The sequence below is a fragment of the Callorhinchus milii genome, unplaced genomic scaffold (assembly GCF_018977255.1).
Source record: "Callorhinchus milii isolate IMCB2004 unplaced genomic scaffold, IMCB_Cmil_1.0 Scaffold10, whole genome shotgun sequence".
NCBI lineage: Eukaryota > Metazoa > Chordata > Chondrichthyes > Chimaeriformes > Callorhinchidae > Callorhinchus > Callorhinchus milii.
This window is the reverse complement of record NW_024704751.1, coordinates 15,463,123-15,605,100: the sequence shown is the minus strand read 5'-3', so window position 1 is coordinate 15,605,100 and position 141,978 is coordinate 15,463,123. Positions and strand designations below refer to the sequence as shown.

The following is a 141,978-nucleotide window of genomic DNA, read 5'->3' as shown; positions in this document are numbered from 1 at the left end:
GTGTGTGTGTGTGTGTGTCTCTGTCTGTCTTCGTATGACTCTCTCTGTCTGTGTCTGTGTGTGTATTTCTCTCTCTGTCTCTTTCTCTCTCCCTATTCCTCCTCCTCCTCTCTCTCTCTGAGTTCCAGTCTCCCTCTCTCTCTCTTTCTCCCCCTCTCTCTCTTTCTCTCCCTCCCTCTCTCTTTCTTTCTCTCTTTCCCTCTCTCTGCCGAATGGTGATTCCTTTTTAAAATGTGATAATTTAACTCACGTCAAAAGGCCACGTGGATAAAAGGCAACACCTCGATTTGTCCATCAGTGACTGTGGATTGTGAGTTATTAATAAGGAAAAAACAGTATTATTATGAATTAATCTTAAGTATGTATTGTAAATGCTTATTTATTATTAACCATATTAATAAATAAGCATTCGATATAACTTGAACCGTCCCATTGTTCCTCTGCCCATAAGAATATTTTAATTTATAAACGTTTTATATATAAAAATACACAGCATATAAAAATACCCCCACACAGACACAGAGGTATATTCGCACAGTTGCTTTGCAAAGGACTGAACAGGGCGGTGGTGAGATTGGGGCAAACAGGCACCATAGTCCTTATAGCAGCTGAGATGACTGCTGACCTCTAGTTCGCTCTCAGAGACAACAACAACAACAAATTGCATTTATGTGGTGAGCTTCACATTGTCCCAAGGCGCTGGAAGGTCGGGGGTTTGCACCCGAGCTGGGGAGTTGGATTTGAGAGGGGTTCGGAAACCAAGGGAGTGGAGAAGAAAGATGATGGGAAGGCAATGTCGAAGAAGAAGGGCTCGAGAAGATTACTGAAGGAGCGCCAGAGAGTGGGGGCAAATTGGGATGGACTGTTGGAGAAGAAATGCAAGTCTGATGCCCAGTAAGACGCACCAGAGGGACATTACTATTTAGACCTGGAAGATGCACTTGTGTCTCTTTTCATTGTCACTTGACGGACTCTCGTGATGAATCAAATCAGCCGCGATACCTATTCCCCGATCACCCTCCACTGATACCCGCTGGAAGGTGCTCGCAGGTGAGGGCAGGGGTGGGCACTGATAGACTGGGGTGGGGGGTGACATCTACAGGGGATTGGTGTGCCATCACTTGGCAATGCATCACACACTGATATTCTACACAACCACAACAACTTGCATTGATACAGCTGCCCTCACTCAGGGTAGCGGCCCAGAGCATTTGCGGTTAAATTCTGCCTCGATTTAGCCCATTTGGTCTTAAAATTGAAGATTGGGGCAGAATTGTGGACAATTCTTAAATGCCAGCACCATTTTGATTTGGTTTCTCTTGTGTATTGCACCTTAAGAAATCACAGAAAACTGGCTTCAAAGATAAGGCTGAATTTCAACAATTAGCAAAAAATCTTTTAGCATTCTGCCTCCGTGTGTGTGTGCGTATGTGGTGTGGGGGGAGAGGAAGGGAGAACATAAAAGACCAAGGGAAGGAGATTTCTCCTAATGTGCCGGCCGACAATTCTCCAGATAAATTAATTGATTGTTCTCCTCTTTTGCTGCCTGTGAAATTACTGTCCTATTTGCCTTTAAAACAATCTGTTCCACTTGATCTGAAATACTTGGGAAGCACTTGACACGATGAAGATCCATCTTTTCCAAATCAATTTTAAACTTGTCTAATCTCCCACTAATTACTCCGGCAGCTGTATTTTCCGCTGCAGGAGTCTGTGATGGTGAGTGGGATAAGTTTAAAATTAATGAACATCTCAGCCCACAGACACTCATCACATCACAGAGAGCTTTTATTTTCCTCAGATAAACAGTCGACCCAAAGACACACAGAGCCGGAAAAAATACTTAGCAACGGAGAGCTTGCGAAGTAAACATTCTACAGATTTATTTTAATTGTTTGCGATACCAAAATTAACCCTATCCCTAAGAAATCTGAGTTTCCATAAGCGCTTCATCATGTGGCTCCATCTCAAAGTGCTTCACAGATAATCATGGTCCAAGTGTAGTGACTATTTTTTGGTCGAGCTTTCAGTCACTATTCCCTCTGCTCTGTGGAATGCTCTCAAATCCCTTACGCACCCTTCCTCGTTGATTTCAAAGCCCTTCTGGAAACCTTCCTCTATGAATACACCTTCAGTCAACTCGCTTCACATTCTCCCACCCCCCAATTTGAGAAGCCCTTACTCAGCATTAATGTTTCAAATGATAGGCCAATTTAATGGAAGCAAAAGTATTTGATTCATTGCCAATTGAAATCCCAAAAGCTGGGACTGAAATCTGCGTTGGGCAAACAGTGAGTTTGCAATGGGATAACTATGGGCTAAAAGTGAGCTAACAGTGGATTAACTACAGGGCTAACTGTGCCAAATACATGCAGATCGTTAGATTATGTAATGAGCCAATTAACTAATTGAAGGGCTTTCTAATGTCTTTCTCAGTTCTACAATTTCCCTGTGTGGGACGAGATTTGATATTTTACTCACCTGCGAAGTGTGTCTCTGTCTTTCTCTGTGTGAGCACAAAGGATGAATTCCCGGCTTGATGTGGGTGAAACCTACAGCAAACTGCTTTAGCAGTGACATCCGTGTAAGAGGATATTCATGATAAGGCCACTTCTGATGTTTGTATAGTTTTCCAATGAGGTGTCACATGGCGGTGCCACTCAGTGTCAAACAGGGAAATGCTTTTGAGTTAAACTGTAAACGGACAATTGTCCTAGACTGATATCTGTTGCTTGCACATTGGAGGGCTGACATTTATCTGGTGATCAATTGCTCGTTGAAGGTCACACATTGGCCCCCAGGGAAGCAGAATGATTACGGTAACTGTGAAGCATCATCCTCAGCGCTGCGTTCCCACCTGGACAGACCTTTACAATAAAAATTGTGTCTGAGGAGATCGCCGGTCTTCCAGGATGAAGAGAACTCTTTTGAAATTCTTCAAGCCCTGGGGAGAAACCTTCGGCAAGTTTCCTTACTCCACATGCCTTTGTTTAACGAGCAGTAAGTAGCAACCCGGTTGTTAAAATAACGATGATAATAATAATCCTTGTATTTGATATAGCTCCTTATCACGTGTTCGAGACGTCTCAAAGCGCTTCACAGAACAAACAGTAATGTGAATTGGCTGTATATTTTATGGGCGAAACGGGGCATTCAATGTGGATCCCTCCAAAAAAACAAAATGGTCACCCATTCCACGACTGTTTGTGCCATTCGCTATCGCGTTTCGCCCACAAATCCACTTTAATCCACTTTACAAGATATTCTGTGAAGTGCTTTGAGACGTCTCAACAATCATATGCAAGGATTATTAGTATTATTGTTGGGGGGGGTCTAACGTTAAGCAGCGTCCAAAGGGATTCCTCAGCCTGGCTCAGTTGTTAACACTTCCAACACTGAGTCAGAGGATTGTGGGTTCAAGACCCACGTTGAGACTTTGAGCTCACAAATCGGGGCTGATACTCCAGTGGAGTCAATTTTGCAAACGGTCGGACGGTGGAGACAAGTTTCTGCTAACATTAACAACACTAAAAATCGCTGGGAGTTGAAGCAGCAGGCTTTGTAAACTTTGTTACCCTGATTTATCACCGCCGAGTGTGGTGTGGGGAAAAGGTCCAACCTCCCACCTGTGGTTCTGTGTCTAATCCGTCACTGTCCACTCAGCCAGCTGGAAAATACTTGGAATACTTTCTCAGGCAGAGTAATAGAGGGAAGAAAGAATCTCCCATCGCTGCGATCTCATCAGGGTCCCTGATGAGCTGTTAATTTACTGGCGTTGAGCGGCGGAGTTTGTATTTCTGGCCTCGGTGATTTTAATGATGTTATTAGAAATCATTCAAGGCAACTGCTTACGTCGGGTGTAAACAATCATTGAAAAGCATCTTTCTCCCCACTGTGCGTTTTTCTGTGCGCAATTGGCTGTCACATTTTACCCCAAAAATATACATTCAATTCATTTTACAGTATATTCTGTGAAGCGCTTTGAGACGTCTCGAGAAAACCAAATTATTAAAAATAATTTTTTATTATTATTATTTTTTCTTCCCCATTTCTTCCCCATTGATGCATTTCTTTGTTTGTTTCCCCCTGGGGTTTGCTGAACTCTAATTATTTTCAGAAAGAATTGGGTAAGTGCCCTAAGAAGTTGAAACTCCCCTTTTTTGGAGGTGTGGGGGTGTTGTGGGGGGTGTGTGTGTGTAGCGTAAATCAGTCAGGTGGATCGAAAACTGGATGGGCAAGAGAAAAGCAGGGATGAGGGGGGCAAGGTGGGTGAGAGTGGGAAGATTGCCAAAGGCACGGTCAAAGAGGAAGGCCTTGAGACGGACCTTGAAGGAGGCGATGGAATGGGTGAGGTGAAGGGATTCCGGGATGGATTTCCAGCGAGTGGAGACAGATAGGCTTCAAACCCCGACCGCAGAATGGTAGAATTAAACAAAAAGCGATGAGAACAAAGCCAGTATCCCTCTAATCAGCCACATGTCTACCCCATGGCTCAGTTGCCTGTAGATGTGCCTTTATACATGGCTTTGAAGTGGTCAGTGGTCCCTCTACTCAGATGGAGACCAGTCGGTGTTGAACAGCAGCAGGTCGCTGTTTAAATCTGTTGAAGTGCTAATTTGTACTCTCAGTGTTAATTAACACGTCAACCTTTACTCTGGGGACGTGCGTAAACCACAGGAAATAAATTTCTCAAAATAATAATTGCACAGATTGCAATCTCCAGCGTTTGGGGGGGGAGGGGTGGAATGTCATCGTGGAAAGGGTTAATAACATGAATTTTAAATCAGTCGATTAACCAACGCAGCTCTCCCGGACAGCTGTCAATTTGCCTCTCTGTGAATCACTCACATACTTTAATTACTAACTGGCTATGCAATTAATGATGGTTAACAAAGGTGTTGTACACTGAATAATTTATGAACATTAATACAGGCGCAAAGCAAATTGGATCGCCTGAACTGAACTGTCAGTGAGGGGGAGTCCATGCTTCACTTCAATTCACCGGAGTCCTGTAGATCAGTGGTTGGAGCACTCGCCTCGCAAGCAACCTCTCGGCAGAGCAAAACGTTGGGCAAGTTTCCTTTCTCCGCACGTCTCTATTTTACCTAACAGTAAGTAAGAACCCGATTGTTAGTCGATTGGCGGATTGCTTTTCCTGGGCTAATAATTCCTTAAAAAAAAATTGGTCTCAATCCACGACTGTTTGTAGGACACCACTGTGCACAATTGGCTGCTGCCTTTATCCCACAAAATATACAGTCAATTCACTTTACGGTGTATTCTGTGAAGCCCTTTTGAGACGTCTTGAAGACCTGATCAGGTGCTGTATCAAATACAAGGATTATTATTATTTATTATTAGTTTATCGGAAATTTCCAAGGAACTTTGGCCAGGGCACCAGGGGAAACTCCTTCCAATTTTCCAATAGGACTTTTAATCAGCAACCAGTAGTTACTGGCAAGCAATACTGTAGTCCAAATCAAATAATCTAATGACCCCACAGTTTACAGTCTATTTGCATGCGCTGCCTCATATATCATGGTTCAGCAAATTTTATCTCTTGATCTGTGATGGAAATGTAGAGAAAAGCTACACTAAGCACCTTTCTCCTGCTCAACCCAGCACTCCCTCTTGATCTCAAACTTCCTGTGGCTGAAGGCAATTCCGTATAATGAGTTTATTCGTCCAGTTTTTTCGTTCTCTCCAAAACAGATCATTTTTCTTCCTGCGTTACACAAACGCTATCAAACTAGTTGGGTTTTATCAGACTGATTGCCTGCTGTACACCATTCAGCGACCTCTAAAATCCAGACTCCATTGATCCACTGTGATCAGACTTCATAAGCACAGGAGGAGACTATTCATATCACAGGCCATTCCATGCCCCATGTGAATGTATATAAATACATACATGTTTCATACAGGTTATTAGGATGCAGAATGCCCAATTACATTCCCTTCTCTTTTTCGAATGTCTGCCTGACTAGGTGCAGATGGGGAGCTTGGTTTAATAATAATAATAATCCTTGCATTTGATACAGCGCCTTCGAAACGTCTCAAATCCCTTCACAGAATATACTGTGAAGTGAATTGACTATATATTTTGTGGGCCAAACCCGGCAGTCAATTGTGCACAGCAGCGATCCACAAACATTCGTGGAATTGTGTGAGTAAATTGTTTTTTCTTTTGAAGGAATTGCCAGAAAAACGATCCACCAATCGACTAACAAATGGGTTTCTACGTACTGCTAGGTAAACAGAGGCGTGTGGAGTAAGGAAACTTGCCAACGTTTAACCCTGCCGGAAATCGAACTAAAGTCCTCTCAATCCAGAGTGTGTGGGAGGGGGGCAGGAGCTCTAACCGCTAAGCTACAGGAGGCCAGAATTTATTAATTTCTCAACACCCCCTTCGCACTGTACTGGAGCGTCAGCCTAGACACTGAGCTCAAAGCTGCTCATGCGGGGGAACGAGCAGTTATCCAGAAACTGTGAGAGTGCAATCACCTGGGATGATGAAAATTGGATGGGGGAAAAAAAATAGCGAGAGACTTCTTTTCAAATTGCTCCACGTTTTGTCCGGCGTGTTTCAAAGGCACAGGGAAGCCAATTCTCCTGTCATCTGATACCATCTGAGTAACCTTCTCAGGCATTTCATTCATAGGAACATAGTATTGAGTTTCATTCAATACTCCTTTTCTTTTCCTTCCGTTTAAAGTGACCTTTAAAACAGCGTAGTAACCGAGGGAGTGAGCAGAAGACGAGCTCTTTGTCAGAGTGTTTCAGATTTCTGTGCAGAGCGAAGGGAGTTAGTTACCCATCGAGCTCAGCCCCTTTTGCTCTGACACAGGGGAAGGTTTGAGAGATAAGGATTTCAGAAGGTTTCAGTGGGATTTATTAACGCAGAGTTTTATTAAACCAGAGTCGAGAGGGCGAGCAACTGAGCGAGGCCGAGACTGGGTTTATTTCAGTCCATGATTGTATGGTCTTTGATCACGAAATACAAAGCTTTGATTTATGCCATATATCAAGAAATATTCAATCGAGAAACATTTATTTTGTTGGCTACCAAAGAGATTGAAACCATCTCAACCAAAGAGATTTCCCCACCACAGCTGTAGACTTTAATAACAATAATAATTCTTGCATTTGATCTAGCGCCTTGTCAAGTCTTTGAGACGTCTCAAAAGGCTTCACAGAATATACCGTAAAGTGAATTGACTGTATATTTAGTGGGAGAAATGCAGCAGCAAATTGCGCACAGCAGCGTCCCACAAACAGTCACGGATTGAGTGACCAATTTATTTATATTTATTTATTTATTTATTTTGAGGGAATTATTACCCCCGGAAAAGCGATCCGCCAATCGACTAACAACGGGGTTCCTACCTAAGTAAACAGAGGCGCATGGAGTAAGGAAACTTGCCCAACGTTTCGCCCTGCCCGGGAATCAAATCCAGGTCTCTCGCTTGCGAGGTGAGTGCTCTAACCACCGAGCTACAGGACTCCACATATGGGTGATAGCAGAGACAGACACATGTTTGATGGTGAGGTGCACAGTGGTTACAGTGACAACCTGTAATTGCCTATTGATTGTTCCCAATTTCAGTGGCACTGAGCTTTACACTCCAGACACGGGAGCCTGATCTCCATGGGGTGAAGGCTTAAGGCAGTGGAGTGTGAATGCAATCGGGTCCACAGAGAAGATTAAAAGCTATTGGTGTCAGTGCAACTCACGTGCACTGAGCCCTGAGGCTCTGACAATGTGAGTATCAGATGTATCTCGCTTCATTGAACAAGTCAACTGGGCTGGACGCGACATCTCTCTGTCTCACACATTCTCTCTCTAAAGAGCTCAATGCTGAGTGACAACTCAGTTCACCTTCACTATAATGCTGCAAAGACACCGTGACTGTAAAGATCTCACTCACTCAGCCTCGCTGAGCGGCTACACCTCCAACTGCGGATAATAATAATTATAATAATACTCCTTGCGTTTTGATATAGCACCTTATCGTGTCGTTGAGACGTCTCGAAGCGTTTCGCAGAATATATTGTAACGTGGATTGACTGTGTATTTTGTTACCCCCGGAAAGCGATCCACCAATCGACTAACAACTGGGTTCCTACTTACTGCTAGGTAAAGGTGTAGGAATCTTGCCTCAGGTTTTGCCCTACCAGGTCCTCTCGCTCTAAACACTACTCTACGGGACTTAAACCCGTGTTCTAAAATCTAAGATCACCCAAAACAGCGAAATCTCTCAAGCCAGGCTTAACCTGGAACAAAATGGTCACGAGGGCTAAGACGAGGTGAAATTTCAAGTCCTCATAACTCCACCCGGATCCCCCACCCCCCCCCCCAGCCCCCCACCCACACCCAGACACACACGCACTTCCCCCTCCCCAAGTGGCAATCAAGAGCAAAGCCCAGAACGCACAGCACTAGCACTGTCATCAAGTCGTACAGCACAGCCCACGATGAAAACAAAATGTGTTTCCGTAAAGTCTAAAATGCTGCGGGGGTGAATTGATTTGTTCACTGAGCAGTGGGACTGTTATTGATCGCTGGGTGAGAGGTTCATCATTCACTGCACAGCTCACAGAGCTGATCAGAACAGATTTACAGGACATTGGTTCTTGTGAACACCATCTATATTGGTCCAGAACTGCTGTCAAGCGTGGGCTAAACAATAATAATAATTGTTGCATTTGATATAGCGCCTTATCACCTCGTTGAGACATCTCAAAGCGCTTCACAGGATATACTGTTAAGTGGATTGACTGCATACTTTGCATTTTAAAGACTTACTGTTTCCCGTGTTATTATTTCTTTCAAAGATTCGCAAATTGAGTCATCTCGAAGACAAAGATAAGGAGCTATATGCAAGGATTATTTTTATTATTATCATTACTACATATTAGACTAACCGGAATGTAAACGACTAAAATGAACCACCCACTGTTGGGAAGATAATTTTCCACTTAGAGACTTGCTTCCCAACTCGATCAATTCAATCTTCGATATCGAGCCCTCAACATTGAAATGCTTGAAATGAGTCACATGTAATTGCTGTCAAGTATAGTGACGAGGTGTAGTGTCAGGTTTATTTGGAGGCAGAGATTCATTTATTATTAATAATAATCCTTGCATTTGATATAATAACACTACGACTGATCATAACATGACGGTTTATCTCATCATTCAGATGTCTCAAAGTGCTTCACAGGATATACAGTAAAGTGAGTTGCACACAGCAATGTCCCACAAACAGCCATGGAGTGAGTGAGCAATTTTATTTGGGGTGGTGGGGAGTGGGGGGGAATTGTTGTCCAGGACATCGTGAGAAAGAAAAACTCTCTCCTTTTCTCGAATCGTGTGATGGGATCTTTAACGTCCACCTGAACAGGCGCAGACAGGAGCTCGGTTTAATGACTCTTCCGAAGGACAGCACAGGGGAGCGGATGGCATGGGAATATTATTATTACTAATAGTAGTCGTGGATCTTACAGCCTCCAGTCACATCTCACAGTTGGACCAGGTGTGAGAGTGAGCGAGTGGAGACCAGGGCAAACCCGAGTGACCATGTCTCACCTGATCAACAACACAAATCAATCAATTTACACCCTGGAGTCAGGCCGTTGAGTCCATGTTACCAATTCGATGTAAGTGTCAGTGTCCGTCGCTACAAGTCAACAAAGAGAGGGGATAAGCTCTCGGCTTGTGATTTTAATGCAGGATGCGATTTGAATCATGAATAAACCATTGCTTTTTTTAACAAAAGAGCAAAATTGATTTTACGGGGCTTGTTCTGGGGGAGCTCTAGGGGTGAGTCCGTTTGAAGTTCACACAAAGAAAGAATCTCCTTTGTCAGGACGAAGGATTTATAAATGTTAATAGTCGGAAATTTGCATCCTTGCACTCCGGAGAACGAGCCTGAATATTTAATAACAGGCGATGAAAAATTCAATGAATCTTAATTCCTATAAGAGGAGAGTGCTTCAGAAAACCTGGAGCATCTGTGTGCAACCGGTCACTTTTTGTCACCCTTGCGGAGTGAATGTTAGTTGTCAGGCCACCAATAACTAACCCAAAACAACAACAACAACAACAAATTACATTTATACAGCACCTTCCATGTTGGAAGGACGTCCCCAGGCCCTGGAGAGTGAAGGGTTTGCACTTGAACTGGGTGATTGGAATCAAGAGGTTTGGAAGGTTGGAGGGTGGGAGAGAGTGGCTGAGGAAGAGGAAAGCTCAAAGAGAGGAAGGTCTTGAGATAGGCCTTGAAGGAGGTGAGTCGGAACAATTCGGGGATGGAGTTTCAGAGGGTGGGGATGGTGGGGGGGGGCAGAAAAGCTAAACTCCCAACCGCCGATTGCGGGCGGACAGGGTGGGGGACTTGGAGCAGGTTAAGTTTCGAGATAAATAACTCCTGAGAGCATCTCAAAGCACTTCCGAAAGTTTCTGCAAAGTGCAGTGGCTGTGCACATGCAGACAACCAATTTGCACACAGTAATGCTCCGCAGAGCAATGAAACGAACGGTCAATTTTACCCACAGGACTGTCAGCCAGGAAACCGGGAGAGAGAAACTCACTTCTCCTTTCAATGTAATCTTGAGTCATTAAGAGTTGGTGATGGTCAGGCACAGAACGTCTCACTCTCTCTCTCTCTCTCTCTCTCACACAATTTATGTGAACAGTGGGAGCTCAGTCACTGGGAGCGATCAGCAGCAAGTGGAGAGGAGCGCAGTAAGTCAGGCATTTACTCACCTGACTGACTTGAGGCAGCTTGTAAAACTTTAGGCTGTTTGTCAGGCAGCCATCTGCAGCCAACCAACCATTCACCCACTTACAACTTGCCAACCTGCTCCGCTCTGTGGGATTATCTGAGTTAGTTCAAGGGTTAATTTTGCGCTATTTAACGTCTCGGTTTTACGTCTCATTCCGCCCTTCGGATGAGACGTTAAACTGAGGTCCCACCTGCCTGTTCAGGCGAACGTCAAAGATTCCGTGGAGCTATTCAAACAGAGAAGGGAGTTTTTCTCTCTCCCGCTGTCTGTCCCGGCCAAAGACGCCCCCCCCCACCCCCCCACCCCCACCGCCCAAATACAATCGGTGGCTCACTCCATGACTGTGTGACATTGCTGTGCGCAATTGTGCTGCTACATTTTGCCCACAAAACACACAGTCACTCCACTTTACAGCGTGTCCCGTGAGGCTCTTTGAGAGGTCTCAAACACTTGACGAAGCGCTGCATCAAATGCAAGGATTATTATTATTATTTAATTAAAAAATTGAGTCCACAATCCCCGGCAGAGTTGCGCGCAAGGTGACGGTGGGGGTGGTGAGACATCACACCCGGTCACCGCAATGGAGTTTCCCCCAACTCGGATTTCTTAACTAAGAAACGGCGCAAAATTGACCGGGTTAAGTAGCTGCGGTGGACAATGTGTGATTGTCGTTGCCAGCACACTGCCTTGTCCAGGAAGCCGGAGGGGACAGGACCTGTGTAATCTCACTGATTAGCGACAAAAATCCTCAAAGGCTGCCATAATAAAGGAAAAAAAGGGCATGTTCTCTGCAGCACGACTTCCTCCCACACAGACTCTCGCTTCACATTTATTATATTCATAAAATAATGGGAGGCTACAAGCTCCTTTTGTTAAGCAGCGGGCTGCGAGCGTGTGGAATGCCACGTTGCAAAGCTATCGAGCCCACAGCAGCCTTTAAAATAGGAACTGGATAAACAATAGTGAGGGAAAAAAATAATATTGAGGGGCACTGGGGAAAGAGCACGGGGAAAACGGGATTTGGGAGCTCCAGAGAGCGGAGCAAGAGCTGGCACAAACACGATGTGGGGGAAAGAGATTCTAGGAGGGAACTAATTACCTTGGCATGGAGTAAGGACGCACTGCTTTTGTGGATCTGGGGATTATCCCACAAAATATACAGTCAATTCGCTTCACAGCATATCCTGTGAAGCGCTTTGAGACTCTCAAAGACAAGATAAGGCGCTGCATCAAATGCAAAGATTATTATTAATATTTGTTCCAGTTATTTCACCCTTTAAAGGGCCAATTTATTGAGTATTTAGTGAGGTGTCATGTAAGTAAGAGAGGAGATTGACCCTTGAGATCTAAGTGGGGCATCAGCACACCTCAAAGTGCTTCACAGGGTTCACTGTAAAGTGTAGTGATTGTATATCTTGTAAGCGAAGGCGGCAGCCAGGTTACACATAACAAGGCGTTGTATCAAGGGCAGAAGGATTCTCGGTATTAAAGTCCCTCCAAATGAGAAGGATTCGTTATTAAATTCTATCCAAACTTATTTATTGTCTTGGTCTACATTTATCCTTAATGGAAATTCAGATGAGTTTTACACAACAGTGTGAACCAATCTTGCAGAACTATTTATCAAAATTTTCTCTGTACAAAGGAGGCCACAGCCTTTATAAATGATGCTCATCCACCTGCAAAGATTCCTTGCGCTAGCTCATTTTCAACCACTGTTATACAGCATTCAAATTGAGTGCAATAAATCTGTTTTTAATTGGTTTCAAACTCTGAGGAAATCGGATCAGCTAATTTATCATTTTCGATCTAAAATTAGGGACCGAAATAACATAGAAATGCTACATTGCTGTGATATATTAAGGGCACAGACTGACGCATTATTCAAGTACTATTAAAACACTATTATCACACTAGTTACACACTATTAATCAGTGACAACATAATTCAAGGAGTGCTTTAGGAATACTGCAAGTTTTTGTTGTTAATATTAACATCATTATGACATTCTGTCCACCTGCGACCTCTTCCTCCTCGTCCTGCTTGACCTCTCTGCTGCCGTCAACATCGTTGACCACTCTATCCTCATCTATCCTCTCACTTCAACCTTCATGGTTCTATCCTTGAATGGTTTAAATTGTACCTCTAACACCGCCTCCGCTTCATCACCACAAATGGTTTCTCCTCTAGCCCCCCACACTGTCTTGTGCGGCGTTCCTCAGCGCTCTGTCCTTGGTTCCCTCCTCTTCAATATCTATATGCTCCCTCTTGGTGACATTATCCACAGACATGGGTCAACTTCCACATGTATGTGGATGACACCCAACGTTACCTTTTACCTCCACCCTTGACTCCAGGACTCACTGCTGTCCTGACAGAATGTCTGTCAGACATCAAGTCCTAGATGAGAGCGAACTTTCTTCCGTTGAACGTCAACATGAACGAGGCCCTCCTAATTGGCTCCCGTCAGCGCCTCCTCACCGCAGGCGCTGACAACATCACCATCCAAGGGTGCACACTCCTCCTTAATAGGCCAGTCCGTAACCTTGGCATCTTGTTTGACCCTCAACTATCCTTTCTACCCCACATCCGCGCCATGACCCGTTCTGCCTTCCCCCACCTCCAAAACATTGCCCGGCTCCGCCACTGTCTCACACCGCAGGCCCCCGAAACCCTCATACACGCATTCATAACGTCGAGGCTTGACTATGTAAACTCTTTGCTTGTCGGCCTCCCAAACTCGGTCCATCCATAGGCTGCAGATCAACCAGAACTCTGCAAATTGTTGTTATCCCTCATTGGTTTCACCATTAAAACGCTTCCATAACACCAATTCTTTCTCAATCTATTTAATCCTATTTAAGCCAGTTCCGTGTGTTGTCAATTAATTTCTGGTAATCCGGTTCCTCCTCGGAATTCAAAGAATCCGTCGAGAGTGGTTATTGGCTCAAAATATGACAACGTTCATTGAATAGTCCTGGGGTGAATGAACTCAGAACTCGCTAAAAAATGCCACTGATTGTCGTCCGTCAAGTCACTAAATCAGGCTGCAGATTAAGGAGTTAATAGGAAGTACTTTCACAACAACACCAGCTCCGCCACTGTCAAGCGCTCTGAGACTTGCAGATTTGTGTGGGGCGGTGTATAAATGCAAGTTCTTGTTGTTGTTGTGGAAGTTTCGTCAGTTCCCTCGCCTCGTTCACGATCCGGCTCAAGTCGAACCCCTTCGACCGCGCTTTCGGTCCCAATTAATAACCAAAAGGTCAGCGAGAGGGAGAGAGTGTGCAAGCGAGAGAGAGCGAGAGAGAGATAGGGTGAGAGAGTGTGCACATTTCATCCCAACACATGGAACCGCACATATCTGGAGCTGTCACCTCCCGGCTGTTTGCGGGCTGTCGCTGAGTGCACAGTCACAACACTTTACTTTGCGGGAACTGTGTGAAGGGCTTTGAAAGCTCCTCACCAACGTTACGGACGTCGTATCAAACCCAAGCATAACATTTTGTGATCTCCAGGCCAGCGAGAGCATCGCCTCATTAGTCACACCTGTCTCGTTATATTCTGCGCAAGTCGCCATTCATCTTATAAGATTACCAGTAACTCGTGCTCATTCATTAACTCAGAATGTAATTTGGAGTTTCACAGGCAATGACAAATAACCTTCCACATCTTTATTCATTCTCTCTCGTTGCAGCTCTCAGAGCAAGGACCAATCATCAGAGAAACAAACATTGGTCACGCTTTCAGCCACTACGCCCCTGAAACTCTGGAAGAAGCTTCCTCTATCCCTCCGCCTCGCCCCCTCCTTCCCTATCTTCAGGTCGCGCCTGAAGACCTTCCTCTTCGACCGTGTCTACGGTCATCTCCTCCCCCCCCTCGACTCAATGTCATGCTCCACCATTTTCAAGCGCTCTGGGGGGCTACCCTATGTGGGGGTGGGGTGGGGGTGGTGGCTATATAAATGTACGTTGTTGTTGTGCTGCACGGAATAGCCCAGTTTCAGACCCCGCATGGAATTGCAGTGTCCTTGCCGACAAGGCCCCCCCACCCCACCAACCACATCCCCACCACCAGATTAATCAATCGTTCACCTCGCGGCTATGCATGTGACACCTTTCTCCCCCTCAAAACGGCTGCCATGTTTGCTTACACACGCAGTCAGTCAGGCCACTCCACGGTAAGTGCTTGTGAAGCAAGTGCTTTGACGCGTTATAAATATGCAAGTTCTGTTTTGCCTTTACGCAGGCTGCCAGGATTGGCAGCGAGGAACAGTGAAGAAGAGCGAGAGTGGCAGAGAGCTGCAGGGACGAGGCTGATGTGTCCTTATCTGCCAAGGGGACAAGGAGAGGTGGGTGACTACTGTTCGATCGCCAGCAGACACGCTCCAGTAAACATGGTGCCACTCAGTGTCCTCTTGGTTTACACCCAGAATCATTTACACCCAGAATCAACTGGATCTCTGGGTGAGGTGAGCGGCCAGCAGTGGTTGGGGCAAAGAGAAAAATAAATATAATAGCCAGTTACGCACAGCTTTGTCCCGCAAACATGGAGTGAGCGGCCCAATTTTATTTAGGGGATTGTTGACCAGGACATTGGGAGACAGAAATGCCCTCCTCTTTTCGAACGATGCATCGGGATCTTGAAACACCACCTGAACAGTCAGACGGTCTAATGTCTCATCCGAAGGACGGCACCTCCAACGATACAGCACACCCAGGGTCAGCTTAGACTTTGTGATTCCACCCGACATGGGGGCTTGAACCCACAACCTTTTGACCCAGAGGCGAGAGCGCTCCCACTGAGCCAGGCTGACTGATTTGCACGAAGATTTCGTGTGATTGAAGCCGGCCCCACTCGGGTTGTGAAGCTCTGTGCGGCGCAGGGAACCCTCCTGGCGTCTCTGCTAAATGTAATTCTAGATTAAAAAAACCTTCAATAATAAAAAAGACACACAATGTGAAGCCGGAGTTAGCGACCCTAATCAAATCCTGGCTCATCTCCTCAGGGCATTCGATTGCACACAGAGAGATCTAAGTGCAGTCGAAATATTTCTTGGAAAATTCCTTGAAAACTAATTTGGTCACTCAATCCACGACTGTTTGTGGGACCCTGCTGTGCGCAATTGGCTGCCGCATTTCACCCACAAAATATACAGTATAGTCCGTGAAGCGCTTTGAGATGTCTCGAAGACATAAGGCGCTGTATCAAATGGAAGGATTATTATATTATTATCTTATCCTAACCTTGGAGAGGTCCACAGTCAGAGTATTACAGAGGGAGGGGTGGATGTGTTTGTGTGGGGGTCGGGGTGGAGATTGGGAGATGGGGTGAGGATGCAGCCTGACCGTTGATTCTTCTAATGCGTGAATCCAGGCGTTTAGTGGATGGCATACTCTATAATAATAATAATAATAATAATCCTTGCCTTTTGCTATGGAGCTTTTTCGCGTCTTCTGGACGTCTCAAAGTGCTTCACACAATATATCATAAAGTGAATTGGCTGTATGTTTGCTGGCAAAACATGGCAGCTAATTGCGAACAGCAGCGTCCCACAAATGATTGCGGATTGACCGACATTATTATTATTTTTTCCCAAGGTTTTGCCCTGCCGGGAATCGAATCCAGGGCTTTTGCTTGCGAGGCGAGCACACTAACTATTGAGCTACAGGACTCCACTGTCCTTACAGAAGAACAAGCGTAAGGTGACTGAACCCATCAAGCCTGCTGTACCGTTAACTTATCCCACCATTGATCTGTAAATCAATACCATTTGCCTGCTGTTTCTCCCCACACTTGATACCCTATTTAGTCGAGTGTTCATCTGATTCTCTTTTAAAAAATTCTACCTGATCAATCCTTTGAACAAGTGAATTCCAGACTGAACGAGAAGTGATAAAGATTCAATGTTCCTCCTCATTCGGAGAGGCAAAGGATCAAAAGTCTTCACAAGAGTGGTTGTCGTACACTAAAAATATTTTTCCACGTCATGTTTAGTTTAATAATTCACATCGCCCAACACAGCGCCAATGGTTTAAAGCTATGCTATTTGGCTCCGCACATTGACATCTCCTCACTGAGAAGGAATCGAGTAAATATTTGAAGAGAAAGAATATGAAATTGTATGGGAGGAAAATGGGATTAGAGTGTAGAGAGCTCCAGTGGGGGAGCGAGCACCGGCATAGACATGATGGGGAGAGAGCAGGGAATGGGATTGGATTATAGATCTGAGGAAGTGCTTCACTATGAAGTATGGTGACTGTGTGTTTTGTAGGCAACTAAAATAACTAAACTGCAGTAGACAGAGAGATACAATGGGGTACCTCTCTGCTCTTTAAAGGCGAAGGAAAAAAACACGGCTCTAACCGTTGGGACTCTGGCTTCTGTTGTCCCAGCTATATAACTCACTAGACTGCCTGAAACCATAACAACAAACCCGGGGATTGATGGAAAGAATTATTTTATATTCTGTTTACCTCTAATTAGCCCATTAATGAGGGCTCCACAGAAGACCACAAAATTGCTTGACAACCACTGGGGTCCCATTACACAGCCATTATAGTTAAATGACACCAGTAAGATTGCCACACGGAGGAAAAAAAAACAAGATTACTGTAACGTGGTGTAATGTTTCCTGTAATTTGCCACTCAGTAATAATTTAGACTTAAAATGGATGCCTGATTCCCACAAAATATTTTCGCCCACAAAATACAGTCACTCCACTTTACAGTGTATTCTGTCAAGACTTTTGAAATGTCTCAACGAGGAGATAAGGTGCTATATTAAATGCAAGGAATATTGCATTCATAGAATCATAGAATTGTACAGGACAGAAGGAGGCCATTCGGCCCATCGTGTCTGTGCCGACGCTTTGAAAAGAGCTACCCAAATCAATCCCGCTCCCCTGCGCTCTCCCCATAGCCCTACAAACCTGTCCTCCCCAAATAATTATCTAATTGTTGCACTGTTGTTGCCTGCCATCCTGTCAGCCGGGCAATGCCATGGATAAATAGACCAAAGGCGTTAATAATAAACAGTAATAATAATAATCATGATCCTTGCATTTCATAAAGTGCTTTATCGCACCATTGAGACGTCTCAAAGCGCTTCACGGAATATACTGCAAAATGATTTGACTGTATATTTTTGGGGAAAAACGCAGTAGCCAATCTCCCGTCCGGGAATTGAACCCTCGGGTCCTCTCGCTCGCAAGGCGAGGGCTTGCTAACCACTACGCTACGGGAACGCCACAAATGCGCACAGAACTCGCCATCTGATCGCTATCGCCGTGAATGTTACTATCTTTAAGAGTTAAAAGAAAACAAAGTGGAAATAAAGTCAAAAATATTGGGATTTACTCCTGGTAGCAATTTGGTCCTGTGGTGCTTTAACCCTATTCTTTCACAGATCTAATGTCCTTTTACCCTATTGGCAGTGGAGAACCGATACCATTGATTGATCGATGCTGACAGGTCGGGGGAAATAATTGTGGTGTTTCATTCACTCCCCCTTTCACAAACTCCACACATGCTAATGGAATATCCCAGAGACCGACCGGGCTGAATGGAACCTGCCTTCCTTCCGAAGAACAAAGCTCTCATTACATGTCTTAGCATAACAGGATAGGAGCTCGATCGCTTGTACGTTTGGTTAACCTAGATTAGAGGCTCTGGTAAAGAATATTCTTTCAGAAGATTAAGCTGAATTTCAGGCGAGCTGACCTTGCAGACATGCCTCTGGTTTCTCAGAGGAACACACGTCTGGATGGCAGAACAGAACCACAGTAACCCAGTGCCTTCCATTGACACCTGGAGCACTTCAGGTGTACGTGGAAAGTCACCTGCTCCTAAAAGTCACCTTCGACCACAAAATGTACAGTCAATTCACTTTGCAGTATATTCTGCGAAACGCTTTGAGACGTCGCGAAGATTTGATAAAGCGCTAGATCAAACGCAAGGATTGTTATGGTTATTATTGCATTCCTTCCCGCTGCACGCCACACGATCTTTGAATCAATCCCAGTCTCCTTCGCTGAGAACCCACTCGGATCGTCACTCGGTGTGCTTGCAGTCGCACAGACACGGCAGAGCAGGAAAGATTTAGCAATTTTTTTTTTTGCTTGAGTTGCTACGAAGAGCAGAGAGCTGGGTGTACACTATCAGGAATTAAGAAATCTCATTTGCTGCCTTTGTAATTACAGCCTAATTGTAACTATAGGGTAGATCTCTTGCTCTTAATTAGAATAAAGGAGTATTGCACACAGCTGGTTCTTGTATCGGGGCTTTGACTCACAGAATCTCAGGATTGAATCAGGACATTATCTCACCCCCTCAACAGTAATTCCATCCGGTCTCAGCCCCCGAGAACATTTATAATAATAATAATAATAATCCTTGCATTTGATAAAGTGCTTTTCACGTCTTCTCGACATCTCAAAGCGCTTCACAGAATAGACTGTAAAGTGAATTGGCCGTAAATTTGTGGCGAAATGCGGCAGCCAATTTTGACATAAAGTGCGGAAAATTCTTAAATCTTTACTAATAGTATAGATTTAAGAATTAAACCCGGCAGCCAATTGTGCTAGTTTGGGCTGGGAAGCTGTTAAAAAGATATTAAAGATCCCACTGTGTGAACCCCTCTCTCCGAAACCCTATTCCCTTCGCTCCTTCTCAGATGACCTCCAAAATCGAGCCAATTTGTTTATCAGACGCAGTTGGCGGGACGTTGCTGTGCATATATTGGCTGTCACATTCGCCCACAAGATAACACACCGTCACACCACTTTTCAGCAAAATCCTGTGAAGCCCTTTGAGATGTCTTGACCTTTACATCCCATCAAGAATTTAAGAATCTCTCCTTCAGACTTTGCATTTTGCGCAAGAGTTTATGTCGCTGTTTTTCTCTTCTTCTGCACGTACCAATCACATTATAATCAGGACACAGACTCTCTCGACTGCCTCGCAATTTGGCTGCTGCATGGCTGATTCTTTCTTAGTTCAATCCAATCTGCAGCTCTGCAAACTCTTAATGACTGAGAGTTTCCTGCAACACATGGAAATCCCTGGGGAGTGTTTGTCTGCGTTCAGCCTGGGGGTAGAGAGAAAATATTTGCGCCTTTATAGTTCTCCTATTCCCACTGAAAAGTCCTTTGCTGTCATTCTCATCAAGCGGTTACTGTGTGTTTGTAGCCATCTTAAGATCTCTTAAACAGCTGCAAATTGAATGACCAGTTTATCTGCCGGTGGGGGGGGCGGGGGGGGGGGATTGTCGTCAGGTGAAACAACCTCATCTTTTCCAATTGCACAGCTGCTTCAGACCTTCACGACTCACATACCCACACAAGCACAAGTTCCCACATCTCTCTTTGTTACGTCTCAAGACGTTACCTCTTTGACCGCACTCTTGGTCATCTTTCCCCTCGGCTCCCAACCCCCAGCCAATTAGGGTTAGGGCTTTGGGACGTCCTCCCGGCATGAAATGCACCGTGTCAAGGTAAATTGTGTGGTTGGCATTGTGAATTATTTGGTAAGGGCTCAGCTTATTCCAGGCCACTGCAATGGTCGTAAATTAGTTGCCCGGCACATTCTGAGCCAGGATTAATTTTGCTTTTGTCACAAACGATTAGCGTGAGTCAGTTTGCGGACAGGCTCAGATCATCCATTCGACACAGCGAGGATTTGCTGTAAATTACGTGCAGCTGTCATCAAATAGCACGCTTCCGTAAGGCAGCTTGTCAAGACCCCGGGATCTCACCAATTGACTTACCAATTAAGCATTTGCCCATTTCTGAAGGTTGTGAGACATTACATTCATTCAGACAATCTACACCCTCGTTGGAACAAGTCACCAGGAAGGCTGGTTGAGGCTGGATGCCCTAATAGGAGAACAGGGATTCTGGAAAGCTGATATCAACAACAATAATAATAATCCTTGCATTTGAGATAGCGCCTTATCAAATGGTGAGATATCCAAAGTGCTTCATAGAATGTATTGAATGGATTGATGGTAGTTTGTGGGTGAGATGTGGCAACCAATCGCACACAGCATGTCCCACAAACAGTTGTGGATTGAGTGACCAAATGTTGTCTTTTTCGGAGGGATTATTATCCCCGGAAAGTGATCTGCCAATTGACCGAGTTCCTACTTACTACTTAGTACAACTTAGCACTGCGGGACATCAAAGGGGCCAAAGGGGTATTCACTCCCCCTGCACCCACCCTCTCCCAAACCTCTTATGCTGCGGGTACTCAGTACTGACTGCCTTGTGGAGGAATTTACGCTTTGAACATTCGCAAGTGACACTTGGGAGCTCTTGAGATGCAGGGAAAGGATTTAATTCCGCTGGGATTGTGACTGCCCCGGCTTAGTACACTCTGGCTCACAGAAACACTGAATATTTCATTTGTTTCCTGCACAGCTTTTGGACGAAAGTAATTTACCATTACGCTTAACAACATGACACGCTCCTTTTCATTTCCCAATTTTGTTTGGAGTGGGGGGTGGTTGGACGAGAATGTTTCATAGATCGCTGCAACTCGAAAAAGCTTCGCAGGGAATGATTCTCTGATGTGCTGGTACGCTCTTCTGCAGAGCGCAGTTGGGGCGGGGAAAGGAAGGGAAAAATATCAGAGAATAAGCCCAAACAGGATCGTATGGGTGTGTGTGGAGAGTGGGGGGGGGGGGGGGGGTAGGGGAAAGGGAGGTCAGGTTAAATGGGACTGAAAGGGTTGCTCGTAAAAACAGCAGCGCAGACATGATGGGCCGGATGCTATAAATGGTTTTCCACGGTTCTATTCGAACAAAAAGCTGTGAAGGTTTTGAAAAGAATTTAACGCAGGGGCTGATCGTCTAATTATAAGGTAGATGTGAAAGCAATATAATGGGAAAGCCCCCGGAGCTAGTGAGAATGGACAGTCCTGGAAGCAGGCGTATTCTGGCTCACTTGCTCGCACATTATTACAGTCATCTATAACTCACTTTCCTCGCCATCCAGAAGCCATTTATCTACACTTATCATTAACTGCTCTTTGGGCCCAGATCCCAGCTTCTGTTGATTTCTGTACAGGCTTGAATGTAAGAGGAAGTGGGACGGTGAAGAGATGGGGGTGGAAGGGCTGAAATTCACACGGAGCATTGGGTGGTTGGATGGTATTTTGGGCAAAGATGTTGGAAATCAGATATGCTGCGGGAGTAAAGAATGGGCAGTTGTTCTTCACCAAGGAATCAATCGTTGGTGGGGTGAGCAGGATGAGTGTGTCAGAAGATTGCAAGGCTGAGACTGGGCGGAATTTCAGTCATTAAGTCTTTAGAACAATGTGGTGCATGGGAAATGCAGACAACCACAAGCTTTTTAACTTGGAATGAGTGTGGAGATGAGGAGTTACCAGTGAGTTTGGTAATTACAGGACAGAAAGGGTGCAGAATAGACTTGCGGGTCTGAAATAGATGTTTCTAATTCAATATCCTACTTTTTTCATTCTTTCTATATGCACCTTACACACAAATTTCACACACGACTTGTCGCATAATATAATTATCTTTCTCGCATTATAGCAAATCCCACGATTAGATTAGCTTCTTTCTAATTTGCTTTGCTTTGTCAAAAGATTGCTTTCAAATTCCCAATTTGGCCTGTTGTGGGTTCTGAGAGCTTGCGTAACCTTGCAGAGATATCAGGTAGATACCCCAACGTACACATCATACACACATAAGCACACACACCCACAGCACACACAAGGCACCCCCACATACGCACACACACACACAGCCCCACACAAACACTGCATTGCTCAGAACCCAAGACAGTTAGAGTTGAGGTCAGGAAGCAACAACAACAACAAATCACACTTGTGCCCTTCATTTCAGAAAGACGTCCCAGGGCACCAGATAGTCAGGACGTTTTGGACTCAAGCTAGGAATTGGGGTCACGAGAGGTGGAGGGGTAAAGGGGTAGGAGGGTTGAAGAGGAAGGTCTTTAGACGGGACTTGAAAGAGATCTCTCAAGATGTTGCTGGAGACCAATAGGGATGTTTAAGAGAGAGATAGAAAGAGAGAGTATTGGGAAGTAGAGGCAAAAAAGGGATGTGATGAAAGGAAGAGACATTGGGATCGAAAGATCTGACAACGTTGAATAAATTAGTCGGGGATAGTGCCTCTGTGCTGTAAAAGTTCTGCGATTTTACATATGAGAATGACAGCTTGGTTCCTATATTGGCAATTCCTCCACTGTTCTCCAGGTGGATTCGACAGAATCCATTATTCATCACTCTGAAGTGTGAAATCTAAACAAGAAAATCAATTTATTGAACACTTCAAACATCAGCTATTGATTCTCCCCGGATCAGTTGCACATCTGTCAAAATGCCAGCTTTGTGGGACGGGGGAGTGGGGGAGGGGGAGGGGGGTAGCGGTCTGTGTCAAACACACTTTGCATGAAGTCCTCTAAGCTAAGCAGACAATGGAGCTGAGTGACATTAAAGGGACATTAAAAAGAAATGGAGAGCATATCAAACCCACGCGAAACCTCAGCCACACTTCTATTAGCATAACATGAAAAGGCTTCAGGGTTCAAAGCGAAGCCTTTAATCTAGAAAAACACTGAATTTCCTCTTCTGTAACTATACATTGTCTTACTGCATTGAGGTTTAAAAGCGGTAAAATAGTTTGTGGATTGGGAAAAGTCCGAATACGCACGTGTTAACATTTTAACTGAGAGCGAAGTGGGTTAATCCTCTTCCTCATTTATTACGGAAATTATAATTGCAATAGAGAGAGGGGGCCCATCGAGGTGATGTGTGTGCCAGCTCCTCCATTAGAGCTATCTACCCCCAGCCCAGTTTCCAATGCTGATTCCCAATACATTTTCAATGCCAATTCTCCTTGTAGGTGAGAGGACCTGGGTTCGATTCCCGTGCAGGGAGAAACCTTAGGCAAGTTTCCTTACTCCACACTCCTCTGTTTATCTAGCAGTAGATAGGACCCGTGTTGTTAGCCAATTGGCAGATTGCTTTTCCGGGGATAATAATTCCTTTAAAAAAAATAATAAATTGGTCACTCGATCCACGACTGTTTGTGGGACACTGCTGTGCGCAATTGGCTGCTGCATTTCGCCCACAAAATATACAGTCAATTCACTTTACAGTATATTGTGTGAAGCGTTGTGAGACGTCTCAAAGAAGTGATAAGGCACTATATCAAATGCCAAGATTATTATTATTATTACAAGGCATGTTTTTTTTCTTTCTCTCTTTCTCTTTCCTCAATCAAAACTCACAAGGGGAAAGGTTGGTGAGAAGCGAATGAAGCTGATGTCTCATTGTCATTGCAGACATTTGTAAGGCGCTGTTTTTGTGCATCTGTCAGAGCAGGAATCCTGCTAATTAACAATTCTCTGATAACATGCTGACCGTCGAGATGGAACCGTAGAAGGCAAAGCAGTGATTAATATTACAAGGTGGCAGCGCGGGAAGTCTTTGATATGGACAGTCAATCTCAAGGGACGGCGTGTTTCTAAGTCCTGGGTGAGCAAATCACATTAATTGTGAAGAACACAGCTGTAATGTGAGAGAAATCGGTCGTGCCTCAGAGCTGTGCCAATTTCTCTGCAGTCTCTTGACAAACGAGACTGAAGGCTCTGTGCTCTGTCAATGAAATTTCCCCAAATCCACTGTGTGCCACTAATCCCATCTATAGGAAGCCATAGTATAAACCATCTGTTGACTATGTACAAACCATCTGTTGACTGACCAACAATTCTCTCTCTTGCTGAGTTGATTTGATCCACAGTCGCAACTGGGTCAATCACAACTCACTCTTTCATACTCATAAAAGGTTGAATCCTCGCTTATTCGGTTCAGTCATCTGAAACAAGTATTATTATGGTGAGATGAATCGTAGTTATGAGCCTATATAAAGACCCTGGTATACAAAACACATCTTCTCTGTTCCTGTACTGCCACCCCGCCCCCCCCCCCCCCCCTCCCAAATAAACACCAGGGAAAGTACACACATGTCACATTGATTGTTCAAATATACAGTCAATTCACTTTACAGTATATTCTGTATATGGGACGTCTAGAAGATGTGAAAAGCGCTATATCAAATCCAAGAATTGTTATTATTATTAATTATTATTATATCTATGTAACCTAGTCATCAATGCAAGCTTTGAAGCAGAATATATATCAGATGTAACTCTTTCATAGTGTTATGGGGTGTGGCAATGAGTAGGGGAGTTAATAATAATAATAATCACTCACCCTTTGCAAAGACATGAATAATAACAATGAACTAGCAAAGACCCTGCAGACTAACCCCTCGCTTCTTGGCTGTGGTTCCAATCCCATGTCGGGACTTGAACTCAGATAGTCCAAGTTGACGGTCCAATGCAGTGCTGGAGGTAGGTTGTCCTTTTGATAAGACGTTAAACCGAGGTCCTGTCTGCCTGTTCAGGTGGGCGTTAAAGATCTCATGGCCCTATGTGAAAAGAGAAGAGAGTTTCTCTCTTCCAGTGTCTTGACCAACAATCCCCCAAATAAAATTGGTCACTCACTCCATGGCTATTTGTGGAACATTGCTGTGCACAATGTGGTGCCGTTTTTGCTTACATATACACAGTCACGGTAATTCTTATGGAGCGCTTTGAGACGTCCTTCCGACATGATAAGACGCTATACCAAATGCAAGGATTATTATCATGATTGCTGGTCCAAGATTGCTGCCAACCACAATGTTCGCAACACTTAACATTAATGATTATAAAGCTCTGAATTTGTGGGTGTGAAAAGGTGTCAAAATGCCGCACCAGTGAATGACCTTGAGCCCTTTCCATGCAAGAAGAGTGTAGCAGTGAATGATCAATAGGAACACAGGAATGTGCAAAGTGTGGATAAGAGCTTTGGTCGATCACACACATTCCATCTGGTGTGGTAAACCATTGGGTTGTCTCTGAAGCCAGGCAATTGCGGTATGTGCAAGGCTTAATCTAATAATAATCCTTACACTTGAATATAGCTTGTTATTACGTTGTTGAGACGTCTCAAAGTGCTTCACAGAATATATTGTAAAGTGGATTGACTGGGTGATTTGTGGGTGAAACAGGTCGTCTAATTGTGCACACTAGTGTCCCACATATAGTCGTGGATTGACAGTGGCGTGTGGAGTAAAGAAACTTGCCTAAGGTTTCATCCCGCCCCAAGAATTGAACCCGGGTCCTCTTGCTTGCAAGGCGAGCGCACTAACCACTACACTACCGGACTATGGAGGAAATCGAGTATTATTGACTAAATCTGCTGGGATTACTCTGACCTTTAATTTAGCTCGGTCAGCATGCAGATCAAACAAGAGTCTCTTAGCATAAATGAGTTGCGATGGAAACCATTAAAGTTTAGAGCAAACGGAATTCTGCTTCGGCCTTGGCCATGAGGAGGGGGTTTGGTCTTGAGATGCAAAGGGTCCATTTCGCAGGATTTATTAATCAAGAGATAATAATATCTAATAACCTGGAGTCCTGGCCAGCTGGCACCAGGCTTCACTAGTTCACAGTCATTACATCGGTTATTTTCATCAACTCCCTCTTTAAACCTGCACATTCTCCCTTTTACTGTACCCCTGGCTTTTTCTACCAGTGTTTCTCCTTCACAGTGCTTGTTGTGCAGAATAAAGGCATCTTAATGTACTGTGGTGCCCTGCACCATCAATCTGTAATGATGTACACCCTGTGCTTTCTCCCTCTCTCTTGATGCAGTCAGAGTTGTACTGAGCTGAGCTTCAAACTAGTAGCTTAATTCTGCTTTGACATGCCTGCATTAGTCAAAGTTTGATTTCTTTCATTCTAAGCGGCTAGGTTACGCCTGCTCTCAAGGATCTCGCTCTGGAGATGAATCAACCGAGGAAGTGCGGGTATTTCAAATACAGCAACAGCCGGCACATGCAGAGCTTCCGCTCACTTAGGACATCAAAACCTTGGAACACTTGACAGAGATGGTGACGGACTTTGGCGTGGATTTTGTCTCTATTAGGGCAAAGCCCCTTTGCTCCCTGCCACTTGGGTCTCCGCTTCACAAAGCTGCCAGAGACTTGAAAAAAACATCTTGCTCGCGTTTATGAATAAAACATTTGTGTCCGGGGAATGCAAATGGGGCTTTCACCTCAGTGCTGTAATGTGGAACAGGAAGCTCAGAGCATGTAATTGGCATTTCAATTGCACATACGCACAAACAGGCCTAGGGAATATCATGGGAATTCACTTAGCAAACGAGCACATAAATTCTCCAGAATACCCACTGGTTCAGGTACAGCAAAGGTTGGATGCAGAATAGACGATTCCGAAGCTCTTAAAGTGCCCGCTCGACTTCTTGAAATGCAAGGGGGTGCAAACATGCGTTGTTTCTTAACCACTTGGATGTGCTAATTATCCCTGTGACAATTAAACTTCATGTTACAGCCAGCTGTACCGATAATTATCACATCAGCGTGGGGTTTGAGACGGTCAGTATTTTGACCCTCTGTGGGATAGAAAATAATAAGCCCCCCCCCACCCACCCACCAACGTGGTGAACTTTGAGGTCGCAGTCCAGGCTGACGCTCCAGTGCCGGGGGCAATACTGCATTGTTGGAGGCATCGTCCTTTAGATGAGATCCCATCCGTGCCCTGTGCAGGCAGACGTTAAAGATCCGTGCGGCGCTATTGGAAAAGAGAAAGGAGTTTTTCTCTCCTGGAGTCCTGGCCGACAATCTCCCCAGATAAAATTGATCACTCGCTTCATTGCTGCTTTGTAGGGCATCGCTGAGCGCTAACTGCCTGCCACATTCACATGCAAAACACACAAGTAAGACACTTCGCAATCATACTGAAGCCCTTTGAGACATTGGCAACGTGATAAGGCGCTGTATCGAATGTAAGGATTATTAACATTATTATCCAGTAATCCACTGCGGTGGAAGAAATGCTTCGGGTTTATTCTGAGGATTAAGAAATCAGAGCTGTGGAATTTTAGTCAGAATGCTCACATTCTGAGACAGATCATAAAGTGAGAGGTTGCTTTGGAGTGAAGGGAACTGTGAACGAAACACTTTGATGGACACTGATATTTTCTCTCTCTCCGATTGGAACCCAAAAATGTCATGACATTTCATTGCCTCGCACCACACATTTCCTGAGCTATTGCATCTTTGTCCCTGGCGTAGAGGAAGGGAAATGCACACATCATGACTTCAGAAAAGAAAAATTCTTTAACACTTAAGAAGCATAACAGGATTGCTCCAATTGATGTCCTTGTTCCAGTTGTGCCCTGTTTCGCCCACAAAATACACAGTCGATTCACTTACATGTATAATCTGTGCAGCGTGTTAAGACGTCTCAACGACATGATAGGTGCTATATCAAATGCAAGAATTATTATTAATATGATTATTATTAATACACTTTATTGGGGGCTGATTAAAGGGTAGATCAGAGAGGTATCTCATCACTGCCCCTCTCCTCCTTGTGAATTTTGGTTTCATTAATCGCAAGCCCAACCCCACACCGTCTCTTACTCTCGATTCACCTCGCGTAAGCCTGGACTGATAGCTCACAGTCCTCGATGGGTGGGGGGGGGGGGTAGGGATCGAACCCACAACCTTCTGACCCAGAGTCGACAAAGCCAAACATTCAGCAAAATCCAGCCTGAAACGAGGAGGCGTTTTACCTCGAACAAGAAAAGTAATTAAAAAAAAAGGCAATAAATCACTGTGCATGGGAGAGCCTTGTCTGTGTGAACCAGAATACGTATGTTTTTATTCAGGGTCCAGATTGTTTTAAAGTATTGCCGTGTGTTTGTTGCCGCGGCAACTGCTCATTTCAGTTCCGAGATCGTCTTCCTGCCTCAAGGAGCTCAAGAGACCGGCGACGTGAAATCCCATCTGTTTCGGGAGGTGCTTTTTTTTTTTTTCTTTCTCTTTTCGCTTGGTTTGAGGTTGATTTCACCCTTTGATCTCACGCGTTGCTTCTACCAGATGTAAGAGGTCAGGTTAGGACACTCTGCATCCTTCCCCGATTTGTGGCTCGCACTGTTTTCGTCCGTTGAAGCAACAACAACAAATTACATTCGCACAGCCCCTTTTATGTTGGAGGGGGGACTTCCCAAACTGGGGTTTGGGATCAGGAAGGGTGGAGGGCAGGGACTGTGGGGGTAGCAGGGTGACCGAAGGCGCAGTCAAAGAGGAGGGTCTTGAAATGTGCCTTGAAGGAGGCGAGGGAGGTGCTGAGGAGAAGGGACTGTGGGATGGAGCTCAAAAGGTTGGCGGTAGAGAGGCTGAAGGCCAGACCGCTGATGGTGGGGAGATCCAGTGAACAAGTCAACCAGTCTGTTGAGTTGAGTTCGCCCAACATCAACAACAAAACACTGTCAGCCATTGGAAACATCCCAAGATGGCTTCCCACAACCCTTACCTCCAGCAATAGTCTCTGGCAACAAATTGCTGTACCCCTAGCGACAGCCTGATGCACAGTAGCCCACTCGTGTCTGCACAAAACACGGCTCTTTGAGCCATTGACTTTGGCTCGGTTTAACCTCGACAAGTGGCTAATGAACTGCAGACCGATTTCACAACAGCTCTGGTTTGATCGAGCTGGTTGACAGCGAGTTCAGAGCTGAACTGGCTAATTGAGTTCATTGATTCCACTTACTCCCAGAAAGCAGCATTTTTTTTTTACCCCTTGAACTATAATGAGTACACAGGAGTATAAATGCCTGGGATAATTAAACACTCTTTCTGGTGTGACATTTTCATCAGTTTGTCTATTAGATGAAAAGATACTATAATTATTGTGTTGGCTGGAACTCTGGGCAATGATATTTAGAGGCGATTAGGCCCTATCCTGATATGAATGTTCATGACTTAGCTTACTGAGGGCCTTGTGAGGACACGCTGCTAATATGTTGCATGTCTTTTACCACACGTCCAGATCGAGCTCCCGTGTTAATGTCGGGAAAGAGTGTCTGCTTTCCTGCACTTCACACAGTATACTGTAAAGTGAATTGACTATATATTTTGTGGGCGAAATGCAGCAGCCAATTATTGTCTTATTGTCTATTGTCCTTTGCTGCATTATTAGCAGTAAAGTGCTTGACAAGAAGCTTTACTGGGAGCGGTGTGTCTTCTCATGGACATGCTTTTGACAACGAGCGAGAGAGAGAGAGAGAGCGTGGGGGGAAAGCAGCAAGTTTCTAGCTCGCCCACCTTTCATCCCCCGGTTTATAAAACGCAAGATAAACTGTAGCGTAGTGGTTAGAGCGCTCGCCTCACAGGTTTGATTTACGATTTCCGGGCAGGGCAAAACCTCAGTTTCCTCACCCCCGCGCTCCTCTGTTTATCCAGCAGTAAATAGGAACACAGTTGTTAGTCAATTGACAGATCACTAAAAAAAATGTGGTCACTCAGTCCACGACCGTGTGCAATTAATTGGCTGCTGTGTTTTGCCCAAAAAATACACAATGGATTCACTTTATCCAAAAAGCAAAAAGTCATAATTTGGTCACTTCAATCGACCGTTTGTGGGACGCCCCTGTGCGCAATTGGCTGCCGCGTTTCGCTCACAAATATACAGTCAATTCACTTTAAAGTGTATTCTGTGAAGTGCTTTGAGACGTCTAGAAGACGTGAAAAGCACTATATCAAATGCAATGATTATTATTATTATTGCAGAATGTAGAATGGGGAAAAGCCCATTGAGCCCCAACCCTTACACTCTTCCATCCCCGCACCAGCTGACCACAGCATAGAATGCCAGGATCTCTGGTGTTTCTCTCTCATCCACTGTTACAGTTTATTTTTTGGTAAAAATAGGGTAGAAAAAAAACTACAGCATTAAAGATTCACTTCCAGAGAGAGAGAGAGGAAGAGACAGAGCGTGAGCGACAGAGACAGAGAGTTAGCTTTTATCTAATGTCTGGGGGGGTGGTGCTGGTTAATTAACTCAGTTGAAATCATATCACTGACGTACTTGGATGTTAGCATGCTTTCAAAGGTTGGAGAGAATTAGTGCAATGCTTTTCCGTGGATTATTTGCCCGATCGAACACTGTTAGCCTGATTCCAGGTTGACAGCAATTCTGCTCTGCTAGTTGGTTGATGAGGGCTAGGGACGCAGTCGGATCCGAGCTGTCTCCAACACTCAGGGTCATTCTCTCTGTGGACCAACCCAACTTTGATTGAACGTCCAAGATGCAGGAAGAGACTTTTGACGAGTTATTTGGAAGTGGATTTGGCGAGGTCAGAAGCTTGCAGTTTAACATTACTTTTTGGGGGCGGGGGAGGGGAAACATCTTCTAGTTTTGTGTTAATTTTATTTTGTGGAAACACTATCCCCCCCCCCCACCCCACCACCACTCCAGATAATAAGCCAGATGATGAAGGCAGGATTGTGTGATGACAAGAGCTGGTTAGTGCTGCGCTCTCTGTGTGGGCGGCAGGTATAATTTTACAGCTCATGAAATGAATTGCATTGGAGTTTTTGCCCAGGTGGTAAACCCACACACACACACACACACACACATAGACGACTAGAGCACCCCCTACACTACCCGGACACATCTCTGTTCTCTCTTACTGTCTCTCGTTAAAGAAGCTTCACAAAAATTGATCGCCAGGGATCTCATTACCATCCTCTCAACACGACATCGAGCTGTTTGTTAAATAAGACCAGTGAACCAGCCTTAACCACCCCTCCAGGCAACCACCCGCTGATCCAGTTGTTAATTACCCTCTTGGGGGTTAATAAGAAATACCTCCTGGTGTCTGCTCTGAGGAAGTGTACAGCGTTGAGGTCCTGGAAAATGCAGAAAACTGCAATAAGCCTTTGCACAGAGGAAGAAAGAAACAGTCATCCTCAGATTAATATTGGAACAGATATCAACCCAGCCACCCAGTCATTGATGCTGCTGGCTAGACAACAGAAATAATATGTAGATATTTTATTTCTGACAGTCTATAAGAGGTGTGACTTAAGCACATTGAAGCAATTTAAACCCAATGTGATGAGGGTATGAAAAAAAAGGCCATCAAAGTAATACAGTCAGCACCGACCGAGCTGTCTGAAAATCCTTAATGATACACAGCATAGGAAGTGCGAATGTCAGAGGAAAGATATAGTGGCTGCTATTATAATAAATCATTGCATTTGATATAGCGCCTTTACCACATCTTCGAAACTTCTCAAACCGCTTCACAGAATATACTGTAAAGTGAAATTGACTGTACATTTTGTGGGCAAAAGTTATGCACCATGTGTAAACCACGTGCACAGAGGGAATTATGGTTTCCCCTTAATTATAGTTATGGAGAGTTTTGCCCGGTATCCTGGCCAATAAATCGGTTATTCACTACATTTGCGGCACAGCCGTACGCGGAACTTTTGCTGTGCGCAAACCGATTGCTATGTTTGCATAGCAAACTTTATCCTTCAAACCCAGAGGTGAGAGTGCTACGCTGAGCAGTGAGTCGAGATGGCACACGGCCAAAGGGGAGTTTTAACCCCAGGTAGATCTTGTCTGGACTGAGGGGATGGGATGAGTTGAGTTGAGATGAGATGTGACTGCTACATGCTCACAGAATCCCCAAGTCCAGCCGCGTGGCAGTCAAAACCCAATCCCTGGGAGTGAAAGCTTCCAAAAATCAAAATAAGTTGAAGAAAAATACCAAAACGGGAATCAGTTTCAGACTACCAGAGACTGCTTGTCAGAGCCCAGAGCTAAGGCGCTTTTGCCGTTAACGGGTGAGAGAGCTTCACCCTTCGTGTCACCACTGAGCGAGACCCTGAGGTTTGTCGCTCGGAGGAGTTGTTCCAAAAGTAGACGTCCCGACCTCCAACACTGGCGTCAGTCACTCACCTCGGCAGGGTCAACACTCTGTGCAAAGACATTTCCCGTTTGCTTTGTAAAAACCCCCTTTATGTTGCCTCATTACAAAGACAGTGCGAAAGGCAGCTTTCCTTCCATTCCCTCGGTCTCACTGTTGGTGACCGAGCCTTCAGTCAAACGATCTCTTGAACTCCCTTGCTGTGACCTCGCCACCTCTCTCTTTCTCTCTCTAACCACCCATCACCACCTTCCTATCGTGATAACAACTTAATAAAATAATAAACCTTGCATTTGATATAGCGCCTTATCCACGTCTTTGAGACCTCCCAAAGCGCTTCACAGAATACACTGCGCAGTGAATCGATGGTATATTTTGGGGGCGAAGCATCTCTCGGTGCTGGGTGGCACCCACAAAATACACAGTCACTCCACTTTACAGTACGTCCTGCGAAGCTACACTTAAGTATACCAAGCGGAATTTCAGCCCATTATCGTGCAGCTCGGGATTGCAGGACGGACAAAGAACCTCCCGTTTCCGACGTGCTTTGAGCTGAGCTCTGCTGACAGTGGGCTGTGCTCGTCAAAGCAAGCGCCTGCCTTGTCGCGGCTCGTTTTGCTTCCAGTTAGTGAAATTGATTCATCTCAACTCAAACTCTCAGCCGGTTCAAGTGCATTGAAGGCCGGGGGACTAATTGCCTTAAATTGTGACACTAATTGCCGTTCTATTCAGAGAGGCCATCAGCAGCCTGGCGTGGGGGATGGAAATGTCACATTGCAGACTGTGAACCCCAGTCAATCTTTGCCAAAAATAACCGTGTTTAAAACGGAGAGATTCCGAACGCCAGAGTGACACTTTCCTGCCCTGACCCCATCACTCATAACCAGGCAATGACACCCCGACAATCATATCTCATGCGCAAAGGGGGAATGGGCTGTCAGTCTGAATCCGCCCACCTGAACAGGCACCATCTCACCTGAAGGACGGCAACTCCGACACTGTACAGGCTCCCCCCAGCACGCTTTGGAGCGTCAGCCTGCTCCCCAACAACCACCATAAATTAGAGTAGGATCCCCCCCGACCTCCCACCCCCAACCTCCGCCCACGTCTCAGTTAGACAACTTCTAAAACGTCAAACTTTTTCCCTTTCACGTGCTGCGCGATGGCTGCCTGCGCGCTCCAACAGCCCCAAACGGAGGGCTTTTCAAGCAAATCTGTCAGACATCTGTTCATCTCCGGAAAGCGGGAAATCTCTAGCCGCCGCGAATCACCGCGTCGACGAGTTGCACTCGACACACGGGGAGCCTCGGGGCTGACAAGCCGGTGAGCTGGAGAGGGAGAGTTTTATTCCGCTCAAAAAAAAAAAGCTAAAGGAAAAGAAACAATCCGTGCTGTCGGGGGAGATGACGCTTTATTTCAATGAACGGTAACTGCACCGGGACAGAATCAGTTTAGTCTAATGGAGTGCTTTAAGCCTGAAGGATCAACATTTAATAATGATAATAGCAATGATCGTATTTCTTTCACTTGATACAGCGCCTTATCATGTCGTCGAGACGTCTCAAAGCTCTTCGCAGAATATACCGTAAAGTGGATTGACTGTGGGCAAAACGCCACATCACTGACCCACAAACAACCATGGATTGAGTGACCAAACTTTTACGGTATATACTTTGAAAGGACTATACAATATATATTCTGTGAAGCGCTTTGTGGCGTCTCAACAGCGTGATAAAGTGCTGCATCAAATGCAAGGATTACTGTTATTATCCCTAAACTTGTCGGTGTGTTTGGAAAGTTGGAAGGAATAAATGAATGGAACTTGTACGGCAAATTCACCTCATTAATAAGCCCGACAGCTCTGAGCATTAGTAAAATGCTTGGAACGTACAACACAGATAGTTCACTATTTTAATACAAGAAAACAATGTCCGAAATCTCCAGTTGTAATGCTGCTTGCGCAATGTGCAATCTCACGGTCTCTTTCCAATCATTTTCGCCTCCCAACGGAGATGAGTTTCCTCCCACAAGACAAATAGTTTCATTTCTGCCGCATTGCTCCAAGCAACTGATTAAAACTTCGGAATATCGCATTGGCTTCCCAACTGCATTGTCCGACTGTACCGAATGGCTTTCTGTATGGAGATACTGTCGTTGTTCCAGCGACAGCGGAAATCGCTAACCACAAGACTTAACGTCCGTTGTTAATTAATTCTTGCACTCCCACACCACTCCTAGCACGTCTCGAAGCATTTCAAAGGGAATCACTGTCGAGTGTAGTGACTGTGTATTTGTTGGGGAAGAGATCGCAGCTGCTTTTTGTGCACGGCAACCCGCAAACAGCTCTGAGCATCACACATCAACAACTGCCAAAGAGAACTTAGAGCTTCCAAAACCACTTACTGTCAAATTTTCCATGGATTTTTTAAATTCATAATTCCTTTTTCTCCTGACAATTCAGATCATGTCACCTTCAATGGTAACAGCAGTTTGTCGCTCATGTGGGGTAGCGTCTTGGGGCGCTCAATATTGGCAGAGATTGAGCCGGAGAGAAAGGGCAGGGGGTGGTTAGGTACAGTTAGGTCTATAGTTAGGTATAGAATTGCTATCTGAAAAAGAAGCAATCCTATACCTAACTACTTCATCGCAGCTGTGTTACCCGAGTCCGCACTTTATTAACTGCCTCTTAAAAAAAGCACAGGCACAGATCACTGCATAAGCAATCTGGTTTACGGCACCTCAAGGGCACGGGTAGATTAATCTCAGAGATTAAGACAACGGAGGCAAAAAAAAAAGAAAAATCACATTGGATTTATCTCGACACAATGATCGTTCATCCAAAGTAAGAAGCAGATTCGCTAACAAATTCCACAGTTAATTCCGCCACTCAACAAGGCTCGGCAATCTATCCTAGGAGATACCGAGTTCAGTGCGTTCAGTAAGTAGGGATTATTGTGACAGTTTTACTGATTACACTGACAGGTCTGACCTGGCCAGTCTGCTACCTCATCAATCAAACATTAAGACTGAGAGACAAAGTAAGAGAGTTGAGATTCAGTTTATTTGATCTCATCCGACCAGAATGCCCGACATTCTCTTTAACCATCACAGTGTCGATCGACAGTGTCGAAACAGGGTTTCTTAACAGGTCGGCTTCCGCGCTCGCCTACAAAGCACACAGTCACTACACTTCACAGCTGAGAACAAGCCTCATGCAAATAAAGACAAGCCACCCCCTTCTGCTGGTGTGCACCTCTACGCTTGTGGGCTCCTGACTGACCACCCTGCGTGGGGGGCACAGAGAGAGATCAACGGTTTATACTGGAGTCAAACTGACCCTGTTTCAATTTGTGTAAAATATTAACATTTGTTGCATCGTGACCACCCTCCCACGGAGGAGGAATAATAAGCAGATTAAATGAGTTTAATATAGAGACAACACGAGTGCACGGTTACATTTGGTAACTGGTGGAGACACAAGAACAAAAAATGAGATTTACACAGTGCCTTTCATGTTGGGAGGACATCCCAAAGCGCTGGACAGTTTGGCATTTGGACCCGACACGGGGTTTGGGATCTGGAGGGGTGGGTGGTAGAGAGGGCAAGGGTAGGGATGGTGACCGAAGGCTCGGTCAAAGAGGAGGGTCTTGAGACGTGCCTTGAAGGACGTGCCTTGTAGGATAGAGTTCCAAAGGGTGAGGGCAGAGAGGCTGCATGTCTTGTTGCAATTTATTGAGGGTGGATGTGGCGGGGCTTTGTGGGGGGAGGAAACGTTTACTCAAATTGTGGAGGCTATTTTTTTTTCCCTCTTCTTAGAAATAACACAAAAGGAGAACAAAACTTCCGTTACCTTCTGTGAAATGCAATCTTTTAACATCATTATTATTATTACTACTTCGTTAAATGAAATTTATTCTGGGGAAAAGAGAAGTGGTCGGGGGTTGGTTTCGTGTCGGAGAGCGAAGGCCCTTAAAGCAGCAAAAGGAGCCCTCCAAGTGAAACCACCTGGTAACGGACGGTAACCCGCAGCAACAACATACGGAGAGTTCTGTCATTAACATTTCCCTTTTCGAATAACTCGGGATAAATAGCTCCTTTGCGTTTGCTCCAGCGGTCGAGGCTTGGAGTGGGAGGGTTGGTGGGGAGAGTGAGACAAGTGCCACAACAACAACGACGTTACATTTGTGTAGCGCCTTTCAGGATGCTAACCAGCTAGAAATATACCTATAGAGACACGATAGAGTCAGCTTTTACCTATGGAGACACAACAAGCTGTGCTGGACCAATGCTGCACTGAGTGCTTGCGCTTCACAAGACTTTTTTGCTGTGGGGAAAACCGTGGCATTGCCTCGCATACGAGCGGACCCGGATTCAATTGCCCAGACGGCGCAAAACTTTAGGCAAGCTTCCTTACACTGCACACCTCTATTTACCTGGCAGTAAGTAAGAACCCGGGTGTTAGTCAATTGGCGAATCCATTTTCCGAGAGTAATAATCCCTCCTTCCCCCTCAAAAGATTGTTCACTTAATCCACGACTGTTTGTTGGATATTGCAGTTGCGTTTCGCCCACAAATACGCAGCCAATCCACTTTACAATAATATTCTGTGCAGCGATTTTCATGATGAAGCACTATGTCAAATGCAAGAATGATTATTATGTGAAATGATCGGGTATTGCATTACACGGCAATCGGATCAGAACCATTGCACTTCAATCTGACACAGATCTAAACCACAAACAAGGTCCATGAAAGCCTCTGGATGTTAGCCGGAGCAGAGTTGAAATTGCGCATCTTGTGCAAATTTATATGTTGAGCGTTCTTCAAGAGCGCACTTCTCATGAGAGCCTAAAAATCCATGCTTTATGATTACCTGAATCCTTCCTGAGCCTCCAGGTAAATGGCCATTGATCTCAGAGACACGTCCTTCGTTTCGCTCACACAGCATAACGCCTCCACTCACACACAATACCGTTTTCGGAAAAAACAAATCGATTTAACAGCTCTGCAAAACATTCACATCTTTTGAATTGTTGTTACCTCATGATATCAAATGCAAGGATTATTATTATTATTATCAGTGAAAGAACAATAGGCTCGAACCCGGGAGCAGACCAGATGGTGGAATGCTGCGTTGGGGCCAGTGGATAACGCAATGGTTGATTTGTCTGGGGTGAAGCTCGACGGGGAACCATTTTATGAAGTGTGATCGAGGGAGGACACTGGGGCTTATTTAAGAAACTCGCCTCGCAAGCGAGAGGCCCCGGATTCGATCAGTATCCTTACTCCATACGCCTACACTAAGTAGGAATCCGGTTGTCAGTCGATTGGCAGATCTCTTTCCGGGGGTAATAATCCCTCCCCCTCCCCCACCAAAAATTTTAAATATTAGTTTTAATATTAATCCACGGGTGTTTGTGGAACGCTGCTGTGTGCAACTAACTCTGCGTTCGCCCACAAAATACAGTCAATCCACGTTACTATGTGTTGTGTGAAGAGCTTCGAAACGTCCAACAATGTGATGTATATTAAAGGCAAGGATTATTATTATTATTATTATTATTATTCACTCTGAGCATCTCTGGCAGTCCAGGAGTGGAGGAAGCCAGACAGCAGCCCCGCTTCAGCGAGTGACGTAAACTCTGTGCCTGTGAATGAAATGTCATTATTTTCCGAGCTGCCCTGTGGCCTGCCTCTTATTAAAGCCCCTGACTGCCGATAAATTGAGGTGCGGAGGCAGGGCTTCTTGAGCGAGGGTTGCCATGGAGACCGTGGAGGTGTGAAATTAAAGTGCGCACAATGTTGGAGAGTGACGGCTCCTTTAGAGGGCGAAATAACTGGAACAATACTAATCATAATCCTTGCATTTAATATGGCCCCTTATCACGTCGTTGAGACGTCTCGAAGAGTATTTTGTGGGCGAAATGCGGCAGCCAATTGGGCACAGCAATGCCCAAACAGCACAAACAGTCGTGGATTGAGTGACCAATTTTTTGGGGGAGGGCGTATGATTATTATTATTAGTATTATTATTAGTGCTCTCAATGGAAAGCTATGCAGTTTTAGCTGGTTGGACTCCAGCGGGTACCCCAACGCACACTTTGGGGTGCCCAAGCATTGGCTCTTGCCAACCTGTGCCTAATACTTTCTGGAATTTAGGTAAGGAGGATACTTCCCTCCAGGAAGAGAGAGAGAGAGAGAGAGCGCATTCCGTTCCAACAATTTTCTATCTCTGGAATTTCCACGTGCAGGTGGGATGTCTGGAATTCTCAGTTTGGTTTGGATACTCTGGTGATGGGTTTCCGCATGTGTCAGACACCCGGCTGACCCCCAAAAATCTACTCATCCCAGAGAGGATTGTGCACAGGTTGGCAAGAGGCAGAGCTTGGGGAACAAGGGCTAACAAGAAGAAAGAGGTAGCTGGTACCTGCTATACGCTGTTAGGTCCAAGTTGGTCCCTTTCCTCATACCATGGCTGGTCACAAAGGCCTTCAGTCCCAACATCTTCGAACCAACAAGGCATTAACTCCCCGAGTCACTGAATTTTCTCTAGAACCTTCCAGCCAATTATCTCAATATCTGCTTAACAAGTCACAGCAGAAAAGTATTAGCACCTTACGACTGAGAGGGGAATCACTGCATAAATGATTGCCCCATTCTCCCAGCCCAGATCAAATTAAAAGTGTTTTCCTCCCCAGAGCAAATTCCCACAAATATTTTCCTTCAAAATAATTATTTGCTACTGTACTTCAAACCTATGCTAGAAAGTAAATTAAAGCACCAGTACATGGAGGCACTGGGAACACAATTCATATTAATGTACCACCCGATATTTGACGAGCTCAGTCTCTTCCTCTCTGTCAACGTCAGGTTACCCTCTGAAGTAGATACAATTGTGGTGGGTCCAAACCACTTGTACATTGTGCTCAGGGTCCAGGCTGGTGCTTTAGCTCAGTGGAGGGGGCAATTGGGTGCAGGATTTTGCCCACAAAGCATACAGTCAATTCACTTTATAGTATATATTCCACGAAGCGCTTTTTTGACATCTTTAAGACGTCATAAAGCGCTACATCAAAATGTAAGGATTATTATTATTATTAATATTATTATTATTGTCCAAACAGAGGCTGGTGAAATGAGTTCGATTCAATTCGGTCTGGCTTTCGGAAGCTGGATTTCCTATTCCGGCTGGCAGCATCGATTTAGCAAAGAGACGTCAACGAACACACGAAAAGATTTCAAGTCTCACCCCACCATCTATACCTTGTCTGTGGTATCGTTTCACAGAACAACTGGGTGCAGTTTATTGAAGCGAACCATGTTTAGGTTGTATATGTAGGGAAAAGATAGGCCAGCAGGGAAATATTAATTCCAGGAGTAAAACTCTTATTTCTCCATTATTATCTTTAAGGGATTAAGCAAAGGTCTCTGAGCTAAGATAGAAACAGCGAAGCGTTATTACTGCAAATTAAAGGTAAATGGAGCAGAAGTCATTGAAGATCACCCTATGATTCCTAACAGCAGTTAAATCTTTCCCCTGCTGACATAACTCATCCCACAGCAGCTCAACTATTCCCATTTTTAATTTCTTTTCACAATGACAAATGAACCTCTATTAGTTTTACGCCAATTTATGCTGCACGATTGAAAGTTATCAAGTCAGTGTCAGCCCGGCGCAGTGCTGCCTCTGAGTCAGAAGGTCGTGGGATTACACAGTCTAAGCTGATGCTCCAATGCAGCACTGGGGGATGTGTTGCATTGTCAGAGATGCTGTCCTTCAGATGAGACAATAAACCGAGGTCCATGTTCAGGTGGACGTTAAAGATCCTGTGGCACTTTCCAAAAAGAGAAGGGAGTTTCTCTCTCCCGGTGACTCTGGCCAAGAATCTGCCAAACAAATTGGTCACTCGCTCCAAGGCTGTTTCTGGGATATTACTGTGAGCAACTGACTGCCATGTTATTAATTTTTCGCCTTATCACTGTAGTTCTTAACAGATGCTGAGTGCGTGTGTTTGTGTGCGGGGGGAGCTGGGTGCTGGGGGGCTTTCAAAGCGTAGGCTGTTTTAAGAACTGCAGAAAAATAGTTTCAAAATTAAGATCGGATTGAAGAAGCATCCAACCTTTCTGTTAAAATGCTCTGAAGGTCATGGAAATGGTGCCTAGATCCAGACCTGTGTGGTTTCTGCTCCCCAGCAGTCTCTAACACTGATGTACAAACCCCGAGTCCTTGTCCTCGGTATAATGTCTCGGAGCCAGTGGCAGGGTAATGTGAGCTCACTGCCCTGCACCTCACCACCAGCTATTGAACAAATGAGATTCACAAAAGCCAATCATCGCAGGCGAGAAACTTGTTCGAATTAACTTGTGCTGCCTTCTGGCTGTTTCTCAGACACTTAGAAAGATGGTGCGATGTTAACTGAAAAGGTCAAACCTTTGCCTTACTGTAACCATCTCTGCGATGGCTTATCCTGAAAGGTACATATCAGCCCACCGCCATGCTCAAACGTTTGGGTTAAGAAAAGAAAGTGATGAAGAGATTGTGGATTGATTGCAATGAAGGGAAAAGAATCTAAAAGAGCGACCTTGTGAAACCTTGGTCGAGGTAGCAGATGATTAACTAGGTGACGGCTGTTTGACAACCTCATCATGTGCAGACAAGAACGATATCAACAGCCGCTCTGGAGGACATGAGCTCGCAGTCCAGGCTCTCGGTTGGGGTGGGGTGGTGTGGAGTGGGGATGGCGGGGTTGGGGGAGAGCTTACTGTGGTGACGGAGGCACCATCCTTCAAATGAGACGTCAAACCCAGGTCCCATCTGTGCCCTGTTCAGGCAGACGTCAAAGATCCCGCGGGACTACTCAAAAAAAGGATAATAATAATTTGCATTTTGATATAGCGCCTTTTCACGGCTTCGAGACGTCTCAAAGCGCTTCACAGAGTATATCGTAAAGTGGATTGACTGTATATTTTGTGGGCGAAATGCAGCGGCCAATTGCGCACAGCAGCGTCCCGCAAACAGTCGTGGATTGAGTGACCAAATTAATATTATATATAATTTCAGAAGGGAGTTTCTCTGCCGACAATTCTACTGGATCAATCAATTTAGGGAACTTGGCTGTGCGTTTGCCTCAAGGAAACCAGTCACTACATTCGTCAATAATTATTGTGAAGCTCTTTGAGACGTTATATACTGTGAATCTTTACAGACAGTAACCCTCTCAGGATTCTGACCAGATCTCTCTCTCTCTCTGTCTCTGTACAGTTTCTGCCAATTTAAGATCTTATTCTGAAGGAGAGCGATTAAAAAGCTCCAATATACAATTTATTTTTCGCTCCCTGCTCTCGGGCCTGTCAGCACAAACGGTAATGAGCTTGAGTTTAGCGCTGAGTGGTGAGAAAGCCGGAGAAAAGCCATCTATCCTGAGGCTAACGCAGTCTGGTGGTCAACCCACATGCTGCTTGAACATTTCAGCCTGTCATTTCTCTTTCCCCGAGAGGAGCTTTCCTCTGCCTCTCGTCTACTCCCGGGGACAGACGGGAGTCAATGCTTGTTAATCACCGATAAGTGACTCTATCGTTTCCTGGAGGCGATGGTGGAGATGAACTGTGACTGTTTTTTTTTTGTGTGCGCGCGCGTGTGTCGGGGAGTGTGTATCAGTGTGTATGCGTCAGTAGGTGTGTCTGCGTGAGTGCTCGCTTGAGTGTCAGTCTGCGTGTGCGCGCGTGTGAGTGCTTGTGTGCACATGCCTTGGGACGTCCTCCCGACGTGAAAGGCACTATACAAATGTAATTTGTTGTTGTGTTGTTGTGTGTCAGTGTGTGTGGGAGGGCGGGTGAAGGGGGAGGGTGCAGCCACTAAGGGAAAGATTGGAAGAAGGAGCAGGAGGAGGCCATTCAGTCCAATCAGCCTCTTCCACCAGTTTGAGACTCCCCCGCACCCCCTCCCCACCCCATTTATCCGGTGGCTGGTCGGTCCATCATAAACCATTGCCCCAATTCGTTGCTGAGGATAGCCCAAAGTAGGAACTAACAAGTGTGCGAGCTAATGAGTTCCCCAGTCTGGAGATTGTGGGAAGAAAATGAGATGGAGACGGAACTGAGTCTTCGTATCAACACAGCCACTCAGGATACAGAGAAGAGGAGGACGTGTGTGTGTGTGTGTGTGTTTTGACGGTGGAGGGCGGGGGCGAAATTTAAGAGAAAAAATCAGCACTTAGTTGAAGAAAAACTGTTAGATCCCTAAATTCCCACTGGAGTCAAATAACAATTTAACAAAGATTGCAAGTTTAATTTCGTCTGAATTAGCACACTGCAATTTCATAAATCCTCCACCCGTTAAATCAAACTGACTAGATTACTGCCCGGCTCAGTTAACTCCATCCCCTGCGAGCTACAACAATAGCATTTAGCACTGAGTGTGAATCATTCAGTTGCTGAGATTGCAATTAGCAGAATGTTCGGTAAAGTAGTTCAAAATCTCATCTGACAGCGACTGAGATTTAGAAACGCGGCAGCCAATTGCGCACAGCGGTGTCCTGCAAACAGTCCTGGATTGAGTGACCAAATTTTTTTTTTTTTTGGAGGGTTTATTACCCCCGGAGAGGAATCTGCCCTTCGACTAACAACCGGGTTCCTACTTACGGTTCAGCCCAACTGATCTCATAGGAACATAAAACAGGGTAAGCCATTCAACTCCTCGAGCCCGTTCCACCATTCTATTAGATCATGGCTGATCTTTACCTCAACTGCAATTTGCCCCATATCCTTTGCCCCGTATCGCTTGATACCATCACCCAACAAAAATAAAAGTAAAAACTAAATCTCATCCTTTACCCAATCACCGTCATCCCATCACAGCGCTGGGCATTTTTTTTTATTGTGTCCCAGTGTACACCCTATCCTGGGTCACCCCCACTCCATCCCAGTCTTCAATTCCCCCTCTGTTTAAGAAACAAAATAAAGAGCTTCAAACTCGATTAAAGTTTGCAGATGGTTTGATATTTGACACGCTGCCTTGACACACCATCAAGACATCTCAAAGAGCTTCACAGGACATTACTATTGTGTGTTTGTAAGTGAATGTTTGAATGGTTGACGGAGTACTGAGCAAAGACTCCTTTTTCTTTGGTGAGAGTGGCCAAGCTCAGCCCAATGAAAGGCTGATTTTTACTAGAATGGTAATAGACGATGATTTTCTTCCAAGATCCAATTCCAACTTTTTTTGACCAGTTTGAAATTTCAAATGTTCGACGAGTTTCTTGTTGTCAATTACATTTCAGAGTTTTTAGGGCAATGTGACAGGAGGCTTTGCTCAGGAGCCTGGCGAGATGCAATGTTTCCTTGTGTATGTGGGTGAGAGTGAGAGAGAGAGAGAGATCCATTGGCAGGCGGGCTTTCAGCCTATCTGCCCCTGCTCGCTTCAACTCCATCCCAGAGTCCTTTCAACTCGTTCCCTCCCACACCTCACTCAATGTCTGTCTCAAGACCTTTTTCCTCTTTGACCACACTTTTGGACATCTTCCCCCCCCACCCCTACCCAATCCCTCTCGGCTGCCAAGGAGGGATGGTTAAGAGCCTTGGGACGTTCTCCTGACCTGATGACTCTGTGTAAATGTAAGTTTTTGTGTCGTCATGTCTGACCATAAGTACATCAAGTGTGAAAGGTCCACTTTCCTTGGGCTTTGGCTCGGGTTGTGATGGGAGGATGGTCGAACGGGGATTCTGAAAGAATGAAGACCAAGCATCTGAAAGGTCTTCTTGGCCCGATCCTCTCTCACGTGCATTTGGAGGTCCCTGAACGGCTCTTTAGCTTTCTGACCTTTCACGCACACTCAGTGGGACGTTCAGTGGGCGAGTGACCCTCTCTTACAAAGGTGCTGTCTTGTCAGAGTGTGAGCAACACACTCGGCGCCTGAGCAAAGCAGCATTCTTCAGGGAGGAGAAAGAACGTTTTGAGCGATATAATTTTCTCTCAAAAATAAAATTTCCTCTCACAGGGACAAAGCCAGCATTCGCAGGCTCCACAAACCTAGAATAATGGAGGCAGAACCTCCTAGTAACCGATTCAGCATCAACCGCATTGCGAGGATCATCCAGGAGCTTTGTGCACATCACGATTTACTTTGGTTTCTCCAGTTGTCCCCTCAAGGTGCTGATTAGATGACCTCTTCCATCCCTGGTCACCCCATCCCATCATTAGCGCTCGGGCCTTCAGTCTCTCTGCCCCCACTCTTTGGAACTCCATCCCACATTCCCTTCACCTCGCTCCCTCCCTCACCTCCTTCAAGGCACATTTCAAGACCTCCTCTTCGACCATGCCTTCGGCAACCCTCCCTGCTCTCCACCCTCCCTGATCCCCAAACCCCTGCTCGGGTTCAAATGCCCAACTCAGACATCTAGGGACACCTTGAGATGTCCTCCCTATGTGAAAGACGCTATACAAGTGTAATGTTGTATTGTATCTTGCTTCTATAACTTTCCATATTCTGTGCCCTAAAAGGTGACATGAAAATACCATTCGAGAGATATTTGCTGTGCAGAGAGAGGCCATTCGGCTCATGGAGTCTTCACCAGATCTCAGAGCAAGTCGTCATTCAAAGTTACTCTCCCTGCCCTAACCCCAAGCCTTTCTCTCGCTTGGAAAAGTGATCTGGTCTCAGTTGCGGGGTCAGGGGAGCTGTCTTCTGGCTGGCTTGTCAGTTCCCTCAGCGATGTGGGTGTTCGTTCACTCACAGAGCGGGAGGCCGAGAGCTAGTGTATCGCGTGACAGTCAGCGTGACAGAGAAGGGTTATGTGAGCAAACATTGCAATCAGCCCCGCGCGGATGAATCATTCTTCCCGAGCTAATTAAGCAGACATTCCGTTAAAGGGCGGACTTGATGCTTTGTCAAGGAGACTCAATGCAATTTAAACCATATTAAACCCATCAGCATCGCTGTAACAACAATAATAATAATGCTCACATTGGACAACACGCCTATTAACACTGAACATCTCAATGCACTTTGCAAAGTTGTGTTAAGTCTCGTGACTGTGCTTATCGTAGCCAAACACTGTGGCCCATTTGCACACAGCAACATCTCGCAACAAGCCATGAGGCGAACAAAAGATTGTATCTGTAGGATTGTTGGCGGGATTGTCTAACCTGGAGCCTTCTCGCTTGCGAGGTGAGTGCTCTAACCAATACCCTAGGTTGGATAAACACCATTTCAAGACAAGACACCAGGAAGGATTTCTTTTGTGTTCCTTGAACAGTAACTGACGACTTATACAGGTCACCGGGAAGGTGGATTGAGGAAACGGCTGGCTACCATGATGGGAGAATAGGGATGGGATTCTGGAAGGATGAGAGCAAGTTGGCCAAAGGGACACCTTACTCCGAACCTCTCTTAGGCTCTTACGTTGGGAGGCAATAAGTGCGTGTTTGTTTTGAAGCGGCAATCGGAAATAAAACAAGAAAAAAAGGCAAGAGCAGAGCAATGGGTGATATTAGCGCGCCATCTACTGGCACATAGAGACAATATGCCTCTCACAGACCACGAACGTCATTCAGATCACAGACTTTCGCTGAGTCCCTGTTACGTTTCTCTCCTCGCTCTAAGCGGCAGACGTAAGTTGGGGCACGATTATGGAGGGCTTTAAAGGAAAAGAGGACCTTGAACTCGCTGCTCTGGGGGATGGGGAGCCAGTGAAGCCAGGCGGGGATGGGAGTTTAGTGCAGGAGAGGACATCTTACGTACATTTCAAAATCACTTCCTTGATTTTTTTTTGTATACGATTTCCTGATACAATATGAAGCCCAGGACCGAGGCTGGAGCTACAGCTTCCTGGGGCGGGGTGAAGGGAGTCCTGCTCAGCTGGTCTAAACAGTCTGACCTTCCCAACTCGCTCCCAACGCTGCATTCCATCTGCTACGGCCCACCTCTCCCACCTCATAAGGTGTAATAAACTCACCATAAGAAAAGTTTTTAAAAAAAAGTCACTCGCTTTTATTTTGATTTCTGGCTTTTAGTAGGATTAGCTCATTCAAGTCAGATGTCCACCCCACATTCCCCCACCCGCCCACCCCCATCCCCACCGGTCGATAAGAGTTAGACCACCCAACCTCACGTCCGTTCTGTGTATGTGAAAACAAAATAATTATGATTTTATTAGGGAGGGAGTGGGGGGGAATGGGGGCGCGTGGGCAGCGAGAGTGACAGAGAGAGGAAATTCCCTGGGAATTGGTATTCCTTAATTTCCAACTTCAATTGCTACGATATCGGGGGTTCACCTGGGGGGTGGGGTTGGGGGGGGGGGGGTACAGGGGAGGAGCTGAGAACTGTGAAGCCCTCAAGTTCTGTAGTTCAATTCTTATCTGACTGCCCCTCTGCCCCCCCTACCTTTTAAAAAAAGAGGGAAATTAACCCTCCCATTTCCAGCGTAATATTTGGGGCAGCCAAACAGAGAGCTTCAATGATTATTAAAAGCTTTGATTCTGACAATATACACTGTGCTCGGAGGGTAGAAGCCAGACCCTCAGTGTGCGTGTATGCGTGGTTGGGAGTTGGGGGTGTGGGGAGGGGAAGGGGAGATAGAAAAATCACACAACAGAAACCCCACAGCATTCTAAAAAGCCAGAGCTCCGAGACCCTTAAAGGGTTAACGGGCCATAATCAGACGGGTCCTTTTTGATGTAATGCTCGGCTGCCTCTCCGCTTCCGCCAAGGTTCACGTGAACCTCCTCAAAACAGGATGTAGTCCCGGTGCCTCACAAGTCCTCACGTTCGTTCGTCAGCAGAACTGCAATGGCCAGAAAATTGTAATTAAGACGATTGAAAATAAGAACAGGATAAAGAAAAAGGGAAATAACAACAACAACAACATGTCTGCCGGCAGATGGTGGGGATAGGGGAGAGAGAGAGAGAGAGAGAGAGGGAGAGGGGAGGGAGGGAGGGGGCGGAGGACAGTGGGAGGGAGAGAGATGGGAAGACAAGAGCGTGGCCCCCAATAAGGGCCTCAGTAAAGGCAGTGAATGTCCCGTTACACACTGACCTTCCATCGATTTCCACATTCATTGCACAGCACAAATGTTGTCATTGGCTCGTCCGCACTGCGGGTCTGAACCTGGGGAACAACCCAACACAGTCACAACAAATTACATGAACTCAGGAGCCCACTGACCCAGCCCACGGGGAAACAGGACCCGCAGATTCCAGCCAGTCCTGGGGACCCGCCTGGCTTGGCCTCGGCACTTGCTCCCTTTCTTGGTTGATAAGTTTGTTGACGCTCCAGTGCAGTTCTGGGGAGCGCTGAGGGGTGCGGGGTGAGTGGCGGGGGGGGAATGAAGGGGTGGGGGGACAGAGATGCCAACTTTTGGAATGAGATGTTTAACTGAGGCTACGTTTTGTCTACAAGTACACGGAACTCCGCCACACCCCCATAGCCCCCCGCCACACGACAATAGCCCCCGTCACACCCCCATAGACTCCGCCACACCCCCATAGCCCCCTCGCCACATCCATAACCCTGCCACAGCCCCATAGCCCCGCCACAGTCCCATAGCCCCCTCCCCACCGCCATAGCCCCCTCCCCACCTCCATAACCCCTGCCCCCAGAACATCTACTCCCCAGACCTCCCGCCATGTGATCTTCTGCCCCCGGAGCCCCTCTGACCCACCACCAGCTCCGCCCTCCAGGCCTCACCCCCGCAACCCTCCGCCCTGCTCTGGGATCTCACACCCCGCAACCCCCAGACCTCCTGCCCCGCCACAGAACCCCTGCCCCGCCCCCAGACCTGGTTGTAAGTGCAGTTTTTCTTCTTGCATTTGCCGCACTGGAGCAGGCTGGTGTGGTGCCACTCGTCTTGGCCATTTGATGCTCTCGGATGGCTTCCTGGGTCAGCACATTGCGGAGATCCTTCAGCTCATCGCTGGCCATCTCCTTAGAACGGGAGCAGAGACATGGAGATCCATGACGTTCGAGATTGTGAGAGAGGAGAGATTCGGGCCTTTGGCCATTTTAATCTCATCCTTCCAGAATACCCACCCTGCTGTCAGCCAACTAACCCATCGAGCTCTCTCTTGACAACAAGAACAACAACTTGAATTTATATAGATGCCCTTCATGCAGGGTAGTGTCCCAGAGCGCTTACTCTCCAGTAACGTACCCCAGGGTCTCGTGAGATACAGAGAGACCCGTCGGGCTCACTTACTTACCGACGCTCACCGCGTTTTGAGAAGAAGCCAAGAGCTGCTCGCTGGGCATCCAAAAAAGATGGAGAAACCCAGTCTGAACGAGTGCTGGGAGTTGAAACGCTGAGGGCACCCACCCGATTGCCCCCTCACCTCTGCGGTCATCCTGGCGATGTGCACGAGAGTGATCATGCCACTCAGAACGTTGTTCCTCAGGGATGGATTCTTCGGATCTTTCAGGTTACTGATCCTGCTCCTGACCCGGTTTTTGTATTTCATGTCCGTTTTCTGAAACTCCTGGTAGATATGTGAAATCGTTAAGAAACGCACGTCTCGCTGTTGGCGTTGATCAAAAGGGACCTTCAGTCTCCTGAGGACACCCCCCCACCATTCCCACCCCCTCATCAAATCCACTAATAAGAATTCTGGCATTTGGCAACACGTCTCAGAACGTCTCAAAGCGCTTCACTGAGTTTTCTGTAAAGGGTAGTGACTGTATATTTTGTAGGCGAGCATAGTAACTGACCTGGGGGTGCTCACCACTGGTGTAAATGTAGAGAAACAATCCCTTCCTGAGATCTTTCTGCCTCAATCTATAATCTACTGATTATTGGGAAGGATATAGTCCTCGATTTCAGCCGCCATCTTATCACAGTTGGAACCATATTGTTTGTAATCATCTGTGGAGAAAAAGAAAATTAATAATAATAATTCCTTGCTTTTGATATAGAGCCTTATCACGTCTTCGAAACGTCTAAACAGCTTCATAGAATATACTCTAAATACAAAATAGTCAATTCACTGTATAATATTCCATTTTGTGGGCAAAACACCTACAAAATGTATTATATAATAATGTATTATGTCTGGCCTGGGCTAACTCCAGGGAGACTTGTGCAGGTTAGAAATGGAATTGCATCTCTGCAATCATTGTATTTCTTCTCAAAGTCTGGATTCTCATTAGCTCATCTTCAAATCTTCATCAAATCTCACACCCCAGGAATGGGTTCTCGCTTCCACCCCATTAACTCTTCACGTCCACACCTCACATCCACTCCTAAACTGCTAGTTGAACTCTTCGTTTCACTCCTCTTGTGAAGCAATGGCTCACTCCCTAAACCCCAGCTGTTCTATGGGAGTAACAATGATCAAAGAGGAACCATAAGCACATATCGCATATCAAACGCTACCCCGCATGAAGGGCGCTACATAAGTGCAAGCTGTTGTTGTTTTTGTAAGCCAACCGAGGCCCGGTGTAGAACGTGAGGAGACAACCTACCGTCAGTCTTCAGCGCAGCCGAGATCATCTCGATGCACTTGTCCCGGATCGATTCTCCGGTAGAAAGGGAAGGCGGAAGAAAGCTCGGAGCTCCGGAGAAGCTGGGGCTCGTTGGGCTTGTGGGAGACCCTTTATTGCCGTCCCTGCAGTACAAATTGTGCCACATCTCAAGAAGATGATAGATTGGAAAGGTTGACACTAGCCTGGCTGAATGCCAGAGGTTCAATTAACAGGGAACCCCAAGAGTACTGACCAATACCACAAAAATACCAGGCAATCCCGAGGACCATTAACCCTAGCTCGACTAACTACTGAACAACAACAACAACAAGATTCCATTTATTGAGCGCCTTTCACGTCAGGAGGACGTCCCAAGGTGCTGTACAGTTGGGTCAGGACCCGAGCAAGGGGGAAATGGTCAGGGTGAGGGGAGGGAAGGGAGGGAGCGAGGAGGGTGTAGAGAGTCGAGAGGGGAGCTGAAGGCTCGGTCAAAGAGAAAGGTCTTGAGACCGGCCTTGAAGGAGGAAAGGGAGGAGGCAAGGCGAAGGCACTGGGGGATAGAGTTCCAGAGCCTCGGGGCTGAGAGGCTGAAAGCCCGGCCACCGATGGTTGGGCGGTTGGGGCGGGCGATGAGGAGCAGACCGGAGCCAGAGGAACGGAGGCGACAACTCGTTCCAGGACCTTGGATAGGAAGGGGAGGTTGGAGATGGGCCGGTAGCTTGATAGCTGCGACGCATCAAGGGAGGGTTTTTTTAAGGTGGGAGTGATGGTGGCAGTTTTTAAGGGAACGGGAATAGAGCCAGAGGAGAGGGACAGGTTGACGATGTCTGTGATATGTGGGGCAAGGAGGTGGAGCTGGGAGATAAGGAGTGGAGTGGGGATGGGGTCAAGGGAGCAGGTGGTAGGTTTCAGGGAGAGGATGAGTTTGGTGACAGAGGATGGGGAAACGGGTACGAAGGTGTGTAGGGGAGGATGGGTAGGAGTCGGAGTGTGGGAGGGAAGGGGTGGGTGGTGGGTGGATGTTGGAGGGGAAGTGACCGCGGAGCGGATTCCCTTGATCTTGGATTCAAGGAAATCCAGCATCTCCTCGCAGTGAAGGTTGGGAATGGACAGCAGGGAATCGAAGGGGTTGGGAGGGAGTAAGGATTAAGTGGACACTCGAGCCTGTTCCACTGGCTGATCTGTACCTCAACTCCATCGACCCTCACCGCTTGCTCCAAATTGTTGGCAGTTTTTGCACATCCATCTACTCACCTTTCATCCTTTTTATCCGCTGAAGCCCTTCGAGCCGGAGATTGAATGGTGAGCAAATCCCTCCTGTAACAGAGAACAGGAATTTAGGTTCATAATAATAATAATCATCATCCTGCATTGGAACCTCAGTTTAGACTGTGTGATTCCAGGTCTCGCCGTGGGGCTTGAACCCACAACCTTCTGACTCAAGAGGTGAGAGCGCTACCACTGAGTTAATTAGAGAACTTGCACGTCACAATCAGTTCCGCATCTCTGCCCTCTTCTGCTGCATTGTGTTCCACACTCGCACAGGGTTACGACAAGTTCGCTCATCTCATCTCTTAGGCATCAGCTCGGCCCTTGCCTCTGGGTCACGAGATTGTGGGTTCAAGCCCCTAACATTGGGGACTTTGAGTTCAGAGTCTAGGCTGACACTCCAGCCCAGTGCTGGGGCGAGGTCCGAGGCGACATCCTCCGGATCAGACGTTAAACAGAGCTCCACATCTGCGTCCTGCTCTGGTGAACGTTAAAGATCCCGCGGCGCTGTTAGAAAAAAGAAGGGAGTTTCTCTCTCCCAGTCTCCTGCTCGACGATCCTCCAAGTAAAAATCGATGATTCACATCGTGGCTCTCTGATGGGGTTGGGTTTTTCTTCCCAACAAAAGACAGTCACTACACGTGACGGGAATTCCTTGGTGAAGCATGTTGAGACCTTCAGACGTATCGAGGCATCATATAAATGCAAGCTGTTGCTTGCTTTCTTCGTGCTCACTGAGAACGTTTAGGGACCTGAATCCCGACCGAACCTGGAAGCGAGGGAATGGGTGTTGGCTATGCGGTTACCTCGCTCTCTTTTCCGTCGAGGATTTTCGTGGTGGGTCCGGGGCGGCTGATGACGATTTGCTGGCGACGGAGTGTCTCCTGCAAGGGAAGAGTTTGTGTCTTTCAGCCACAGATTTTACCGCAGAATTCTCACACACCCAAGAACGAGCGTGTGATATGGAACAAGGAACCAGTTTGACTCAGGCGGCTGAGTTGGGTCAGAGGCTCTTGGGTTCAAGCCCCACCTGTAATTCCCAGTGCACACTCGATGGGTCAGAGAGCCTGTCTCTGTGCAGCCACCATTCTGGGATCTACAGAGCAGTAGCCTCCACCCTACCTCTCCTCTTTGTCCATGGAGTTTTTCCTTGGCATCGGTGACGGGGATTTGGGTGACATGGAGCTCAAGGAGTCTCGTCTGCAAAGAAACGGGATCGCTTTAGAAAGAAGGTACCCTTCTGGTAATTACCTTAAATCTGGGCCCTCTATTGGGGACCTGAATCGTTCCCCAATCCCCCACCCCCACCGCGTCCGCCCTAACCCTCTCCTCGGGGGCATGATGGAACACTGTTAAAGCCCAGCTCCCAACACCCACAAATCAGCCAACACTGAGAAGAGACTCAGTAGAACCTTTGCCCTCTGGCTGCGTATCTCGGTGTTGGCCGAGGCGGTGTCTTTACCCATCAGGGCCACTGGGTGGCGAGAGCTCAGTCAATATCACAGCGCTCTCAATGTCAAGCTGGGAGGTTCGACCTCCGCATGGAGCCAGAGCATTGGCTCGACGAGACCTTTGACCTGCGGAGTGATTGATTGGCGTCACAGTTCGCCTGCAGTGCCCACTTTGGCTGCCCTCCTGCTTTTACCGGGCCAGGAGTGCCAGGCGAGGGGGTTTGGGGAATGAAGCAGAAAAGAAAGCGCAAGGCTGGGGGAGTTGCGGCTTTTGCAGTGAGGGCGGTAGTAAACTCCTTCACCTCTCCGCGCGCTTGTCCCTTGAGTGTTTACGAGCTAGCGATGGAGGCGAGATTCCTGGGGCTTTGTGCGGTTTCTCCTCGTTTGTCTCCGGCCCTTTATCGGACGGTTTCTCGTGCTTCTGATGACCTGGAATTTCTGGGAACATAAAGAACCAGGTTGTTGATCTCAGCCTGTTGATCTAAGCCTTCCGGAATCCCATCCCATCTCATCCCACCCTCCCACCACCCCACCCCTCCCTCCCTCCCTCTCCACAAAAATCTTTAAGAGTCTCACCCATCAGCTTCTTCCAGTTTCTGATGAGCACCTTGGAGAGAGAGACAATCTCCTCGTCCGAGCTGTGTTTCCGGACGGAGTTGACGGACATTCCAATTCTCGTTCTCTGGTCAAACAAGGAGAGAAGACAGGGTAGTGGGGAGTACGTACATGTTTGGTCGGCCATACGCAGGAAGGGGGACATGCGCAAACAATTGGGACTATTGTGCACATTGGTTTAATAATAATAATATTCCTTGCAATTGATATAGCGCCTCGTTACATCTTTGAGACGTCTCAAAGCGCTTCACAGAATATATTGGCTGTATATATTTTGTGGGCGAAACGTGCAAACCGCGTGCAAACACTACGGTCTATCAGGCGGCTTGTGCAAACCATGTGTAAATGCTGATATCTATTAGATAAACCATGCACAGTGAGACAGAGAGGGGAGACCGAAGGAGAGAAATGAAAGGGTCGCAGAAATCAAGATAGATTCAGGAAGTGACGGGGGCAGGATGTAAGAGGAACGCAGAGAAATATCAGAGACGGAGACTGTGAGAAAAAAAACCATGCAAAACTACAGGAAATTTAAGAGGAAGAGGGCAGTGGATGTTGTGACAGGAAGTGACAGAGAACTGCGAAAGAGAAAAAGTGTGTGTGTGTGTGTGTGTGAGGAAAGAGGAGAGAGAGAGAGAGATAGAAAGAGAGTGCGGGTGAGAGTGAGAGTGAGAAAGAAGGCATGTGTGAGAGCGAGCGAGCGAGAGAGAAAGAAAAACGTGCGTTGAGCGAGAGACTCCTTGGCTGGTTTGGTGTGTCTGCTGTGTTGTGAGAATGCAGCAGATGTTACTGATACAGAAAGGCGTCCGATCCAACAGCGCGATTCAACCGTGCATTCCTTCCCTTGTTTACCATGGCCGTCTGTCTCCCTGCCGACCAGGCAGCAAGCCCACTGTGGGGCGGATTGCGGGGAAGAGACATGCCACTCGTTGCCACCGGCTGAGCCACCGTCAGCTCCCCACACCCCACCACCCTCCACCCCACCAAGTTCCCCCCACGCTCTGGGTTGGAGGGGTTAGAGCCTACAGACATTACTCTGTAGGCTCTGCCATTGGGAGGCGCTGCCAGAGCCTTCGAGGTGCACATTGCTGATGACTGCGCTGGTGTCAGGCCAATGGCGGGAGCCCCCAGAAAGGAAAGCAAGGCCAAGGGAAGAGGCAGACAAAACACCACCTCAGGGAAAGAGCGATAAATAATTGCGTCCAGTTAAAAAAATATATTATTATTACCTGCAGTAACTTCAAGGTCATCTGAGTTGATTTTAGTTTCTGCAACAGCACCAAAGCTCCGTCCTACACCAGAATGGAGAGAGAGATTAGCCAAATTAGTCTCTCATTAAATCGTTGAACCCCCTCCCCCCCCCCGCAACCCACGTTCAGTCATTTCAGTCAAAACCACAGAGGTAAGTGTGTGATCCCGGGCTTTGTTGGGGTCGATTACAATGCAGTCGTACGGATTTCACACAACTACTCCCTGAAGTCAAACTGCTCTCCCTTCACGTGAACCGCGACTTTCTACGATCTCCAAAAACAAAATGATTTCAGACGAAACTTCTCATGGTGCCCTTCTCCTTCTGCCCACGCTAATACTGCGGTTAGTGCCCTCTCGTTACTGGAATGGTCTCTCTCTCTCGATTTGCCTGATCAAAACCATCGATCCATTGGAAACCCTCAATCTGAGCTTCCTCCTTACACGTTCACCTCCAGGAACCGCTATAACCAGAAACACTCGTTCCTCACTCCAGGCCGGTGAATCTCTCCCTCACCCTGGGTCCCCTTTCTGCAACAGGGTGTTCGAGGCTACAGGAAACACTCCCAACAGCTGTGTCTGTCTGTCTGTCTGTCTGGCTGGCTGGCATCCTCAGCCTGAGAAACTATTTCCCCCAAATGATCCATCCTTGCACACAGATAGCTCCCCGGAGACCGAGATCTGTCGCAAACCGACTGGCACCTTTTGCACGTGTCGACCAGGACACCGGGAGAGAGAGAAACTCCCTTCTCTTTCCGAATAGCGCCACGGGATCTTTAACAGCCACCTGCGCACGCAAACGGGACCTCGGTTTAACGTCTCATCCGAAGGATGGGAGATTACTGGAAGATGACTGAACACTTATACGGCTGCTGCACCTTTTAAGTGAAATTTGGTACAATAATGTAGGAGGAGGAATGTGACACCCGCTTGTTTATCTCACGTCCGTGTTTACACTGTAAAGGGGATTGACCGTGCGTTACGCGGGCAAATCGCGGCAGCCAATTGTGCGCAACAGGGCCCCACAAACAGTCGTGGATTGAGTGACCGCATTTCTTTTCTCGCTTGTCGTCTCGAGTTACTCGGGAGCAAAGCCCCCAAATCTCGCCCACTTTTCTAGCTACGAAGCCCCCCTTCCCCAAACAGATAGATAGAGAGGCAGTGTGTGTGTGTGTATATATCCGAGGGGAGGGCGGGGGGGGGGGGGGGGGGGTTGTGGGGGGGCGCGGAGATTAGTGTTGTGGGTGAAAAGCGAAGCTATCAGGTTTACAAAAAGCTGCTTTTCCCTCAGCACCTGTTCATCACATCCATTGGAGTCTCAATTGAAGCCAACATACACTATCAACTCCCCCAACCCCCACCCTTGTCTGCCCCCCCCCCCTCCCCCTCCACTCCAAAATAAACCCCAGACAAATACAGTGCAAACACACGGAGCATTGCACTGATCGGCACTTTGAAAAAAGCGGATCCGAAGCTTTATTTTTTTTTAAAAAATGAATTTAATTATATTTTTGATAGATCGGAAACGGATTGATTTCAAGTTATTTACTGACCAACTGAGTCGAGAGGTTTATTTGGCGTGAAGTTTTATGCGCAAACTTAGTTTACTCCCTCACTGGTTTATTTTAGATTAAAAAAAAATAGAGATTTCCATGCCAGAAAAAAGTTTGGGGCATCAAAAAAAAAGTTGCAGAAAACGCAGCGTTTTCACAGCTGTCCTGAAACTCACACGCTTGTCAGTCTCACAGACTAAACATACAACACACATACACACACACGATACATACAGAGACACACACAACATAGACACGCAGACATACACCACACACAGACATACAGCAAACACACAGAGACACACACAGACATACAGCACACAGAGAGACACACAGAGACATACAGCGCTCACAGAGAGACACACACAGACATACAGCGCTCACAGAGAGACACAGAGACATACAGCGCTCACAGAGAGACACACAGAGACATACAGCGCTCACAGAGAGACACACAGAGACATACAGTACACAGAGAGACACACACAGACATACAGCACACAGAGAGAGACACACACAGACATACAGCACACACAGAGAGACACACAGAGACATACAGTACACAGAGAGACACACAGAGACATACAGCGCTCACAGAGAAACACACACAGACATACAGTACACACAGAGAGACACACAGAGACATACAGCACACAGAGAGAGACACACACAGACATACAGTACACACAGAGAGACACACAGAGACATACAGCACACAGAGAGACACACAGAGACATACAGCACACAGAGAGAGACACACACAGACATACAGTACACACAGAGAGACACACAGAGACATACAGCACACAGAGAGACACACAGAGACATACAGCACACAGAGAGAGACACATACAGACATACAGCACACAGACACACAGAGACATACAGCACACAGAGAGACACACAGAAACATACAGCGCTCACAGAGAGACACACAGAGACATACAGTACACACAGAGAGACACACAGAGACATACAGTGCACACAGAGACATACACACAGAGACACACAGACATACACACAGAGACACACAGACATACACACACAGAGACATACACACACACACACAGAGACACACAGACATACACACACACAGACACACAGACATACAGTGCACACAGAGAGACACACACAACACACTCACACACACAGCACAGAGAGACACACACACCGACAGACAGAGAGACACAGTACACACAGAGCACAACACTCCCTCTCACACACAGACGGACGCTCCGACACTCGCAGTGCGCACTCCTCTCCGGACGGAGGACCGATGGATGAGTTGACCGATGGACTGATTTGCTCACCGTGTGTTTACGAGACACCATTTTATCCAACTTTTTCGCAGTCCTGATCAGCTCCTCCTCTGTCTCCATAACTCTCCCCTCTCTGTACCTCTCTCTGTGTCTCTCTCCTCCTCTTTCGCTGCGCTTCGCTCCCCTTTACGAACGCTGCGCTCCCACCACCACCCACTTTGCTCAGTGCCCCCCACACCCCCTCTCTCCCCCCTCTCCCCCCCCACCCCCCCTCTCTCCCCCCACACCCCCTCTCTCCCCCCACACCCCCCTCTCTCCCCCACACCCCCTCTCTCCCCCCACACCCCCTCTCTCCCCCCACACCCCCCTCTCTCCCCCTCCACACCCCCTCCTCCCCACACCCACTTCTCCCCCACACCCCCTCTCTCCCCCCACACCCCCCTCTCTCCCCCCCACACCCCCTCCTCCCCCCACACCCCTCTCTCCCCCTCTCACACCCCCTCCTCCCCCACACCCCCCTCTCTCCCCCTCTCACACCCCCTCCTCCCCCCACACCCCCTCTCTCCCCCCACACCCCCTCTCTCCCCTCCTCCCACACCCCCTCTCACACCCCCTCCTCCCCCCACACCCCCCTCTCTCCCCCTCCCACACCCCCTCCTCCCCCCACACCCCCTCTCTCCCCCTCTCACACCCCCTCCTCCCCCACACCCCCTCTCTCCCCACACCCCCTCTCCCCCCCCTCTCCCCCTCCCACACCCCCCTCTCTCCCCCCTCTCCCCCTCCCACCCCCTCTCCCCCTCCCACACCCCCAACTTTTTTGTTGTTGTTGCTCCAAAACTTTTGCGTTGGGGAAAAAGTTTTTCTGGCGCTTCCCTGAGTTATGCAGAGAGAGAGAGAGGGGGTGGGGGGGGGGGGGGAAGAGGCGTGTCTCTCTCTCTCCTCTTTCCTCTTTCCCCTCTTTCTCTCTTTCCTCCTTCTCCTCTTTCTCCTCTCTTTCTCTCTCCTCTCTCTCCTCTTTCTCTCTCTCTTTCTGTCCTCTCTCCTCTTTCTTTCTCCTCTTTCTCTCTCTCCTCTTTCTCTTCTCTTTCTCTTTCTCTCTCTCTCTCTCTCTCTGGCAAAAAAAAAAGACTTGAGATGAACTTTCTGATGGAAACAGATGCTGTGAAACCTCAACACATGGCAACCAAAGCCACCAGAGGGACAGAGACAGACAGACAGAGAGAGAGAGAGACACAAATAACTACACCAGAGCTAAATTGGGACACACACACACACACACACACACAACATACATGTCAAGGAGAAGGGAAAGGGAAGCTGAGCAGTTTGGCTCTCTGTGTGACTTGTTTTCTTTGGTGGATCTGGTTTGCCTCTAACACACACACCCACACACACGTCCACCCGCTTCGCGCTCAAAGACTCTCCAAAACCAGTCTAAGAGTCCGCATTTACGCAGAGACTTCCACTGTAGGGTCTCGGAGGGATTCACGCGACCCTGAGACGGTGGTTGGTGGGTGGGTGGGTGGGGGAAGTGGGTCGGGGGGAAGTGATTGTAAATCTCTCTTTTCCTTCCTCCCCCCCATAACACACACACACACGCGCTCTTGCTGTAATTCAAGGAAGCGCTAGAAAAACTTGTCCCCAAAAAACTTTGGAGCGAAAAATTGGCCTGGGGCGGGGCGGTGGTGGTGGGGCGGGGCGGGGGTGGTGGGGCGGGGGGGAAATCGTTCGCAAAGGAAAGCAAAACAAGACTTGAAATCCTTCTTCTTTGACGGCGCTTGCAGCCACCTCTACACCCCCACCTCGGCTCGGAGTCAGCCTCCGCTGCTGTTAAGCGCTCGTTGGGACGCTATCCTGCGTGGAGGGCGCTATACAAGTGCAAGCTGTTCTGGGTGTAAGCGCGGTCGAAGGGGAAGGGGGTCTGAAAATGGGGAAGGAGGAGGGGGCGAGGCGGAGGGATTGATCGAGGGAAGAGCGTTTGCAGAGTTTTGGGGGGCGCAGTGGCTGAGAGCGGAGGGCACGAGGCACACGCAGGAGACCGGTGCCAGCCGAGGAGAGGTGGCGGGTGGCGGAGCAGGCAGTAAGCAGGTCGGAGAGGTGGAGAGGTGCCAGGGCGTGAAGAGATTTGTAGATGAGTCTCACTTATGTGGGCCACCTACACATGGAAATCACCCGTGTGTGGAATGGAATATATTCTCTCTCTCTCCGCCACACCTCCCACTCACCCCCGAGGGACTCACTCACTCCGTTTACCTAATCCAGGACAATATTAGGCGCAGGTTGAAGGGGGGGGGGGGGAGGGAGTGATCCCAGGGGTAACTGCTGGAGTCTAAAACCACATAGCTTGCCAATTCTGCACCCTCTCCCTCAAGTCCCCCCATCCCCTCCTGACCCCCCCCCCCAAGCGTTTGCCAATGTCAAGTTCAACAAGAAAAACGGTTGGCATTTATTCCCGTGAGAGAACGTCTTGTGGCACTTTACGGCGATGGAGCCCGGGCTGTGTTTGTGTCCCGGGCTGTGTTTGTGTCCCGCTCTAGCCAACGCTAACATCGCTTCCTGCGTACGAGCGCCCATGGACAACACGCGGGAAGTGACGTCAACAATCATCACCGTCCTAACCATGGACAGACAACAAAACATAGGGAGCTCTGGGTGGACCTTGTCACCTTGTTTATCAGTGTACGCGGCCTGCCCTCCGACCTGCCCAGCTTTACTGCTGCAGGAACCCGCAGGAACAATCTGCGGTCGGAGTCCAATTGAGTAAGCAGGGCTGGGATTTCGGCGGAGCGAGGGACTGCGTTACAACAAGTCCCTGCAGCGAGCCAATAGATTTCTGTTAGGAAATAATATCTCGGGAAACCATGTATAGTTTGGGGACAAGGCGTGCGCCAGCCACTGCCAGGATGGCGGAAGGCACACTGGGTGGTCCTCGGTCTTCGTTCGGCCAGCAAATTCTTACGTTCTTAACCTGCTAAACCCTCCCTGCCCTCCACCGCTCGTGATCCCAACCCTCAGCTCGGGTCCAAATCCCTGACTTGTCCAGCGCCTCCCGACGTGAAAGGCGCCGCCTAAATGTCGCTTGTTGTTGTTGCTCAACTGCCAAATCCAGTCAGCACAGCTAACCTTCACCTGAACTCTTGGCTATAGACCAGGGAGGGAGCGGCATGGCTCCCAGGGAAAGTTTTGGCTCCCAGCCAACACACATCTTGTTTTTTTTTTAACCAAATAAACCTACGCAGAAACGGGGAATCTCTTTTGGTTCGAGATAAAAGCAGACGCTCAACAGGACTTTCGATCTCTGGCCCATTAGAGCAGTCGTTGGGAAACCCACTGAACAGAAAGATTTCACCGCTATCGCTCCTTCCAGTTTCACTGTAACTTTTTTTGTTCAAAAAAACTTATTTATATTTGTTTCTGAGCGTTCTTAGTCTCGGTCAATACCTTCCCCTTCGTCCACCTCACCTTCTCCACATAAACGATAATAATCCTTGCAATTTGATACACCGCCTCATCACCTCGGTGAGACGTCTCAAAGCTCTTCACAGGATATACCGTGAAGGCGGAGTGACTGTGTGTTTTGTCAGCGAAACATGTCGGTTGGTTTTCTTTTGAACTGTGGCCTCGAAGAGGCTGACCTTGGCCCGGTCCCGACCGACAGGTGTCAGGGTTGACACGGAGCAAGAGTCTGCACATTGACCCATTGACGGTTGTGTTGTGACTTGACACAAAGGTTGGGTTAACCAATAAACCAGGTAAACCATGGCCTGGGAGGTCTGAAGGGCCCCAGATATGGTTGGTGCCTTTATCTCCCAGTCCGCCTCTCTTTCCGTCTCTCTCTCTCTCTCTCTCTCTCTCTCTCTCTCTCTCTCTCTCTCTCTCTCTCTCACCCCCACATCCCCAGTTCCCCCCCCCCCGCCCCCTCCACCCGACAGATAGATAGACAGACAGACATTTCAACTCACACAGGAACAAAATCTCTGCTTTAACAGACCGTGAGAAAAGCGAAAATAGGTGTAAAATGTATTCTTAATTACAAAACGAGTCGTGGGTTATCTTATAAATTACACAGTAAAATGTCTTCGGACCCAAACATAAATTAACCAGCTTCACCGTAACACCCAGCGCTCAGCGTGCGTCCCAGCGAAGCGGAACATTGTGCGGAAGCCCCAAATTCCACCTAGCCGTAGGCTGCGAGCCCATTTTAAGACGTCGACACGGAAAACACCCTTCTCCATCCAGCTCTTACCGTCAATCTGGATTGCACCCCCCAACCTCTCACCCCACTCCCCCAATACCCTCACCCCACTCTCACCCCCAACCCACCCCTCAAAAGGATTACACTCACCAGGACCCAGTGCAGATTGAGGAGCAGAGGCGTCTATCAAACCCGCTTCCCCTCAGTAAGTAGCCGACCACATTCAGTCAGTAGCCGACCTTGGCTCGTGGCGGTTCTCCGAGCTACGGCTGAACACGTCTCAGGCGTTACAGCCCCCCCATCAGAGCAACAGCCCGCCCAAACCAACCACACCCTGATCCCCGGTGTCCCACCATCGCTCTCTACACTCTGCTCAGTCTGGGCATGTTCCTCATCACCCCCCCACCACCCCACCCCAAAAACAGCCTCGCTGACATCTCTCTAATGTCTCGCAGTTCAGCTATTAAATAATAATTCTTGCAGTTGATCTAATAATGATAATAATAATGATAATCCTGGCATTTAATGTAGCGCCTCATCACGTCGTTGAAGATGTCTCAAAGCGCGAAACAGAATATATCGTAAAGTGAATTGATTGTATATTTTGTGGGCAAAATGCGGCAGCCAATTGCACACAGCAGCGTCCCACAAACAGCGGTGGATTGAAGTGACCATTTTTTTTGAGGGATTATTATCCCCGGAAAGCGATCTGCCAATCGACTCACAACCGTGCTCCTACTTATTGCAACGTACACAGAGGCGTGTGGTGAACGAAAACTTGTCCTTGGGTCTCGAACCCGGGTCCTTCCGCTTGCGAGGCGAGGGCTCTAACCACTACACTACAGGACGGCAAGCAAAGTGATTTCTGCATGACAACGACCGAGGTCCGCAAAGGGAATTCAACGCCCCACCATCACAACCACCATCAAACAAGTCATGGGTTACGAAAGAACCTACTCCAGGTCCCAGGTTCCAATATCCATGTCAACTGTTGGGGAACAGCAATGTCTCGGGGTTGGGGGAACAGGAGAACCCCCCCACAACCCCAATGGTCAGGGTCGCTTCCTGGAGAGAACGTCCTACGAAGTCCTCGATCTGGGCTGAGATAAACCTCACCCTCCACCCCACAAGGAGAGTCTTTGGTGATCGAGAGATCGAAGGTCGCTGGTACCCTGTCATGGCAGCTGGGCGATGACCTTTGGCCTCCGCACCTGGGTCACTCGGACAAGAGGTGCACGTAATCGACAGGAAACGCTCCAGATCTGGACGGGTCTCCCTCAATGTGGCCAACCTGCGGAGGATCGCATTTCAACGTGAAGGTACGTCAACAAATAATAATAATAATAATAATATTCGCAGTTGATGGATCTACAGTTTGGAACATTTTCTTGGTTCACAAAGCTACTGGAAGTCTTTTGTGGGCGAACACGGCAGCCAACTCCCGCACGTCAATTGCCCAACAAAACATCCACAGAGCGATTGAGCAATTTTTGTCTGGGGGAGAGGGGGGGCGGTTATTGGCCAGGACAACGGCAGACAAGAAATTCCCTTCAACAGTACCCCGGGGTCTTAATGTGCGCCACAGACAGGACCTTCGTCTCCGACCACGGTAGTCAGCGAAGACTGAGCTCGAAGGTGCACGATTACGACGGAGGAAAATTTTAGCGCCGTCACTGTGATGCTGAGCAAAACCCAGAGAGAGAGAGAGAGAGAGAGAGAAAGAGTCAACGAAAGAGAAAGGAAGCGCTAGAAATATCTCTGGCTCGCTCACCCCCCAAAATGGATCCTCTTCCCCCGTCACCACGATAATCTCTCCCTTGGCGAAGGTCAGCTCATCTGTGTTGTCGGCCATGCAGTCCAGGATGGCTTTGACTCGCTTCTGTTTCAGCCTCACCTGTTGTTGAGACGCAGAGAAACGAGGGGGGGGGGCAGATTTTTAAAACTCATGGCTGCAAAATATCTCTGGAACTCCACGCCCAGGTCACTCCGACTCTAGCCCCTTCCCCCACCCACCCCCTGCTTTAAAGCCCATCTTTCTGAGAGAGAGCTGGCCGGCACGCTGGGCCGAATGGCCTCTTTCTGTGCGTGAAGATCTCAGAGGGAGTGAAACGTTGGCAAAGTTCCCTTACTCCACCCGCCTCCGTTGACTGACCTAGCGGTCAGTCGGAACCCGATTGACGGATCACCTTTCCCGGGAGTAATAATTCCTTCAAAAATAATTAAAATGATAATAATTCGGTCGCTTCAATCCACGACTGTTTGTGGGGACGCTGCCGCTGTGCGCAAATTGGCTGCCGGGTTTCGCCCACAAAATAGACAGTCAATTCACGGTCAAGCTCCTTGAGACGTCTGGAAGACGTGATAAGGCGCCGTATCAAATGCAAGGGTTATTATTATAGGATTATATTACCCCGTCCGACACGGGTTAACCAGCGAGTTTGGCGAGCACTCACCCCAATGGATTTCCTGGGCAGGGGCACAGGGATGGGCGTAGTCCTGGTGACATGGGATCCTTCTCGGCTTCCTGTCCCAGAGTCGGAGCCACAGGGAACCTCTCCTGGTTAAAAGGCGGAGGCTGTGGTTCAGTCTCGTCAGCTTTCGCCCCACAAGCCTGGGGCTTGTCGGTCAGACAGAGCGAGAGAGAGAGAGAGGCAGAGAAAGAGAGTGAGAGAAAGGGGGAGTGAGAGAGAAACGGAAATTGAGAGACACATTCACACAGAGCGAGAGAGGCAGAGAGAGTGAGGGAGACACACACGCACACACACACACACACACACACACAGAGGCAGAGAGAGTAATAGAGACACACACTCAGCGCAAGAGAGACAGTGAGAGAGAAAGAGACATACATACACACACGCGCGCGCGCACGCGCGCAGAGTAAGCGAGGCAGTAAAAGAGAGAAAGAAAGAGAGTGACAGACAAAGACACAAAGAAGTTTACAGGTTGTCCGTGTGTGACATGTACCTCTCGGCATCTTCTGTGCTCCGTCCTCCCTGCTTCTTTGTTCAGCGTCGTTCTAGTCGGGCTGTCGTAATAATAATAATACTGTTTTGGGATAGTGAAATTGGCTGCTGCGTTTCACCCACAAAATACACAGTCACTCCACTTTATAGTATATCTTGTGAAGCGCTTTGAGGCGTCTCCACAATGTAATAATAATAAATAATAATAATAATAATCCTTGCATTTGATATAGCGCTTTTCACATCTTCTCGACGGCCCAAAGCGCTTCACAGAATAGACTGTAAAGTGAATTGACTGTATATTTGTGGGCGAACGCGGCAGCCAATTGCGCACAGCAATGTCCCACAAACAGTCGTAGATTGAAAATGACCAATTTATTATTGTTTTTGTTTTTTGGAGGGATTATTATTAGGCTCTGTGTGGAGTAAGGAAACTTGCCCGAGGTTTCGCCCTCTGCCTGGAATTGAACTCAGGTCTCTCACTTGCAAAGCGAGTGCTCTAACCACTGAGCTACAGGACTCCGCTGTATCAAATGCAAGGGTTATTAGTATGATTTATTCTACCTACCTGGCTGGTGAGGGTGCTGGGGGGCCAGGGAGGCTGTGCTGGGGGGCTTCGGGGAGCGATCGGGATCTGAGAACCCCCAGTGGGGGAGGGGGTGGGGGGGAGCTTCGGTGCTGTAACGAGCGGTGCTGAGAGCTTGGAGCATCAGGTACCTGATGGCTACCGGCTGCCGAGGGTCGCCAAGGAACATCAGGGCGGCCTAGAGGGAGAGAGAGAGAGAGAGAGTGTGTGAGAGAGAGAGAGAGAGAGAGAGAGAGAGAGACACACAGGGGATTTAACCCCGTCGCCAACCACCTAACGCAAGGCATTTATTTACTCGATACGTTTCTGCGTAAGAAAATAATCTGTTTACGTCAAAACGCCTCAAAGCTCTCCGGAGGGAATCGCCACTAAGTTAAACTTATTTTGTCGGTCGTGCCGTCTTTAGGGAGCGACGTTAAACCAAGGTCCTGGTCTGTCTGTTGGGGTGGATACTAAAGACCTCACAGAGCTGTTCGAAGAGCGAAGGGACTTTCTCTCTCCCCGGCCAACAATTCCCTCCCTCCCCCCCCCTCCCGCGGCCAATAAAATTGGCCACTCAATCCGTGGCTGTTTGTAGGACACCGCTGTGCGCAAACTGTCATTTCAGACATCTCAGCGACGTGATAAGGCTCTGTATCAGATGCAAAGATTATTGTTGTTGTTGTTGTTATTAACATCACCAACGGCCCCAACGAAGAGCAGTTGTTACCTGGAGCCTTGGAGGCCGTGAGACTCGTGGATAGAGGCAGTGAGGAGCCGTTCACACTGGACAGAGGCCGCTGTTTGCTCTGGAAGTCTGCGGAGCCCGCTACAGAGAGAGAGAGAGAGAGAGAGTGAGTTCACACCAGGCAGCTATTAGCTCACTAACTCACCGATCCTGCAATTGGGAATCAATTCCAGTAACCGAAATTCCGCCCCTACCCTTCTCCCCCCCTCCCCCCCACCATGTGGGACCTTCGCTGTCTGCTCCAGGCGGGAATGGCCGACAGGAATTCTAACCGTGGACCTTATTCTAAGTGAATTAATCCGCCAGGTTTGATTCCCCCACCCCCCCACCCCAGGAATCCGACCCCCATTAACGCGGTTTAAAAGACTTACACCTGGTGAAGGTTTTCACCGGCAGGGGCGGTGGGGGCATGGCGGGCGCAGAGTGGGGTGGCGATGTCCTGGGGTGGACCATGACCGTCCCGTAGGTCTCGTTGATGATGTTGGAGCCGGAGAAGCTCCAGCGATCCTTTGAGACGCCGCTGGGGCTGGGGGTGGGCAGCGGGGAGCTGGCGGGGCTCGACCAGCCCTGAGCCAGCCCCAGGGACTTGAAAGACCTTTGCAAAGGGCTGCCCTAATAGAGAGAGAGAGAGAGAGAGAGAGAGAGGGACATGGGTTAGAGCGAAGGTGACTTGTGTGATAACGGCTTTGTATCTCGGGCTTCATACAGCACCTTAAATCATGGGAGTGAGGACGTCTCAAAGCGCCTCACAGGACTTTACTGTGAAGCGTAGTGACTGTGCGCTTTGGAGGTGAATGCAACAGCCCGTTCGTGGCGCATCGACGTTCCGCAATCAGGCGCGAAATAAACGAGCGATTTTATCCAGAAGGAGGGGAGGTCGGGTGTGGGAGGGAAGAAGATGGGCGTTTTGCCCAGAAAATATAATATACAATTCACTTTACAGTATATTATTCTGTGAAGCGCTTTGGGATGTCTCGAAGACGTGATAAGGCGCTGTATAAATTGCTGTAGATTAAATGCAAGGATTATTATTATTATTATTAAGTCTGTCGGCTGGGATGTTTTTGGACATGTGTAGTGACGGGATCCTGCCATAGGATGGTGCCAAACTTACCAATAACAAGCTTTAAATTGGAAGCATTAGAATCTTTTTATCTGCATTCAATACAATAATAATAATAATAATAATCCTTGCATTTGATATAGCGCTGTTCGCGCCTTCTCGACGTCTCAAAGCGCTTTCCAGAACAAACTGTAAAGTGAATTGTCTGTATATTTGCGGGTGAAATCTCCAGCAGCAATTGCGCACAGCAGCGTCCCCGCAAACAGCTGTGGATTGAAGTGACTAATTTCTTATTGTGTTTTTTTTTCTTGAGGGATTATTGTCAGGCGTGTGGAGTAAGGAAACTTGCCCAAGGTTTCGCCCTGCCGGGAATCGAACCCAGCTCTCCGTATTGTATTAATTACAGTAATAATAATAATAATCCAGTCTCCAACTTCCAGCTGCTTTTAAGATCGTGCAGGATTCTTAAACAATCCAAAGCTGGTTCATCGGAAAGATTAACAGAAGTTTCTAAATTTAAAGAAAAAAAGACAAGCGTTTTGGGGCTCACGGGCTAAGGCCGGGTGGAATTTGGTGGCTCGGGCCGTGTGCGCAGGGCAGGCCAGGCCAGAGCACTCGCCGTTACCTCCGTGTCCTCCTCGCTCTCGTACGCGCAGTCCTGCTGCACACAGCCCCAGTCGAACTCGACATGCACCGGGGAGGTGAACCTGCCCCCCAATGCTTGCTCCACCTGCCAAACAACAACAACTTGCGATTATATGGCATCCCTCATGCGGGGGAGTGTCCCTGAGTGAGTGAGTGAGTGAGTGAGTGAGGGTGGGAGAGATTGTTAATGAGTGAGTGAGTAAATGTGTGAGTGAGAGAATGTGTGAGTGAGAGAATGTGTGAGTGAGAGAATGTGTGAGTGAGAGAATGTGTGAGTGAGAGAATGTGTGAGTGAGAGAATGAGTGAGTGAGAGAATGAGTGTGGGAGCGAGTGTGGGAGCGAATGCGGGAGCGAGTGTGGGAGCGAGTGTGGGAACGAGTGCGGGAGCGAGCGCGGGAGCGAGCGCGGGAGCGAGCGCGGGAGCGAGCGCGGGAGCGAGCGCGGGAGCGAGCGCGGGAGCGAGCGCGGGAGCGAGCGCGGGAGCGAGCGCGGGAGCGAGCGCGGGAGCGAGCGCGGGAGCGAGCGTGGGAGCGAGCGCGGGAGTGAATGTGGGAGCGAGCGCGGGAGCGAGCGTGGGAGCGAGCGCGGGAGCGAGCGTGGGAGCGAGCGCGGGAGCGAGCGCGGGAGCGAGCGCGGGAGCGAGCGCGGGAGCGAGCGCGGGAGCGAGCGAGCGGAGGTGTTCTGATCAAACTCAATGTGAGGGAGGAACGAGGACAGAGCTCGATGGACAAAACACACGACTGACCAGCTCCTCGCAGTGAACGTGGTTGAGTTTCTTTGCGATGTCCAGTGCCGTCACTCCGTCTCCATTGGCTACAATGTGAAAAACACAAAACACACACACACGCACACGCGTGTTCAACACAAACAGTCACGAACAGTGGCTTGTAAAAGGGGTCGGGTTGGCAACCCGGGTTGGTGCCAATTAACCCACCACCGCAAGGCGCCAGCGCTCAATATTTTAAGCTCATCGACAAACCCTCCCCGACCCCCCCCACACCCCACCCCCACACACACCACAAATCCGTCAGCGGTTCAACCCGCAGCGGCACAAGATGGCATACCCCCCACCACCCTACCGCCACGGCACTTTCGAACCAGCTGCCCCCAACCAGACCCAACCCCCCCCTCCCTCCTCCCCGGGCTTACTTACCTGTGTGCAGATTGGCCTTTCCTTTCAGAAGCAGCTTCAGGCACTCGAGCTTGTTGTATAGGCAGCAATAATGCACGGCTGTGTTACCGCTCACTGTCCTCACGTCCAGGTCCACACTCCTGCAAATAGCCAGCAACGAGCGGTCAGTCAGTCGGTCAGTCAGCCCGACCCCCATCCCCAGCCTCCAGCCCGACCCCCATCCCCAGCCTCCAGCCCGACCCCATCCCCAGCCTCCAGCCCGACCCCCATCCCCAGCCTCCAGCCCGACCCCCATCCCCAGCCTCCAGCCCGACCCCCATCCCCAGCCTCCAGCCCGACCCCCATCCCCAGCCTCCAGCCCGACCCCCATCCCCAGCCTCCAGTCCGACCCCCATCCCCAGCCTCCAGCCCGACCCCCATCCCCAGCCTCCAGCCCGACCCCGCCTCCAGCCCGGGGATGTGGGATTGCGGGAACGCCACTTACCCGTTCTGGATCAGGAAATCCACCAGGGGCAGCGAGCCGCTGTCAGCCATGCGAACGGACACGTGCAGCGCCGTCTCTCCTAGATCCTGGAAACCCAGGGAAAAGGTGGGAACGGTCACGCTTCTCCTCAGCGAAGAACATCCACGACGACAACAACAAATCCTCCCATTTCTCCATCGCTCACACTCCCCCTCCCCGCTCCCTTTCCTCTGCTCCTTCCACCTTGCTCCCTCCCCCACCCGCTCCATTCCCCCCACCCCCACCCCCAATCCCCCGCCCGCTCCCCCTCCCTTACCTGTCCGTCTGGCAGTACGAGTGGGGTGGAGAGATCTACTCTCTCGCTGTACATCTGCACCAGGGTCATCAGCTCCTTGTTCCTCAGAGCATCGTACAGCCTCGCCCCCCCCTCGCACAATCCCCTCCGCACATAGCGCCTCTCCATGTACTTGGCCGTAATATACTCCTTCCGAGCGTTCCTACAAGCGGATAAGGAGGACTTAGACTTGACATCGCAACTTCCCCCCCCCCCCAATTACACTGGAGTGTCAGCTTCCAAAGTCCCAACCCGGGGGGGCTCGAACCCACAATGTTCTGAACCGGGGAGGGGGGCAAAGGGGGCGGGGGCCAGAGCGCGAGCAGCACTCACATGTCATTGCTGGCGATGGGTTTGACGCCACTCGAAACGGGCAGATTGCCCTCAAACACCTCGTTGAACCTGACGTTGCCGATACTGACCGCGAGCTGGGGAGCGAGACACAGGCCGGGTTAATAATAATAATAATCCTTGCGTTCGATAAGAGCGCCTTAGCACGTGGTCGAGACGACTCAAGGTCCTTCACAGGCTACAGCGTAAAGTGTACCGACTGTGTATTTATGCGTGAAACTCAGCATCCAGCCGTGCGGAGAGCCATTTTATTGGGTTGGGGAGGGTTTGTCGGTCAGGACACCGGGAGAGACAAAAAAAAAACCCTCCCGTCTCTTTTCGAATAGCGCCGCGGGATGTTTTAATCCCCTTTCTCGACTCTCTACCCCCTCCTCGCTCCCTCCCTACCCTCCCCTCACCCTGACCATTTCCCCCCTCCTCGCTCCTCCCTTCCCTCCCCTCACCCTGACCATTTCCCCCCTGCTCGGGTCCCGACCCAAATGTCCAGCGTCTTGGGACGTCCTCCCGACGTGAAAGGCGCTCTGTAAATGCAAACTTGTTGTTGTTTATCGTCGACCAGAACAGCTACAGACGGGACTTTGGTTTAACGTCTCATCTGAAGGACAGCACCACCGACAATGTAACCTCCCCGCACCCCCCCTCCTCCCCCAAGCTCAGACTATGTGATTCCCCGTCCCCACCTGGGGTTTGAACCCTACAACTTTCTGACGTGGAGGCGAAAGAGCTACCGCTGAGTCAGGAGTTTCACGAGAGGAGCTGATCAGTTTGGGGGATGGCGGACGCGGGGAGGGAACAGTGATGCCAATCCAGAGGAACTCACCAGGAGCTCAGAGGTGCTCAGTACGTCCAGCGTGAGCGACTGAATCCTGGAGTGGTGCACACCCATCTCCCGGTGTATCCCGGAACATTCTATGCAGGTCAGGATGCCCAGATTGGTGGAGAGCCAGGTGGGGTCTGAGGAGAGATCGGAGGAGGGGGCGGAGAGGGGAGGACATCGACGTCAACTTTCAAGAGTGTGGATTCGAGTCGTCACATTTATGTTACAGGAAATTCCAGCCTCCCCTCTCCCTCTCCCCAACCAGAGGAGGACGAGCTTCCCGTAACAGGTGATCTCTTACCTGGAGCCCCACAGTCGCAGCAAAGGTCATTTCCCGCCATGGCCTTGACCTCCGCGATGACCGCTTTGGTCAGTTCCTGCACGGTGTCGCTGCAGCCGTTGCTCAGATCCCCTTTGAAGGCGTTGCTCAGTGCCTCGTCCTTGCTGTTCTGCAGCACCGACACCCACCTGTCAACAGAAACCCGGGGCTCTAGGCTGAGCAGGTGAGTGGGGGGGGGGGTTGGGGGGGGGTGAGGCGGGTGGGGGTGCGACAACTAATGTCCCCACCACCGGGGGTGGGGGGCATTGATCAGGGTGGCCTGGAGAGCCGTTCTCTATGCGGCAGTGGTGGGTGGGTGGGTGGGTGTTGTGGATTAATTTGTCCCACGGCTCAGCACTGGGGATAGCCACACACCACGAGCTCGCACACGCTCACTCTACGCGTGCTCACGCTTGCATTCTGGCGCGCGCCGTTGTGCAAGCCGCCATTTTCACTTACACTTGACACTCCTGCTCATCCTCCGCCTGAAAGTGATACGTCCGGTTGTCTGTTTGGAGCCGAAGAAGAAACGATGGTGTCAAGAGAGAGCGCGGAGAGCCCACCCCCTCAACGCCCCCCCCCACCACCACCCTCCTTGCCTCCTCTCTCACCCCCACCAGCAGCCCAACACCCAAGCCACGCTCCAATCCTCCCCCAAGCCCGAGATTTCACCCAGTCTCAATCCGTCATACAATCCCCTCTCGGCATTTAAGCTGCAGCTGAAAAATCAGTGACAAATTCTTCAATTCAGCTACAACTTGGAGGCTGTTAATTAACAAGGGCAGAAAAACAGCTGTCCAATTCCCCCCCCCACCCACATCCTCCCCTCGTGGGCTGCTGCCCTTCCCCGCACCGCCAACCTCCCCCCCCCCCCACTGCTGGATCAGCACAGAGCGGGATTCGAACCAGCGCTATTTCACAGTCCGTTTCAACGAGGCCTTAGCCTTACTCACGGGCTATCAGGTCAAAGCATCTCCTCTCCTCCGGTGACGGCCTGACCTGGCAAGTCAGCAGGTTCAGTTTGGCGGGCGGGCGGTTTATCTGCAGCAGAGAGAGAGAGTAAAGCTTCTAGGTGGCGAGCGAGCCCTGGGAGTTTCCACCGAGTTTATAATAATAATAATAATAATAATCATTGCAATTGATATAATACCTTATCACGTCATTGAGACGTCTCAGAATATACTTTAAAGTGGATTTTGTGAGTGGATTTTGTGGACGAGCCGAGGGAGCCAACTGCGCACAGCAGCGTCCCACAAACAGTTGTGGATTCAGTGACCAAATTATCATTTATTTATTTTAGAGGGATTATTAACCCCCTCCCCCCCACACACACACACACACACACAGAAAGCGATCCGCCAATCGACTAACATCCGTGCTCTTATTTAATGTTCGGTAAACAAAGACACGTGGAGTAAGGAAAATTGCCTAAGGGTTTGCCCCGCCCGGGAGTCGAACCCGGGTCCTCTCGCTTGCGAGGCGAGCGCTCTAACCTCTACTCTATGGGATTCCACTAGGGTTTCAGTCTCTCATGCTGCCGGTTACTCACCGTGCTGTGTGATATGGTGAGGTAACCGTACTTCACCCCGCACTTCCTCTTCTGCCAAACCCTGCGGATCCTGAGGGAGAGAGAGAGAGTGAGAGAGAGAGAGAGTAGAGGGGAACGCTGGCACCCGGGACATCGGGCCGAGCACAGGGGACATCCAAGACTTAACAGGAACCACACCGTTCCCACCACAGAGAACCCGATGCAAACAGAACTCTAAGCTGCCTCACAAACATGCCAGAAAGACCGGAGATCGGTTGAATTGTGTTTGGACGATGCCCGGTTTATCTGCGGCACAGAAATAGAAAGAGAGAGAGAGAGACAGAATAAAACCTCCCACTCTCACCCATCACTCTTTTTGTTCAGGAAGCCAGACTTCTCTGTGCCGTAGAGCCGGTTACCGGGCAGTGGGTGGATGCTGTAGCCGGAGTTCTTCCGATTTAAAGAATCCTGAACACAGAGAGAGGCGAAGCTTACAGATCAGTCTCTCTCACACACATACACACACACACACACAGCATCGAGCCCACAGAGCAATGGCTCAGGGGACAAACGTGGGAGGACAGGCGGAGATAGTAGGAAACAACCGGACTCTGTAACGCGAGGGGGAGTCTGTAAAGACGAGATCAAACTGGCCGAAGAGTAGGGTTTTGGCCTGAGACCCTCTGGTACATTACAGAGGATGGAGAGAGAGAGAGAGTGTTGGGAGAAAAAGAGTGTGCGAGTGTGTGTCACAAGCGCCACGACCACTGACCTCCTTCTGTTCCACCTGCAGTGCCGCTCGCAACGAGTCCCTGGTCTGCGTCAACTGTTTGCTCTCCTCGTCCTGACACTGCTTGAGCTGTGGAGTCACAAGGGGTTAATCACCGCCTGTCACACGTCGGGAATCAGAAATACAGGAGGACGAGAACTCAGGGACGGGGGCAATGGGTGGGGGTGTAGATAAGATAAATATAAACTATGCTTTTCACAGGCTGAGACCTGGTGGAATATTAGACCTCTTTGCATGTGCACACAAAAGAGTCCACAAGCACACACAGTGCACACACAAGTGCATGCACTCCAGCACACACACAAGCACGCATACATACACTCAAGCACGCAAGCACACACAGACACACATTCACATACACAGACACACACTCACATATACACAAGACACACACACACACTCACATACATACTGATGTACTCTCACACACACAGACATACACTCAAGCACGCACGCACACATGGACACACACACACACCTCCCCGCCACTCCCTGTGTCACCAGTCCTCACCGTGTGGACAGTCGTGGCTAGTTTTTCCACAAACGGCGACAGACTTTCAGCTGCCTTGAGACCGTCCTGAAAAAAACTTCACACAAAGCGCGAGGCTGAGTCAGCAAGACATTATTTCCATAAATTACCTTCAGAGCAAATATTTTACACGGTTACAAAAATGCCTCCGAGATAATAATAATAATAATAATAATCCTTGCATTTGATATAGCGCTTTTCATGTCGGGAGGACGTCCCAAAGCGCTTCACAGAACACACTGTAAAGTGAATTGACTGTATATTTGTGGGCGAACGCGGCAGCCAATTGCGCACAGCAATGTCCCACAAACAGTCGTAGATTGAAAATGACCAATTTATTATTGTTTTGGTTTTGGAGGGATTATTATTAGGCTCTGTGTGGAGTAAGGAAACTTGCCCAAGGTTTCGCCCTCTGCCTGGAATTGAACTCAGGTCTCTCACTTGCAAAGCGAGTGCTCTAACCACTGAGCTACAGGACTCCAGAGATCCACAGGGAATAGTGAGGCGAAGTGAGCAACGTCTCACAAAGAGCCGTGAAGTGAATCTATTCGGGGGATTGTCAGCCCGGACACTCTCTCCTCTTTTCCGAGAGCACCGCGAGATCTTTATCGCCCAACAGGGCACAGTTGGGAAGTTCGAGTAAATGTCCCAAGAGAAGCATCTCTGACAATGTGCTGCTTGCCTCTCACCTCTCACCCCCCAGCTCTGCACTGGAACGTCAGCCTAACTGGGAGCTTAGAAGTGGGAGCTTGAACCCACAACCTCTCCTCTCGCCTCGGAGGGGAGAGGCCGAGTAGGGCTAAAGTACTCTTTCGCTTCCCGAATTGACAATCCTTTTTTTTTAAAACCTCAACCCTAATCTTAAACCAGACCCTAACCCCCTCGCCAGCTATAAACAACACCTTTCTCCCTCCCCGGGGAGAGAGAGACTCACTTTTGCTGTGCGTGGAAATACTTGATGAGACTCTGAAGGAGATCAGGACCTTCTCGAACCTTGATCTCGTTGACTTTGAGAAGATACTGCAAACGAGGCAGAGAGAGGCAAACATTAGCACATCACATGCCTCATTTTCTCCCTCTCCCTCCTCCGCCCCTCAAAATACACCAATGAACCTCGGAACATTCAGTAGTGGAGTTGAAAAAAAAACATACGTGAAATGCGTATTTTGTGAGCGAAACATGGAAGACAATTGCGCACAGCAGTCAGTTGTGGATTGAGTGTGACCAAATTTATTTACTTTTTTTCGGGAGGGATTATTATCCCCGCAAATCAATCCGTCAACCGACTAACAACCAGGTTCCTATTGACTGCGAGGCAAACAGTGCAACGTGGATTAAGATGCCTAAGGTTTCGCTCCACCCAGGAATCGAACCGGGGTCCTCTTGCTCGCGAGGCAAACCATTACGCTACAGGGCTCCACAGATATGCATGTGACCGGCGTCTCACCTCACACATGTGGAGCTGGAAGATTCTGCGCTCTTTCTCCACGTCGTCTGTGACCTCGGCGGGGCTGAGCTCGGCTCGGGTCAGTCCCAGCTGTTTGGCTCGGTCTTTCTTCTCCTTCTCGATCTTGGCGCTGGGTAAACAACACGGGGAGAGGGAGGGGAGACCGTCACACAGACTCACAGACACCCAGAGCCACTAGCTCTCTCCAGGGGGAATTTAACAAAAAAATGAGTCGGGATCGAATACCGGTTCGTGCTGAGATTGGTGGTCTCAACCAGGGTCGGGGCAAAGTCGGCCAGGTTTCCTGCTCCTGGTCCATTTACAGGACCTTCTACCGGCTATGTCTCTATGTGTGCATGTGTATGTTTAGCAGTCGGGTACCTACAGCGCTCTCTTTTGACTGTGTGCGCGTGCGAGCGTGTGCATTGCCTGCATGCGTGGGTATGGCAGCTGAGAGAGGAGAGGTCACGTTCGTTTGTGGTGCGCTCTACAGTTGACACTCTGCCAACAGTCACATGGACATTGGCCTCTCGGACGGGGAAATGGGAGGTTGGCAGTGCTCACTGAGCCAGGCACCCAACACAGGTCATACCCACTGCCGCAGAGGGAGGGGAATCGTTAGCAAACGTCCTTGTTAATAATTACAAACTCCGGGGTTTGGTTCCAGCTGCGTTTCACTTACTGGAAACATTCGGATCTCAGAAGCCTAATATTTGCTTTCGGAAAAAAATATGAGCCAAAATGCAAATACACATATAGTGAGACAGAGACACACACACACACACACACACACAGACACACACACACGTAGAGAAAGACAGAGAGAAAGACACACACATACATGTAGAGACATACATACAGACAAAGAGACACACACACGGGTACAAACACACACACAGACAGAAACACACACGCACGGGCGCAAGTGTCTAACGTCTACTTACACTTTAGCCTCGTGCTCTTTCCACGCTTTCTCAACCAGCTTCTTCGGGTCCTGTAAACATGAAGAGAGGCCCGGTTTATTTCCAGCCCGGAGGAGCGCGGCTCGGACTGGCCGTCTGCTGTGTTGTTGGAACAACACAGGCCCGGAACGACTCAAAGCCATTTGCAGTGCATCACCGCAGAGGGTAACCAGCGCCCCCGTCCACATCAGTGTTGGCATCGCTCCAGGCAACTGCAGGTGCCAGGCCAAGACTGGCAGCTTTTATTGGCACCGACTCCAAAACACACTGCCAGTGTCAACACACACTCACACACACAGATATACACACACACTCACACACACAGATATACACACACACACTCACACACACAGATATACACACACACACTCACACACACAGATATACACACACACCACAGATATACACACACACACCACACAGATATACACACACACTCACACACACAGATATACACACACACTCACACATACACACACAGATATACACACACACACACACAGATATACACACGCACTCACACAGATATACACACAAACACACTCACAGACACACACACATACACACCACACACACTAACGCACACAGACACACACTCACATACACAAGACTCACACTCACATACAGACACTAACACACACAGACACACACTCGCGTACACACACACACACTCACATACACACTGACATACTCTCGTACACACAGACACATACAGAAACACGAGGCAGCAAAAAAAAAATCAATGGGCTTTTGAGAAAAGCAAACTAAAGCGAGAGACTGACCCCTTTGCCTTCCTTCAGGTCTCCCTTCAGTAAAGTGTCGAGCGGGAATGCGATGATATTATTCATGTTCTGAATCTATAAACGGAAAGAGACCACATCAGGTTAACCAGGGGCCGTGCCGAGCCAGACACCGGGAACAGATCTGTGGAGTCCTGTAGCTCAGTGGTTAGAGCACTCGCTTTGCAAGCGAGAGACCTGAGTTCAATTCCAGGCAGAGGGTGAAACCTTGGGCAAGTTTCCTTACTCCACACAGAGCCTAATAATAATCCCTCCAAAAAAACAAAAAAATAATAAATTGGTCATTTTCAATCTACGACTGTTTGTGGGACATTGCTGTGCGCAATTCGCTGCCGCGTTCGCCCACAAATATACAGTCAATTCACTTTACAGTATATTCTGTGAAGCGCTTTGGGACGTCCTCCTGACGTGAAAAGCGCTATATCAAATGCAAGGATTATTATTATTATTATTATTATCTGCCGAGCGCCTGACAGGATCCGAGGGGCAATACAATACAAAATGACATTTGTACAGCGCCTTTTATGTCGTGAGGACGTCCCAAGGCGATGGACAGTCAGGGACCCGAGCTGGGGGGTGCTGGGATCGGGGAGGGTGGAGGGCACGGAGGGTAGGAGAGGTGCCCGAAGGCACGGTCGAAGAGGAGGCTCTTGAGACGTGTCTTCAAGAAGGCAAGGGATGGGGGCGAGACGAAGGGAATGTGGGCTGGAGTACCAAAGGGTGGGGGCAGAGAGGTTGAAGGCCCGACCGCTGATGGTGGGGCGCAGGCTGGGCTGGGTGGGGGGAACGCTACATCCTGCTAAGTGGAGGGCAGACCACGCACGGATTCCTGTGCAAAAAAATCTCAGGTGACCTTCAACCCTCTCCCAGGGAATGGATAGTACACTCCGCACGGGCATGAACTGCCACACGAGCACAATCTTTGAGCCGAGACCCACCCACCCGGTCTGAAATTCCACCCAGTCAGACGCCAGGCGACTATTCTATCTTAATATTCAAGCAGGCGCACGGCCGTGGGATGGAGGGGCCTCACCAGGTTCTTGAAGAGCGCAGTGACCTCTCGGGTGAAGACAGCGAGGTTCAGGAAGCCCGTGGACAGCTCGTTCTTGTTCTGAGCCAAATGATGGCTCCCAAACTGCTCCAGGGCTTCGATATACTGTTCTTCGTTCTCCGTGTGGGCTAAGGACGAGAGAACGAGAGAGTGTGAGAGAGAGTGAGGAGAGAAAGAGGAGAGAGAGAGAGAGAAAACGAAAGGAACCAGATTTGATTCCCAGGCAGGATAAAACCTCAGGCAAGTTTCCTCACTCCAGGCGCCTCTGTCTATTTATTTAGCAGTAAGTAGGAACCCGATTGCGAGTTGATTGGCGGATGGCTTTCTGGGGATAATGATCCCTCAAAAATGTGGTTAATCAATCCACGACTGATTGTGGGGCACTGCTATGCGCAACTAACTGCTGCGTTTCGCCCATATGATAGAGTCAATCCACGTTACAATATATTCCGTTAAAAACGCTTCAAGACATCGCAACAATGCGATACGGTGCTATATAAAAATGCAAGGATTGTTATTATTATTATGACCCGAGTTTTATGTAACGGTTGCTCCAACACTGGGAACTTACAGAGTCCAGACGAGTGGATGGCTTTGACAAGCTTCTTCATCCTCTGTAAAATGGCCTGGTCAGCCTCCAGCGACTGCGAACAGGAAACGGGAGAGGATTAGAGCTGTGTCAAATGTGAGGTTTAGTCCTTATTCTCTCTCACCCCATCTCACCCCTCCATCTCATCCCTCCCATCTCACCCCTCCATCTCACCCCTCCCATCTCACCCCTCCCATCTCATCCCTCCCATCTTGCCCCTCCATCTCATCCCTCCATCTCACCCTCCCATCTCATCCCTCCCATCTCATCCCTCCCATCTCGCCCTCCCATCTCGCCCACCATCTCACCCCTCCGATCTCACCCCTCCATCTCATTCCTCCCATCTCACCACTCCATACCTGGGATCATTCCCAGTGTATTCCCTTTCAGTCCAGGTATGACAACCCAGTCCCCAGTTCCTGGGATATCAGGAGCTCTGTGCGCTCTCCGGATCACTCAGTGAAACAATCACTGGGATCGTGTTTTACAGGAAGTCTCTGCTTGTATAGAAGCCCAGAGAGAAGCTGGAGAGTGTAATCTGACATCTGAATCGTGCTTTTGAGCCGAAAAAAGAAAAACGACAGCTGGATTTGATGTGTGGTTGCGAAAAACTGACTAGAAAAAATCGCCGACATCCTCCGCTTTGCCAGCTCTGGGCCGATTCAAATCTCCACCCTCTCCCCCACACACTTTCCCTCCTTCCCCCACCCCAACCCCCCCCACCACCACCTCTCACTCTCTGGAACGAACGGTCTTCTGAAATTCCTCTCTCTCGCACTGCTCCCAACTCGGTTCCCAATCGGTCTCTGTTCTCTCTGTAAGTGCATTCGTGATGGAGAAAGGACTCATGAAGTGGGGCGATGAGAGAGGCTTGAAGTTCCTCTATCCTCCCCCTCTTACCCACCCACGTGCTGTGCTGGAGTAGACAGCAAGCTTGGCAACCCCACCACTGGGGCTTGAACCCACAACCTCCTGACTCAGAAGCGATAGCACGGCCAACAAGAGAAAGGGGAGAAAAGGAATGGGAAAAGGGGAAGGAATTAAGAGCAGACGGGGCGTCCCCTCAGCGATCCAGCTATCTGCGTCAGGATGGGACGGGATCGGGTTGCGACGCTTTTATACGTCGCCCGTCACGCGAAGGGCGAGACTGGACTCCGCAGCGTGAGGAAGAGGAAGCGAGGACAGAGGAGAGAGAGAATCCTCTCTCAGACAGGCCTGTGCAGCTCTGAACCCTTTGGGTTGCTTTGATGGGTGTGACATGTTTTGATCGCTGCAACCGAGCTGGAATAAACCATGATGTGACCGATTGCAGCCCCAACAGTAGTGAGTCTGTTCTATATTACAGACAGGTGTGTCACAGCTTCCTTCCCGTGCCTCTCTGGAAAGATGAGGCCAGTGGAACAAATTGCAACCCAAAGCGCTCCACGAGATATACTGTAAAGAGTAGTGACTTGTGTATCTTGCGGGTGAAACGCGGCAGCCGATTGCAACGTCCCACAAACAGCCATGGAGTGAGCAACCAATCTTATGGGTGAGTGGGGGTGGGGGGTGGGATTGTTAGCCAGGACACCGGGAGAGAGAAACTCCCTTCGCTTTTCGAATAGCGCCACAGGATCCTTAACGTCCCCTGAGCAGCCAGACGGGACCTTGGTTTAACGTCTCATCCAAAGGACGAGACTATTGGGACAATCCCAGTAATGTTCAGACAGTCGTTAAAGATCCCCATGCGGCCGTTGGAGAAAAGAAGGGAATTCCTCCCGGCGTTCCCGACCTACGACCCCCCCCCACCCACCCGGGTAAATCGAGGAACGTGGCTGTGAGCGAACCGGCCAGCACGGTTGCCGACAGAATACACAGTCACTACACTTGACAGCGCGGCCCTTTTGTACCGTTTCTGGATCCAGTGCAGGGGTTAATACTACGATACTGTCTGCGGTTGTTTGCCGGAGCCTTTCTGGCACTGGATCGGCCCAAGGAAGGGGTTAAACAATCCCACAAGTCCAGGGCTCAGATTTCTGTCTTCTCTCCTGATAAACAAGGTGACAACTTGCACTCGCTCACGCACACTCACTCGCTCGCTCGCTCACTCGGAAGTGTTCCCAGCGACTTCTGTTGTTGTCTCACTCACTCACTCACTCCAAACCTCACTCACTCTCACTCACTACGAAATTGATCAGACGGTTCCTGCACTTGGTGGAAGTCTATCTCCTCCTAAACACTAATACTACTACTACTACTACTAATAGTAATAATAAACCTTGCGTTTGATACAGCGCCTTCTCACGTCTTCCAGACGTCTCAAAGCGCAGCGCAGAATATACCGTCAAGTTAATTTGCTGTATATTTTGTGAGCGAAACTTGCTCAAAGCGGCAAAGGCGGAGAGGGAGAGGGAGGGAGAGAGAGAGAGAGAGAGAGCGTGTGTGTGTTTAGCAGAAAGCTGCAGTTAAGTTACACTCCTCTGGTATAAAGTGGTCAAGAGTAAAAGTGGTCTACAGTGAGGCTCAGTGATCCTTATAAACAGGTTTCACTGCTTGAACCTCCCTCCCCCTCTTTCTCTCTCTCTCTCTACTTCTCTCTCTACTTCTCTCACTACTTCCCTTTCTCCTTCCTTCCCATTTTCTCTTTCGTTCTCTCTCTCTCTCCCCTTCATTCCTTCCCTGTCTCTCTCTCTCTCTCTCCCACTCCTTCCTCTGCCTCTCTCTCCCTTCCCTTCTCCTCCTCTGTCTCTCTCCTTCCTCCCCACCCCTACTCTCTCTCTCTCTCTCTCTCTTTCTTTCTCCCTCTTTCTCCCTGGTCCTCTTCCACTCCACTTCGTCTCTGTGGTTTTTTTTTGGGTACCTTACCTCTTCCAGCACAGTCACTGTGTTCCTGCAGTTAATCATCTTGGAGGTGAAGCTGGAGGTGATGGGGGAGCCCAGATCTTGGAGGGTCTCACTCACAAAGTCTGGGTTGCTGATGAACTCTGGCATCTTGTCTGGGGAACAGAGAGGACAGAAGTTGAGAGAAAGAAAGAGAGAGATAGAGAGATCCAGGTGTCTGGCAATCCCTTTTGCAACTGAAGAGAAACTGACTCTAACCCCCACCAGTCACATACACAGCCTCTGGAGAGTTTTTTTCTCTCTCTCTCTCTGTCTGCAAAACTTCTGCCAAACTAATCACGTGAATACAATCTCAGCAAAAAAAAATATAGTGAGCTGCTCCTACTGCCTCCAGCTGAGCTGTGTTTGTATGTGTGTGGAGTGCACAGGTCACTGGAGAAACATTGCCAACCCACATGACAGCCCAAATTTGTGATGTGATTCACCACCACTCCCCACCACCCAAACCCTCTCCCTCCCTACAGCCGAGGAAAACTTTCACGACCCTTCTGCTCGCTCTTTGGTCGCTGCCGCGCTCCAGCCTCCCCTTCTCTCCCTCCCGCTCCCAACTCCCAACTCCCAACGCGCGCCATTTCAAGTTACTCAATGATAATTAAAATCCTCGCGTTGGATTCAGCGGCTTATCGCGTCGTCGAGACGTCTCAAAGCGCCTTCACGCTGCAACTGTGTGTGTGTGTGTGGTGTGTGTGCGTGTGCGGTGGGGTGGGGGGGGGTTGTGTGTTTTGCGGGACAAACACGGCAGCCAGTTTGCGCACGGCCAGTGCAAGGATTGTTATTAATGATTATTATTAAATGCAAACGCGAGGATTTGGTTTGGGTTGAAGGGAGCTCCGAGTCGCTACCCAGCGTGAGGGGGTTCTACACAAATGCAAGTTGTTGTTGGTTTGGTTTGAAACAGAAAGGAGTCAGGATTTGTAGTTTCTGACCGTTCTGCTCAACCGTTTTTTTTGCTGAGCGTTTTTAGGGTGAAACGGCCTCGGAGGCTGGGACTGGGTGGAATTTGGGGCTTATTATTACCCTTATTACTACCCTGACCCACTGAGTCACTGTGGGGAGTTCCCTTCAGGTGTCAGTCTGCACCTGCTGCACTGAACTCCACCCAAGTCACGAGGGAAGGACGATATTCTGGGAGGTCTGACTACTCTGGAGCCAATTTCTGTCCAGTTTTTCCTTGCGTATGAAAATAATTTTCTATTATGTATATATAAAACAACATTTAAACTAATAACATGTGGCTTCAGTGGAATATGTCACAGCTCGGAGAGAGAGCGAGAGGATAAATCGAGGATATTGTTCCATTGAAATCGAGGGTCCTGGCCAATAACAAGGATTCGGATGGTCAGGGGTACGTTGTGGATTGGGATTACAGTAGAGAGCTCCAATGTGGGGGAGCGAGGAGGGTTGGGGGGAGTGAATAACAGCATGGACACGATGCAGGAAAAGAATAGGGGAATGGAATTAGAGGAGGAGTGAGGGAATAGAGCTGTTGAAAGAGAGCAATGACGAGTGAAGGGTGTGGAGGGAAAGAGAAGATATCCCTAAACTCATGTGTGTGTGGTCTACATTGATGTCTCTCTGCTAACTCCACAAGTGCAAGATGCCAATTTACTCAGCTGCAGAAACTGGTATCAAGTCCCAGTGTAACTTCCTCCTCCCTCCCTAACTACAAAAACCTGTGTTTGCTGTAGCTACTCCAGATCTCCCTCTTCCTCGCCCGCCCCCCCCACCCCACCCCCAGGATATCACTGGTTCATGTCAGCGACTGAGAGCAGTTTGGGCTTATGCTCCAGGGCGGGGAGGGGGGGTGGTGGTGGGGGGGGGGGGGCTCTGTGTTGTCGGAGGTGCCGAGCTTCAGGGCAAGACGTTTAATCAAACTTCCGCTGCGGGCAGGCCAGCGTGTGGTGCTTTGCCAAGAGAAAGTCTTCAATTAACCAGGGACACAGATAGCAACAGGCAACACAATAGCTCTGTGCTTGCACTGCCAGCAAATGCATTGAATAGCATCTAACCACCAGCAACAGATGACTTGTCACCAGAGCAAAACCCGAGGCCTTTCACTGCTATTAATGGATAGGGGAGTCATTCACGCTCTCGCCGCCCGCCCCCCCCCCCAACGCCTCGGCCATAAAACTTATGGGTTCAAGCCCCATTGTCAGGATCCCAACTCAGATACAAACTCTTTCACGTCGGGAGGACGTCCGTCCCAAGGGCCTGGATAAATGCAATTTGAGCTCAGTCCAATTCCTGGGGATGGGGGGGGGGATAAGAGGCCTCTGTTGCATAAGGGATGCCGTTCTTCAGAGGAGGCGTTAAACTGACCATAAGTCAGGTGGATGTAAAGAGATCCCGCAAAGCTACCGGTTAAGAGCAGGGAATTTCTCCCAGAATCTTTGACCCTTTTCCCCTCAGGGAAGCTGGTTGTCAACACTACAGGAGACAGGAGGAACAGCACAGGGATGGGAGTCTGGCAGCTTAGTGCATGGGACACAGAGGCAGACAAGCACCTATTTCTCTGCCTGTCACACCCGTGGAGCTGGAAGGTGCAGACTTTGTTTCACCCACAAAAATAGTCATCACACTTTACAATATATCCAATGAAGCACTTTGAGTCATCCCAACGACATAATGTTGAACGCAAGTATTACTGTTAGTCGAATTCTGCTCCAGGGGCCTTGGGACGGTCTTCCCGCCGTGAAAAGCCCTGTATAAATGTGACTTGTGTTTTTTCTGGGTGCAAATTGACTGCTGGGTTCACGAACCAAAAAAAAAAAGCATTAACAGCATATTAAGCATTTCACTGGGTTAAGTTTTCTCTCTCTCGCGCTCTCTGAATGACAATGTACTGCCTCTTTACCCAGGGTTTGTTGTCACCAAATTCTTTTCTTCCCCGCTCTGCATTTCTCCGCAGTGCTGCTCCAGTTAAACTGGTTTCCGTGACAATTCGTGTCTCGACCTGCCCTGCACCTTCCAGGGAAGAACTTTTATTGCCTCGCTCTCTGCTTTCCTCCCCCCACCACACCAGGGCTTGTGCTCAAAGTCTAACCTGATTCTCCCCAGACAACACCTTGCCTTTATGCAGGTCTCTTCACATAAGATAGAATAGATAACTGCTCCGAGACACAGTCCGTCCGGCATGAAGGCCTCTACATAAATGCAAGTTATTGTAGAATAATAATCCTCGTACCTTATCTCATCGTTGAGATGTTTCAAAGCACTTCACAGGAGTGACTGAGTATTTTGTGGGCGATACGCAGCAGCCAATTGCACACAGCAGTGTCCCATAAACAACTGTGGATTGAGTAACCTATTTTTTTGGGGGGAAGGGGGAGTTGGGAAGGGATTTTTACCCCGAGAAGCGCTTGCAGGAGGGGTACGTCAAACACAACAGCGGATCCTCTCCCCCACCCCTTTAAAACGAGCGAAAGCTTCACCACAAACGAGAGACTCAGAGAAACTGAGGAAATGGATCTTTATTTTTAGTCCTAATCAAGTGCCACGCTTAATTCTTCACATTTTTTTTTAAAAAAAGCAAAAAAAAAAGCACAAGAAACCCAAATTTTACAAATTCGATATCCTAACATTCCCTTTTTATAATAATGATGATGATGAAAACCAACACAAACAAATCATCTTAAATACATTAGTGGAAACTAAGGCAACAATTCAGACCACGGAGGATAAAAAAAAAACCTATACAGTCCACCGCCCGGGTCTATGTACAATTTTACAGCCACGGAGAGAGGGAGAGAGAGTGCAGCGTTGGTTTGAGACCGGATGTATTTACACAAGACTTTAAACCACAGCTACCCAGTGAGTCTCAGGTCGGTTCATACTCTTTCCCCTTCACCCCCACACATCCTCCCCAAACTGGTCAATAAACCCAGGATTTTCCTGGTTTGATTCGACAGGAAAATGGTTAACAGGCGATCTACAGCCCAGTGACTACAGAGAGGGTCTCCAGCGCTCACTTACGCACACTTGGTAATGTCATCGTGGCAACCATCAAGGAGGGAAGAGGAACAAGGGGGAGGGATGGAGTTAAACACAGCGACAATCGAACCCAGAGACTGTCCCACGCAAAACTCGGGGACGCGGTCAGTCAGTTTGGGGATTTTTAAACAAAAATTAAGTCACAAATTCGACATAGTCAGTGTGTGAGAGAGAGAGAGAGAAACACAGTGTGAGAGGGGGAAAAAAAAGTGCAGGGATTTCTAATGCCATCGCTCAACTGGCACAGAGGTCAGATTCTGGCTGGTTGGCAGTGCCCGCCTCGTTTGCTGTGCGCTCGTATAAAAAAAATAAACAAGGTTAAAAGGCAAGAGGAAGGCGCTGGAGTAAAACACAAGACGACACACTGGGCTCTCCCCAACCTTTGGGAAATCCACGCAGAAGATTACAGACGTTTCCGGCCTCAAGAGCCTTGTATTAAAGCCCGTCATCACTGGCCGACACTGTACACAACTCTACAGTAAAAATAAAACCTTTAAGAAAAAGTTAGAAAACTCTTTTGACGCGCACGCACCACACACAATATTAAACCTAACACGCACGCCATCTGCAAATATTAATCTACAGTTTTTCCATGACAGTATTTTAAAAACATATTAACAAAAACTTACAAGTTTAAAGGTTGCCTGAGTTAGGGGCGGGGAGTGGGGGGGGTGGGTGGGGGAGAGAGGAGAGGGGCAACGGCAATTTTTTTTTTTTGGAGGTGGGCGTCGAGAGGACATCGGCTACTTGCAAAATATCCTTTCGAAACACCACGTGAAGGTGTTTACCAACGCCGGTTAGGATCAAGTCAAGGAGAGAATCTATTCACAGGGAACTGTGTTTTTCTCTGGGTGGGTGGGGGCGGGGGGTTCTGGAGCAAAAGAGGATTTGAAGACTGTTTTATTAGCTTGGGAATCAGAGGAGAAACTTAATTATTCGGTCGTGTTCGAAACGAGCGTCCGTTTATACATAAAAGTGCCAACCGAGCCCCCCCCCTTCCCCCCCACTCACCAAAAGCTGCCCCCACCCACCCATTTCTGGTCAGCAATGCCGCTGTTAAGGCGCACGGAAAATCCATTCATATGGACCAACAGTCAGGGAAGTCCCCAATTTGGGATAATTACGGAACGGTTTGTACACAGCCCACACCCCCCCAATCATCTCTTAGCAAATATCTCCCCCCCCCCCCCCCTCCCCAACCCCCAACACACACGTAACTGGTCCCAGAGGGAAGAAAGTGATGTCACCAGGACAGAGGCAGGAAAAGACACTCCCAATGGCTGCGTTCAGGGACCAGACAATTATGCAACAAGAGGCCACAGAAAACAGAGGCAGGCGGGTCCCACAGACCGAGGCAATCAGCAGCGCCCACAATTGCAGGAGGGACGGGAAAGGTGCTCGAGACAGTTGCTCGAGGCTCAAACATCCCGTGAGTCAGCGAGGGGGTGAAGCAACAGGCCACGGATACAAGACCGACAGGTGTGATGGGAAACGAAATCATTGGTGCAGTTCCCGATGGGACCACCTCAGATTCACCTCTGTCTGCCCTGCCTCGGCGGGTCCATGGAGAAATTTACAGGATCAGAACCAGGATGGGAAGGGCTTAGCTATACGACAAGAGGGTGGCAGATGAGGCTTGTATTAACATCACAGTTGAGAAGCCTAGAGGCTTGCGGTATTTTTTTTTTTGTCCGCTGGGTGTATGACGTGCACGGAAACTCGTTGCTGCCTGTGCTTAAGAGTCTCCGAACCAGTCAAAAGTCCCACATGTGACACTGGCACATGGCTCCGGACGTGAATGCCAGACACGTGAATTCCACGATCCAGAATTGGCTATGAGACAGAAAGCGGAGAACGGTAGTAAGCGGTTACTTTTCTGACTGGAGGGAGGTGTGTAGTGGTGTCCCTCAGGGGTCAGTATTGGGACCACTGTTCTTTCTGATCTACAGGGATACAGCGAGCACAATTTCCAAAATTTGCAGACGATGCTAAGCTAGGGAAAGTAGTTAATGGTGAGGAGGAGAGCACCAGACTCCAAGAGGACTTAGACAGATTGGGAAAATGGGCAGAAACCTGGCGGGTGAGGTTTAATGCGGAGAAATGCGAAGTGTTGGATTTTGGTAGGAAAAATGAGGAGACAGTATAAGCTAATGGTACAACCTTAAAGGGGGCAAATGAACAGAGACCTGGGGGTCCACAAGTAGATAAAGCGGTTAAAAAAGCATATGGGATACTAGGTTTTATAAATAGGGGCATAGATTACAAAAGCTAGGAAGTTATGTTTAATATTTATAAAATGCTGGTTAGGCCTCAGTTGGAGACTGCGTTCAGTTCTGGGCACCGCACTTTAGGAAAGATGTTCGGGCATTGAAGAGGATGCAAAGGAGGTTTACCCGATGGTACCAGGAATAAAGGACCTTAGTTATGAGGAGAGGTTAGCAAAACTAGGATTATTCTCCCGAGAGCAGAGAAGATTAAGAGGGGATTTAATAGAGGTTTTCAACTTCATGAGAAGGTTTGATAGGTTGAACCGGGAAAAACTGTTTCCACTGGCACGTGGGTCAGTAACCCGAGGACACCGATTTAAGTTAGTTGTTAAAAGAAACAGAGGGGAGGTTAGGAATTTTTTTTTCACACAGCGAGTTGTTCAGATCAGGAAACCATTACCTGAAAGGGTAGCGGAAGCCGAGTCAATAACAACTTTTAAGAGAGAAGCAGATGGGTATTTGGGGAGAACACTACAGGGCTATGGAGAGAAAACGGAGCAGTGGGATTAAGTTGAATTCCTCTTTTCGGAGCCACGATGGGCCGAATGGCCTCTTTCTGTGCTGTATGATTCCATGGACTCAGTAAACATTTCCTCCCTCAGAGGATTGTGAAAACGTGGCATGCGCAGCACAGCCACAGAAGCAGAATACTACCGGGACGCTTAAAAACAAATAGATCGATAAATAAAATGGCAATTTGGGAAGGAGGGGGCAGATAAAAGGCAGGGAATTGGGAATGAATAAAAGGTTGGCCGACTAATTCATAAAATGGCAGAATTGGAGTTAAAAAAAAGCTCTCTTTGTTGGTCTACAAATAGAGTGAATGCACTCAACGCATCAAAAGATTTGATCAGTTATTGCGGCTGAATCAAAGGCAAGGATAATTATAAACAGAATGTGCAAAATGGATTGGGGCGGGTGGGTGGTTGGGAAGAGAGAGAGAGAGAGAGAGATTGGGCTGTGAAGTTGGCAAAGGGTAACCCTGGCGAGGGTTCGCGACCAATGGTGTAAAGTCACCTGGCTGAATCCAAGATCGAGGCTAAACAAACAAAAGGTAAAAAGTCGGGCAAGAATAAGCCAAACAGGAACCCCCCCCCACTCGAGGTGGGGCTCAAGGCAAGACGTCAACTACAACCAAGCTCCAGAAATCCACCATCAGTCCAAACAGAGACTATTTCCGCCCCTCGTGTCACCGGTTATCGGAGCTGGTGCCCGTACCAGGGAGTCCTCTCTCTCTCTCTCTCTGTCTCTCTCTCTCTCCCCACTATGTCCAGTTGCCCCCAGTGGTTTGAGGTTTTTGTTTTGGAACCTGTCTAACTCCCAATTTAAGCAGTTTAGCAAGCTGGAGGCAACGGAGCATTCCCATGCAACCCTGGGCTAGAATCCAGGCAACGTTGCCGCCCTCTGGCGGTAGCGAGCAAATACTTCAGGAGCACACCCCTTAAAACCCGTCGATCGACGGGTAACCAGTCAAAGAAGCCCCATGGGGTGGCTGGATCCGGTGACCGGGTGCCCCAACCCCTCGGCAAACTGGTCCTTCACTGCCTGGCCGTCGGCAGGACACCCCTTGCCATCTACAAGGCCAGCCCCCAATCCAACAGTCACTACGCTCTGACGTCAATTCACCCCCCAAAGAGTCTCGAGACGTTTCAACGTTGCTTGCATCGAAGTCAAGGGTCATTACGGATAACGGGTTGGGGAGAGAGTCGAGTTGTTCAAAGTAGTTTAAATAGAGGTTTAACTAGGTCAGGTTTGTCAGTGACTAGCTTAACTTTGGTCAGTTAACCACGTTCATATATTTTTTTTAAAAAAATCCTACACGCGTTATAAAAGACAACAGCACAAATCACCCCACACTTCACACTCACACCACCCAACTAACAGACCGAGCGGGACTCCGAGCTCCAACTGCTAACACTGAGTCGCACTGTAAACGCAGCAAAAAAAAAATATATCTCTCTACATATTGAAACCCACTCACTGTAAACGCACACACGCACACACCTTCCATTACGTCAAAATATAACTGTACAAATTAAGGTTCTTTTTTTTAAAAAAAATTCCTATTTACACATCAACAAATGCTCATTTCGAGTGAGTCTCAAATCTTATTTTGCGATTCAGTGAAAACACCTTAATTTTTTTTTGGGGGGGTGAGGGGGGGTAGGGGTGCATTTTGATACCCAGCACCGCCCCCCCCCCCACTCCTCCGCTAGGCTTAAAAAAAATACAGTACTTAATTTCTTCAAATGGAAAAGATTTTTGGTCAGGGGAGGGGGGGAATAAGAGGACTGACCAACTGAGTCCTTGGCTAGTTTCTCAGAATAGACACGGGACACTTTATGAAATAAAAACCGAAGGAACAACTGGCCGGCCAGGCAGCGTCTAACGGAGAGAGGAAAATGAGTTAACGTTTCTGACCGATAACCTTTCGGCACCTGAACTCTCTTGACAAAAGGTTCTGATGAAAGGTCGTCGGCCTGAAACATCAACTCGGTTTCCTCTCGCTCTCTCTCTCTCTCCATAGATGCTGCCTGACCCGCTCAGGTGTGTTCCCAGTTCCTTCAGCTTTTAATCCAGATTTCCAGCATCTGCAGTATTTTGCCTTTTGATAGATACGCTTTAATCAGTCTGTTCCGCCCTCCCCTATCACACCGAGTGTATGTCCTGAGTGATTTTCAGATTATTAAGCAATTTAAACAGGAGGTTGATAACAGCATTCATTTCCCCCCTCCTGGACAACACACACACACACAGCCCCCTACCTCCCGCCCCCACACTCGCGCAAAAAGACCTACTAATTTTTGTACCGTTTACATTTGTAAAATGTAAGACTTAAAACTTTTCTTCCTATATATAAAACAAATGAGCGAGGGCAGGGACCGACGATTTTGCAAACGTCAAGTAGAAAGTGAACCGGGCCACACAAGATACCAGCTCTCTTCGCCGAGCCCCCCACCCTCGCATCAAATTTTCTTTTTAAAAAAAGAGGTCACCCCCCCCCCCCGCCAATAACGAGTTAATGTTAGATGAGCGACGACTGCGGAAGGGGGCGGAGGGGGAAAGAGATGGAAAGCCAGAGACTAGTTCTGAAGTAGTTCGTCCAGGTCGTAGGAGTCGAAGAGGTCGCTGACACCCTCCCCGTCCTCCAGGCTCCACAGGTAATCCTCGCGGTCGAGCGTGGGCGAGAAGCTGACGAAGGGGGTGTCGGAGTAGGAGCTGGAGGGCAGCTGGTCCTCTGTCTGCTGCAGCAGGTTGTGGGGCAGCCCCAGGACCCCGTCCTCGCAGTCCAGCAGAGAGGTCACAGCCACCGGCTTCGACACCTCCACTGCAAGACAAACGACCACAGAAATCCGACACTTGTCGCCACAGACCCGTCGCACAAATCACCCCACGCTTCACACCCACTCGCACAACCCAACCGACGGACCGAGTCGGGTTTCCGAGGGTTAACGCCCCCCCGACACACTAACAGCCAATGTCAGGTGAGGGCATCTCGGCTCTCACCCCCCACCCCCCCATTGTAAAACTCACCCCCCAGTAACATTGCTCGTTTCCCTCTGGACGAAGACATCTTTACGATATCTAACGTCTGACTCAACTAACCTCAGATGGTAAAATCACATGCCCACCTCCCTCTCCCCCCACACCCTCGAATTCCCGTTGAATCCAACTCGATTCCAAGCATCCAGAGTGTTCCAGTCAGCCACCGCTCAGTGGGGGGGAGCCAATATTTGCCAATCAGAAGCCCAGCGACCAGCTAAGCCTCGGTGGGGCGGGGGTCCCGATTGCGTACCTTGTACGGGAGGCGTGGCTGCTCCCGCCCCGCCCTGGAAGTGGGCTGCCGAGCCTCGCTGGGGTTTTTTGGGGGTGCTGCTCTTGCCCGGGCTGCTCTCCTCCAGCACCTCCTCCGGACACAGGTAGACCTCGATGGGGCCATTTGTGCTCTTCAAGTAAATCTGCAGGTTCTCCTGTCAATGCAACACAAGCTTTCTGTCAGCCAAGGCTTCCCTCTCTCCCCGACCCACAGAAGAATTTGTTTGGGATGGGGGGGGGGTTAGGAGAAGAATTCCAGAGTCTCTGTCCATTTAAGAGTTCTAGATCTCTACCCTGCGTGAGAGGCACTATATAAATCCAAGTTATTGTAGTATTTTCTCCCAGGAAGTAGACTTGACCCCCAAAAAACTGGCTGGTTTGAGGTTGAACATGTAATGGGGTCAAGATTAACTCTCTTCCCCTCCCACCCCCCCAGGAGAAGTAGCCTGAAACAACCGATGTGTTCCCCACCCAATCTGATAATTAGCCCAATGTTGGTGGAAAGAATGAACCATCCACAGAAAGAGAGAGAGAGAGAATTGGGACGATAAGCCAAATTGCGGTGGGGTCATGTTAAACTCGGAGTTTATTAAGGATAATAATTCTTGTATTTGATATCGCGCTTTATCACCGCATTGAGACGTCTCAAAGCGCGTCACGGAATATACCGTAAAGTGGATTGGCCGTGCATTTTGTTAAACAGATAGAGGGAGGGAGGTGGTGCAGAGAGGAGCAGGAAGGGCTTACATCGATGATGTCCGGCACCTCTAGCCTGGTCTCTGGCGGAGCTTTCACCGCGATGACCGTCTGGTCCTTGAAGCTGCCGACGGAGCAGATGTCTTGGTACGTGACGTACGCGAGCGTGGGGAGAGTTGAGGCAAAATGATGTGGAGAGGTGTAGAGAGGTCTCCCTCAATCCCCCCCCCCCCCCCCCCACCACCACCGGCTCGGCCACTGTTAAGCGTTCCGAGTCGCTTCCCTGCGGGGAGGGCGCGATGTAAGTGCAAGTTGTTGTTGCGGAGCAACAGAAGCACACGTTTCTCTCGCACGCGCACACTCAATGTGTCACACACGCACCCGGAGAGCTCTTCGCTGGAACTTACTGTCCACGCTCCAGGCACGGCGCGCACAGCGGGAAGCGCCAGCCATCGACCGCGGGAGAAAAACCCGAGAGCTCCAAACCAGCTTCCGGCTTGCAGAACCCCCAAGCCCCGAGCCCCGCGCAGTAACCGCGGCGGCCAGCAGGTGCCGCTGTCGCCGTCGCTTCCGCGGCTGCAATGGCGGCCACAGTCCAGCAGGTGTCGCTGGGCGGCGATGGGGGAGGGACTCCCGAGTTTCCCCACCCAGGAAGGGCGAACGTCGACATTACATATAAAAAAAATTTGCTGACCACAGTGAGGCCTTGGCTCACCTCCATTATCCTAATGCATTCCACTTAGAGGAGCGTTGTCCTTACAGACGAACCCCAAACCCCCTCCCGCCCCAACCCCCCACCCCCCAAAAAACTCCACAGCCCAAATTGTCAAAGGACCACGCGGACCTAAACCATGTCTCGGCGAGCGCCCAAGCAATTAGACCGGGCGAATGTCCCTCCGCCTGCTTACGTCACCTCCTCCCTCCCTCCCGCCCCGGCTCGGGGTCAGGCTCCACACCACCGTTGTGCGCCGGCCGAGCCGCGCGAAGGGGGCGCCGCGTAAATGCAAGTCGCCGTTGCTGTGGGCGTGTGGGGGAAAAGGATATCTCTGGTTGTCGCTGTCGTCAGTCAGCTCTTTGAGCTGCGCGCTGCACGTCTGGATCAGATCGTCAAGCGACGTCTCTCGCCGCATCACCTCCAGCAGCTCCTGCCTCAGGGCGTGCTGCCTCACCACAGCCGCTGGATCCTCAAACAGGCTGCGGCCCCTGGGGGGTGGGAGTGGGGGAGGGGGCGCCCCGCGCGTGGCGGGGGGAAGAAGAGGGAGAAAGTTAGCAGAGCAGGACATCAAGACTCTCACAATCGCCCCCCCCACCCCACTCCATCACCCATCCATTGGGGGCAAAGGCTTGCTCTTTCTTCCACCCCCGTTCCCCCCCAAAATCAGAATCACCCCATACAGTTGGTAGATGTCCGAACTCTTCCCCCCCCCACCACCTCCCCAACCCTCTTCCTGGACGCAAATGGTTGCCCTCGGGAGACTCCAGCGCATCTCCCACTCCCCGCCAGCCTGCCCGCTGCCTTCCCCGTGGATGGAATGCGTTCTGGCGAGGTGGCTGGGAAACCCACCCCCGCCCCGTCTCTCTCTCTCTCTCTCTCTCTCTCTCCGCCTTGTGCCCACCCCCCACCCCAGGGCAGGACATTTTGAAAGGCCGGCCAGCCGTTTCCTCACATCCACTGAATGTTGTTCTTGGATTTCTTGCGGATCAGCTGGATTCCCTCCAGGACGTTGGTGATGTCGTAAATGCGGCGTTTCTGCACCTCCAGCACCTCGGCCGCCCGGTTCAGGTCCAGCACGCCGTCCGGGGACTCGCTCAGCAACTGCACAAACTTCTTGGTCAGGAGCCCCAGCGACGTGTCGTACCGGGTCTTCTCCCCCGGGGACTTGGGGGCTGCGGTCGAGGACACACATCGTCAGGAAACACGCGTGGAGGGTACTCTCACCCTCCCGCCCATTCCCCTTCTCCCCAACCCCCATCAACTCTCCTTCCCTCATCCTCACTCCGCCAATCCCCCCCCCCCCGCCAAGCCCTCTCCTCCGTCCACCTGAACAGAGCGGTTTGGACGGGGGAAGATCGGTTTCACGTCTCACCTGAAGCGACGGTACCTCTGACAACGCAATGCCCCCTTTTTCTCACCCCCCCCCCCCCTCCGTACTGTGCTCACGCTCCGCGGCCACCGCCGACACTCACTCTTCGGGCTGGGAACTCTGGCTGGCGTCTTTCCTTTGCCTTTGGGAGTTCGGAATTCTGGTAAATACGGGTGATCATTCCCTTCCAAGTCCAGCTTCCGCTTCGCCTGGAAAAAAAAACAGAACAAGTCCGTCTCGGAATTCAAGGGGGAGGGGAGGGAGAGAGAAAGAAAGACCAGGATCCCCTTTAGGGCCACAAATATCTCCGTCTCGTCTGTAATTGTTATATTTAGTGCATAGACTGAACAAGGCCGCCCTGTCCACAATGCGTGTGCGTGTAATGAGGGACCGAGCCAGACCCCCCAACCACTGATTATCTCGCTGTGAACTAACTGACTGTCACAAAACACGGGACACCGCCCCATTTTACGGTATATCCCGTGAAGCGCTTCGCTCGGCCTCAATGATGGGACACGGCCCTGCGTCAAATGCAAGGATTGCTATTGGAGCGAGCACCAGGACGGACACGATAGGGGGAGGGAGAGAGAGAGAGAGCGCCAATGAATCAGAGACAAATTTAGGAGGTAATTATCAAGACGGGGAAGGGGTGTGGGGGGGAGAGATTAACGACATTTTTTTCGCGCTCATTAGTTTCACTGACCGCACGTCACCCTCACAGGTGAACGAATTGGTCAAAGAGTTCAGACCTCCCGTTGAGTGTCAGGTTCGTGGTTATGTGACGGATGATTTATCTCTCGCTGACCCGGCCTCGCCCAACCCACGCACGGGGGGGGGGGGACAAAGTACAGCCAACTCCCTCGGCCAAGGACAGGTTTTAAAGGTGGGGCTGATTTGTTGGCGCCTAAAAGAGAAGTGGCTTCACCCTGATAACCACTCAACTCACTCTCACTCCTCCTTTCACTTACTCATTCACTCTCTCTCTCTGCGCGTGTGTTTCGCAAGCGCTCTAGGACGCTACACCGCGCGAGAGGCGCTATATAAATGCGAGTTGTTGTTGTTTTTCTCCTTCTCTTACCCCAATTCCCCCCTCTCTTGGCCACACGCACCAACGGTTTCTTTCACCCGCTCGCTCACTTTCCAGTTCATCTTTCCCTCTGCGTCCTCTCGCACTTTCTCGCTCGCACACACATCCACTCATTTTCTCAACTCTCTCCTCTCGTTCATTCTTCCCGTCTCTCTTTCTCACACTCTTTCCCCACCATACCCCCCCCCATCACACACTCCCTCCCTCCCTCTCCCCCCATCCCCATAACATCTCAGGGCTCGGAAATCACAGTCTCGGGATCATCACAAGTCAACGACACCAATCTCTGCGCCGGATACAGCATCAAAAAGTCTCAAACCCAAAGTGTAGCGACTGTGGATTTGTTGGCAAATAGTCCGAACTAAACCAACAACTCTCCTCTCCAACCCCCACCCCCCCCACCACCAATAAAATTGGGTTATCCACCCCATAGCTATTTGCTGTCACCCACAATACGTCACTCCACTTTTATCATTTCACAGTGAATCCCTCCCCCCCCTCCTCCCGGAAAATACCGGAAAGGAAAAACGTTGGCGGACGAAGGCTCGGGAGCAGAGGAGCGAGCGGAGAGCTTGTTCACAGACCCCGCACTGGTGGACCGAATGGCCTCCTTTCTTCCTTCCTTCTCTGTGATACAAACAATCTGTCGTTGGACAAGAGGAGGGGGGGGGGGGTGGGGGTGGGTGGGGGGAGAGAGACATTAGGACCCAGAGGAGGGCCTTTGTGTACTCAGAGCAGCTGTTAACTCATTCCCGCCTGAACAAGTGACAAGGAATCCCGCGCGGAAATTACTCCAGCGCCCCCCCCCCCTCCTCCCCAAGGGACGGATCAGGCGGGAAAGGACAGGGACAGGAGGGGGGGGAGGGGCTGCACATTGAAGAGGCCTCTTTACATGAAAGTATCCCTCCATCCGAGCGGAGCTTTGTGAATGAACGGAGTTGCCCCCTCCCCCCCACCCCCGACACCGCGCGGCACCCGGACCCGGCGCTTTTCTCTCGACGCCCCCCCCCCCCCCCGAACCGGTCCAGAGCGAGAGATATACAGCGCGAGAGAGAGAGAGAGAGAGAGAGACTCCCTTCTCTTTTCCAAAAGTGACGCGGGATCTTTAACGTCCACCAGAACAGAGGACAGACGGACGGACGGAGCGGTTCGGTTTGGTTTAACGTCTCACTCCAAGGACAACGCCACTGGCAACGCAATGCTGCCCCCCCCCCACCACCACTGTGGTGGAGCGTCAGCCTAGACCATGAGCTCAAAGTCCTCGAAGTGGGGTTTGAACCCCACAACCTTCTGTTCCCCCCACCCCAAGGCATAAAGGATCGTTTCACTGCAATAGCAAAAGCGAGTAGACAAGACCCACCGGTGGGGGGAAAAAAACACACACACACTGAAACTCAGGAGCTGCCTTAACATTCCCCCAAACCCCCCCCCCTCCCACCCCCCACCCTGAGAATTGACGACAGCAAAGTGGGAACTTAGGAAGGAACAGCGTCCGACTGTGAGGAGGCTACTCGCTGTCTGCCGAGGTCCCACCCCGAATGATTAGCGTGAGGCCGTCAGTCTGCACACACTGCGATGAGGAGCTCTCCCCCACCCACCCCAACCTACAAGGCTTTAGTTCTGGTCAATAACACAATATTCCCAATTTAAGGAACAACGCATATATATATATATTGAAAAAAATCTTTCCGCAATTCTCCAATGAACCCGCCCGGGTAAATCAATCCCTTGCATCGCTGCACGGCCACTGGCAATAGGAACCCAACTTGTGTGCGAATTACCGACCTACACAGTTACAGTCACTACACCAGGCAGCGAATGGGGGGGGGGGGAGGGGGGATTTAATACCACCCTCTTCAGCCCCCCTTATCCCTCCCACAAGCCAATTGTGGAGTCTGTAGCTCAGTGGTTAGAGCACTCGCTTTGCAAGTGAGAGACCTGAGTTCAATTCCAGGCAGAGGGTGAAACCTTGGGCAAGTTTCCTTACTCCACACAGAGCCTAATAATAATCCCTCCAAAACCAAAAACAATAATAAATTGGTCATTTTTCAATCTACAACTGTTTGTGGGACATTGCTGTGCGCAATTGGCTGCCGCGTTCGCCCACAAATATACAGTCAATTCGCTTTACAGTGTGTTCTGTGAAGCGCTTTGGGACGTCCTCCCGACGTGAAAAGCGCTATATCAAATGCAAGGATTATTATTATTATTATTACTAATTAAACGCGGCAAACAGCCAGCAAACCTCGTCACCTGCTCGGCAGGTTGAAAATAATCGCTGGGAATAAAGATGGAACTGGTTGAACCAATGTCCTGTCTCTGCCTGTTCAAAGTGGACGTTAAAAGTCTCGCAAGCAATGTGAGGGGAGGGGGAGTAAAAAGAAAAGAAAGAGGGAGTTGCTCTCTCCTGGTGTCCTGGCCGACAATTACTCCCCCCACCCCCAACCCCCACGGATAAAATTGCTCGCTCACGTTCAGACTGGTTGCAGGATGTCGCTGAGCAAATTGTTTCCCCGATCCGTTCACAAAATTCACAGCCACTGCACCCTCAAGAGCAAATCGCGCGGAGCACGTTGAGACGCCCTCTCCTGACATAAAGGCGCTGCAACAAATGCAACGATAACGATTATTGTAATAATTAAAATAACTGCTCCAAATGGTGTCCCGCAAAAGTCCGAGGGGCAGGATCATCCAGCAAATAAACCAGGGGGGTAATTAAAAATTTAATTAGTGCCCGACTATGACCAGGAAGAGATTTCCCCTCTTAATAATGCAGCCCACACAAGGCGACCTCGCTGCGCCGGCCAGTCTCACTCTCTCGGGGCTTCTCTGCTCCAGGGCAACAAGACCGAGACTAAGACCAACGCAGGTCCACACAGCCAGGGGACTGGACCCTGTGCTGGTCACGTAGCTTTGGCCCTGTGATGGGAGTCCGGGTGGGATCTCATGAGCCAAAAAGGGCCTCCTTCACCCACGATCCGGTGATGGGCCGATTTCGGTCCAAGTTGACATTTCACTCATTACCCATCTCAGTGCCAAGTCAACCCTCAGTCACTAGGCCTCAAGGACAATAACCTTACAGACATGCAATCTTCTGAAATGTTTTAAATTGGGGGTGGGCTGCAGGGCATAAAGAGAGAGAAGACAAAGAGGATATTTGACTCTTCATTGGAACATCACAGGTTCAATCATCTAAGGCACCCGTCACTTCCAGTCCAATCGCTCGTCACCCCATCAACCTGATCGATCTCAAATTGGAACCATAGAAAAATGCAGCACAGGAGGCAATTTGTCCCATCGTGTTCTGGCTCTCAGAAAGAGCGATCAACTTAGTCCCATTGCTCTACACTCCCCCTCCCCCTCTTCCCTCCCCCCCACACTATATTTCTCAGTTTCAGATATTTAAGTTAGAAACAGAAACACACCCCGGGGGTGGGGGGGGGGGGGAAGGGGAGAAATTGCAGGAGAGAACACTTATGTCCATCTCAAAGTCAGGTGAATCGGTGAGCGCGCTTGCCTCGCGAGCAAGAGGACCCGGGTTCGACTCCCGGGACGGGCAAAACCTTGGGACCAGTTTCCTTAGTCCCGTACCCGTCCATTTAACCAGCGTTAAGTAGGTGTGCTTCATGGGGACATTGGGGAATCCTGAACGGTGTGTGGGCAGGGTGGGGGGGGGGGGGGGGGGGAGGGGGAGAGTCAGAAGGAGTTAATCAAAAAGGTTCAGCCACAAAGATTAGGAGGATTGTGGAAGCAGGACTGGTAAGAGAGGGTAGGGACGGTCGGTTTAACATATGAATTAGGAGCAGGAGTAGGCCATTCAGCCCCTCGAGCCTCCCCCGCCATTCGATAAGATCATGGCTGATCTTCTGACCTAACTCTGATTACCCGCCCTATCCCCATATCCCCGAATCCCTCTATTTTTTTAAAAAAATCTATCAGTCTCAGCCTTGAAGATGTTCAAGGACTGAGGATCTACAGCCTTCGGGGGGGAGTGAATTCCATAAATTCACTGCCCTCCGAGTGTAGAAATGTTTCCTCAACTCTGTTCTAAAAGGCTGACCCTTAATTTTAAGACTGTGACCCCCGGTTATAGCTTCTCCTACCGGGGGAAACAGACCCCCTGATTCTTCTGTACTCTGGAGAATACAGCCCTGGTTTATTCAGCCTATCCTCGTAGGTCGGTCCCTTCATCCCAGGAACTAACCGAGTGAATCTACGCTGCACCCCCTCAGGGTTTGGCTACACGGGGTACTGGGATAGGGGAAGGTAACGCGCTGCGTTAAAGTGCCCTAATCACAGGTGATTGGAGTAATCCTGACACAGGTACGTAACAGAAGGATGTAACGACATTAACAAACCCCTTCTACATTCCCACCAGCAGCTGAAACTACCCGGGAACACATAACCACCCTTGGATTTGATGTAGCGCCTCATCGCGGTGTTGGGACGTCTCAAAGCGCTTCACAGTAAACTGACTGCATTTTGAAAACAGCGCAGGAGAGACTGATGGTATCCCCCCCTCCCCTCCCCACCCACCCACCCACCCAGCCTCACTGTAATACAGGAGGGGAAAACTCTCCCATTCTCAAACAGATTCTCTCTTTCCTCCCCCCCCCCCCCCCACCCCACCACCGCCCCCATACCAATCAGGTCTAACAGGACTCATTTAATAATATTCCTGGCATTTCACACAGCACCAGGGCCGTCAAAACATCTCAACACGCTCGGCAAGATTTCACTGTAGTGACGCCCAGCAACGTCCCACAAACAGTCCCAAAGTAGACAACCAATTGTATCTGGTGGTGGCGGTGGGGGGGGGGAAGAGAAACTCCCTTCTCTTTTAGCGCCGTGGGAGCTTCAACACCCCCCCCCCCCCCGGCTCGAACAGATGCAGTTGAGGGGAAGCTCGATTTAAGCTCCGGTTTGAAGGCCACCGTCCCGTCCCCCCCCCCACCTCCACCCTCGGAACTATCAGCGAGTAGAAGGTCCTGCAAATGGTTAGCGTCCTCCCGACTCGAAAGGCGCTCCATCAATGCGACTTGTTGTTGTCGTTGTCGTCATCGTCTGCGAATATCTTCCAGGAAATAAAAGGTTGATATCTGACACGCACACACACGCCCCCCCCCCCCACCACCATAAATAAATTAAGAGCAGAAACGTAGAACATCAAGTCAGATCCTGTTCTGCGGGGTAGAGATATAAAGAGGCGGACTCTAAAGATTTCAGATAGGGTTAAATTTGACCAAGTCCCCCCCCCGTCCCCCCCCAGCCCCCCTCTCCGCAGCCCTTCTTCGTCTCCCACTTTGTTTACCAGAGCTCAACGACAACCCAAAAAAAAATATTTGCCACAGAAGGCCGATCGGTTTCACTTTCGCAGAGGGGTGGGGGCGAAAAAAAGTAGGTAAGAGGGAGGGAGCGAAAGAGCAAAGAACTTCTTGCAGCAAAGTCCTGAACATTGACCCCTCTCTCTTTCTCTTTCTCTCTCTATCCCTCTCTCCTGCAACTCGAAACTCAACAGATAATAAACGACCCTTTTTTTTTGTTGAAACGGATCTAAATTTAGCGCTTTATATCATTTGCATTTCGAGGCGACGGCACTTTCCGACAGCGAAATGGTCAGCGATATTCCCCCCCTCCCTCCCCCCCCCGTCCTGTTGTATATTATGTCGCGTTGGATACGCCACAAAAAATAAAATATACATTTCGGGCGGGAGAGAAAGTACTCTCGTTCTAACTTTTTCTCGTCCGGTTAAAAAAATGATGCAAAGCGTCCACCTGACCCCTTCTCTCTCTGTCTCTGATTGCCTCTGTCTGTCTGTCTGTGTCTGTCTGTCTGTGCGTGTCTGTGTCTCCGCGCGCATGTATGTGTGTGTCTGTCTCTCCGTCTGTGCGTGCGTGTGCGCCTGTCGCTCTCTGTGTGTGTGTCGGTGTCTGTGTGCATGTCTCTGTGCGTCTATCTGTGTGTGTGTGTATCTCTGTCTGTACCACCTGTCTCGCCCTCTGTGCCCGTCTGACTCTCCCTCTGTGCCCGTCTGTCCGCCCGCCTGTCTCTGTGCCCGTCTGTCCGCCTGCCCGTCTCTGTGCCCGTCTGTCCGCCCGCCTGTCTGTGCCCGTCTGTCCGCCTGACTCTCCCTCTGTGCCCGTCTGTCCGCCTGCCTGTCTCTGTGCCCGGCTGTCCGCCCGCCTGTCCCTGTGCCCGATCGTCCGCCTGTCTCACTCTCTGTGCCCATGTGTCCCTCTGCCCGCCTCTGTGCCCGTCTGTCCCTCCCGGTGTCCATCTGCCTGCCTGCCTGACTCTGTATCCGCCTGCCTGCAGGCCTCTCTCTCTGTCTGCCTCTCTCTCTGTCTGCCTCTCTCTGTCTGTCTGCCTCTCTCTGTCTGTCTGCCTCTCTCTGTCTGTCTGCCTCTCTCTGTCTGTCTGTCTGTCTGCCTCTCTCTCTCTCTCTCTCTGTCTGTCTGCCTCTCTCTGTCTGTCTGCCTCTCTCTGTCTGTCTGCCTCTCTCTGTCTGTCTGCCTCTCTCTGTCTGTCTGCCTCTCTCTGTCTGTCTGTCTGTCTGCCTCTCTCTCTCTCTCTCTCTCTGTCTGTCTGCCTCTCTCTCTGTCTGACTGACTGCCTCTCTCTGTCTGTCTGTCTGCCTCTCTCTCTCTGTCTCTCTGTCTGTCTGCCTCTCTCTCTGTCTGACTGACTGCCTCTCTCTGTGTCTCTCTCATTTACACACTGGATCGATTCACTAAATAAAAACCGGTTCAACAGTGTCTTCCAGTCTCAGCCGCTCAACACAGGGGTTCATTTCCTATATGAGTTTCAAAAATAAAAAAAACCATCAGATTCATAAAAAAAATCTTTTTGCACAAACACACACACGGGGGGTGGGGGGGGGGGACAGAGAGAGAGAGGGGTAGGACAGAGAGAGAGAGAGAGAGAGGACAGAGAGAGAGAGAGAGAGACAGGAGGGGGTGGGGAGGAAGTGGGAGGGATTGACCTCAACCACACAATCAACGCCGGGGAGGGAGTGGGGAGGGAGTGGGGGGGAGTGGGGGGAGGGGGGGAGTGGGGGGGGAGTGGGGGGGAGTGGGGGGGGGGGGGGGGGGAGTGGGGAGTGGGGGGGGAGTGGGGGGGGAGTGGGGGGAGTGGGGGGGGAGTGGGGGGGGGAGTGGGGAGTGGGGGGGGGGGAGTGGGGAGTGGGGGGGGAGTGGGGGGGGGGAGTGGGGAGTGGGGGGGAGTGGGGAGGGGGAGTGGGGGGGGGGGGGGGAGTGGGGAGGGGGGGGGAGTGGGGAGTGGGGGGGGGGGGGGGAGTGGGGGGGGAGTGGGGGGGGAGGGGAGTGGGGGGGGGGGGGGAGTGGGGGGGGGGGAACCTCTTACCATTTTTTTTTAAAAAAATGATATATTTTTAAAAATAAATCAATCAATAAATACATAAATCCATCAATCAATAAATCGACAGCGTTGAAAAAAAAATCGGTCCATCTTAACAGCAGAGATCCGTCTCTGACAGAAGCACTGCCACAGAGAACCCCCATCGATTTGCAACGACACAGAAACCCCCAAAAATACACATTAATGTACCCACATATACACAGAGAGACACACATAGAAGTACATACATAGATATATATATATACAATATATAGACACACACACACAGTGATGCTCTTACCGGCAATCGGCCTGTGCTGTGGGACCTGACGGCTCGGAGTTCGGGTCCCCGCGGAGTGGTGTACAGACAGTCTCCCCGGGGCTCGGACCCCCCCCGGTTGTTGCTGCTGTTGTTGTTGTTGCTGCTGCTGCTGTTGTTGTTGTTGTTGTGGTGGTGGGTGTACCCCCCCACCGCGATTTGGCCGAAGCAGCTCTGGATCTCGGGGCCGCCGAACCCGTTCTCCGACCCGCGCGGCGCAACTTTCCTGTGGGAGCCCGAGACCGACCCCCCCCTCCCCGGGGCCGGGGACCCTCCCCGGGGCATAGCTTTGCTTTTTTTTTTAACCCCCCCTTTCCCCCCCCCCCTCCCTCCTCCTTCCTTCTCTCCCCCTCTCTCTCTCTCTCTCTCTCAACCCCCCACTCACTCACTCACTCACTCACTGCCCCCACTTTTTTTTGTGTGTGTGTGTGATTGAGAGAGAGAGAGAGATGGAGGGAGAGAGAGAGAAAGGAAAAAGAATAAAAGAGAAGACAGAGAGAGAGAGGGGGGACACAAAAAGGGGGGGAATGGGGGGGGGAGAGAGGAAGAGTTTTTTTTTAAATCTCTCCCCCCCCCCCTTTTTTGGGGGGGTCACACGCGCGGGAGGAGGGAGTGGGGGGGGAGAGAGAGAGAGAGAGAGAGAGGGAGAGAGAGAAAATAAAGAGATAAAAACAGGAGAAGAGGAGGGGGAGAGAGAGAGGGGGGAAAAAAAGAAACGAGAGAGAGAGGGGGGGGAGGGAGGGAGTGTGTGAGAGAGAGAGAGGGGGAGAGAAAAAAAGAGGAAGGAAAGGAGAGAGAGAGAGAGAAAGAAAGAGTGAGTGTGTGTGTGTGAGAGAGAGAGAGAGAGAGGAGAAAAGGGGGGAAAAAAAATAGGGTCAATTTCAAACCGGGATTGGAGCGGGAAATCGGGGGAACGGGGACCAAATGTCGGGGCGGCGCGGGCGCGGGGGGTACCCGCCGTCGGCTCCGGGGGGTCCCGCCGGTGCCGGGGGCGGGGGCGAGGCGGGATGCAACGGATGGTGCGGGCCGGGCCCCCGGGAGGGGCGGAGAGATGGCCTCAGAGACGCCTCCGAAGCCCGAGCCGCTGTGTGGCTGTGAATGAAGCGGATTCTCTCCTCTTCTCTTCTCTCTCTCCTCTCTCTCTCTCTCTCAGTGGCGCCAAAGCCGCTGCCGCCAAATTCATATTTCCCGCCATCTGCTCGGAATCCCCGACTCCCATTGGCCGTCCGGTCGCAACATACGCGGCGGCGGACCAATCGCGGGGCTCCCCGCCGCCGCCCCGGTTGATGCGCGCCCGGACCTCCCCCCGACCAATCAGGTGTCGCCCCGCCCCCCCCCCTCCTCTCTCTCCCCGCCCACCTCCTCCTCCTCCCCCCCCCCCCCGCGGCTCTCCTTAAAGGGAAAGGCCCCTTAAAGGCTCAACAACTCTTTAACACGTAGACACTCACTCATTCACACTCACACACACTCACACACGCGCGCGCGTTTTTTTTTATTTTAATACAAAATCTCTCTTTTTTTTCTTCTCCTTCTTCCCACCCTCACTCTCTCTCTCTCTCTCTCTCTCTCTGTCTCTCTCTCTCTCTCTCTGTCCTTCCTTCCTTCTCGCTCGCTCGCTCTTCGGTCACTCGGTCCGCGTTCCGCCCACAAAATACCCTTTGGGGTCCGACAGCGTCAGCGACGACTTGCATTTATGTCGCGCGCTCGACAGCGGCGGCACGTTCTGTGAAGCGCTCTGAGACGTGATACACGATGTTGCGTCAAATGCAAGGATTATTATTATGAAGGTTTCAGTGCTATGGGACCCCCCCCCCCCCACCCCCACCCCACCCCCCCCTCCACCTTATGCGAAGGGTCCTATATAGGATGATGTTAGAAACCCACGGTGGCACTGACACCACACTGACAACCAATTCCGTCTCGGCATCTGCCAAGCGTTGGTATCAGCTTCGCTCATTGGCGGTGCTCTCGCCTCTGAGTTGGAAGGTTGGGGGTTCAAGCTCCACGTCGGGACGTAATCTAAGATGACACTCCGAGGCAGGGCGGGTAGTGCACTGCGCTGTCAAGAGGTGCCGGCCTTCAGATGAGACGTTACATCGAGGTCCGATCTGCCTGTCCAGCGGGAGGTTTCGAGGGAATTTCTCTCTCCCGATGTCCTGACCAACACATCCTCCAAATAAAATAAAAATGGCCACGCACTCCATGGCTGTTTGTGGGTTCTTGCTGTGCGCATGCTGGCTGCCATGTTTCACCCACAAGATACAGTCACTGCACTTTACATTGTATCCTGTGAAGCGCTTTGAGACATCTGGACGATGTGATGAGGCGCGATATCAAACGCAAGGCTTATTGTTATTAAAAAAAAAGCTCAGCAAACGTGAGGGTGTTGGTGCCTCGTAATTTTCCCAATGACTGAACACGTGGGAGAAAGGGATCTGTGTTTTGCTTCAATGTGTCTGGGGAAGAGCGAGAGAGCCATGTATAACCCGCTGTTATTTTGCTGGTGTTTCTCAGATGAGTGACTCTTTCTGTACATTCAAGAAACCAGCAAACGGCCGCCAACTCTGACAACTGCACACACTGGGAATCTGCCGTATTTTCTCGGACGTCTGGCGATAAACTCCCAACTCCAGCGCCAGACACTGTGGAAATGATAGGTTCAGCACACAAAGACCAAGAGCAATAGAAGGGTTTACAGGCGGGAGAGAGAAAGAAGGGGGTGGGGGCTGGGGAGGGGGTGGGGGGGGGGAGCATTAGGCCTCAGGACTCTGAAAGCGTTTCAGTTAATAACCTGAGAGATGTTTAAACAAGCCTTTGACTTTCAGCCATGCGGCAGCAGCACACTGTCCTGTTGTGTGTGTGTGTGTGGGGGGCGGTGGGGTGGGGGGGAGGGAGAGCAAGGGGGAAGGGAGAGGGAAAGGGGGAAGGGAGGGGGGGGTCGGGAGAGGGAGGGAGTAAGAGAGAGGGAAGTGGGGGAGAGAGAGGGTCGGAGACCCGGTCAGGCAGCTCACTAATAAATCTCCAATTTTCCTAACTTTATGGCGACTTTAATGCCAGTCTCTCCGCATCCAGACTTAAGTCAAAATCTATTCTCCGTCTCACAGTAGTTTCTTTCTTTAATCCTTCTCAGACCCATTTACAACCCCTCACCTCCCCCCACACTCACGTTCCCCCTCAGGAAAAGGGGCAAAAATGAGTGGGGGAAGAGGCGAATTCAACCGAAATCTTCATTCAAGGTCCTTCACCTCTCTCTCTCCTCTCTCTCTCTCTCTACGCTTCGTAGGAAATCTGCAAACATTTGCTCATTTCTTTGTGCATTTTAGTGAAGCCAGGAAATAAAAGTGCTCAACGATTTATTATTATTGCTGTTCATGATAATAATAGCCATCATCCTTGCTCAGTTCAGTGCGGCACCTTTCGCATCAGGAGCACGGCTCAAAGTGCTTCACAGGATTTGGTTGGAAAGTGACTATGACTATGCGGGGAGAGGTGGATCAAGTGAAGGCGTCATCCAGGCAGATGTGGGGGGCTGGGATGCCTCAAGGAGGGACTCCCCATCCTGCGAGCCTGGGTTCAGTCAGAGCTATGGTTCTGTAAGGAAGTCAGGTCAGGGCCTGAAATGCTTCAACTGCGTCCCACACGACTGCCGGTAACTGTTGGATCGCGCAGCGGTTCGGCAAAGTTCCTAAGTCCCGCCTCAATCCGGAAAAGCTCTCTTTAAGAGACACCGGGCGGACCGGCTTCCGGATTAAGAGGGGATCTAAGAACTAGTTCAATTTCAATCATTTGAGTTTAAAGCGTGGGAATCGCTGGGCCTCAGGTGTCAGTCAGGCGGGGAACCCATTACTGCCGGCAATCAGAACAAGGACCTCTATCGACATCTTGTGGCCAACAATATGTAACACACACACACACACAGGGTCTCTCGCACGATAACAACAAGATGACTTATAGCAATAAAACNTTTTTTATAATGATAATGATCCTTGCATTCGATATAGTGCCCTATCATGTCGTCGAGACGTCCCAAAGCACTTCGCGGGATATACTGTTAAATGAATCGTCTGTGTACTTCTGTGGCAGGAATGTGGCAGCCGATTGTGTAGAGCAACTGTCCCACAAACAGTCGTGGAGTTAGTGACCAAATTATTATTATCGTTCATTTTTCGAAGGGTTTATTACCCCCGGAAAGCGATCCGCCGATCGGCTAACTACTTACTGCTAGGTAAACAGAGGCGTGTGGAGTAAGAAAAGGTTTCTCCCCGACCAGGAATCAAACCCGGGTCTTCTTGCTTGTGAGGGGAGTGCTCTAACCGATTCCATAAATCTTTTGTCCCTTAGCTAAATATTAAATAATAACAACTTTCAGCTACTCTGCGAATCTTTGGGTCAACTTCCTCCTCCCCTTTCCTCTCCTGAGGGGATTGATTGATTTGTGTGTTGTGTGTGTGGGGGGGGGATTGGAAGCAGAGGGAGGGAATTGGTTCCATTGGGGTCACACTGTCTGTATCCCTCCTTCAGTGGTCTTGCTCCGTGTTTGAGCTTTGATGGGTTGAGGGTCTGGTGGGTTTCAGGAAACAGTATAAACCTCAATGGGGCCAAATGACCTTATTCTATGCTGTAATTTTTACCGTCTTGTCTAAAAAACAGTCACTACACTCAAACCACACGGTGCTTTGAGTTGACGCTAAATCAAATGCCATGCTTATTCATGTGGGGGTTTTTTTTGGTGGGTGGAGCACTTTAAATGGGATAAATATATGTTGTTTAAGGTCCGGTGAGGTTAAAATGGAAGTCCTGTGATCAGCACATTCCAGGCTTCTTTGTGAAGCTTAGGATCTCTCCTCCACTGGAAACACTGATGTCGTCCTCCAAAAACTGACTGCCAGGAGCTTAGATATCCTGGAGCATGGACATTAAACACCATGGGTTGGTGACAATTAATCAGAACAGGGGAATTTGACTAGAAACTGTGTATTTAGGGCTACGAGAGTCGCCTTGCGTTGCGGTTAGCGCACTCGCCTCGCAAGCGCGAGGACCCGGGTTCAATTCCCAGGTGGGTTAAAACCATAGGCACGTTTCCTTACTCCACGCGCCTCTGTTTAGTAAGCACCATTAGGTAGTAACGGGTTTGTTAGTTGATTGACAGATCACTTTCCAGGAGTAATAATCCCCCCCCAAGAAAAAAAAAGTAAAATTCGATCACAAGCGACTGTTTGTGGGAACCGCTGCGGAGCGCAATTGGCTACCGCGTTTCGCCCACAAAAAAATACACAGTCACCCCACCTAACAGTATATTCTGCGAAGCGCTTTGAGAGGTCTCAACGACGCGATAAGGCGCTGCATCAAACCCGAGGACTCTCACTGTTATTAAAATGAACTTAAGAGCAGAGCAGCAGCAGCCCTCCCTTTTACGTCTTTTGGACAAAGTTTCTGGGAAACACCCTTCAAGTGATTTGTTTTGTTGAAAGGGATTTCTATTCAGGCCACTCCTTGGTGAGCTGGAAAAAATGACTCGCCCTGGCCAATAGGAGTGAGAAGAGGAGATTTTTTTTTGGAAGAAGAAGGAGGTTGCTGAGGTTATGGGCTTAGGTTGGTGTGTGTGTCTGTCTGTGTCTGTGTGTGTGTCAGTCAGTCTGTCTCAGGTGAGCTGCTGTTACCTGTCACCTCTCTACACACAGCTTCCAAGCATGGGTTCAGGCGTAACCGGTCAGTTTGTGCCTCTCAGTGAGAAACTTCATCTCCCCACAGAGCAGGTACTAACTACAGCGTTTTCATTCACGATCCGAGTTTTTAAAAAAATGATATTGTACGATTTTTTTTTAAAAAAACGGTGTATTTTGATTTATTTCTGTATTGATCGGAGAGAAAAAGAGAAAGAGAGAGAAAGACAGGGAGAGGGTGTGTGAGTCTGTCTGCCTGTGATTTGAAATCGACTGAAGTGCTGAGTTATGCACTTTGTTTTGTTTTAAATAAATCACGTAGCGGAGTTTTTAACTGAACGTAATTAGTTGACGTAGTTGCACTGTGTCTTAAAAGTTACGGTCAATTTAGGAGATTCATTTGGCGACTTATCATTTAACCCTCCGCAGTTACTGGAGAATTAAGGAAAATTGTAGTGGTTTAAATGATCTTATTTTATTGAAATGATGTGGAATGAGGTTGTACGTTCCTCTCTCTCTCTCTCTCAGTAATGACAAGGGGTTGGGTTTGATGGGTCAGGGAGATTATGAGTCAAACCCATGTGGAAGAACAAGTTCTCGTGATGGGATGATCAGAATTTCAGTTTCTCCCTTATTCTCTCTCTCTCTATCTCCTTCCCTCCCTCTCTTTCTCTCTTGAGTTGTGGGTAACTTTGACAGCTAATGGGAAACAGCCAGAGTTCCAGGATTTTCTGTCTGGGTTGCATGATGAGAGTCAGCTGATTTTTTTTTGACTGAATGACCTTGTATCTTTATGATGCTGCATGAACATCTCCCAGTGCTTCACAAGAAACACTGAGTGTAGTGACTGTGAATTTGTAGCCAATGTAGCCGGCCAACACCGCATGGGGTAGGTGACTGGTTGGTTGATTTTTAACCTTGGTGGGGTAAGGAGGGGAAGGAGTGGGGGATGGAATTGTTCGCTGGGAAACTGGGAGAAATACCCTTCTCTTTTCAAAATGTGTCACGGGGATCTTTGATATCCCCTCGGACCAGGATGGACATCACCAAAGCAAGGAGATTAGGGGAGAGAAGTTGCGAGTGCAATGGACGGCACTCTCTCCCCTCTCAATCATTGTGTATTGCCAGCATTCTCTGTCTGCTGGTATCTGTCAGTATTTGACGTTTCGTTTTTTTCCTGTCACTGGGGACGGGGTGGGAAGTGGTGCACAACAATACGCTTTGATGTCGGTGGGAGGGAGGACTGTAACTGAGATACTTCTGATCATTCACTCACTACTACGACAGAATAATATAATTGTTAAATCAGCTAATTTAATTAATAATAACCATGCTGGAAGGCATATGTTTGGACATCATCTGGGAATGGTTAGAATGGGTGACTTGCTTGGCTTTTCCAGTATTTTCAGCGTCTTGGGAGTTCTCCTGATGTGAGAGGCACTATAGAATGTAATTAGTTGTTGTTTGAACTGTCTTTGATTCCTTATGCACTTATCACCCCTTCTCCCCACCCCCATTATGATAAGCAAGAGGATCTCACCAACATTCCTGGAAACTCAAGCGTTGGGAGGACGGGATTAGCTAACGAGGAGTCCTGTAGTGTAATGGTTAGCGCACTCGCCTCACAAGCGAGGGGACCCAGGTCAGATTCCTGGGTGGGGTGAAATCTTAGGCTACACACCTTTATTTACCGAGCGGTCAGTAGGAACCCAGTTGTTAGTTGATCGGAGGATAATAATCCCCCCCAGAAACAATGTGGTCACTTAATCCGTGATGTTAGACTTTAATAGACTTATACCTTCTTACAATGAAGGTAAAGTCAGTTATCCCGGTTTATATTCTCTCCTCGTCCAAAATTTACCCGCAAAGTCCAAATCATTGGCAGCTGATCTTTCGTTGGATGTAAGGCAGTTAGCTTCCCCTCTTTTGCTTGAGTCATGTATCTTTTTATAAAGCGCTTCGCAACTTCCCTCTTTTGGTCGAGCTCCACCACTTTCAAGTGCTCCAGACACGGTAGAAAAATTTTCAGGAATGCGATGAAACGCATCTCCTGTAATAGCTGAACGCTCTCTGCATTATTCGGTGTTGGTGAAAAGTTTTACACATATATAGATATGTCATCAAGTCATCAATTTTATTTTAGAACGCACCGTCAGGACACTTCACAGCCAAGAGCTTTGAGATGCAAGGCTGTAACGTCGAAAGGAAGGTTTCTCATTTTTATTAATTACAAAAATGATAATTATGTATTCATGTTTTCGCAGGTGAATTTTGTGGTGTGTCAGCTCTTTGGGTTATTGACAGCTTTCCTATTTCGCAAGTACCTGCACCCCAGCAAAACCAGCCCCATCGTCAGGCATACAGTGGCCACACTCTTGGGTCTATACTTTGCCTTCTTCTGCTTTGGAAGGTACGTCTTATTTTCCTCTCGCTTGTGAAGCGAGTGTGCTAACCACTTGGCTATGGGACTCCACACAGCCCAGAAGGAGGCCATTCGTCCCATTGACTCTCAAACGATCTAACCCTCCACCAGCTGCCAAGACTTGATGTTTGGTTGCACTTTCCAGGTTACAGGCTTGTGGAAATGTTCCGTAAACATCTGATAACTCAACCCTGGCTTCACTTGTCACTGCCATCTAAGACGTCAAGTTGTCAACGTCCCAGCTGCACTGAACAATTATTCTCTTATGTCTAACTCGACACTTCTGATAACTCGTCACTGAACCTTTTTTTCCCCCCATGAGCGATGAATTATCAGGAGGTTACTGTATATAAAAACATTAAAAGGCTTTGGTTCTGCTCTCCCTTGACAATAAGTTCCTGTTGAGCGCTTTAAGACAGCTCAGTGTTCTAGATGGTGAGTCAAAACCAATAACTCTAGTTTATTAACCGATCATTCTAGTTTAATAAATGACGCTTCTAGTTTATGTGCTCTGAGACACTATCCTGTCTGAAGGGCGCTACATAAATACAAGTTGTGAGGCTGTTGTGTAATACACTGTCTCCATTGCAGGTTTGTTGTTCACTTTTTGCTGGAGGTGATGCTATCGTACTGTGTTCTGGTCACGATTGACGTAAAACGTGTTCACAAGTGAGTGAGGTTTTTTTTTCTTTCCGAGTCGCCGAGGGGGAAGGACACGAGGGGCTGGGGTGTGGTCAGGGGAGCAAAGGTCAACTTCAGGACAGCCACCGGGAAGTATTTCTTTGCCCAGAGGGTAATGGACGACTGGAATAGGGTTGCCAAGAAGGATGAATGATGTCAGGACATTGGACTTGTTTTTTAAAATAAAAAAAACAGCTCAATGCTGGATTGGGAGGGTGGGTTACCACACTTTACAATAAGCTCTTTGAGGCATCCTCCTGACGTGAAGGACTGTATCATATGCAGGGATTATTATCCCGCATAAAAGTTATATGGAAGATATTAAAAATCACAAGTAGACTCTGTCCTTGAACTTCACATTGCATTCCTCTCCCTTGTGCAATCCCTGTACTGCCTCTCCCAGTGTATCTGTAACCACCGCGATTGCTTTATTATTGCTTTGTGCCTTTCCTGTGTGTTAATATTTCAGCGTGTCATTCATTTCGTAACGCGCCTGGCAATAACTCCATAAACACCAACAGTCAAGTCTCTCCTCCAACCTTTGTAAACGGTGACTCAAAGCATACAGCCATATCATTAGGCAATGATGTAAGCAATGGGTGGGAGATAATATAGATAAGAGTAGAGAGCTCCAGTGGGGGAGCGAGAACCAGCACAACGGGTGGATAGAAAAGCCTCTATCTGTGTTGTCATTTTTGATGGATGTATAATTCTGGGTGGGGCTGGGGTGGGGGAGGGAGAGGAGAAGAGACTTGGAAGACATTTTCCTGAACCAGCTTTGCACCAGCCGGGTTTAATTTGTGAAATTGCTTAGTGGCATTCCTTAATGAGAAAGTATCACCACTCATCCAATGCGAAGGGTGCTGCATAAATGCAAGTTGTTGTTCTTTGAATGTCCATCTGAAACGAGCAGACGAGCCCTGTGTTTTGATGGGTGACGTAAAACCCTGTCATTCCAGGTACAGTTTTGTGGCAGCCATGGGATATCTCACCGTCTGCCAGATTATCCGAGTCTACGCCCTGGACGGAAAAGAACATTCAGCGGACTTCTCTGGGTGAGTAGATGAGGAGGAAGATTTTGTGTTGACGACGGTAAAACTAGCCAACAAGGATGAGCTTTAAATGTTGCCGAACGCAATGACCTGAGTTTCACATATGTAAAGCAGGGACATCATCACCTACTGCCTTTCCCATTGCAAAGAATTTTGATTTAATAATTGATCACATCCCCCATGTGTTTGGCATTCGGATATCATTCCTTTGACATTGAGTAATTCTTTTGACAACGCCCTGGTATTGGCTTTGTTAAATCTTTAAAACAGTGAGGGAGATTGAGTCATTAAGTGAAGAGCTCTTCTGAATGGATGTGTGTGTTTCAGCTTCGCTCCCATTACCAGATCCAATTGTCTCAAAGCATTTTTATCAGCAGAACTAAATATTTTTAAAGGAAAATTATCCAACAAAGCGATTAATCGAAAATCGTGAGGACCTGCATTTTGTCTTTTTCATGGACTTCCTGATAATCAGATGATGGGAGGAATCTTGATCTGAGATTATTGTCCCCCTCCTCTTCCCCACTCCGTGACAATGTGTTCTCCTTTCATTATAGCCCATTGATGGTGATCACACAGAAAGTAACAAAACTGGCCTTCGAAATTCATGATGGTAAGATATCTCATGGGATCCTTAAAGTTCATCTGAACAGGCAGATGATGGCTTAATCTCTCATCCGAAGGCTAGCACTGCTGATAATGTAGACTCCCTCCCACTTCCCCCAACCCCAGTACTGCACTGGAGTGTCAGCCCGGACTGTGAGCTCAAAGAATTGATATTGTTTTTGAACCCACAACCTTCTGGTCCAGAGGTAAAACATAACCAACTGAGCCGAGGTGACGAAGTTTGTTCATCCCTATTCTTTTGGGGCAAAGGGTCCATTAAATCCCTTCAGTGATTTTCTGCTAGTATTCATGGAGCTATTCATCATTACTATAGGGTATCCAAACCCCAGGTTGATCTTAACTGACTCCTTACTGTAGACAAATATATGTATATATAATATTTCATTTAAAATCCATTATAAAAATATAATTTTAAAATAATATTAAAATATAAAATACAGATCCTTTATATATATGTGTGTGTTATAGGTATTAAAATATTTAATTTATATTAAAATATATCAAGTAGTGTCCAAATCTCCTGACCTTTTCAAAACCTTTTCAACTTTCATTTGATTCAGGTCTGGCTCGCGATGACGTTCAACTGAGTCCATCCCAGAAACGATTGGCAGTGAGGTGGGTAAGGAGCGGGTAAAGAAATTGCGAGCGGTTAGCCTGTAGTGAATAGCTGATGCTCATCCTCGTTTCATTATCACTAAAGTCACAGCTTGGGGGATGGAAATGCAACATGCAATTGGCAAAAATTGTGGGCAAACAAGTTNGGGGGGAGGAAAGGGTGGGGGAGGAAGGTGGGATGGTCACACCTGCAGCCAGTTGATAATTATTGGCTGGTTTGACTGCATTGTTAGCCCACTACGTTACACCTCGTACTTTTGCTTACAAAACACACAGTGACAGTAAAATCCTGCGAAGCCTTTCGAGACATCTCGATGACGTGCTGCATCAAATGAAAGTATTATTATTGACACTTGCCAAGTGCCTTTCTCTCCCCACCCACCCACCCCACCCCTGGAAGATGGCATATCTTAACCGGTTCCTATAACTGCTAGAAATCCCCCCCCCCCCCCCCCCCCCCCCCCCCCGTCTCCTGAGAAGGCGCTGTGTTCTGATTGATGAGGAATGTTTCGGACTCTCTCAGGCGAGTGCCGAGCCTCCTGGAGTATCTGAGTTACAACCTGAACTTTATGGGGATCCTGGCAGGACCTGCCGTGTCCTTCAACCATTACATCGACTTCATCGAGGGCAGCAAAGTCGAGGTGAAACCGGTTTGTCCCCCGGGGATCAACAGCGATAATTGCCAGAAGCACGACCCCTCACCTCTGGTAAGGTTGTTAACTGACTTTTTTTTAACCCCCTCTTTGACCTTTGTTTTTGCCCACAAATACACAGTCACTCCATTTCAAAGTGATTCCCGTGAAGCGCTTCTAGGTGTCCTTCTAACCATCAGAGTCCTGTAGCTCAGTGGTTAGAGCACTCGCTTTGCAAGCGAGAGACCTGAGTTCAATTCCAGGCAGAGGGCGAAACCTTGGGCAAGTTTCCTTACTCCACACAGAGCCTAATAATAATCCCTCCAAAACCAAAAAACAATAATAAATTGGTCATTTTCAATCTACGACTGTTTGTGGGACATTGCTGTGCGCAATTGGCTGCCGCGTTTGCCCACAAATACACAGTCAATTCACTTTACAGTGTGTTCTGTGAGGCGCTTTGGGATGTCCGACGTGAAAAGCGCTATATCAAATGCAAGGATTATTATTATTATTATTATGATAAGATTTTACCAAATGCAAAAATTATTATTATTATTACTATAATAAATGGAGTTTGCAAGCTACAGGCTACCACCAGAAATGTATGTGACTCTTCAAATGCTGTGGCGCATTTGGCAAATCGCAGAATTTGTTTTAACGAAGGAACTGATTTTTGGGGTCTAAAATGAGATTTTTAAACATTTGCTGCGATAATCAAGGTTCTTCAGATCCCGAATGGCTCAAAATCGCTAGGTTTTAATTTTGCCATTGGCTACTTTCACTGCTGACCTTTAATGCACACGTTGCCTGTATCCAAATAAATAAATAAATAAATAATAAATTTGGTCACTCAATCCACGACTGTTTATGGGACACTCCTGTGAGCCATTCATTGGCTGCCGCGTTTGGCCCACAAAATACACAGTATTTTACAGCATATTCCGTGAAGCGCTTTGAGACGTCTCGACGACGTGATAAGATGCTATGTCAAATGCAAGGATTATTATTATTATTACTATTATCGGATTGTAGACCTGGTGGCTCTGTAATGCAACTCAATGCGAGGATTGCCCTCTAGTGGATGTGTCCTTGAAATGTACTGATTTAAAGGCATCTGCACAGCCGTCTTGCTCCCAGAGTCATCGGACCCTTAACACTTTGGGGAAGTGTGAGGGGGGGGGGAGAGAAACACAGAGAGAAAGATCTAAAAGACAACGGTGAAATAATTAGTTGCATTCTTTCCATGGCTCTCTGTAGTCAGCCATTGATAACCCAGATAGAGTTCCTGCCCCAAGTGACACAGCTCCAGGGCTTGGCTTCACACTGGGACCTTCGAAGGCGAGTTCATTCTGGCCTGTGATCCTGCAGTGCTGCCTGAAGACGTCAACCTTTTCGGGAGAGGTTGCACCAGTAGCTACACCCTTCTGCCTCTCACAGGTTGTCATCGGCTTGTGCTAGGGACAGGTGCACAGCCCGTGGTTAAAAAATCCTATTGGAAGAGAGAAAGGGAGTAAGGAGTGTCCAGCTCAATCGTCTATTCGCATCATGGGCGTTTGCGACTTCAGGACCTTGCTATGCGCAAATTGGCTGCCGCGTTCACAGTCACTACACTTGACAGCAGTTTCCTGTGAACTGCTTTGAGATGTTCTGAGAGGATTATTATCTCATTCTCCCTCTCTCTCTCTCTCCGCAGAGTGCAGTTGGGCGTAAGGTGCTGTCTAGCAGTGTGTCCCTCTTGATGCACCTTACGCTTTTGAAGACCTTTCCCCTCGCCTACAACACAGATGAGGAATTTGTCCGCACGGCTTCATTTCCCAGACGCTGCTTCTATCTCTATGCCTCCCTCCTGGCCTGCAGACCCAAGTACTACTTTGTCTGGACCATGGGTAAGACTCAGGGTGGTTGATGCTTTGTGGAGTCCTCTAGCTCAGTGGTTAGAACACTCGCCGCGCAAGCGAGAGACCTGGGTTCGATTCCCGAGCAGGGTGAAACATTGGGCAAGTCTCCTTACTCCACACACCTCTGTTTACCAGCAGTAAGTAGGAACCCGGTCGTTAGTCGATTGGCGGATCGTTTTTCCGGTGGTAATAATTGCTTCAAAAAAAAATTGGTCACTTCAATCCATGACTGTGTGTGAGACGCTGCTGTGCGTAATTGGCTGCTGCATTTCGCCCACAAAACGTACAGTCAATTCACTTTACAGTGTATTCTGTGAAGCTCTTTACTTTGAGATGGTCCAACGACATGATAAGGAGCTATATGAAACACAAGGATTGTTATTATTGTTGTTGTGGGTCTGGATGGGCCTTGACCTGCTCGCTGTCCTCTCGCCTGTGCTGAACGAGCCAGGATTACCACACTGACACTCGATGGTTGTGCTCTGACAGCTGATGCCATCAACAACGCTGCAGGGTTTGGGTTCAGTGGATACGATGAGAACGGAAGAGCTCGGTGGGATCTGACTTGCAACCTGAACATCATGAAGATTGAGGTAAGGAAAAAGTGAGACTCTGTTCTCTCTCCGTTCACTGGCACTATGCGGAGCAGGACGTGTGACGACTGTTGGGTGGGGGTGGGGTGGGTGGGGAAATGAAGGGAGTTGGATCCTGCATTGTTTACGGGTCCTGTCCCATCTCCCCTCCTGGAATGAGCTGGGCTCCCACCACCTGTTCCCTAACGTGTAGCTTTAAACCCGGTGAACCGTTTTCTCCGTAAGTTTTTTTTGGGGTCAGTCGACACATGCGGAGTATCCCAACCAAGCTGAGAATTCCACGCATCCCATCTAGCCATGGAAATCCCAGAGATGGATTGTTGGAATGGAATGCGCGTGCTCTCTCGCTCTGAAGGAGGGAAACATCCTGCTTACCTAATCCCTGAAAGCATTAGGGGTCGCATGACAAGAGACAACGCTTGGTGACCCCGGAGTGTGTGTTGGGAGAACTGCTGGAGTGATCTGTGAGAAACTGTGGCAGTGCCTGGTAGAATTTCTCCTCAAAGGTCCGAAGTTTAAGACTTGGCCCTCGTTTGTGTTTTTTCAGTTCGCGACCAGCATGAAGCAGTTTATCGACAACTGGAACATTCAGACGGCTGCGTGGCTCAAAGAGTGAGTGTCCGTGTTGGGGGTGAGAGCCGAGGGGTGGTGGTGGGGGGGAGGGGGGGGTGTGGGGGAACGGGGAACGGTGACCGAAGTGGTGGTTGAAGAGGAAGGTCTTGAGGCAGACCTTTGAACGAGTTGAGGGACGGAGGGAGAGAGTTTGGAACGACTCCTGGACGGAATTGCAGAGAGCAGGGATGCAAATTATGTTATTGGATCCATCTTGGACTTTCCATGTTTTATTAAAGGGGCAGAGGGGGGGTGGGGTCACAGCGATGAGGTGAGCTCACCCTGAGCGCCGCTAACCAGTGATCATGAGCTGTTTGCTCTCTCTCAGGATCTGCTACGACCGCTGTTCCTTCAGCCCCACCATCACCACCTTCTTTCTGTCTGCGGTGTGGCACGGTGTATATCCCGGCTATTACCTCACCTTCATCACCGGCTCCTTCATGACACTGGCTAGCCGCTCGGTAAGTTACAAGCCTTTCCCTTTAATTCCGACCAATTTCAGGCTCCCTCGCCCCCGCCATCCACCCCCCACCCCCCCACCCCCTCCCCCACCCACCCTTAAAACTCCAGAATTGCGGAAAATATCTTAAATCCGGACCTTAATTTGGGAGCCATTTTCTGCGGTTCTCAGAGAAACCGGCTTCCAAATGTAACCGGTTTCGAGACGCCGCAAGGGCGTGCTAAGGCGCCACATGTAGGGTCAAGAAGCTTCTGCCCTTCTGCGCCATCTTTAGTTCATTTTATTTTAAGGCAGAATGCTCTCTGAAGGCTAAGACTAGTTGGAATTTCAGACCTCCGTCCATCCCTCATCCCCCAACCCCGTTGGAATAGGTGGTTCAGGAGAGGTCGGGGTGGGGGTGGTGGTGGGAGTTCGGAAGCTGGTGCCTGCGTTTTGTGAGATCTCCGTGTTTGTGTGTGTGTGTGTGTGTGAATTCCATCTGTGTTTTCCCCTCCAGGTCAGGAAGAACCTGAGGCCTCACTTCCTGGTGTCGCGGAGGAGGAGGTGTCTGTACGACATGGTTACCTGGGCGACCACCCAGCTGATGGTCAGCTACACCGTGGCCCCCTTCGTGCTCCTCTTCGCTGATTCTTCGCTCGCGTTCTACAGGTAAGACATCCCTCAGCTCGTCACCGCTATGTAAAATGTCCGATTTGGTAACTCCAGTCACTGGGCGCAGGGATTCTTCCCATTCAGCTCCTGTTTGGATCCCTGACTGTCCAGCGCCATGGGAACGTCCTCCTGATGCTATTCAAGCGTAATTTGTTGTTGTTGTTAACTCTGCAAGCCAAAGCCCCAGTAGCTCGGGTTTAGCTGGTTTAACTCCGGCAGTTAGTTGCCCGATTGCGCACTATGGAGTAACACTCACTCGCTGGATGTCATCTCATTATCTCCACCCTTCTCAGGTCTTGGTACTTCTGTTTTCACATCCTCACTGGTGTCCTGGTTCTGGTGCTGCCACAGAAACCGAGACAGACGGAGAGAAAGGAACAGGTGGAGAGCAAAGAACAGGCGGAGAGCGAAGAACAGACGGAAAGGAAAGGGTCCAGTCCTACGTGCCTTCTGAACGGTCACTGGGAGAGGAATGGAAGAACAATCACAGATGCCAACCGAAACCAAACGAGAGAGGGGAAGACAATTATTTAAGGACCATTTTAAAATATTCAGGGAAAGTCGGAGGTTGTTTAAGACGACTTTGGGCCCTGCTCTTCCGTCCTATTAGCTAAAGCTACGAGAGTGACTGTGCAGAGTGTTAGCCTAAAGCAGGGTGATCCAACTGGTCACAAGCGGGCCGGGGATGATTTCATCACACGAACCGTTTCCAAGTTCGTTGTCCGCAGGCGGTCACCAGGGGCTTAGGTCTCCCGCGCGCCCCCCCCCCCACCACCAACCGGCAACAGTGCTGGCCAGCAAAGGATAAAATATTGCTCAAAATGTTGGACCACCCTGGCCTAAAGCAATAGTGCGATGATCGAGCCTTTGATTGTGCCTGAGCCGTGTTTCGGTGGTGCCCGGCTTAGCCGTGCTGTGTGTCGGCACAGTCTGCTGTGTTTTGCCTCAGACCTACTGCAGTGACCACGTGACCGGTTCGTGCCTGATTTGAGAGCCGACGACCGAAATGCAGGCGTGGGGCACTTTTTAAGTCGGGTTTCCGATTTGTGGTATTTCTTAACAGGAGATGTGCAATTGACAAATGTTACAATGTTCGGTTTTCACCTACAAACACAGTCACTACACTCTTTACAGCACATTCCCCGCGAAGCGCTTTGAGACGTCCTCCTGACGCAATGCGTAGGCATTGTGTCGGATACAAACACTGGGCTAAACACATCTGAGAAGCACCCGGGAGTGTGGAGGATGGGGAGGGGGGGGGGGGAGGTGGAAAAGTTGTGGGGGGATAAAGTTGGGTGGGGGGGGAGGGTTAGGGGGAGGGGGGAGAGAAATGGGGGAAGAGGGGGGGGGGGATGGGGCGGCAAGGAGGTCAAAGCTTCACAATGTGTATTTCACAATGAATTACCCAAATAACTGGAATGAGTTTACAGCACATTCCTGTCATCGTATGGTACCAACGCTTAAAAAAAAAGTGCAACCAATTTTTATTTAAAATTCTGAGATGCTTTTGTAAAATGTAATTTTGGACACTTCAAGCTGGATATTGTTGTGTGTGTGTGTGTTTTTTTTTAAAAAAAATGGGGCTATTGTACCCTAAAGAGTTATTTTTCTGTTAATTTTTACATGAAATAAATACTGATCTCTTGGGGGATGTTGGAAACCTCACTGAGCAAAAGGTATTGAGCTCTCTCTACTGTGTCGGGAGGCTGTAGATTCGAGCCCTTTCAGTCCAGCCTGATGTTCTCGCTCGGTGCCGGGAATAGTAAGAGGAAAGCTTCAGGAAAGCTGAGCGCAAGTGTACGCACAGTGTATATGCGTGTGTGTCTCTCACTGTCTCAGTGTGTGTCTGTGTCTCACTTAAAATATACTTAGGTATGTGTGTGTGTGTGTGTGTCTCACTGTGTGTTGTCTTTCTCTCTCTTTTGTCTGTAAACCGGACTTTGCACAGCAGAAACTTGCCGTTGATGCTAGACTTTGCAATACTTTCCTGTGAAGCATTTTGAGACATTTCCGCACACCTCAGTTTATAAAATTCTCTCCCCCGCCCCGTCTAACTGAGCTGGGTTTTATTTTTGACCAGCCGTCTGTCTGACCCATGCAGAAATCCATCGCCGTGATTAAGGGTTTTCAAACTAAACTGAGTCCCACATGTGTAGGTCACCTACACACAGAAATCTCCCTGTGCCTGGAATAGAGTGACCAACTCTTTCTCTGTCTCCCTCGAGGGAAACACTCTACTCCCCTTAATCTCGGAGTGTGAGGGCCAGGTTAGTGAGAGCCAAGGCTTGGGGGAACTGAGGTTTATGTGTAGGGGGGTGGTGGTTTAGGAGATGGGTATCTATATAGATATGAATGTCCAGTGGCCTGACCAACAGATAAAATCGCTCGTGGCTTTTTACAGGGACATTACTGTGCAGCAAATTGGCTGCCACGTTGGCCTACAAAACACACCGTCTCTACACTCTGCAGTGTATTCTGTGAAGCGCATTGTGATGTCCTCCCGCTGCGTGAGGGGCTGTAGATGTAAATTAATAATACTGGTATTTAAATATCAAGATAGAATAGAATGTAAGAAACTCCCTTCTCTTTTCCAACCTCCGACAAAGCAGCACAACCTCCCACCCCAGCACTGCACTGGAGTGCCATCCTGGACGTTTGGTTCAGCGTGGTTGGGTTGAGTTGGGCTGTTCTTCCCTGCTTATAGGTTGGGTTGGGTTTGGTTCAGTTTGGTTGTTTGCTGGTCTGGGCTGGATTATATAAGGCTGTGCTGAGTTCTGCCCCCACCCCACCTCACACCACTTTACATTCCTCCAACTTTCATCCCGCCAACCAACAATGTCCAGTCTACTTACTGTTTTTTTCTAAAAGTCAAGCACATTTTTTTCAAAGCATTTAACTCTCTTATTCTTCCCCACCCCCCCACCTCATGCTCTCTCTCTCTCTCTCTCTCTCAGTCACTCTTCCCCCCACCCTCTCACACCATCTCTCCCCTCTCACACTCTCTCACAGTCACTCTCTCTACGTCTCGCCTCCCCTCACTACGAGCTGCCAGTTGAACGACCCTGAAGTAATTAAATGCACCACGGCTCCGAGGTAGAAGGTCAGCTATATGCTTTTTTTAAAAAAGACGACATTAGATAAAGTTCCGTGAGCGGCTTTTATAAAAGCCCAAGATACGCGATAATACAGAAGCAACTTGACGAGGTGGTTTGAGTCAATGCTGATGTTTCTGGGCTCTTTGTGTATCGAGGTTCATTAATTTCCTTCACATTGTCTCAGTGTTGTCCATTTCCATCTCGTTTTCCTAACAATATAGAGAACACGGCTGCTGTTACCGACAAAGCATTTGCTCCAGCTCTGTTGAATACTGAATCACGCAGTGTAAGCTGACATTCCAGTGCAATGCTGGGGGAAGGGTTGCACTGTCAGAGGTGCCGTCCTTTGGATGAGACCGAGGTCCCATCTGCCTGTTCAGGTGGACGTTAAAGATCCCACAGCACTATTTGAAAAGACCAGGGAGTTTCTTTCTCATGGTGCCCTGGGCAACAATCCCCCAAATACAAGAGTTTGTTCCCTCCATTTGTTGTGCGCAAGCTGGCTGCTGCGTTTCGCCCCCAAAATACGCAGTCGATCCACTATACAGTGAAGTGCTTTGAGATGTCAGTACGACAAAATAAGGCACTGTATCAAATGCAAGAACTATTATTGTATTGAAGCATTAAAAAAAAGGCTAATCTGCGCTTACCTCGGCTACAGGACGAGTGACAGAATGGAACGGGAACTGTGATCAGCAGCCCGAACATGATCCACCTGCAGAGGCTGTAGACAGTCCAGAATCCTCGCTCCTGACCGGCTTCTGTAAAACACGCACACAAAACGTTCTGAGACCCAACATTCCTCCTCGTCTTAGTCATGTTCCCTTATTGCTGCTAATTTCCTTCTACCTGCTGAGTTTCCTAATATCACTTTCAGACATTATGGACTGACGCGCTGAGGCTGTATATCGACAATATCATTTTATTGTTATTCTGCCTTAAAATAATAATAATAATAATAATAATCCTTGCATTTGATATAGCGCTTTTCACGTCGGGAGGACGTCCCAAAGCGCTTCACAGAACACACTGTAAAGTGAATTGACTGTATATTTGTGGGCGAACGCGGCAGCCAATTGCGCACAGCAATGTCCCACAAACAGTCGTAGATTGAAAATGACCAATTTATTATTGTTTTTGGTTTGGAGGGATTATTATTAGGCTCTGTGTGGAGTAAGGAAACTTGCCCAAGGTTTCGCCCTCTGCCTGGAATTGAACTCAGGTCTCTCACTTGCAAAGCGAGTGCTCTAACCACTGAGCTACAGGACTCCACCCACTGAGCTACAGGACTCCACGATGTAAGGCATCTTAAAAATATTTTAAATTGTGGAGTCCTGTAGTCTGGCGGTTAGTGCAAGCGAGAGGAGCCGGGTCGGATTCTCGGGCAGCACCTAATCTCAGGCAAATTTCCTGAATCCACTCGCCTCTGTGTACCGAGCAATAAGTCGTAACCCGGTTGTTTGTCAATTGGCGGATAGCTTTCAGGGGACAATAATACTCCTGGTCACTCAATCCACGACTGTTGATGGGACATTGCTGTGCGCAATTGGCTGCCGTGTTTTGCCCACAAAATATAGTCAACCACTTTATAGTATATCCAGTGCAGCGCTTTGAGAGTCTCAACTACATAATAAGGCGCTATATCAAATACAAGGATTATTATTATTATTGTTTTTAATTATGGAAAAATTCTTGAATCAAGCATTCATTTGGAAACTTTTTTTAACGATAGATGTTTTGACGATTCGTGGAAGAATGGGTTCGGAAACACATCGCCTTTTTATTTCACTCATGACAAAGTGCATGGTGCTGTTCTCTAAAGTCCGTCCTCACCTTGTATGTTCACAGTGATCGACCTCCCTGCCTTTGCGTTGCCTTGCCTTGCCCAACACTGGAAGGTGCCGTTGTCACTCAGCTCAACAGAGAGAATTGTGTAGATCACAAAAATGAACATTTCCTTATTTTTCGAAAAGGTTGGATAGTGGATCGTTCCAGCCAGTCGGGGACAGCCATCTCCACCACGTTTGCACCAAAAGGCTTCTGGCAATGATCCCTCTTTAGCATAGAACCTGACTGTACAGTTCAGAGACAGACTCTCTCCCACAGAAGGGTTTAACGGTGCTTTGGAAATTTGTACACTCAGAGGAGTGTCTGAAAAGAAACAGGACGGTGGTTAGTTTAGGCATTATTCGCACACTTTTTAATTGCACATCAATGATAATATAATAACTTCCATTTGATATAGCGCCTGATCACGTCATTGAGACATCAATGGAGCGTCTGAAGAACATCAGCAAATTGGGTGACACTCAAGTCTATGCCCAGTGCTCGTCTTCCCCTCACAAAGCCATAAACGCTGACTAAGCTTTATCACATAAAGCTGTGTGAAGGAGCTACTGTAATAATAATAATAATAATAATCCCTGCATTTGATCACACCTTCGAATCGTCTCAAAGCGCTTCACAGAATATGCTGTAAAGTGAATTGACTGTATATTTTGTGGGTGAAACGTGGCAGCCAATTGCGCACAGCAGCGTCCCACAAACAGTCGTGGATTAAATGACCAAATTATTATTTTTTTTTGATGGGTTTATCACCCCCGGAAAAGCAATCCGCCAAACGACTAACCACTGGGTTCCTACTTACTGCTTGCTAAACAGAGCTGTGTGGAGTAAGGAAAGTTGCTCAACGTTTTGCCCGGGAATCAAATCAAATCGCTTTGCGAGGTGAGTGCTCTAACCACTAAGCGACAGGGCTCCATCTCACTGTACACAGATTCCACCTCATGGCCACCTGGCGAAATCGTAGAAATCTATGTGCAATATAAACTTGTCACCGGTGACAACTCATGGCAGTTCTGCTGTTTAAAGTCCTTTGTTACCTCTCACGTTTACTCTGATTGAATAACCCACTGCGGTCTCACTTCCATGTTTTGCTTGGCAAACAAATGTGCCACCATCACTCAGCTGAACAGAAGACACTCGGTACGTCACAAACACTGTGCGTCTTGGATTACCAGGATATAACCGCGTTGTTTCATTCAGCGGCTGGCAGGAATTTGTAGAAAATTTACACCAGTAGGTTTCGGGCAACTGCTTCTTGCCGCAGAACTGAACTGTACACTTCAGTTGTAGTTGGTCTCCCACAGAAACATTTAGCAGTTGTTCGGCAGACCGTACAGTCAGCAAACAGCCAAGACTTGCACTTGCTGAAAAGGTGCAGAAGAGATCAGTGTATAAACTTCGGGCATATTGATATCTTTATTACATTAAGTCGTAGCATTTCATCAACAGCAACAACGACTTGCACTTATATAGTGCCGTCCACACAGGGTAATGTCTCAGGGTGCTTAACAATGGCGGAGCCTGACTTTGAGCTGGGGTGGGTGGGGTGTGTGTGTGTGCGTGTGTGTACGGACGGGGCCGTAAGCACGGTCGAAGAAGATAGCCAGGACTTGAAAAAGGAAATAGGGGGGGCAAGGTGGAGGGATTGAGGGAGAGTCTTCTAGAGTTTCGGGGTGTAGTGGCTGAAAGCGAGACCTCCGATGGTGGGGCGGAGGGCGCGAGGGACGAGCAGGAGTTCGGTGCCAGTCGAGCGGAGCCGTTGGGTGGTGGATTGGGGAGTGAATGAGCAGAGTTCCGAATGAGCTGAATCTTTTGAATCGTGGAGCTGGGGAGACCGGTTAGCAGTGCGTTTGAGTAATCCAGGCGGGAGGTGACAAACACATACATGAGGGTTTCGGCTGCCTTGCAAGCAAGAGGACCTGGGTTTGATTCCCGGGCGGGGCGAAACCTCAGGCAAGTTTCCTGACTCCACATGTCTCTTTGTTAACCGAGCAGTAAATAAGCACCTGGTTGTTAGATGATTGGCGGATTGCTTCCTGGGATTAATAATCCTTTTAAAAAATAATAATAATAATTACGTAATCCACGGACGGTTGTGCGAAATTAGCTGCGGCGTTTCGCCCGGAAAACATACAATCGATTCAGTTTACAGTATATTCTGTGAAGCACTTTGAGACGTCTCAATGACGTGATTAGGCGCTGTATCAAATGCAAGAATTATTATTATAAGAACATTAACAGAATAAGGTTAGGGCGGGTGGCATTTCTACCCATCGATTTCTCACCTTGGGTTTGTACCACCGACCGGCAGATTTACATATGTTTTATTATAACTTAGATGAATTTTAGAATAAAATACAATACATGTTTATAAATATTAATATTGTTTTAATTTATTTTGTTAGATTGAAGTCAATTACATATATATCTCTGTGTTCAAAACGGGTGCATTTAATAAAACAAATTTGTCACCAATGTTCAAGAGATGGAGCACAATTTCATCAGATGAAAATAGCTACAATTGAGTCGGTTGTACTTTCAAACTCGCTATCCCATCCTGTCCTCATACCCCTTCAAACCTCTACGTTTCTACTTCCCTCTTGAAACCTAATCCGACCATTTTATGTTCCTTTGCTCCCTGTCTAATAAGGTGCATTATCAAAACATGACGGTTATTAATATTACGTCTCATCCCAAGGACAGAGGCTTCTGGCGATGAGGCACTCCCCCAGCATTTTAAGATCGTTAGCCCAGACTATGAGCTCAAAGTCCTGACATGGGGCTTAAACCCACAACGTTCTGACCCAGAGTGTTTGAGACTGGAATTGGCTAACACTTTGCCATTTCAGAGCTTCCAGAATTTGTCAAATTCGCAAGTTCAGTGGTCTTAACTTTGAAGCCGTTTTTATGTGCAAATCCTTTTACAGGAAAACAGGATTCCGAGGTTAAAACAGAATTGAACACTGTCAAATTCTGCGCACTTCGATATGCTAAGTTATGAATAAACGGGATCTGTATCTGCCCTATTGAATCCCTTTGTTATTTTTCTGAAAACCTCAATCAGATGACCCCTCAACCTCCTAAACGCAAGGGAATTTATACAGCCTGTCTTCATAATTGAACCCTTCAAACGCTGGTATCATTCTGGTGAACCTGTGATCCACCACCTCCAGAGCCAAGATATCCTTCCTGAGGTGCGGTGTTAATAAACTCAGGCGAGGCGGCGATTTCTACCCATCGATGTCTCACCTTGGGTTTGTAGCAGGACCGTGAGTAGGAGGAAGGCACCGCAGCAACTTTGCTTTCTCCTGAGCTGCACTGCCAGCCGGCACAGCCACCGTGCGATGAATAACGGCATTCTTCTCCTGCGCTGGAGATTTCTATGGAAAAGGAACAGCGGTGGTGATTTTCCGTCTCTGCATCTAACAGAGTGGTTGGACACACAGAGAGTAAAGCTGCTTGTGAATAAAAGCACAAAGCCTGTAACTTCCTGTTCCTCTTTGCCTGAGTCTTACTTCAAGCCCCTCACTTTCATATACTGTCTACATTTTTCTCTCGAAAGTTACATCGGATTCAATCCGCACCATCCTACTCGACCTGTGAGACGACTGTAAGACTTAAGATGGTGTAGAATTGTGGATTTCTATTCCATCCAGTCTTAATATCAAAACCGTTTCTAAGAATGACCTGTGCGGGGGCGGGGGGACGAGTGGCAGGTGTGGGGGAGTGCGTAAAATATTTCCGAATTACAAATGATCGCATCTGTTTTCTCACTTCAACACAACCGCAGTGTATGCAGAAAACGTACCCGATGCAGAGGTTGAGGTGTGTCTGTGCGCGTGGGGTGTGACAACTTCAGGGAATTGGAAACCTCAATGATCAGAAGTATCAGAAGAGCTCTCTCTACTGGACCTTAAAGATCCCACAGAACTATTTGAAAAGATCAGGAAGTTTCTCTCTCATGGTGTCCTGGCCAACAATCCACCAGAGCTGCCCTTACCTCGGCTACAGGACGAGTGACAGAATGGAACGGGAACTGTGATCAGCAACCCGAACATGATCCACCTGCAGAGGCTGTAGACCGTCCAGAATCCTCGCTCCTGACCGGCTTCTGTAAAACACGCACACAAAACGATCTGAGACCCAACATTCCACCTCGTCTTAGTCATATTGCCTTATTGCTGCTAATTTCCTTCTACCTGCTGAGTTTCTTAATATCACTTTCAGACATTATGGACTGACGCGTTCAGGCTGTATATCGACAATATCATTTTATTGTTATTCTGCCTTAAAATATTTTATGTCGTGGAGTCCTGTAGCGTAGTGTTTAGCGCACTCGCAAACAGTTCTCGGGTTGGGCCAAATCTTCGGCAAGTTTCCTGAATCCACTCGCCTCTGTGTACCAAAAAAATTTGGTCACTCAATCCACGACTGCCTATGGGACACTGCTGCGTGCAATTGTCTGCCGCGTTTCGCCCACAAACTACACAGTCAATCCACTTTATAGTATGTCCAGTGAAGCGCTTTGAGAGTCTCAACTACATAATAAGGCGCTATATCAAATACAAGGATTATTATTATTATTGTTTTAAATTATGGAAAAATTCTTGAATCAAGCCTGTAACCTCCTGTTCCTCTTGGTCTTAAGTCCTAGTTCAGCCCCTCACTGTCATATACCTGTCTACATTTCTCCCTTGAAATCTTTAGAGTTGTGAAACAAATGAATGCATCTTTATACTCTTCTCAATTCGGCAAACCACCCAAAAGAATTGCAACCGCAGTATATGCAGAAAGTTTGTACGGGGCAAAGGCTGAGGTATCTATGGTGTGAAAACCTACCATCTATATAGTGTTTCTGACACAGGAACTGTGACCCTTGTCTCTGCTCTGTGGTTTAGAACTTGCATCAAACAATGTCCAGAGAGAGAAGCGAACAGTCAGTCGGCTTCTCGCACGTCTGAGACAATTACGAGGTCAGAGACAGCGGTTAACAGTTTACTCTCTGTAAATGCATCAAATGCAAGGATTATTATTAGTAGTATTATTATCATCCTGTGGCCCCCCAACCACTTGCTCCTCTTCTGTAGAGACCACTTTCAGACGTCCTCTCACCATGAAAAGCGCTATATAAATGTAAATCGTATTGTCTCATGTTCCTCGCCTCTGTTATCTCCGGATCATGCCATTGAGAAATTGGGTGGGTGTCTAGATGGACACGAGAAGTCTATTTCTGTGGGAATTGTTAGTTTTCTCAGCGAGATGGAAGCTCCACAGGTGAAGGGCGCTATCTAACTGCAATTTGTTGTTAGTTAGTTGATTAGTTAGTTAGTTAGTTAGCTAGTTAGTTAGTTATGGCTGCATTCTGGTGGGATAACTTTTCTGCAGTTCTGGGCTGGAATCGAGCCTTGGTGTTGCTGGAAACCTTGCTGTGTGTTGAAAGTTGGCAGACCAGCAAGAAGGAAGGAAGCTACGTATCGTGATTAATGTGATGAGAAATGAGGTGCAGCCAACGGGTCAGTGCACATCACAGCTGGACAGCCCAACCGAGAGGAAGGTCAGGACGTTGGGTCCTCATCATGACCTCAGTACGTCCAGACACCCCCTCTATTCACCCCCACCCCACCCCGCGCCCCCACCCCGGTCAGGCAACCCCTGGAGTATCACCCACAGCTTAGATAGATATTTGTTAGGTCAGGGTATTAAGGGATACGGGGCAAGGGCGGGTAATTGGACTTGAAGTACAGATCAGCCATGATTTCATAAAATGGCGGAACAGGCTTGAGGGGCTATATATATTTGGGGAGGACTAATTTGCAGGGCTATGGAGAGGGCGCAGCGGAGTGGGATTAATTGGACAGCTCTTTCAAAGAGCTGGGCATAGACACGATGAACCAAATGGCCTCCTTCTGTGCTGTATGGTTCTAAGATTCTGTGTTTCTAGCTTCTGGTCACCATGATGTAAGGCTTCAGAGGAGAACAATGAGCATGATATAATAATAATAATAATAATAATAATAATCCTTGCATTGATATAACGCCTTGTCACATTGTTGAGACATCCCAACAGCGCTTCACAGAATATACAGAAAGTGTCAATTCATTCGAATGCAAATCAGATGAATTTCTTTCAGGAAATAATATTTGGGGATACAGCATATGAGTAATTTGAGACGTGAGGGACAATATAGTAAGTGTAGTATGGCTTGGAAGAACCAAGGCAACTTTGGATCTAAAGTTCCCAAATCCTCCTACTCTGTTGTGGACAAATCCAAATAGAATTAATTGCTATCAACATCTCCATGACTGTACACGCGACTACCAGTATAGTGGAAGGTGAACTCGATGAACGTTGGCCTTTTTTTTGTCATGGCAATTCCTATGTTCCTAAGAACCCACAGGTGTACAGCTTTGCTTAGTCAAATGCAGGGCTATTGGGGGGAGGAGGAGAGGGGGAGTGTTAAGCACACTAAAATTCTAATTCATCCCAATTTATTCTCTAAATTTCAGAGGAAAACAAAGCTCCGGGAACATCTCTGTGAGGCCGGGTGAGAAGACTTGGTGGTGGTCGTGGTCGGTGGGGAGTGGGGGAAGCACTCGAACACGCAACTTTCTAACGTGGCAGCGAGATTGCTATCGACTGAGCACCCCACACACCACCACCACCCCACCCCCCCCCGACCTCCCTGGTCCGGTAGATAAGTAATCGCAATGCAAATGTTGTGTTTTTAAGGCAACCCTGTTCTTATGGTTATATTTTCCTGCCACCTTCATGTTTGCATAGGAGGAGAGATGATGGAATCATTCAGTTTGTCCATTCAGTTCTGGACTTTGGCTCACTCGCTCACTCGCTCACTTGCTGGCACAGGCTAGTTCTGACCGAGCGGCAATGCAGTGTGTTGTGTTAATGGCGCTGAGCTTCGCTGCCCAGGGTTGGGCTGTGGGAGAGGGGTGGTCTTCCACTTTGGGGGGCGAGGGCAGGCTGCCTGCGGACTACGTGATTGGGGGCTTGTTTCAGATCCACATGGAGGCACAGTCCGACTGGTCCAAGCCAGAGATTCCCAAGTGCGAGAGGTAAAAAAAAACAACTCAAATAATGATAACTGACGATAACAATAATAATAATAATAATAATCCTTGCATTTGACACAGCGCCTTATCACGTCGTTGAGAGCCGTCTCAAAGCGCTTCAAAGGATGCACTGTAAAGCGGATCAACCGGGTATTTTGTGGATGGAGCGTGGCAGCCGATTGCCCACAGCACCGTCCCACCTAAACAGCCTTGGCTGACGTCGCTGTGGGCAAATCGGCCGCCGTCTTCACTCACAAACGAGCCCTGCCAGGACGTCCTCCCACCCCGAAATGCGCCGAAGCCGTACCGTGTCGAACGCAAGGGTTTTCGATCGGGGATTACGATTGAAACAAGCGCTAAACTGCCCCCCCCTGCGTTCTTTCAGCTTTTCGGCCGACGGATACCAGCATTTTCAAGCCATGAGGTTTGCGATGGCTGAGATCAACAACTCCACCTCGTTGCTGCCGAATGTCAGCCTGGGCTACGAGGTGTTCGATGACTGCCAGATCAACATCGACACCCTGGCCAGTTTTGCCTTCACCAGAGCCCCGCGGTGCTCCCACCATCCCGCTGTGGCCGCCGTGATCGGTCCGTGGCAGTCGCAGTCCGCCATCATCACGGCCACCATCCTGGGTCTGGACCTCATTCCGCAGGTGATTTCTCCGTGTCCGGGGCACCCGACCTCTCGCTCTTGTCTCTCGCAAGAGAAATGCCGCTCTTTGGCCCTGTAAACTCTCGAGGTCTCGGCCCTGACGTTGCCTTTTCTTTCTGGACTTTCAACGTAACAGGTTTAATCTCGCTTTCCATCATTTTTTCAACCCGTCCGCTACCTCTGCTCGACGGGCACTGGGCTGCTCCACATCCCCTGCCCTGCCTAACCCACCATCAGTGGTAGGGCTTTCAGCCTTTCTACCCCCACCCTCTAGAACCCCACCCCACCCCCTCTCTTGTCTCACCTTCAAGACCTTCCTCTTTGACCGTGCCTCTGAACATCTTCCAACCACCATCCCCTGCTTGCCCTCCACCCCTCTTGATGCCAGCTCACATCTCTGGTTTACTGTCCAGTGCTTTGGGATGTCCTCCCGACGTGAAAGGTGCTGCATAAGTGCAGGTTGGAGTTATCTGTTGTCTTCTACACTGCGGCTCCAGAAACTCTGAATGCACTGGCCCATTGCGAGCTCCACTACTAACCTAAGTTCCTAACCAGTTGTTTCCTTGCCTTTACAGATCAGCTATGGAGCCACGGTCGAGTTACTGAGTGACAAGAGGAGCTTCCCGTCGTTTTTCCGAACCATCCCGAGTGAGGAAACCCAGATCGATGCCATTCTCTTATTGATCAGGAGGTTTCAGTGGAATTGGATCTCGGTCATCGGGAGCAGCAATCAGTACGGAGTGAACGGGAAGCTCAAAGTCATTGCGGGCGCCTTAGCCAACGGGATCTGTGTGGCTTTCCAGGGAACGATCCCAGAGCACGGACTGGATTCCGAGCGGGAGATAGCGGAGATCGTCGGCAACATCATGCACAGCAGAGCCAACGCGGTGGTGGTGTTTTCCGAGATCGTGAGCGCTGAGCTTTTCTTCCGCGTGGCAGTCGGCCGCAACGTCACGGGCAAAGTGTGGATCTTGAGCGAGGACGTCTCCCTCCAGAGGCTTCTCTCCGATATTCCCAACATCTGGAAAATCGGCACCTTCCTGGGGATCGGGGTCAAGCGGGGTCAGACGGACGTGGGATACATGCAATTCGTGCAGGAGGCAGTTTATGAGAATTTAAGATACTCTGAGCTGCAGAATGTCTCTCAGGCCAGCGGTGACCTGACCTGCGGACCCATTAATCACAGGAACCTTTCAATCCCTTCAGAAAGCCTCAGGTTGGTGTTGGGCTACCTGGACTGGCGAGTGGCGTTCAATGTCTACACCGCGGTCTATGCTGTAGCTCACGCTCTGCACCAGTTACTTCAATGCAACACCGGAGAATGCAACAGGTCCACCGAGGTCTATCCATGGCAGGTAAGTCTAAGGAGGAACAACCTCAACCATGATCATAATAATAATAATTCACTGCAATGTGTAATGACTGTATTTTGTGGGTGAAACGCGGCAGCCAGTTTGCGCTCAGCAACGTCCCACAAACAGCCATGAGGTGAGTGGCCAATTTTATTTTGGGAGGGGATTGTTGACCAGGGCACAGCGCTGCACTAGAGTCTCAGCTTAGATGCTGTGATTCCAAGTCCTGATGTGGGGTTTGAACCCACAACCTTCTGACTCAGAGGTGAGAAAGCTACCCACTGAGCCAGGCTGACACACCAGCCGGGTAGCATTGCAGCGATTAATCACACAGCATTCAGCATCGATTTGCATGCACCTGGGTCGGACATGATAAGTCTCATTGCCGTTTCCTCTGTCGCCGTTGGGTTTCAGCTGCTGGAGGCTCTGCACGCAGTCCGCTTCTCTCTCCACAACACCTCGGTTTACTTCGACCGGAACGGGAACCCTCCGATGGGGTACGACATCATTCACTGGGCTTGGAATAACCAAAGTGTTCCTTCCGAGTGATCGGCACCTACACGTCCAGCCCACGGGAACTTCACATCGACGAGACGGCGATTCTGTGGCACTCAGAAGGAAACACGGTAAATTACTCTCCTGCTCATCTCATCCCGGAAAGTATTAGGCGCAGGTTGGCAGGAACCAAGGCTTGGGGACCCTATAGTGTGCGTTGGGGTAACTGCTGGAGTTTAACCAGCTAAAACCGCACAGCTTGACATCGATATCACTGTCTGGCAAGCTATCCCACTGCTTACTCATCTAGGACCACTCTATCTGTTTGAGCTTTGGCTTGCAGGGTTAACAGGAGCTGAGTGGGACGATTGATCTGCTCTTCCAAGTCCAGCCGGGCTGGGCTGTACTGTCATCAGCAGTGCCCTGGATACTGTGGACCTGGCTGGCTCAGGAACCGGACTAGAGACTCAGAGCTGGCTAGATTCTCTGTATTCCGTTGCCAAACATATGCCACCTTAGAGCCAGTTCAGCTTGAAGGAGACCCCACTTACTCCTCCTCCAAGGGGCATACTACACTCTAAACCATTTCATTGTCTTTCTAAGCAGATTCCGACGTCAAACTGCTCCAACGAGTGTGAACCGGGACAGTTTAAAGAAATCGTCGGATTTAAAGCGTGTTGCTTCACGTGCAAGGACTGCCCCGCGGGAACTTTCCAAAACCAATCCGGTTTGTACGAAGCAAACTCTGAAAAGATCCTTACATCATAGCAGGGGGAGACGGGGAGTGGGATGGGTGGGGGGTGGGGGGTGGTTGTGACTGCTTTGTCTCTTCCGACTCTCCCCTCCACCCCACCACCCCACCTGCCCAGCGAGGAGGCTTGCGAGTGGCTTATAGGCTACACTGAGCACCGGTGACAGAATCCAGGCAACAGAGGAACCCGAGCACTAACACTAATACTATGTCAACCTGATTCAGTGGTAGCTCTCTTACCTCTGACTCAGAAGGTTGTAGGTTCAAGGCCCACGTCGAGATTTGTACTCGCACAGTCTGAGACGATGCTCCAATTTGCGCTGAGGGTGAGTTGCATTGTCGGAGGTGCCATCCTTCAGATGAGACGTTAAACCCAGGTCCCCGTCTGCCTGTTCGGGCGGATGTTAAAGATCCTACAGGGCTGTTCAGAAAAGAGAAGGGAGATTTTCTCTCCCGGTGTCCTGGCCAACAATCCCCACCTCCTCCCCTCCCCAAATAAAATTGGTCGTTCACTCCAGGGCAGTTTGTGGGACATTGCTGTGCGCAATTGTGCTGCCGCGTTTACTTACAAACACAGTGTCAATGCATTTCGCGGTGATGCCTGCGAAACACTTCGAGATGTCCTCTCGACATGATAAGGCGCTGCACCAAATGCAAGGATCATTAATAATAAATCCAGGCGTCTTTTCTCCTTACAGTTTGCACGGCCTGCGAGCCGAGCCAGTGGTCTACGACGAGAAGCGTAGTTTGCCACAACAGAACGCTGCTGTACCTCAGCTGGGGGAGCAACATCTCCATCGCTTTGGGCGCGCTGTCGGGGGCCGGGATCCTGCTGATAGCCGGCATCGCCGCGCTCTTCGTGGCCAACCTGGACACGCCTGTGGTGAGGGCCGCCGGGGGCCGGCTGTGCCTCCTGGTCCTGGCGTCGCTGGCGTGCGTCTATGGCAGCGCCTGCCTCTCCATCGGCAAACCCAATGCTGCCGTCTGCCGAGTCAGGCAGCTGGTATTTGGCGTCAGCTTCACCCTCTGCCTCTCGTGCCTGCTGGTGAGGTCCTTCCAGCTGGTCTGCATCTTCAAACTAGCCACCAGGCTGCCCAGGGCCTACGACTACTGGGTCAAGTACGGGGGTCAGTACGTGTTCATCGCCGCGAGCACAGCCGTCCAGTTTGTCTTCTGCCTGATCTGGCTCCTGTGCGATCCTGGCAAAATGCAGCCCAACTACTCCTTTTCGGAGACGAAAATGCTCCTGGAGTGCGCCAACTCCACGCTTCTCTACGTGCTCCTGTCCAACGTGGGTCTCGTGCTGCTCAGCCTGCTCTGCTTCTCCTTGGCTTACTGGAGCAAAGACCTGCCCAAGAACTACAATGAGGCCAAGGCCATCAGCTTGAGCATGGCCCTGTGCCTCCTGGCCTGGACCCTCTGGCTCCTGGTTCTCTTCTCCACCTCGGCCAGTTTCGCTGTGGTGGGCGAAGCTTCCGCCATCCTCTTGTGCTCGTACGCGATCACGGGTGGCTATTTCCTCCCCAAATGCTACGTCATCCTGTTTAAACCGCAGCACAACACCACAGCCTTCTTTCAAACCTGCATCCAGGCGTATACGAGAAGCAGGTCTGCTCTCGACCCATAGCAGGGCCACGTTACAGCGCTCTGGGATGCTGCCCGGCGTGAAGGGAGGGGGGGGCGGGGTGGGCGCTGTATAAATGCAAGTTGTTGTTGTTGTTGTCGACAGGATTACTTTTTCCTCCCCCACAACTCCCTTCCGACTCAAAAATTGCTCCATTTTCCTGATTTTTTGGGGCCTTCATGCTTCGCAACCTTATTTTCCTGCAGCGTAGTGGTTAGCGCCCCCGCCTCGCAAGCGAGAGGACCCAGGTCGGATGCCCAGGAGGGGCGAAACATTAAAAAAAAATCATTACGCGGTCACTCAGATCCGCCACTGTTTGTGGGACACTGCCGCGGGCAATTGGCTCCCGTGTTTCGCCCGCAAAATATACGGTCAATGCACTTCACAGTGTATTTGGCGAAGTGACTTGAGGCACCGCAGCGATTTTAGTCGATCAGAATTTAATCTCGTCAAACGGCAACAGACACGATCGCTGGTTATAATGGCTCAAGTAAGAGCCACCACTGGGTGGCACTATGAAACCACTTCTGCTCATGTGAGGCGGACGCTATAATAATCCTTGCATTTGATTTGCTATGTAATAGGAATGAGTTCATGGATGCAAGAATTGTGTAGAAATGATCAAATATACTTGAGTAACCCCTCCCCTCCTTGTACACATTATATAATCCACAGTTTTACTTAGACCCAGTTGGAATTTCTCTCCAATGGTCTTGCCAGGAGACCGCTCGTAATTTCTGATTAAAAATAAAACACCCTACGAAGATGAACTGGGGTTATGTCAAAGCTCTTATCAAATGATTGGTGCCTAGTGTTGTTTGCTAGTGGTTTGAAAGCATTATATCAGTGTATTGTATCAACTTCCACCTCTAACTTCCTGCTTAGAAAACATCCTGTCAGTTTGATTTGGTTCCTCACAGGTGAATCATAATAATAATTTTTTAATGGGTTGTTACCATTGAATTATTATTATTATTATTATGTTATTGTGGTTAAATCACTCTTTAGAGGTAGTTTCTGAGTGGTTTTCAGTGATGGGTCAGCCAGACCAATAACACTGCCGTGTTACATGTAAACAGCTGTTACTTTTCTTCGTATCTTTCAACTTCCTAAAATAGCCTGGTTTTGCAGGAGTTTGCTATTTTGTTCACCAGGGATTTTGTCAAGCTATTTCCGAATAGTCTTAGAAAAAGTAGCTGTTGCACCAGTGATTTTCGGCACTATGTTTGTTTAATACCGCCACATGAAAATATAACATTTATTATAAATAATACATCATTTATCATAAATAATAAACCCAGAGGCCACACTTGCCCGGTCAGGTGGACGCTGACGATTCATCTTATGGCTCTTACGGTGTTTGAAGAGAAGAGAGTTTCTCTCTCCCGGTGTCCTGGCCAACAAACCCCCCCCCAAATAAAAAATTGGTCATACATCCCACAGCTGTTTGTGGGACATCGCCGGGCACAAAAATGACTGCCATTTTCACCCACAAAGCAAACAGTCACTCCACTTTACAACATCTTGCGAAGAGGGTAGGGTGGGCACTCTGCAAGAAGTTATATGGCAATGAAGAAAGAGCCAATGAAATAGATGCGGGAAGTATAAAATGATTCTGGGAAGTGAACTGGGGTGAGGGTTGATGTACTGTGAGAAGAGAATAAAGGAATTAATACGCCGGTTTTGTGGTCTGAGATTCATTACAGATCCGCTGGATGGCTGTTTTATATTTGTACTGCCTCATTTTGGCCTCAACAACAAGAAGTTCCTGCTGAACTCCATTTCACCCTGGAGAACCGTCTCAGCCAGAGCACCGGGAGAAACTTCCTTTCTCTTTTCGCCCGGTGTTGGGGCACCTGAATGGGCAGATACCGGGGTCTCATCTGAAGGATGGCACCTCCAACAATGCAGTACCTCCACCCCCGCCCATGGCGCTGCATCAAAGCGTCAGCAACGGTTAGCGGTGGCCAAACTTTACAGTCGGCCCACAAAATAGTTGTTTCAAATTTATTTTTAAGCAGTTTTATTCGGTCTTAAGAAGAAGCTGAAAACGCACAACTGATCGAACTAGACTCATGCGAATGTTCGGGACGGACGGGGGGGTGGGGGGGGGCTGCTTCTGATGGTCCTGGGGGCCACTTCTGGCCCGTGGGCCACAAGTTGGCCACCAGTGGCCTAGAATAGATCAGGAGCTTTTCTCATAATTAACGACTGGGATGGGATTGAAGCTCAGGACGACGTGACGCATTGGTGCCGTAATGGAAAGACGGGAGAGTGGATATCCTGGAAGGATGAGATCTGTCAAGCAATGACCTTGGTAAGTGCAGCATCCTCCACCAGCTTGCCCAGCGGTCTCGCCCTAGCTATCGATTCCCAACTGCGTACGGAAACACTTGCTGAAGGTATTAGAACCATAGAACCATGGAAATTTATGGCACAGAAGAAGGTCACTCGTGTCTGCTCAGGCTCTTGTTCTGGCCTTATTTTTCCAATGCCGTTCAGGATCTTAGAAACCCCTCTAGAGGCTCCCTCTGAGACATCTCTTTTTGAGGTTGTAGAGCCTCTGCTTATCTAATCGTTCCTCACAGCTCATCCCTCTAACACTGGGTATCTTGGCTCTTCAAAAGAGCCAGCACAGACACGATGGACTGGATGGCTGACCTTCGTCTGTGCTGTAAATTTCATTTGGTTCTAAATGGTCTCCATATTCTCCTTCCTCTCTTCCCTGCTCGCTGACACTTATCATCTCTGTCCAGTGCTGTGAACCAAAAAGGCAGAATGAGAGGCACCACACAAGCGCAAGTTGTTTTCGGTCGGAAGACTTTTGAAAAATGTGTTTCTGCAAAGGAAACCTTTTAATTTTTTGGTGGTTCTTGAAGTACCACCAATTGTTCAGTAGGTGACAGCAAACCATCAGTAGATTAAAGTCCCATTGAGGAGCTACACAATGGGAAGAGACATTGGTGAAAGGCAAGTAGATAGAAAACAAGAGAGAACGCTGTGGGTCAAGAGAAGGCAAATCTGATAAAGAAATGATTCCTAGAGGAAAATGTATAATCTCCAGTGCCCTGGCCAACAATCCCCCAATAAAGTTAGTCACTCACTTCACGGCTGTTTGTGGGGATGTAGCTGTGAGGAAACTGGCTGCCGCCTTTCGTCCACAAAATACACAGTCACTTCACTTTACAGTGAATCGTGCGATGCACTTTGAGACGTCATGACGACGTGATAAGGCGCTATATCAAGTGGAAGTATTATTATGATCTAATAACACAGCACACAGCACTCACAAAATGAGGCACACTGTGCGTTTAATGTGCGAAATTCGCAAAATGAGATTAGATGCGTTAATTGCAACTTCTGGTCGTGAAATTGTAATAATTGCGATTCTCCCAAAAAAGGCTGTTTAATTATCGTCTGTTTCCTCCCAAAGTGAAAGACGTCATACAAATGGAAATGTATATTGCATTGTTTCTTTCCTGTGCTTTTGGTGAATTGCCACTAACTGTTATACGGCTATCACAAACCAGGTGGCTATCAAGGATTCCCAATTAGAGGTGTGATCAGTCCACTCAATCCTATTTGTTTACGTCGGCAAATTAGGCTGCCATCTACTGGTTACTTATTCAACGTTCGTTTCCGTATCACGTGGCACTTGAGGAGCACACATCTGCTCAAATTTAAATAATAATAATCCCTGCGTTAATACAATTTCCTTATCATGTCGCCGAGATGCCTCGCGTGATTTCACTGTGAAGTGTAGTGACTGTGTATTTGAAGGAAAACCAGGCAGTCAATTTGCACACGGTAGTGTCCCACACGCGAGTGACCAAGTTTACCTGGGGCGTGGGGCGTGGGGGGGGGATTATTGGCCAGGACACCGCGGGGAGAGAAAGGCCCTTCTCTTTTCGAAAAGCACCACGGGATCTTTAACATCCGCCTGAACAGTCTGACATTGCAGTGCACCGCATTGGAGGGTCAGCCGAGCCCGTGAGTTCAACGGCCTGACTTGGGCTGGGACCCCACGATATTATGACTCGGGGCAGAGAGTGCTACCATCTGTCCTGTGTCCACAGATTTCCATCGAGTTCCATTTCAAAACTCAGGTGAAAATCTCATTTGATTCACAGGGGAAAGCAGCAGATTTAACCAGCGACCAACACTGACATCCCAGCGCAAGCTGACAAGTGATTTGTATGGTGTTCATGCAGTGTACATCCCATCAGATAAATATTGTATCAGTTGGATTCCTGACATGAATACTTTCTGTAGTAGTATAACAGCCGTCGACTGCAGCGCTGCCTGACATATTGTTTATGGATTGCTTGCGAACAGAGAAACCACATGAAATATCCTCGCTACAATAGGGCATTTTATGGCTCCCAAAGATAGACCTTATTTCATTAAAAAAGAGGAAGGATTTGCATCAGTTTGGAGCCTATAAAGCAAGCATGTCTCCATTGTATAACTCGGTGTTCATTTGGATTAGGCAATTGAGTAAAGGCTAAAAAAAGGCAGCTTGTTGAGTTCATTCTTGGTATTTTTTTTGTCATCCTTCCAAAAATATCAGAGGAGCAACATTGCTGAAGGAGCTCTGCAAGAATGTTTGAAGCAGGCTCTCATTTCTCTCTGGCTTCATTCTTCCTTCGCTCCTTATTTGGGGCAGGACGGTCAAAACACCGACAAATTGTGCTTACATATGCTTTTCACATCAGGAGGACGTCCAAAGGCGCTGGTTACATATTCACTGTGCATTTCCGTAACACATGGCCCTTGAGTACCACACATTTGCTAAATAATAGCCTTGGTACTGATTGCTATGGACTAGTATGTGGAGGTGAAGAGTCTATCTGACATTATCTCAGCCAGGACACCACTGGGACTCATTTAGAAAGCAGCTACCTTGGTGCTTGCATTTGATACAGTGCCTTATCACGTCTTGGAGACGTCTGAAATACTGTGATGGGGAGAGGGTGGGGGGGTGTAATAGTAGGATATGAATAAATAAAAGTTCCTTTGTGATCAGGCACGTACCCAACGTATTGTGGTGGTGTGTCACTGGCTCCCTACAGTGTTTGCATGTACTGGTTGGTTTCTATAAGGTAGAGTGGCTGTAGTGGCTCAGTGAGATAGGGCGGAGTTTTGTTTTTGCTTGAGTGACACTGGAGAACTGTTGAATGGGCTTCAAGCCAATAAACTCTGTCCCAATGAGCTGGTTTCTCATCAGCAAGAAGTCAACGCCACCCAACAGACTGGTCATCTCTCTCCAGGTTCCCCGTCCTCCTCTCGAGATATAATCAGGTGCCTAAACTCGAATTACGTCTCTGAAGAGGAATGCATCCAATTGGGAAAGTGCTTTGGTGTCCAATGGCAACTGTGATTATTGATCATTTTTGAGTCAAAACTATCTCCTGCTTGGCTCCCACTTTGTAAAGGATTTATATAACCAAGTCTTCCAATACAAGCTACATGCTTGTAATCCGCAGACTAGTCCCTAACAATAGCTGTAAGATGCTACTGGCTACAGAAGTAGCAAAGGCTACTTAGCATCCAGAAGGCTAGGAAGGAGACAGCTGATGTCTTCCTTAGATATGGCTTACTTACAGAACTGCGGAGTTGCACTTAAATGCCAAGTGTCCTTCACATTAAGCCATTGTGTCAGTCTGGCTCAGTCGGTAGCACACTCTCACCTCTGAGTCGGAAGGTTTGCGGGTTCAATCGAGCCAACCAAGTTGGGGTCTTTGAATTCGCACAGTCTTGGCTGACCAGTGTAGTTTGGTCGGCGGGGGGGGGGGTGGGGGCGGGGGGGGGTTGGGGGGAGCGGAGTGCTGCATTGTCGAGATCCCTCGTTCGGATGAGATGTTAAACCAAGGTCCCATCTGTGTACTGTTCAAGTCAATGTTAAAAATCCTACAACGCTATTCG

At 48.9% G+C, this 141,978-nt stretch overlaps 6 protein-coding genes across 8 annotated transcripts; 2 read left to right on the top strand and 4 right to left on the bottom strand.

Moving 5' to 3' along the window:
• Positions 1-46,919: 46,919 nt before the first annotated feature.
• On the bottom strand, positions 46,920-57,721 carry tcea3 (transcription elongation factor A (SII), 3). The gene is given in 14 exon segments (XM_042338456.1): positions 46,920-47,406; positions 47,659-47,730; positions 48,401-48,456; positions 48,459-48,546; positions 48,951-49,105; positions 49,421-49,477; positions 50,077-50,219; positions 51,331-51,393; positions 52,152-52,229; positions 52,468-52,545; positions 53,099-53,234; positions 53,373-53,478; positions 54,641-54,703; positions 57,523-57,721. Coding segments are annotated over 14 exon segments (1,173 nt in total). The 5' UTR covers positions 57,592-57,721; the 3' UTR covers positions 46,920-47,397.
• A 5,775-nt stretch (positions 57,722-63,496) lies between these two features.
• LOC103179525 (arf-GAP with SH3 domain, ANK repeat and PH domain-containing protein 2) lies at positions 63,497-81,866 on the bottom strand. Its single transcript, XM_042338455.1, has 27 exons — positions 81,611-81,866; positions 78,749-78,821; positions 78,160-78,305; positions 77,109-77,183; positions 76,309-76,358; positions 75,365-75,494; positions 74,852-74,937; positions 73,900-73,975; positions 73,371-73,457; positions 72,963-73,066; positions 72,620-72,689; positions 72,024-72,111; positions 71,530-71,578; positions 71,053-71,219; positions 70,755-70,888; positions 69,917-70,011; positions 69,566-69,746; positions 69,271-69,356; positions 68,808-68,926; positions 68,400-68,467; positions 67,634-67,738; positions 66,317-66,557; positions 65,928-66,026; positions 65,201-65,396; positions 64,634-64,694; positions 64,120-64,223; positions 63,497-63,560 (listed from the first exon to the last, which is right to left on the bottom strand). The coding sequence occupies exons 1-27, from the start codon at positions 81,734-81,736 to the stop codon at positions 63,557-63,559; spliced, it is 2,820 nt and encodes a 939-aa protein (XP_042194389.1). The 5' UTR covers positions 81,737-81,866; the 3' UTR covers positions 63,497-63,556.
• Positions 81,867-90,117: 8,251 nt separating this feature from the next.
• e2f2 (E2F transcription factor 2) lies at positions 90,118-98,555 on the bottom strand. 2 transcript variants are annotated; one of them, XM_042338786.1, is made up of 7 exons: positions 98,059-98,555; positions 94,603-94,708; positions 94,083-94,302; positions 93,460-93,618; positions 92,467-92,581; positions 91,700-91,874; positions 90,118-91,231 (listed from the first exon to the last, which is right to left on the bottom strand). In XM_042338786.1, exons 1-7 carry the CDS (start codon positions 98,275-98,277, stop codon positions 90,987-90,989), a joined length of 1,239 nt encoding a protein of 412 aa, XP_042194720.1. In that variant the 5' UTR covers positions 98,278-98,555; the 3' UTR covers positions 90,118-90,986. The 2 variants fall into 2 exon arrangements, with proteins under 2 accessions (XP_042194720.1, XP_042194721.1); XM_042338787.1 differs by lacking the exon at positions 98,059-98,555 and adding an exon at positions 95,578-96,081.
• Positions 98,556-108,852: 10,297 nt separating this feature from the next.
• On the top strand, positions 108,853-119,945 carry LOC103179523 (lysophospholipid acyltransferase 2). The gene is made up of 13 exons (XM_007894856.2): positions 108,853-109,018; positions 111,190-111,335; positions 111,939-112,016; positions 112,988-113,083; positions 113,638-113,693; positions 114,268-114,322; positions 114,846-115,029; positions 116,651-116,843; positions 117,345-117,448; positions 117,996-118,060; positions 118,389-118,521; positions 119,017-119,168; positions 119,465-119,945. The coding sequence occupies exons 1-13, from the start codon at positions 108,953-108,955 to the stop codon at positions 119,703-119,705; spliced, it is 1,569 nt and encodes a 522-aa protein (XP_007893047.2). The 5' UTR covers positions 108,853-108,952; the 3' UTR covers positions 119,706-119,945.
• A 2,408-nt stretch (positions 119,946-122,353) lies between these two features.
• Positions 122,354-127,636, bottom strand: LOC103179522. 2 transcript variants are annotated; one of them, XM_007894852.2, is made up of 5 exons: positions 127,361-127,636; positions 125,149-125,475; positions 124,100-124,417; positions 122,917-123,027; positions 122,354-122,475 (listed from the first exon to the last, which is right to left on the bottom strand). In XM_007894852.2, the coding sequence occupies exons 1-5, from the start codon at positions 127,467-127,469 to the stop codon at positions 122,447-122,449; spliced, it is 894 nt and encodes a 297-aa protein (XP_007893043.2). In that variant the 5' UTR covers positions 127,470-127,636; the 3' UTR covers positions 122,354-122,446. The 2 variants fall into 2 exon arrangements, with proteins under 2 accessions (XP_007893043.2, XP_007893045.2); XM_007894854.2 differs by having other exon boundaries at positions 125,284-125,475.
• Positions 127,637-131,015: 3,379 nt separating this feature from the next.
• On the top strand, positions 131,016-136,056 carry LOC103179616 (taste receptor type 1 member 1-like). Its single transcript, XM_042338598.1, has 6 exons — positions 131,016-131,182; positions 131,565-131,832; positions 132,407-133,186; positions 133,598-133,699; positions 134,285-134,416; positions 135,130-136,056. The coding sequence occupies exons 1-6, from the start codon at positions 131,016-131,018 to the stop codon at positions 136,054-136,056; spliced, it is 2,376 nt and encodes a 791-aa protein (XP_042194532.1).
• Positions 136,057-141,978: the final 5,922 nt, after the last annotated feature.

What these genes read in the sequence shown, in the direction of transcription:
- LOC103179523 (XM_007894856.2), top strand. Translation starts at nt 108,953, where the DNA reads ATGGGTTCAGGCGTAACCGGTCAGTTTGTGCCTCTCAGTGAGAAACTT. An exon ending in GACGTAAAACGTGTTCACAA is followed by an intron (nt 112,017 to 112,987) that starts GTGAGTGAGGTT and finishes CTGTCATTCCAG; the next exon opens with GTACAGTTTTGTGGCAGCCA. An exon ending in GGCCTTCGAAATTCATGATG is followed by an intron (nt 113,694 to 114,267) that starts GTAAGATATCTC and finishes CATTTGATTCAG; the next exon opens with GTCTGGCTCGCGATGACGTT.
- e2f2 (XM_042338786.1), bottom strand. Translation starts at nt 98,277, where the DNA reads ATGATCCTGCCCCTCGGACTTTTGCGGGACACCATTTGGAGCAGTTAT. An exon ending in ATCCTGCAACCAGTCTGAAC is followed by an intron (nt 94,709 to 98,058) that starts GTGAGCGAGCAA and finishes TTTTTTTTCCAG; the next exon opens with GCGAAGCGGAAGCTGGACTT. An exon ending in CAGAGTTCCCAGCCCGAAGA is followed by an intron (nt 94,303 to 94,602) that starts GTGAGTGTCGGC and finishes CCTCGACCGCAG; the next exon opens with CCCCCAAGTCCCCGGGGGAG.
- LOC103179522 (XM_007894852.2), bottom strand. Translation starts at nt 127,469, where the DNA reads ATGCCGTTATTCATCGCACGGTGGCTGTGCCGGCTGGCAGTGCAGCTC. An exon ending in AATCAGAGTAAACGTGAGAG is followed by an intron (nt 124,418 to 125,148) that starts GTAACAAAGGAC and finishes GTTTCTTTTCAG; the next exon opens with ACACTCCTCTGAGTGTACAA. An exon ending in GATCACTGTGAACATACAAG is followed by an intron (nt 123,028 to 124,099) that starts GTGAGGACGGAC and finishes CGTGTTTTACAG; the next exon opens with AAGCCGGTCAGGAGCGAGGA.
- LOC103179525 (XM_042338455.1), bottom strand. Translation starts at nt 81,736, where the DNA reads ATGCCAGAGTTCATCAGCAACCCAGACTTTGTGAGTGAGACCCTCCAA. An exon ending in AAAGAGCACGAGGCTAAAGT is followed by an intron (nt 75,495 to 76,308) that starts GTAAGTAGACGT and finishes TTGTTTACCCAG; the next exon opens with CGCCAAGATCGAGAAGGAGA. An exon ending in TCGTACTGCCAGACGGACAG is followed by an intron (nt 69,357 to 69,565) that starts GTAAGGGAGGGG and finishes CTGGGTTTCCAG; the next exon opens with GATCTAGGAGAGACGGCGCT.
- LOC103179616 (XM_042338598.1), top strand. Translation starts at nt 131,016, where the DNA reads ATGGCGCTGAGCTTCGCTGCCCAGGGTTGGGCTGTGGGAGAGGGGTGG. An exon ending in GTCTGGACCTCATTCCGCAG is followed by an intron (nt 131,833 to 132,406) that starts GTGATTTCTCCG and finishes TTGCCTTTACAG; the next exon opens with ATCAGCTATGGAGCCACGGT. An exon ending in ACCAATCCGGTTTGTACGAA is followed by an intron (nt 134,417 to 135,129) that starts GCAAACTCTGAA and finishes CTCCTTACAGTT; the next exon opens with TGCACGGCCTGCGAGCCGAG.